The following is a 144,179-nucleotide window of genomic DNA, read 5'->3' as shown; positions in this document are numbered from 1 at the left end:
AAAGATAATATATTTACAGGTCCACATGTAATTAGAAAGCGCTCTAGTCTTCTAAGCAATCAGAGATAGATACCACATCACAAATGAACGATTCTTCGTAGGGCGCCTCCCAAGTGAAGCACTTAGCTCTGTGTCCCACACGGGTAGATGCTCAGCACACATTTGTTAGTGGTGGAAGAATGACCTACTCTGCCTTCATTGCTTCCACAGGATTTTGCTTGAATCTCTCTTAAATGCTTGTTCCATTCTGCATGGTAATACAATGAGTTGTCTTCACGTGTCTAGTAGAGTGTAAGACTGGGGAACAAGGACTGTGCAGAACTGCTCCTTTACAGCACCTTGCTGCAAAACGGACTATCGAGAAAGTCCTCCTCCTTTACTAAATTAGAAGCAAGTGCTGCTGCGGCCCTAATCCTGCAGCTGGATGCCGTGGGAGAACCATGCTCCGCACCAATGACTGCATCCCTCCAGGGGACCATTGCTCTGTGCCTGGGAACACTTGCCATATGGGTCTGAGGTCTCAGAAGAGGACTAGAGCTTGGGAATGCTGTTGACCAAACTCCACTCACGGGAAGACAAGGGGAAAAGTGGGTGAGCATAGCTGCCATCGTTACCACTGGGTATCTTTCACCAGATCAGGAATGGCCATTGTTTTATTTGAGAAGTTTCAGGGGTTTGCTTTATTATGAGGAGACTGTGAAGTGTGGCGACAGCATGCCACAGTATTAGAAACCAAAAGACTCTTTTAGTCCCAGCTGTGCCATTAAGTGACCTTGAAAAAGTCACTTCCCCTTCCCGGGCCTTGGTTTGTGCCTCTCTAAAATGAGGAGACTGAGCTAAATCAGAGGCTTCCAGTTTGACCCGGATCCTCAGTCCTCATTGTGTATCAGTGACACACAGGATACAATGTGCATCGTTGGAGTCCCTCAGGTTGAACTGGTGGGGCCCAAATCCTCCCCCTCTTAGGCTACCTCCTCACTCCCAAAACAATGGGGGCTTCAAGAAAGGGACTTTGTGTCCCCAGAACCACAGCCTTCCCTGCACATTGGGGCCCGTCGATGGTAAACCCCTTGCCTGAATAGCTGCACATAATTTGTAAAGTACTTTCAGACCTTCCCTTTCATGTCATCTAGCACCCAGTCATTTTAAATGAGAGATCAAAAGTGACAAGCAGTTATACTTCCAGCTTTTACTGCCACGAGTGTGGACAATCCAGAAGACTCCACAGCCAAATGCTCTGATAGAGCAGGAGGATGAGTTGTAGAATCCTCAAGCCAGCTTATCTGCTCTTGTTTGTAGGGATGCAAGAAGAAATGCTGTTTTTTGACGTTACCATGCAAATTAGATCAGAGATCAATATGCCGAGATATAGTAGCGGTAGCTGATATGCACAGTCTAGAAAAAGTTAACTCTAGGAGACCACATTTTTCATATTTGAAGATAATTTCCTTTTATCATATAATACATGCTCATGATAAAAAGAGCCAAGATTTAAATGACCAAAAAAATTACTAATAATTGCCCCAAATGGAGATAATTACTATTCACATGTGAGTCCGTATCTCCCTGTCTTCTTGCGAAGTAGAAACGCTTTAACAAAAACCGGATTATGGTAGGCGCACACTTCTTAATCTGCTTTTTTCATCCAACAAGGTATGATCATCACTCCAGGTCAAGGAGTACATTTCAACAATACCGTTTTTTAGTAGGAACATGGTTTTTTATCATATGGATAACCATTATGTATTCAAATCATCACCTATTATTGGAAATATCAGGTTTTTTTCCAATCACAAAGTAAGTGCTTCTGGCTAAATCTTCGCGTTACTTAAGGAACTGCTAGATCAAAGGTCTGTACATTTCTTTTTTTTTTTTTAATTTTTTGATGTTTATCTATTTTTGAGAGAAAAAGAGAGAGAGTGCGAGCGGGAGAGGTGCAGAGAGAAGGAGGGGAAGACACAGAATCCGAAGCAGGCTGCGGGCTCCGAGCTGGGGGGCTTGACTCACAAACTGCACATTCCTTTACAACTTTTGATACATGGAGCTCAAAATGTACCAAATTCATCCTCTCCATCTGTGATACATCAAAATGACTGGCCAAGAGATGCCCAGATTAAACATTATTTCTGGGTGTGTTTGTGAGGGTGTTTCCAGATGAGATAATCATGGGAATCAGTGACTCAGTAAAGTAGCTGGTGCTCCCTAAAGCGGGTGGACACCATCCAATCCACGAAGGGCCTAAACAGAACAAAAGGTAGAGGAAGGAGAAGTTTGTCCCTTTTTTTCCCTGTCTCATTGCTTGAGTTGGGCATTACGTCTTCTCCCATACCTGATGAGATTTACTCCATCAGCTCCCCTGCTGTGTATTTAGTTTGTGAAAGTGCATTTCCTTCCACCCCCTTAAAAACAAAGTAATATCACTCTCTGTATTTTTTAAACTCAGTTTTAATGTCATGGGAACGAAAATTGCTTCCACTTTGTAGCCTTCCAAACTCCACAATGGGGCTACTTAGTCCTCATGTCTTTTCCCCAGGTTCTACCTTCCTGTCCTCGTCTGAAGCAACTTTAAGGAGCCCTGGGTCAGTGGCTCAACAATTTGGCATCAAATCAGGCTGTTCTGTTGATCTTACTTTGCTTCCTGCCGCTCTCTGTGACTGAACCACGAGTCTAACCTTTCATGTTACACCCAAGGTCCACCCATGTCTCCTCTAGCTTATTCCCTGGTGAGAAATCTTCTGTTTTCACGCCTGTGGGGGTTGGATAGTGGTCCCCCAAAAGGTATGTCCACACTGAACCTGTGAACATGACTTTTATTTGAGAAAAGGGTCTCTGCAAGGTAATTAAGGATTCTGGCCTGAGATGGTCCTGGATTGCAGAGGAGGGACCCAAGTCCCATAACAAGTGTCCTTAGGAGAGAAGGGGAGAAGGCAGAAAAGAAAAACACGCAGAGCAGAAGGCCATGTGTGGTCAGAGGCAGACGATGGAGTTGCCAGTAGCTAGAAGAGGAAAGGAAGGATTCATTTAAGGAAAAATATTCTGTTGTTTTACAACACCAGATCTTTGGTAATTTGGTATAACAGCCATAAGAAACTATACAGGACCCTACTCTAAGGAGCCCTGTTCTGAGCCTTCTCTCAGTCACTGAGAAACACTCTTTGCAGGCAAGTGTCACGGAAGCTGGTGGCCTGTCTATTTAGATCCCATCCCATTCATCAGACAAACATTTACTGAGCACCTACAACATAGCAGGTCTTCTTCTAGGTGCTGCATGACGGCAAAAGTAGAGACATAGTCCTTACCTCTGAGGGACAAACGTTAAGTGAATACCTACCCTGCTATCCACAGGCTGTTGTGGGTGCAGACATTGCAGCTATTTCACAAAGTGCCTCATGGACCATGTTGAAAGCTCGGGCTTTACGCAGCAGATGGCAGTCCTCTTAGAGATTTTTATGTAACTGTTACCCACACCCCACACCCCGGGCTCCTCGGATACTGGACTTCCTTGACATCTATTCTAGGGCCAGTCTAACATCTGCCTGCAGCCTTCTGTGGCTCTCCCTCATTCTCCATCAGCTTGCCCTGGCTCTCCTTATGGCCCACACTTAAGTTTCATCCATTGTCCATTCTCCAGCTGTCCATGGTCATGGTCACTGGCCCAGAGTAAACAGCTAGTCTTAGCCCTGGACCTCGTCTGATCTCTCAGTTGGGCCCAGGTGTGCTCCATTAATTAATTTGTTCATTCATTCAAGAATTACCTACTCAGCATTTACTATTCGCCAGTCCCTGGTTGTACAAAAATGAATAAAATACAGTCTTTGTCCTTAAGATGCTTACCATCTGTATTAGTCTGGTTGGGCTGCCATAACAAAACACCACAGACTGGTGGCTTCAACAACAGAAATTTATTTTCTCACAGTCCAGGAGGCTAAAAATCCAAGACTAAGGTGCCGGCATGATTGATGTCTGGCGAGGCTTCTCAGTTTACAGATGGCCACCACCTCGCCGTATCCTCACATGGCCTTTCCTCAGTGTGTGCATGCTCCTGGTGTCTCTTCCTCTTATAAGCACACAAGTCCTATTGGTTTAGGGTCCCTTATGACCTCATTTTACTTTAATTACCTCTTAAAGGCCCTCTTTCCAAATACAGTCACACTGGGTATTAGAACTTCAACATGAATTTTGAAGAGGACACAATTCTGTCCATACCACCATCTGTGTGGAAAAGTCATGTATGTACAGGCAGTTGCCATAAGGTATCGTGTATTTCTGGGCTGGAGCTTCTGATCTGTCCAGGAGCACCTTAAAAGAAGAGAGGAAGTTATTCAGGTGGAGGAACAAAGCAGGGAAATCCAGGCAGAGGGACACAGTCTATACTAAACAAAAACATAAAACAGTTACAGTCTGTCAGGTGGATGGCTGAGATCATGGAGATGAGGCTTGGAAGGCACCATCACAACATGCTGTCACCCACCTCCCTCTTCTCCCCTCTGCCACAGTCTTACTTTCCATGTGCCATTGTACCTTCCCTCCTCACTCCACTCAGATTATCACTGCCTTAGGTCTCAGTCCTGGAAACATTTAAAATGGCAGCCTATCCGCTTCTATAAAACAGCTCGTAGTGTACAAAACACCTTCACCACATCATTTGACCCGTAGAAACTGCCCAGTGGAGAGAAACAAATATTATTATATTCATATATATAATGAAAGCAAGATTCAAATAATTGTAGTAGTAATAATAATAATAATAATAATAATAATAGTAACTGTCTTGCCCAAGGTCAGAGTGCTATCTATGTTGGAGTTAGTTTAGGGCTAGAGCCCATGCTGGTCTAGTTTCACTCTTCTACACCACCTGCATTTTTCTCTGCTGTGTGCCTCGTGTGTCATATTTCTCCGGTAATGCATTTACATTTTGACAGAGCTTTCTGGAAATAATGTGTTAACCAGGAGAAAAAAAAATTCAGAGTGGGAATGTTGGGCCTGGCAAGACATTTTTGGCTAGGCAGTCCTGTCAAAGCCCATTGAATCACACATCTGCCTCTCAAAGGGCCAGCCCAGAGCAAAGCCCATGGGTATATTTTGCCGAAAGGAGCAAATTAAAGCACTTCCAAGTCAGGAAATGCCAAGCTAGGCTTTTCTGTGGTGTTAACTTACTGGCTCAAAGACGACCAAATAGTAATTTACCTACAGCCTAGCCTGTTACCCAGAATGCTTCACTGGATCTTGGTCAATGTTGCCAAGGCAACAACAACTCTTACCACTTTGGTAATTTTTAGTTTCAATCACAAACTTCATATTGACTTGGCTGAAGGTCTGATGCAGCAAAACCGTAACTCACTGGAATGCATGAGGAATAAATTCTCTTAGTTTCCAACAAATCTGACACTTTAATCCTTAAAAAATTCTGTCCACTTTGGATGGAAATTTCTCTAGAATTCTTTTCTTGTATCTACATCTTCCCTCACATAATCAATGAAGCCTAATTTAGTTGAAGCATTTCTGGATGATTCAGGTGCTAGAGTGGACTTTCCAAAACACAAATCCAACTGCAAGATAGAAACCTAAACTCTTCTAGTTTGGGAAACTGCCTGCAGTCTTCACCCTAATCTACCTCTCCGATCGCATATTCTCTTTCTCTCCACATGCCCTATACTCCAGGAACATGGCCATCATCACTTTTGGGACGTTCCTGGAACACACCATTTTCTTTCTTATCACTGAGTATTTATACACAGGGAGGCCCTTGGAAGTCCTCCATTCTCTTCTTTCTTTAGAATATTTTTGCTCTACTTTAACTATGGAGGTAGTGTACATCTCCTACACAAAGCCTACTGAAAGTCTTTCACAACCTTCTCTTCACACAATCCCGGAGTACTTGGCGCCTAACCCTTTATTGCCAGTACTTATGTATCTGACTTTCTCGTGCCATCTTTGCCCTCTATGTCTACTTAGCACAGCCTTGACCTGACATAGGTGCTAAATACATAGTTCTCATTACTACCAAATAAACAAGTACTAAACTCTTCTTCATAAACACTACTCGGTGTTTACTATGTGCCAGAAACCGTAATAGGAACTTTCCATGTATTTCTCACTTAGTTCTCATAAGAACTCAGTAAGTCCAGAGCCTGAAATCAAACCAGTTCTCCCATCTCCAAAATCCAGGCTTTTCTTCTATGTAATGTTGTACAGCACAAGCTGGACAAGTCCACGTACTATGCTAAAAGCTGAGTGGTTGTTAATAAATTGGAGAGTGATTTGTAGCCTGGATTCTGTGCTACACTTGGATAGCAAAGGGACTGGGTGGGTTGAAGGAGAGCAGGACCAAGGGTTTGTGTAGATTAGGAGGCTCTGAACAGGAATCAGAGGTCAGAAAGACAACACGCAGGGTAAAAGAAGGGCGCAATAGCTGGAAAAGGCAAATAAGTCTTAAAATCTAGAATCTAGAGTAGGAGCCACATATTCAGTTGTTCATAGGGCCAGAGAATTAAAGCAATCCAGACAGCTTCCACTAAGCAATCTTCTCTTTTTCACTTCTACTGCGTCTCATGGTCCTCTGGGTCTAATGTCCGTTTGACTACTTCTGATATGTGTAAGAAGTATTTTACATTCACCTCCCCTACAGGAAAATAGTGTATGCATGATGGAAAAAAGTAGTTCGTACTGAACCTCCACATGAAGACTATCAGAGGGCAGGACCAGTAGAGGCATTGACACGCTGAATTCCAGAAGGGAGGTGGAGCCCAGTATTTCTAGATAATATACTTTTTAAAGGAATCTGGAAAGTTGTATCGATAAGTAAATCATCTGATTTTTAAAGTGAGAAGATTATACAAAAATGCTAACAGGATTATGAGGGCTCCAGCTAAATCTTGAATTTTACTGGACTTAACCATCATCTAGAAATCTTGTTAAAACAGGTTCTAGGGGCCCACTCAAGAGTTTCCAGTCTGTAGGTCTCTGTGGAATCTGAAAATGTGTATTTCTTACAATATCCTAAGTGAATTAATCCTGGTGGGGACCATGCATGGAATACCACCTGCTGGACACCAGAAGTACCAGTTCCAGCATTCAGGCAGCCTGTTTGGCACCTCGGATCTAGAAATTTAGAGGAAAGAACTGGAAACAGGAGACATCAGAACAAACTCTGATCCTGAAACTGAGACTGTCATCCCATAAGCCCTTAAGTGCTTCTCTTGGAAAATGTGCTACAAAATAAGGCAAGGGTTAGCTATCAGAGGTCCAGATAAGTTCTTATACCCTGGCCTGAGACTAGGAAAAATTCATGAAGCCAAAAGATGGCCATAGAATTTGTTGGAAATCGCAGAGTTACAAACATAATTAGGAAATGAGACAGAAGAGGAGAAATCTAAGGGCCTGACATAAATTGGCTTAGAGAAGTCAAGTTCAAGCGGTAACTCACTAACAAGTCTTCAAGCACAAGATGGGAGTTTGGGAGAAGATGCTGAACAGCTGTTCTCTGTTTTCCATGGAGGCTTGGCTAATATAACCTGAGCTTCCTGAAGAGCGGGAGGGGTTGAAGTAGAAAAAGAATTCCCGTACCCAGCAGCTGTACAGGACAGGCAGTGATTGTCATTGAGCCCTGCTAGATTCTTACCGTTTGGATCTTTAAAATCAGATAAATGATAGACTCTTAGCATATTGAGAGACCCATCCCCTGCCAGTGTTTCTCAAAGTACAGGACTCCAGCCCGCTGCTGGAAGAGAAGATGTTTTGGTGCCACATAGAGTTATGTGACTTTGGATCGCAAAGGGGTAAAGGTACTCCCTTTTCGATTCTCTTTCATCACTTGGTCATGTCAAGGAGAAAGTCTCCCTGAGGTGCTGTCTTTCTCAACTGTCTAACCCTTGCCAATCTCCCTTTTGAACTGAAGAGAGAAGGCTTCAGCGGCAGAGCATTAAGCAGGCAACAGAGTGTACAAGGATTGATTGTCAATGTTTTGTTTCTTGGTATTCATTTTTTTGGTTTCCTGTATGGTGAGTGATGCTGGTTTTCCATTTTAAGGCCATGATAGAAAGTTCCCTTTTAAATAAACAAATTTAGGAAGGCAAAGTCCGCTGAATTATAGAGAAATATCAGGCAAACGATACTGATGAATGATCGCCATAGCTCAAAATTGCACAGATGGTACATGGAAAAATGATGTTTTGGAAACACTGATCAAGCCTAAGTGGCTCCTTTATGAATGAGAAAAGTGAAGCTCTGAAAATTAAAGGTCATTCTCGGTTTCATGCAGAATTTACAGATGCGAATTTACAGGGACTGGAGACAGGCTCACTTAGGATCAAGGTGTGGGGGACTAGAGATTCCATGGTGTGCATCTGAAGCATCTCTGTCTAGCACAGTGACTGGTGCACCCAGCTTGAAATGAGTCAGTTTCATACCAGCACTGTGGCCATCCCTCTGTGTTAATTGGCAAGTGAGACCTTCTCAGTACATCATCTATAACATGAGCAGCTAATTCAGGATATTACTTGAGTGCAAAAGGAAGTACTACACAGGAACATATCTCATTAAACTCTACAAGGTCTCAAAACGTATGGCACAGAACGTAGAAACCCATAAAATACTGTTATTTTTCATGCTCCCCTAATATTAATATTTTGGTGGCTGAAACCAATGAATTTTTCTCATTGGATTTATCCTATTTTGAATAAAAAAGAAGTAACTAAACATAGTTTGCAAATATTTTATTTTTTTCCTGAATTGACCCTCATGCATACAGTATCATTCAGCAGTGATCTAAATGACACAATATTTCTACGGAGCTCTGGGTTTATCTCCTTCAAATATATCAAGGCTTTACTTCATTAAATAGGCAAAAATGTCTCATAATTAGTACACTCAAATATCAGCTTCAGTGAAGATGGCCTTTGCTTATGTTGTTTGGAGGCAAATAGGTGTTCCTAAGGATTTATGAGCAGATTACACTCTTTAGAAGATGCACAATCTCCTTGAAATTGGGTTCAAACCATTTTATGGGTTATTAATCCATCTTTCAGATACGGTAAAGGATAAACTTCAGCTAGGCCTTATCCAAGTAATCACAGATTCCTAATGAATATGGCCAAATTAACAAGTTTTTGCTATAAATATATGCAGTGAGATTTGGTCAATGTAAATGCGGTATGTTTAAAAATAGAGATTATTAACAAACCCCCAAGTTCAATCCAATAAAGAACCAGAGGGAAAAAAATGCATTTGCAATCAGCCTGCCAGAGATACTACAGAAATGAATGATTTCTAACCTCTGGTAACTCAAACCTGTAACATCCGTTGTAGTGCACAAATAGATCATTCAGAAAGGTAAAGGTTACTTCCAAAAATAATAGTTGTATAAAGGTGCTCCATTCCCGGGTAAATTAAAGACGCAGGCTTATTCCTACTTTCCACACTGAACAGAACACTGGAGGAACCTATTAATAGCATCGTTAGTTTCAAGGAGGCGGCTTACATGGAATTTGGATCTTAATGTACAGAAATAGATACTCATCTACTCTCCCAGCAATGCAACAACCTTAATGGAATAATCTTTTCAAAATGAAAGCTCTGCCCTAATGAAAGTCCTCTTTTTCACTAAAATAAAAAAATGGAGCAACAAAGGCAAGACTCCATTTACATGAATGATGTCACAGCTTCACCAGAAATGTATATTTAAGCCTGGGGACTATTTGTTGGAAATTTTAATGTTAAACTACCTACAGAATGTATTTAGCTGTAGATAGTACAAACCAATAGACATTAAAAAAATTCCTTCTGAAAATGGAACTTATAAGTATTTATTTTAAAGGATCAACAGGGTAAGTTTTCTGTTGCCTAAGCAAGTTTAATACCACCCTGTAAAATAACTGAAGTTAAAGATAATTGGTACATTTAAACCTGTAATATATGAGGACTGTTGACTGCGTTTTAGAATAGCAGATTTTATTTTCATTTCCCAGGAATCTATTTTATAACAGACTAAGCTGCCCTTGGAAACAAGGGGTGTGTGTGTGTGTGTGTGTGTGTGTATGTGTGTGTGTGTGATGAGGGCACAGATCTCATCTGGTATCTGAAGGGCATCTTAAGAAAGAGTGATGGGATTTGTTCCTTGTAGAACAAAATTACAGTGTGAATCCTGCCTCCTGGAATTCTGTAATCTGCAGACTTGCAACTAATTTTGGTGACCCCTGGCCCAAGAAAGGGACAGGGATTGAGTTTTGATGCTTCCAAAGATGGAAATTGACCACTCCTCTCTGCACCCATGCACCTTTGCAATGAGACTTTGCAGATTTTTCCACCAAAAGGAGGGGTCTGTTTCTTCAGTCTCTGAATCTGGGCTGACCTCAGGACTTGCTTTCACCAACAGAATGTCTCCCAGTGGTGTCATGCCAATTCCAAACCTACACCTCAAGAGCCCTTGCACACTTCCCCTCTTGCTCCTAGAACCCTGTCACTATGACATGAACAAGTTCAAACAGCTTTCTGGGCTACCGGGAACACAGACAAGCTATTCCAACAGAGGCCATCCTAGACCAGACAAACCCCATCAGTCTTCCAGCTGACCACGGAGGCATGAGTAGGCAGCCACCTATTCAGCGGAACCACCCTGCTCATTGATTTAGGAGCAATAACTAATGGTTGTTGTTTGAAGCCAGTAAGATTTGGGGTGTTTGTTTATGTAGCAAAATCTGTTACTCCCACGATGAATTCTAAGCTATAAAGAGTATTGCCGTTTGAGTTTCACATCAGGCAGATGGATAGATTTGGGGCATAAAACTTCCAAAAAGACACGTATTTGTCTGAAAGGATAAAGTGTAGCCCTGAGTAGGTAGGGATGCTTTCCTTCAAAGACCACTCGGCTTATGTGTGGTAGCTGGGCCAGTGAGATAGATCAGCAGCCTACGTGAAAGAGACTTTGCTCCAGTTGTGGTCTAGCAGTGTTGCTAGGATGGTGACGGCCCTGGACTTATTGCACAGTAGTGGGTGATAACTGCAGGGAAGAGGTATGGACAGCAGGCTCTTCTTGCTTCGGGGTCAAAGCAGAATGGACAACCTCTATAGGCTGTCCCAGTCTCCCAATGTTCTCCCAACCCCCCAAGGGAGCTCACCAGCCTTCTTGTCAACCAGACAGATGGGATTAAAGTAATTTGGATTAATAAGAATGTTTCCACTCTGTGAACTGTAGAGTAGTTCTTAACCTGCTACATCAGAATAAAAGATCTTTCTACATCGCATTTAATACTCTTGATCTTGAAACTACTTTGAGTGGCATTGTTACTCTGCCTCTCTTTTGTTAGCATTGGCCTGATATAAATTTGTTACCTTCGTTTTAAGAAGCATGTAAGGTGATGTATATTTAAAAACACATGATAACCAGGCACGGAGGCCAGATTTCCTTCATCTAGGGTGGGGCCTGAATGTCAGCACCAAATGTACGATGCAGCTTTAATGTACATCCAGGGTTGAGTAGTGCTGGGCAAGAGCTCTCCTGTTTCCTACCCACTGGGCAGAATATTTAGCATAGATTTATGCCTCCTCTGCACCACCATTTCCCCCAGGTTTTGTTGAAAACACCTGGAATTATATTTCTTTCAGATTTTTTTTTTTACATTATGCTTCTTATGTTCTGGGAATCTTTTCCACTTAATTTCAGCCTCATTAATAACAATTATTTAGGCATAATTATGAGCTCAGCTGGTTCCTTTGCTCATCAGTGGGTCTTATATTCATCCTCCTTTCTATGGAGTTTACACGCCAATCAAGATGATTTCAGCCACAAGGAGCAGACCCCCCCCCCCGCCCCCCGCCACACACACACACAAGCAGTTGTTTGCAGAGTGGGGGCATTTTGTATCTCACAACCAGGAGCCTGGACATAGCCAGGGTGGGAGCCTGGACATAGCCAGGGTGGGCTAATTTGGCAGCTCTCCCATGTCATCAAGGTGCCAGATGTCCCCCATCTTTCTGCTCTGCTAGTCTCAGCACACTAATGAGGCCTTTTAGGGTTTTCAAGTGGCAATAGCATTTTCCAGTGTCACTTGTAGATAAACAGCATCTAGGACACAAAAGATGTCTTCTCCAATAGGGCTCAAGGAAAACTTTTTCCAGAAGCACACCAGCACGAGTCCCCTCTCCCATTACGGGCAAGGAGCATGAGACCACGATGATTGGCTTAGGCCAACCACAATTCATCCCTTGTGGCTGATGAGGGGCCAGCCTCCTCTGTGTGTGCCTGTCTGGGACTTACAAAAAGTCTGGGTTCTTTTTAGCAAGAAAGAAGGGGAGAATGACTGTTAATGTGTCTGCTATAATACATTCCAATTTTTTGCATTTGTTGTGTTGTATTTCCTCAAAAAAAAAGATGCAGAGATGGTGAACTTACTAGGATTTTTTTTTTTATTTTAGAAAATATCTTAATCCTTTGGGTGCCTGGATGGCTCAGTCAGTTAGGTGTCCAACTTAGGCTCGGGTCATGATCTCGTGGTTCATGACTTAAAGCCCCTTGTCAGGCACTGTGCTAACAGCTTGGCCTGGAGACTGATTCAAATTCAGTCTCCTTCTCTCTCTGGCCCTCCCCCGCTCATGCTCTGTCTCTGTTTCTCTCTTAAAATATAAACATTAAAAAAGTGTTTTTTTAAAAGAAAATATTTTAATCCTCAAAATTGAATGATGCTTTGGATAGGTAGGTCAGTCTTGGCTATCAATACTTTCACGTGGTATATGTTTCATCAGTGATCCAATTTTGAGCCAGCATCTTTAAAATGAGAGGTCTACATGAAAACAAATACATATGGAATAGAAACATCATATGCAATATAAAAGATACATGACAAAATGGAGAAGCAAGTTGCAAATATCAGACATAAGAGAGCTTTTAAAAACACGGGAGGGTGGGGGGAATAACAGTTCATATCGGGGTATCTCAAACCCATTCCCTCTCATAGCAACCAAGGATGCCTGAAGAAATAGCTCACTCCTGGTCTGAAACAGAAACAGAAAGGACAAGCCCAAAACATTTTGTCAAATGAGAAAGCAAAGGGGAAATTAAAGACTATTAGGATCATATTGAAAGGAACTGAAGAGGCTCCTACTGGCCAAGGATGGAATAATTTGAACAAGAATGCACTGTATTGTAACATATTGATATATTAGAATCTGTCAGTTCACAATGATGCTTAAAAACAAAATAAAAATAAACAAGCAAAAACATTTTGGTTGATCATCATTGGAAGTAGCTAGAGCACAGACCATTTACTCTAAAAATTAGTAATTAAAAAAGAAAAAAAGCATTCATTTTGTCTTTTTGGTACTCAGGCTAACCCAAAGGTTGATGAGGGAAAGCTTGTATTAGAAATATTTCAGCTTGTAGATGAGGAAAGAATGACTGAGTTGGAGGATCACCGTTTTACAAGAGGCGATAACGGACCTGACGTTGACCATCAATGGTTGCCTCACATCACAAAATGAGAACCAGACGTTAGTGCCTCCTGATAGAATGGTCCGTGAAGTATTCTTGCCAAAAACTTATACTTGAATTTAATCAACCTTCTAAAATTAGTCAAACTACCAATACAGGAAACACAGGGAACAAAGGAACAAGGTAAATGGTACCATGGGACAATAATCAGCAAAATACAGGTAGTGGGAAGCTCCATGAGACAGACAATGCAGTTTCTTCTACAAATAGATGGCAGTGAATGAAAGAAGAGAAAGAAAGAAGTGGTAGATTAAGACTTCAGAAACACTGAGCAAATTGCAGAATACAGACCTTATTTGATTCTTATTCAAACAAATAAACTACAAAATACATTATGAGACAATCAGGGAAATTTGAACATTGATTGGATATTTAATGGTATTAAGGAATTGTTGATTTTTAAAGTTAAGGGTGTTTCTTTTAAAGTGAATCTTTATATTTCCAAGATATATGATGAAACATTTATAGCTGAAATGATACCATGCCTGAGATTTGTTTCAAAATAAGTTGGTGAGAAGAAAGTCAGCAGGAGCTAGATGGAATAAGGTTGGCAGTAGTTGTTTAAACTGGGTGATGATGGGTGTTTGATGGGCAGTAACACTCTTCCACCAATGTTATACACACGCTTGAAATTCCCCACAAGAAGGTTTTTGTGTGTTTTCTAAATTTATTTTTATTTAATTATATTTTAATAACAAGTCTAACTCCAGTTGGATTCCAGTTTCTTGGCAAGCAACCATGATGGTTAGTTTTACGTGTCAACTTACTATGCCCAGATATTTGGTCAAACACTATTCTGGATGTTTCTGTGAGGCTGGTTTTTTTGGATGAGACTAACATTTAGTATCAGACTTTTAGTAAAGCAAATCACCCTGCCTTACATGATGGGCTTTATCCAACCCGTTGAAGTCCTGAGTAGAATAAAGACTGACCTCCTGCAAACAAGGAGGAATTCCTTTTTTTAATTCTTATTTATTTTTTTATTCAAATATAATTAATATACAGTGTTATATTGGTTTCAAGGATACATTATAATGATTTAACAATTCTATACATTACCACAGAAATGTACTCTTGATCTCCTTCACCTATTTTCCCCTCCCCCCGACCCACCTCTCCTCTGACGATCACCAGTTTGTTCTCTATATTTAGTCTGTTTTTTTGTTGTCTCTTTTGTCTTTGTTCATTTGTTTCAACCAAGTAGTGGTTCTGTCAGCGGACTGCTTCTCTGGGTATCCAACCTGCCCACCTACCTTGCAGATTTTGGACCTGCCAATCCTTAAAATCAACCAACCAACTGACTGACAACCAACCGACCAACCAACCAACCAGCCAACCAACCAACAAATAAACAAAGAAACAAACACATCCTGTTAGTTCTATCTCTCTGGAAAACCCTGATTAATACAGCAAACTTTTTTTTTCTTTCAAGAAGGTCATAACCCTTTTTCCTCCTGTTTGGTACTCCAAAATTTCACCATGTCTATGACAAATGACTTTCTCAGAGGAAGTTCTTTCTGTCACAAATAATTGTCTATCTCTGGCCCAGGGAAACTGTTTGGTGAGTGCCTTGGTCTTCTTCCCTATTCTTTCCTGTTGAATCACTCTTGGCTGGTCGGCTCCACTCCCTCTGTTTCCTAACTTCAATCTTAAAATTTTTATACCACTGTCCTTTTCCATTCATTCTGGAAGAATCCCTTCACTCAGTCTTTCATGATCTTCAGCCATATACGTGATTATTTTATTATTAGGTGTGTCTATGGAGTCTTTTATTTCAGCAATCCTATTTTGAAATTCTAAAAAACGACTTCAAATTCAGTCTTCTGCCACTTATAGCCTCTGTGACCTAGGGCAAGTTATTTAGCCTCTCTGTGCCTTCGTTTCCTTTTCGATAAAATACACCTCTTAATAGTACCTAGCCCACCGGATTTTTAGAGAATTAAATAAGGTCAGGCATAAAAAAGGCAGTACATGGAAAAGGCTTAAAATGAAATGCTCAATAGTAATTAGCTTCCAGAGAGTCTTCTTTTTATTTTTTCATCTGTGAAGTGCTCTCAACCCTCTTTGAAAATAGTGATTAGAATTTTCAAAATTTTATATGCCTTTTCTCCATTAACTCTATTTCCTTGGAATTTTCCCTCTATTTTTTCAGATTGGTTTGCTATTTTATTTGTGCATTTTTTCAAATATTTGGTGACTCTTGACTTCCTGTTTATGCTACGAAAGAGGATACATAATGATTAATATTAGTACTGAGCACAGCAACATTATAACTTTCATGGGCCACTTCCTCTGTAAAAAAATATTTTAAATTATAGTTTATTTCTTCATTGCTCTAAAATAAACATAATCCAGGATGGATTATACTCATTTTTATAAATTCTGGTCTTAAAAAATAATTAGAACATTTTCTTGGGCTCCTAACAACGTCATGGGCCCAGGCACACGCCTATTGCACCTAATGGAGAAATTGGTCCTGGTAGGAGGGGAGGTTGTTCTCAGCACAACTGACAGTGGAGTGTAATTGCAAGCGTTCACGTGAAAGAGGCTGAGGCCTCATTCTGCAGGACATGAAGAGTGTGTGTGCCTTTGGGGTGTGGGGGCCCTGCCACTGGCAGCCGGCGGACTTCATATGGGGTATGATCCTGCACTTCTCTCCATCTCTAAGGCACAAGTTAAGGAAACCCAGGCAAATCAACCATTGTATGAGGAATGGTTCTCATAGATTTATGCTGAGGGCAAATTCTAAAGCTAACCACTCTGAAAGGACTGGACAGGCTCAGCTATGGGGCAGCATTTTAATTAGTAACCCTGCCAGTTCTCTCAAGACCTCTTCTCACTTCCAGCCATTGGCAGATGTTGTGGTTTTTCCAGGGTTCTTTTAGGGAACTTTACTCTTTCAGAGGTCTTCTTTTTATAACCTGCATTGTGTCATCCATTGCCCCTTAACTGCTTCATCATAGATTTGGTCCTTTTTCTGTATATCTCCCAGAAATTTCTGTGTTGCTGGTCTGCTGAAGTCATTGCTCCTGGCTTTCCAGTACTCTTAAAATTCACCCTATTTTTACATTTCTTCTGTTATTTCAGTAAGACTAGGATAGATGGAGAAAAGTTACCAATTGGGCTTAGTAATCATTTTAAGCTGATGTGTAAAATATTAAATGTATGTTTGCTTTAGATAATATTTTAAGTATGAAGAAAGAAACATGATAGTAACTTATAGAGCCCCTGGGTGTCCCCAAGTCTTCTGGCTTACTGAGCCCATCTCCTACAAAGATGTATGATTTTATTATTAAAAATCTAAATGGGAGGTTCCTTTCAGCTCTTTGCATTGTCAACTTAGGTTTCCTACCCCTTCAGAATTTTCTAACATCTTACTGATGTTCATTTCTCTCTACCCTATGATTCCCATTGACTGCTATATAGCTTTATAGTAATTCTTAAAATCAAGTAGTGTGATTCCCACAACATTGTTTTTTTTTCTTTTCAAAGTTGTTTTGACTATCATAAGTCATTTGCTTTTTCATAGAAAGTTTTCATATAAATTTTAAAACCAGTTTGTGTGCGTGTGTGTGTGTGTGTGTGGATATATATATATGTATATATGTGTGTATATGTATATATGTGTATATATATTGAATATTTTGCTTGGATTTTGATTGGGATTGCATTCATTTTATAGATCACTTTGGGAAGAACTGATATCTTTGTTGAGTCTTCCAGTTCAGGAACATGATATATCCATTTATTTACATAGTTTTTTTTCTTTCATTAGTGTTTTGTAGTTTTTAGCATACAGATTGCGTACATGTTTTGTTAAGTGTATTACTAAGTATTTCATTTTTTATTGTCTTTGCAATTGTCTTTTGGTTTCCATAGGTTTATTGTTAGTGTATGGATGTGAAACTGGTTTCTTTTGTGTTGAGCTTGTATCTTGCAACTTTGCTGAACTCATTTATGAGTCCAAAGAGTGTTTTTGTTTATGCCTTAGGATTTTCAACATAGGCAATCATGTCATCTACAAATAAGAATAGTCTCACCTCTTCCTTCCTAGTTTGCATGGTTTTTATGTCTTTTTCTTGCCTTATTGCACTGGATACAATTTTCAATCTGATGTTGAACACAAGTGGTTAGTGCCTATTCCTCAATTTAGCAAGAAGCATTCAGTGTTTCACCACTAATAATGTTACCAGTAGGTTTTCTGTAGTTGGTCATTATCAGGAAGTTATTATTATTGAGGAAGTTCTGTCTTTATTGAGAGATTTTGTCCTGAATGAATTCTAAATTTTGTCAAATGATTTTTCTGTATCAATTGATGTTAAATTGTGTTTTTCCTCCTATAGAGGGTTAATATGATGCACTACTGCATTAGTCAGGGGTTTTCAGAGAAATAGAACCAAAAATAATAAATAAATATATTTATTATAAGTAACTGGCTCATGTGATTAGAGAAGCTGGCAAGTCCATCATTTGAAAGCCAATGCCCCAGTTTGAGTCTGAAGGCTGGCAGGCTGCTGAAAAACTAGGAAAAGCTGAAGTTCCAGATCAAAGACTATGAGGCAGAAGAATTCTCTCATCCAGGAAAGGGTTAACTGTTTGTTTTTTTCAGGTCTTCAAGTTATTGGATGAGGCCCACTTACATAATGGATGGTAATCTCCTTCCTTATTCTAATGATTCAAATGTTAATCTTATCCAAAACACCTTCACGGAAATACTTAGAATAATGTTTAGCCAAATGTCTGGGCACACTGTGGCCCAGTTAAATTGACACATGAAATTAATCATCACAACTACAATGATTGACTTCAAATATTGAAACAGCTTTACATTCTCAGGATATACTCTATTTGGTCATGGATTCCATTGTCTAATATTTTTGCTGAAGGTTTTTGCTGAAGGTCTTAGTCTGTAGTTTTCTTTTCTTGTACTGTATTTGTCTGGTTTTAATATTAGGGTAATGGCAGCCTTGTAAAACAAGTTGGAAATTATTCCCTCATCTTTTGTTTTCTGGAAGAGATTATGTAAAATTGGTGTTATTTGTTCTGTAAATGTTTGGTAGAATTGGCCAGTAAAACGATCCACGCCTGGATATTTCATTTCAGAAGATGTTTAACTATGAATTCAATTTCTGTAATAGTTACAAGGCTATTCAGATTAGTTGTTTCAATTAGGATGAATTTCAGTAGTCTGTGGTTTTCAAAGAATTGATCCATCTTATTTAAATTATCAAATGTATATGTATAGAGTTGTTTGTGGTTTTAATGTCTACAGAGTCTGTAATGATATCCTATCTTTCATTTTTAATATTGGTAATTTGGGTCTCTCTTCCCCCTCCTCCTCTTTTTTTCTGTCAAACTTGCTAGAGATATCTCAACTTTACTGATGGTTTTAAAGAGTCATTTCTGGCATAATCAATTTTCTCTACGATTTTTACTCCCTTTTTTTTGTCTTCATCTTTTGGATTTCACTGATTTCTGCTCTTATCCTTATAATTTCCTTCCTTCTGCTCTGTTTGTATTAATTCTGCTCCTCTTTTTTCTAGTTTCTTAAGGTGGAAACTTATATCATTAACTTAGATTAAAAACTTAAGACTTTTTAACAAAAGTATTGAATGCTATAAATTTCCCTCTCAGCACTGCTTGTCTGACTCCCAGAAATTTTGATATGTTGTGTTTTCATTTTCATTTAGTTCAATATATTTTATAATTTTCTTAAAAACTTCCTCTTTGGCCCATGGTGTTTGGAGTTTTTCCCATTACCTTTGGGTTATTCATTTCTATTTTAATTACGTCAAAGTCCAAGAATGTACTATATATGATTTAAATTCTTTTACCTCTTATGATCTATCTTGAGGAATATTCCATGTGAAATTGGAAAGAAGGGTGTGTGCTGCTGTTGTTCAGTGAAGTGTTTCATAAACATCCATTAGATCTAATTGGTTGCTAATAGTGTTTAGTCCTTTATACTTGAAAGTTTTTCTCTCTACTTACTTTATCAGGCACAGACAAAGGGGTTTTTAAGTCTATAATTATAATTATAGAAGTATCTATATCCCCTTTCAGTTCTGATGGTTGTTGCTTTGCAATATTGTAAAGCTCTATTCTTTAGTCACACATATTTAGAATTTGTATATCTTCTTGGAAACTGACACTTTTATCAATATATAGTCCTTTTTCATCCCTAAGCAATTTTCTTTGCTCTGAAGTCTACTTTGTCTGATATCAATACAGCCTCTCTAGTTTTCTTTTGATTAGTGTTTTCCATGGTATATATATTTCCATCGTTATACTCTTTAGCAAGCCTATATAAGTATGTTAAAAGAGTTTCTTATAGACCTCATACAGTTAAATATTGCTTTTGAATCCATTCTGACAATCTCTGCCTTTTAGTTGGTGTGTTTAGACCATTTACAATTGTAATAAGTATTTATATGTTTGGATTTAATATGTCCATTTTAGTATTTGTTTTCTGTTTCTTTCCTCAATTTTTCTTTTTCTCTATTTCCCAGTTCCTACCTTCTTTTAGATTATATAAGCATTTTTAGTACTCTATTTTAATTTCTCTAATGTGTTTTCATATACCTCTTTGTATATTTTTAATGGTTTCTCTAAGGATTACAATATCCATACTTAACTTTGAACACTTCACTTAAAATCAATATTTTATCATTTCATGTGGAATGTAGAAACTTCATTACTCTATAAATGCCTTCACCCTCTCCTTTTTATAATGCTGTTGACTTATTTCTACATGTCCTTTCATTGAATATCCCATCAGACAGTTATAATTTTTACTTTAACCAACAAACATTTCAAATAACCCAACAGGAGAAGGATAGTCTATTATATTTACCCAGATAATTCCCATTTCTGTTGTACCTCCTTTATTCTTGAAGTTCCAAATTTCCTTCTGCTATCATTTATCTTTCTGTCTATAGAAATCCCTTTAGCAATTCTTTTAGAGCAGGTCCACTGGGAATGACTTCTCTCAGATATCCTTTATCCAAGCATGTCTTTATTTCATTTTAATCACTGAAGGATGTTTTCACTGAATATAGAATTTCTTTTTTTTTTCTTCAGCAGTTTAAAAGTGTTGTGTCACTTCCTTCTCAACTTTATGGTTTTCAGTGAGAAAACCATAAAGTTTTGAATCATTGGTCCCTTCTAAGTAATGTATCAATTTTCTCCAACTGCTCTCAAATTTTTTTCTGTTTTTAGTTTTCATCAATTTTATTATAATGTATCTGGGCATCAATTTCTTTGGGTTTATACTGTTCAGGATTCACTATACTTTGCTTCTCTTGTCAACTCTGCCACATTTTCAGTCACATTTCTTCAAGTATTTTATGAGCACTGCACTTTCTCTTCTTGAACTCTTAGAAACACAAATGTTAGACTTCTTGGTATAGTCTGCCTATACTGTTCATATTGGATGTTTTCTATTGAGCTATCTTCAAGTTCATTGACTTTCTCTTCTGTCATATTCTGCTATGAATCCATCCAGTTAATTTTTTTTGTACCTCCCCATTCTAAATTTTCATTTGTTCTTCTTTTTACCTTATACTTTGCCAAGACTGCTATTTTATTCATTTTAGTGGTGTCACATTCATTCTTGAAACATTTTTACAATAACTGTGTTAAAATGCTATTAGATACTTCCAACATCTGTATCACCACAATGTATGGATCTTTTTATTGTTCTTTCCTATGAAAATTAGGATTATGATTTTTTTTTTTTTTTTGTATCCTGAGGAATTTCAGGTTGGGTAGATATCCAGGAGTGGAATACAAATTAAAAACACAATTTGAAAACAAACCTTTTTCTTTAAAAATTATAGGAGAAATGTTCTTAAAAACTAATAAACAAAGGGAAAAGAAATCACCTATCACCTAACTAATTAGAGGTGATGATTTTCGTCTGTTTATATATAACCTCTGTCTCTCTCAGAATGCTTCTGAAGTTTAATTTTCATGTAATTTGATTTTCTAAGGTCAAATTTACTCTTTACTTCCTCAAATACAGATTTTAATTCTCTGATTGCAATAATCACTTCCTTTTAATCATCCTTTTCCTCACCCAGATCCCTCCTCGCTTTATTTTGTTGCCTTTACATCTTATCCTTTTGACTTTTGAATTTATACTGTCACATTATTTCTTATTCAATTAGCTTTCATGTATTAGTTTTTCTTCTCCCATAGAGGCCATGTTCTTCTGACATTATTGAGGTTACAAAAAAAAATTCGTAAAATGTTCTTTTGGATCCAGTGTAAGTCGTTTTCCAATAACCGTATTTCCTCTGAGTTTTGAGTGCTATTTAGTTTACAATAAATTTTCACAGGACCTGTGTTGTTTCCACTTTCCACTTTTCCCCCCCTTATAATGGATTTTCTGGAATTGGTGCTTTTGGATTTCCTGATGGAGCACAGTTAATATTATATAGCTTCTGAGCTATTCCCAGCATCTATTAGACCTTCATAAACGTAGATATATACATTAATTATTAGACTTGGGGGGGGTGAGTGTTATACCAGTTAGAGTGTTTTGGTTGCAAGGAATACAAAATCTAATTTAAATTAATTTAAACAATAATTGGAAATTTCAAAGATGAGCAGGTTTCAGATGTAGTAAGATCACAGCTCTAGACTCATTTTCTGCCTTTCTCTCCACACTTCCCACTTCTCTGTATCGACTTTATCTTCAGCTGGATTTTGTTTGCGGCTTTGAAAGTTCTATACACTTCACTATACTGAAAAGCTCTGAGAGGTTTTCTTCCCTCAAAATTATAAAACTAAGGTCCCAGACTGCACTTATTTTGGATCAACTTCAGTTACATACTCATGCCCCAGGCTGCTAGGGACTATCATAAGAATCTCCCAGATTTCCTCTTTCACATTGTGTTAAGTGGGTTCTGCATCCCACCAAATCTACATACATAATGAGAAATATCCCTTAAGAGGAAGAAGGGATGGATACTGAATATCACCTCTCTTCCCTCCCACAATGCTCACTTCAAGGAAGTTATCCACACCTGAACCTCTGGTACTCTGAGCCAATGAAATACAAGTTCTTCCAGCCTCTGCTCCCAAACTCAGCACCTTATTTGGGGAAACTAATCTCTAAGAATGCAATAGTGGATTTAAATTCATCAGGCAGGCAGAGATTATGTCTCTAATTGTTTTCCTTAATAATCCATGATTATGTCTCTAATTGTTTTCCTTAATCCAACTCAATAAATCTTATTGCTAAGGAAAAATTCACCCCAGATTCTAACAGTACAATATCTGTTAGGGTCCATTTCAATATTGTTCTGAAGTTATCCGAAGATGAACTAAGTACTAGCCACTTAAACAATAGATGTTTAAATTTCACAAAATATTCTTTTATATGCAGGTATTTTATTTACCTGTGTAGTTAATTATTCCATAAGTAACTTGAGAAACACAGTCAATAAAACAATTTTAAAATTTAAAACATGAATGTGAATCGGTTGCTGGATAGATATATGTATGGGTTAAAAAACAAATCAAGACTATGTAATACAAACCAAAAAGAATGACAAGATCAGTTACTCTTGCTGCTGTTTTTGGTAATTTAATTGCCTCTAATTTAGCCTCAAATTTTGCTCTGAGCTTCCCAACAGCCAAAGGAAAAATGGTAACATAGTCAGTTACATTATTCTCTAATATCAAAATATACCAGTCCTTTAAAAGAATTAAATCTCTTCATGGTACTAAATGTTAAATGAGTATATAGGGAGTTCTGAGCACTGTGGTAAAATGTCTTCCTTGTCAACATTTTATAGGGAATAGAACTGTAAGATCCTTGTAACTGTTTTGAATAGTTCATACACATTGAAATAATTGAAAAACTATAATTAAAAGGAATTTGATGGAGATTCTGTGAGGTGCCAAATAAGATAGTATGTGATCAGTCTTAGGATTTAATTTGATCCTAAGACAAAGTTTTAAGTGTCTTGATAAATGCTTAGACTGTAAATCCTTCAAATAATCTGTTTATTTCTTCACTCGGGCTTTTGATAGTGTTTCATAGTCTTTCATTCAATTCTTCCAACAACCTGAGATAATGTTCTAATTCCCACAAATTACATTTGAAGAAGTGGAAGCTCAGAGGAGTGAAATGTTTTGCTGAAGGTCAGCCAGTAAATGACTTGGAAGGAACTCAAACACAGGTGTTCTGATTCCAGATTAACAAAATGCATTTGTTAAGTATCTATTGGGTGCTAGGCAGTGCTCTTGGGCCTGAGGATAGTTGAATAAAATGTAATCCCTGTTCTCAAAAAGTGTGTTGTGTTAAGTGGGTGATAACAGATAACACGTAATTTTCTCTAACTTAGCCATCACTCTTTGCTTTCATTATACTGGTGCAATACAGTAGGTGTGGAGGAGATAGTTTGGGAATATAAGACTGTTGGATAAGACTAAATATTTCTGATGTCTCTTCCAGATCGTGTTCTATATTATATGACATGATTTTAAATAAAGATGCTACAAGTGTTGACAGAAACACAGACAAAAAGGACTGGAGAAATAATCACTTCATAGAGCTGCTGTGCCTCTTTTGGAAAAACCAGAAGGAAGAGGGAAAGGTATTCCATTTATTCCCAGGATTACAATAACTATTCTTGGCCATACTGTGAAACAGGATTTGGTGACAAAATGTCATCCTGATGAAGAAAGATTTCAAAAGCAGGTGAGAATATCGTGGCCCAAATATTTTCAATCCATACTGGCGCTGGTGATAATTTTATGTAAAATGACGAAGTCATGACTGCTCCACCCTAGAAATGGTTCAGTGGAAAACAGATGACTGCGAGGAAGTCCAGGATGTTTGATCTATGATCAGTCACTTTCACTCATGGTTTGTAAATAACAAAACCATTTTTCAAATCAAACTTCACATGAAACTCAATATAGGTATTACCTTGAAGATACTTCAGGTTTGGTTCCAGACCACCACAATAAAGCAAGCCAAATGAATTTTTTGTTTTCCCAGTGCATATAAAATTTGTGTTTTATACTACACAGTAGTCTGTTAAGTGTGCAACAGCATTGTGTCTAAAAAAACCAATGTGCATTCCTTAAATTAATAATACTTTTTTGCTGGGGCACCTGGGTGGCTTGGTCAGTTGAGTGACCCACTCTTGATTTTGGCTCAGGTCATGATCTCACGGTTGTGGGATCAAGCCTCGCATGGGGCTCTGTGCTGTCAGGGCAGAGTCTGCTTGGGATTCTCCCTCTCCCTCTCTCTCTCTGCCTACTCACACGTGCCTCTCTCTCTCTCTCAAAATAAATACACTTTAAAAAAATGAAAAATAAAAACACGTTATTACTAAAAGATGCTAGACATCATTTAAGCTTTCAGTGACTCAGAATCTTTTTGCTGCAGGAGGGTCTTGCCTGGATGTGGATGGCTACTGACTGATCAGGATGGTGGCTGCTGACGGTTGGGGGCAGCTGTGTCTATTCTTAAAATAGACAACAGTGAAGGTTGCCACACCAATGGACTCTTCATTTCATGAACAATTTCTCTGTAGCATGGGATGCTGTCTGATAGAATTTTACCCACAGTAGAACTTCTTTCAAAATCGGAGTCAATTCTTCGAAACCCTTCTGTTGCTTTATCAACTAAGTTGATGTGATCATCTACATTCTTTGGTGTCATTTCATTGATCTTCACAGCATCTTCGCCAGGAATATATTCCATATCAAGAGACCACCTCCTTTGTTCAACCATAAGAAGCAACTCCTCATCCGTTAAAACTTTATCATGAGATTGCAGCCATTCAAATATAATAATAATGGAAGACTTTGAAATATGCAAGAATTACCAAAATATGACACAAAGACATGATGGGAGCAAATGATTTTGGAATAAATGGTGTCAGTAGACTTGTTTGATGCAGGGTTGCCATACAACTTTAATTTGCAAAAATGCAGTATCTGCAAAGCACAATAAAGCAAAGCGCCATGACATGAGGCATGCTGGTATATAAAATAGATCAAAGTAGAACAACTTTAGTTGACTAAATCCAGGGTGGGGGACAGGAGGCCCATGCACATTGTGTCCCCAGGACCTCTTTACTGACTATGCCTTCAGGTGATTGATCACTGAAGTGAGAGACTAAGAGAAAAATTACCAGGTGTACTCACAACTGCAAAGAAAAGACCCCCCCCCCCCCGCCATTCCTGAAACCAGCCAGGGCGTGCCCGGTTGTAGTCTGACCTAAAGGCGGGAACCAATCAAGTTCTGCTGAGTGGTTGGAAATAAAGGCGGGAACCAAACAAGTTCTGCTGAGCGTTCAAATTTAAATGTCAACCAATAACAGCTCTGTAACCTCAAAAAAAATCCCTGACTTGTTTGTGCCTGTCTATAAAAGAAGCTGTAAGATCCTTGCTCCGGGCCTCTTAGCGTCACCGGCAACGAGTGCGCGGAGGACCGGGTTCGAACCTGCAATAAACGACCCTTGCCGCTCTGGACTCTGGTGGTTTGTTTTTGGGGGGTCTCTCGAATTGGGGCATATCAGAAGCACGATTTGAAAACTGGTCCTGTCAATTCAAAGGGCCACTGCTCCTAGGAGTCTACAAAATAAGAAATACTGGTTGTTTCATCTCGGATGGCTACTGAAGAGCATGCCATTAGTAGCCTTTAGGGAAGTACGAATAATTTACATTTTTGGTTCTTTTCTAGTTGGTCACCCCGGTGGTTCAAGTGCAGACAAAGCAGACAAACTCTGAGAGCTGGGATTAAAAAGAAAATAAAAAACAGCTCACAGTAATGACCCCTCCCAAGAAAAGACCCAGCAATCTTCCAGCTACAGTAGCAGTAATCCCAAACCCACTACAGCATCTAATTGAAATATTGATTCTTCAGTTAGGTCTCTAACTTAAAATTCCAGAGCAGAGAGCTCCCCACCACACAGACACCCCCTTTGCAGAATCACATCACAGAACACACAGTGTTTCCTTAACATTAAGCTTCCCTGGGCTTTCATTTCAATTAGTCATAAAAAAAGATCAAGAAGGAAAGTATTGTCGGAAAGATTCCAGTCAGTGTTTTATTGCCTGAAACAATTCTCAGGATTAACCATTTCATACCAGAAAGGGAATTCTGCAGAAAGAGAAATGCTTTTTCCTTACAGAGAGGAAGCTGTGGGTAAAACAAAGAATACAAAATCTACTTTCTTCTAAGTGTCTTTTTCAACATGTTTTCATTAAACAATCTCATTTACGGCATTAAAATTTTCCTGAACAAACACCAATATATGCCAAAAAATTATCACAAATCCAACTTTTGCTCTCCTTCTATTTCCATGTAGGTTCCAAGAACAACAAAATCCCTTGACATTATTATCTCCTCCGAATACTAATTATGTCACTACCACTGCATGTCTGCTAATCTTCCAGAAATAATGTGAGAATTACCGGGACGCAATAGGAACAGAATGGAATTAGAAACATATTTTGTGGATTTGTCAAAACTACCAGCTTTCTAAGAGTGGTAAAATGCACATCCAAAAAAAATTCTTTCATAAGGACAAATTCCCACAATGAAGATAAATGATGAGTCTTAATACTACGCTTTGAGCATAGACAACTAGCTAGAGCAAGGCCAGTATTCGGCGGGTTCTTTTATTCTTACAGGAAATTTAGTTCACGGCACCCAGGATTTTCATCTCAGAGCACAGCTCTGACTCTAGATGAGACCTGTTTTTAATCATGCTTAATGGGCCTGGTTCCCAAGAGAATAACAATGAAGGTGAAAACCTCTTGAGCAGGGAGGAGAATACACTTGCTCTGGGGACCAGGACCTAATCCTTCCCTGTGAAGGAAGGAAACAATGTCTTCCTCCCCTTCAGTCGCAAACATTTCTTGAATGTATGAATGACAGTATCATCATGCTCTGCTCATCCTGGGCTGAAAACAAAAGAATCATAAGCTGTTGTGCCTGAAGATACCTTTGCCGTTATCTCCTTCAGCTCCATTTTGCAGATGTAGAAACTGATGCCTAAAAAACTGATGGGTTTCCTGAAGGTACATACTTGGTCACATAAGGCATAGGCATCTGTATTTATTTCCCCAATCTCTGATCAAGGCTCTCTCCTCTACTTCAGACGACAAAGTCCTACATCATTCTCAAAATCAAGTCTTAGGGATGTCTCAGGGCATCTCCTTCCCTGACTCTGAGCCACTGCAGGGTCCAGACACATATCACCTCTTTCTGGACACCAGCTGCAGGATCTGCTGGTCTCGGGGATTCCAGTGTGGTCACTTGGATGTTTCCACACTCCTCTCCGATTTTTCAGCCCTGCTCAAAGGCTTTCTTCTCTATCCCATCACTGGCACCCACCTGACCTCTTTGCTGTACCACTAACAGTCAGGCATGCACATATGTGCACACACCTCATGCTGGTTCACTCAGCAGGACTTTAGTTTTGCGGTCTGCCTCGGCTGGATTCTTCTTCCCATCCATCTGGCTGGTTCCATTCTATGCCATTGTTACCTCCCATGACTACTCCCCTTCCTTCCACACCCCACACCCAGTCTTGGGTTAGGATCCTCTAATCTCAGATCTCATGTTTCCACATATCTGTTATCTCTGCACTAAACTCGGGCACATTACCTAAAACCCTTGCATGGGTTTCCCAGATTCCGCTGGACCTGGTTTCTCCCAGTCATTGAACCAATGGACATGCAGGTATCATGTGAAAACTATATTAACTTATAAATATTGACACAGACAAGTGACAGGTAGTTAGGGATATTTAGACAACATTTGTACATTTCTAGGCACCAATTACTCTATCTCTTTTTTAACTTAGTGGATTATTTTGAATACAGTGCACCTGTGATCTTTCTGATCCTCTCACAGCAGAACAGGAACTCTTGACATAATTTTGCTTCTACCTTTGAAAACCTCATGTTAGTTATGGACAACTGTGTGTTTTCTTTAAGGAGTTCGGTCACTGGACTCACAAAATGTTGTATCTGAGAAGAATAAGGTTCTTAATTGTGTTTGCAATGAAATATATGAATAAATAGATGGAACACATTAATACCGTATTAATAGCTACGAGCGTCTTCTAGAATGGTGTGTCCTATGCCAAGTGCAGCTGGTTGTATTATAAGTATCTTTTTATATGTCTGTTTCCCACACTTCATTCCAGGCTAATTGTCTGATTCAGATTGTGTGGCCAGAGCCAGCATAGTATCTGGCACAGTATAAAAACTCAATACTTTTGGAATGAAACATTTATGTAGTCCTAAGCTCTCTGTGAAACCTTGGCTAAGTGGATATTTCCCTGTGAACTACTTTTCCTATATCCCTTACCAAAAAGTCAGTCTACACTTAAATTCAAGACACAATATATTGCCAAAAAAGTTTGTCTCCTATAATTCCCTTCATTGCCTACATCGGCCCTCTAATACCAAGCAGAATAACCCTGGTCTCTCTTCCAGATATTTGAAGACTGCGATTATTTCTCTGGCAAATCTTCATGTCTTTGGGCTAATACTTCCCTGTTCTTCAATCATTTTCAGACATTCATTAGGGCTTAACTCTTATAAGCACACTCTACAGGTGCTCAATCTCCCACTTAAACTGTGCCCCCCAAGGAATGCACACAGCATTGCCTGGAATGTCTGCCCAGACCACAGTTCAGGGAGGTTGTCATCTCCTTTGATTTTGATGCCATACCTCTGCTAATGAGGCCAAAGTGTATCAGCTTTTTCAGTAGCTACTCAACTGACATCCCCATACCCACTCTTTCCCAATTTCCTATCTGAAGAAGAGTCATTCCTCACATTTCACATTATTAAAATCAATTCCTCCCCCTTGGACTTTTAACCCTATCTCATTCTGCCTTTCCAAGGATTTTATACCATCACCTACAACCTTGCTTACTTTCTATGCAACTTCTTCCTGCCTAAAGTCCCTTCCCAGTAGCTTTAAACATGCTCAGTCTCTTATCACTCTCTCTCTCTCTCTCTCTCTCTCTCCCTCTCTCTCTCTTTCCAGTATCATGTTCTACCCTCATCATTTCTCCCAAATTCTCTTACCAAGATCACAAATGACTTTCATTTTACTAAATCCAAAGGACAAAAGTAGCCTTCCATTTTGACTTCTTTGCTTCATTTGACTGTTGACTCCTTAACAACTCATTCTTAAAACTCTTGCCATATCCTCCATGATGTTTGTCTTTCTGGTTTTCCTTACATTTCCCTTTGTGGACTCCTGTTCCTCAGATATACCTTCAAATGTCTGGGTCCCCTACGTCTTACCTTCAGACTCTTTTCTTTCACCTCTCAGTAGATAATGGCATTACCTTCCATTATTTCAACCACCATCTAAAATCTAATGTCTCCCAAATTCCATCTCCATTCCAGATCTTTCTCCTAAGCTACAGTCTTATGAAAAAAAAAAAAAAAAAAGAGGATACCCTCTACTCATCATTTGCACAGGGGCATTTCTGAAGTCCCTCCAACTCGACAACAGCAAATTCAACTCAACTGTCTCTACTACTCTCTCCTCCTCTTGTTCTTCTTTGTTCCATAAAAGCCAGGATAGACCACCCAGTGTTCTCCAAGAGGCCTACAGATGAGATGAGGTGTAGACAAATATAACTTGCTGAACAGGGCTAAGTCAGATACAATGAGACCATTGTTTCATTTTTGCTCCATCATTGAAATCAACCACTCCTGCTTACGCCTCCTTTCTTTGCCCTTCCTCAGAGCACATTTCAAGCACCGTGACCATTTTTTGCACCTTTTTCAAATACAAAAGCAATCACACTGAGCTCTCTGTAACTCACTTTCAAGTTCAGTGTTTTTTAAGTCACAACTTCAATTTCTCACCCAATGTAAATCTTCTTTCCCCCACCCCCACCTCTTCTTCCTAACCAGCTTAAGGTCAGGCCTGCCCCATGAACCAGGGACCTATGCCAAGGTTGGGAGACAATATGGTCTTCTCACTCTCTCTACTTGACCCTCACTCTGTGGCTTCTGTGTTTCACTCCCTTCATCTGAGAGAAGTGCCCTTAACCCAGAATGTGTATGGACCATTAACAAAGCTCACTGGGCCTCATTTTCCTCACAAAAAGTGAGACTATTGCAGTAAGTGACCTCCATATCTACTACTGCAAGATCTCAGATTTCCTTTCTCTGAGGCAAGCACCAATTCGTTTGTCCACAGGGCCGTGATAATTTTTGAATTCCTAAATGTCTTGTCTATCTACAAGCTCATAAAAGAACTATGGATCCCTTAGTAATGTTTTCAAGTGAGACCAAAACACGATGAGGCACAGCCCTACCCCTGGATCTCCAAACGGTACCATCAGCAAACTGTCTTGTTCACATTCTTACACCATTGCTGAGACCAGGACAGCACCTTCAGTCCACGTCACAAGCAGACCACATATATTTCTCTTAAATCATGGTCATACTTCAGGAAAGTAGGTTTGCAGCTTTACAGTGTCCTCAACAGTCATTGTTTCAGTTACCCCTGAAATGGTGACCCATGGTCTCATCGAATCATTTCTTTTTTCTTTTCAAATTTCTTGACTGTCATGTAATAGTTTGGCTGTTTTGAAATAATCCGTTAGTCTTATAATATATTTATACTGCGGGATTTCAAATATGAGAGTGATGTCGTTGATCAAGCTTTTGTCGGCAGTGGTACAGTTTCAAATAAGATGCGTGATAACTAAGTGTTTTGTCTAATACCTTAAATCTCAATCTCCTGTGCAAAAACATATTTCATTCAAAGTGACAGCAACCACAAATTACAAATTTGTGTGTGAGAAAGACTTATTTTAAAGTAATTTTAATGGAAATAATGCATGTACACAATTTAAAAGGACAAATAGCGGTCGCCTACTCCATTCCTCTCTAGAAAATCAAGACTCCCGGTGGCAACATTTTTCAAGTCTTTTAGCTATTTCTTCTGGCATATGATTCAATATTTCTAAATAACATCCTTATAGCACTCATTCTCAGTTCAACTTCAGACGTTATCTTTTGATTTCTGAGTTGGGATATAGGTTTGGATACCATGACAGAAACTAAAATGGCAGTGCCTTAAAATTAGAAGCTTATTTTCCTCTTATAAATAAGCATCAAGTTAGAAAGACCTTTATTCACCTGATCCAAGATGGCTTGTCACCATGACCACATTTCATCCAATGGAATCATGGAGAAGGGAGTGGGAAGAACAAGATACTTTCCTTTTACGGGCACAACCTAGAAAATGTACATATTAAACACCCCAAATTTGTTCCACAAATGTGTTTAACAAATTTAGCTTATTTTAAATGTTTTCTCTTGTTATTGCAACTAAACAGATTTTTTAAAATACAGTTACATAATAAATGCAAAATCATAACAGTGGTTCCCTCTGAGGAGGGAATGAAGGGGGATGAAATAGAGGAGAAGCTGAAACTGAGTTATGGTTAATGTTTAAGCCAAACATTTGGTGATGGGGTTGTAGTCTCCATTATATTATTCTGCTTTATAGTTTGCATATATTATTTTATATGTATCAAATATTTAAAATAGATTACAAGAAGACAAAGCGAGAGAGATATAAAATACTAGAAAATAATAACAAGTAAGGTTGGAAGTAGGTTACCTGAATTAAGGTATTTCTAGGATCCTTATAATGTACAGAGCAAGTTTGATTACTATGAGACTTTAAGCTAGATAAGCATGTTAAAATAGCGTGGGTAACAATTAAGAATAAATGAAACAACAGAAAGACATTCAAACCAGAAGTCAGGAAAGAAAAATAAAACATAAAAATAGTAGAACTGATAAAAAATACCAAGTAAGATGTAGAAATTAAGCCAAATAATCAGCAAGCACAACGAATATAAGTGACTATACTCACTCATTAAAATATAAAGACCATTAGGGGGCACTGTTTGACTCGGTTGAGCGGCCAACTCTTGATTTTAGCTCAGGTCATGATCCCAAAGTCATGGGATCAATCCCCTCATCAGGTTCTACACTGAGTGTGGAGCCTGCTTAAGATTTTGCCTCCCTCTGCTCCCTCCCCTGCTCATACTCTCTCTCTCTCTCTCAAAAATAAAAGTAAGTAAAACAAACCTTTAAAAAAAAAAAGATAAAGACCATTAGGTAAGAATAAAAACAAAACAAAACAAAAAAACAAAACAAAACAAAAAAAAACCCAGCTGAATGCTGTGTATGAGCACATCTTAAATAGAAGAACACAGGTTCAAAGTAAAAGGGAAAAAAAAAACCACTATACACCCAGAATATATTAAACAACAAAAAAAAATCACTTTCATGACATCAGGGAGAAAATATACTTTAAGGCCAAAAACATTACAGTTAAAGAAAAGCACTACATCACAGCAATGTTTTAGTTTACTTCAAAAATTTAACTATAAACTACTATGACCTAATAGTATGGCCTCAAAATATACCAAAAAAAAAAAAAAAAAAAAGCACCCAATCCATGATAAAGATCAAAGCTACGTCCCATCTCACCTTCAGAAACCTGTTCTGTCAATATTAGACCTATTGCCTGAGCTCCAGCTCCGCCCACCCCCGCAGCTGGATTCCAGCTGGATTGGCCAATGGGAACGCACTTCTCTCTTGCTTTACCAAACGTCGTTTCCGTGGCAACAGCAGCATCTGCACTCCGGTCCAGATCCCACCTGCTTATCCTGCCCAACGTTCCAGTCATCTAGCCTCCCTTTATTGCTGCTATTCCCCGTGTCTAAATTTCCTCGTTTCCTCTTCTGCTTTTTGGCTCTTCCGCCACAAGGGTAACCAAGTACATGCCTACAGTTTATCTTGTTGCAAATACTCAGAATGGTTCCTGTTTTCATGGTTAGCCTCGTCATTAGTATTCTATTGTTTCCATAGCAAATCGCCACAAATTAAGGGGCTTAAAACCACACGGATTTATTATCTCATGGTCGTATGGGTCAGGAACCCAGTGGGCTTGGTTGGTGCCTCTGCTCTGAGTTTCATAAGGGCTGAAATCCAGGTGTCAGTAGGGCCGCTTCCTTTCTCGTTTTTTCCAGCTTCATGGAGATATAATTGACATATAACACTGTGTAAGTTTAAGGTGCGCAATGTGATGATCTGATACACGTATATACTGTGAAAATGATTACCACAAAAAGGTTAGTTAACACATCCATCACTTCACATAATTACAACTTTCCTGTAGTGAGAAATATATGGTTTACTCTCCTAGCAACTTTCAAGTATACAGTACGGTGGTGTTAATTATAGTCATCACGATGTATATTAGATCCCCAAAACTTATTCATCTTATAACTAGACGTTTTTGGCCTTTGACCAACATCTTCCCGTTTCCCCTACCCCCCCAGTCCATCAACATCTTCCCATTTCCCCTACCCCCCAGTCCATGGCAAACCACCACTCTATTTGCTGTTTATATGGATTTAGCTTCTTTTTTTTTTTAAGGTTCTACATGTAAGTGCGATCGTGGAGTCATTGTCTTTTCCTTTCTGACTTACATCACTTAGCACAATGCCACCAAGATCCACACATGTGCAATATTCCATTGTGTGTGTGTGTGTGTGTGTGTGTGTGTGTGTGTGTGTGTATGTTCACATGTTGATGGATACTTAGGTTGTTTCCATGTACTAACTATTGTGAATAATGCTGAAATAAGCATTGGAGTACAGATATCTCTTTGAGATAGTGATTTCATTTCTTTTGAATATATACCCAGGGGTGGGATTGCTGGATCATACAGTAGCTCTATTTTTAATTTCTTGAGAAATCTCCATACTGTTTTCCACAGTGGCTATAACAATGTACATTCCCACCAAGAACACACAAGGATTCCCTTTGTTCCATATCTTCACCAGCACTTATTATATCTTGTCTTTTTTATAATGCTTATTCTAACAGGTGTGAGGAGATATTTTTCATTTGCATTCCTTAACGATTAGTGATGTTGAGCACCTTTCCATGTACCTGTTACTCATTTGTAGTTCTTCTTTGCAAAAATGTCTATTTAGATCCTCTGTCCATAAATTGGATTGTTTGTTTTACGTCAGATTATTTTGTTTTTGCCATTGAATTGGCTCTAGCTTGGATTTCCAGTCTTCTGTTGAACAAGAATGGTGAGAGTGATCACCCCTGTCTTATTCCTGATTCTAAAGGAAAAGCTTCCAGTTTTCTACCATTGGGAGTGATGTTAGCTGTGGGTTGTTCATAGGCTTTATTATGTTGAGGTATGTTACTTTATACCCAATTTATTGAATTATCATAAAGTGGTGTTTAATTTTGTCAAATGCTTTGTCTGCATTTATTGAAAGGATCTTACAATTTTTACCCTTCATCCTATTAATGTGCATATCACGTCTAATGATTTGCATATGTCGGACCATCCCTGCATATGATACAAGGGATAAATCCCACTGTTGTGGTGTATGGTCCTTTTAATGCGTTATTGAATTCAGTTTTCTGGTATCGTGCTGAGAATTTTGGCCTCTGTATTCATCAGGAACATTGGCCTGTAGTTTCCTTTTCTTATCGTGTCCTTATCTGACTTCATATTAGGGTGAACTGGCCTTGTAAAATGAATTTGGAAGTGTTTCTTCAATTTTTTGGAAGAGTTTAAGAAGTGTTGGCATTAATTCTTCTTTAAATGGTTGGTGGAATTCACCCATGAAACCATCTGGTCCTGGGCTTTTCTTTGTTGGAAGGGTTTTGATTACTGCTTTCATCTCATCTGGCAGAATGGATGGCCATGTCTCTTGCCAGGTCCCCTGAGTGGACCGGACCTGTCCCTGACTGTGGCAAAAAGGGCTAGAGTCAAGTTTAGGGTCTTTTCAGGGCCTTCAGGACTAGTGCTAGTCCTGCTCATATCCTGCAGCTCTAAGGGGATTGGAGTCAAGTAGAAGGCCTCTTCAGCATCTCTGGGGGTGCAGATAGGAGTGTCACCTGCAGGATCTCTGTGCCAGCAGGACTATTCATGAACTGTGACTGGGATGGGTGGGAGTTCAGTTATAGGACCCTTTCAGAATCCATATCCTGACCAAGTTTAGCAAGCATACCTTCAGGGATTCCCAGACTGTGACCAAGAGGGGCTACAACTGGTTTATGGGTCACTTGAGAGTCCACAGCTGAGACTGAGGTCTATATGCCTATCACCCAATGCGTGGCATGACTTTTCCCTTGACAAATGGTGCTGATGACAGAACCAAAGCCAAATAGGGCTGTAGCTGTGTCCTCAGGGGTATGAAGCTATTTCTGGATCTGCAGCCCAGACCATAATCAGTGAGTTAGCCACCTGGGTGCAGGCCTGCCTTCCCAAAGTGGCTCTTCTCGGTCTTGGACTGCACCAGAGTTTCACCATCTCTTACCTGAATCCCAAACCTCCCACAAAGGCACTTTTGTCCATAGGTGGTGTCGCGACCGGCGCAACAAACACCGAGGTCAGGGTCCTGAGGGTAGGGGAATGCAAAATGTTCTCCGTCGCCAGGGGCCAACGGAATGGTAAAAAAAACAATCTTTTAAGTCCAAAACTAGTAATTGATATTGTAAAGGAATGGCTGATGGGGAAGGGAGGCCAGGTTGCAAAGCCCCCATGGGCTTCATGACAGCATTAATTGCTCTCAAATTTTGCAGCAACCTCCCGGATCAAGGACCTTTTTAATACAGGTCCAAGTAGACCACCAGGTCCCTGGAACCGTAGCTCCATGAATCTTCATTTGATTCTTAAGTTCCTGACCAACTCACTGCCAATCCTTTAAATCAACTGTACCCCCATCTGGAAACCATGGGCAATAATCATGCACTATGTCAAAAAATTCCCTAAGGGCTGACTGAGAAACCTTAATTCCCTTCTCCTTCATAAGAGCCTGCAAAGCAGTTACAAAATATCCCTGTTCCATAGACTGTTTCTGTCCCATAGTTTTACTCCCATCGTCTGTGCTGCTGGCACAGTTCCCCTACCTGAATTAGACGCCGCGTAGTCCGCTTTCACTTTCCTCCTTGTTGTCTCAGGTCCCTGTTCGGGTGCCACTTGTCGCGACCAGCGCGACAAACACCGAGGTCAGGGTCCTGAGGGTAGGGAAATGCAAGAAAAAAAGAGAGAAGAGAAAGTTTGGGAACAGGAGGGTCCCCTGGGCTGATGGCCCAAGTGATGGCTTTATTGTTGCTGTACACAATCTTTTATAATACAAGACTCTTATGGATCAGGTCATTCTAAGAATAAACAGGTTTCACATGATCACTGCCAGCCAAAACATTTAGTTCTGTATACCTTGTGAACCTTGTGAACGGGTCACAAGACCTTGTTGATAGATTGCTAGCAAAACACAGTTCCCATGTTTGTGTCTATCTGACTCGGGGTAGAAAAAGGGAGGTAGCATTACTGCCAACACCTGCAGACCACAGGCTTCAGTAATTAACTTTCTCAGCCTTGACAAGGCTTTCGTATGCCCTTGAAAGTGGGGGAATGGGAGGGGGAACCACCGGGTTGGCTTGAGTCAACAGGGAACGTTGCTCGACCCAGTCTCAGCCTGGTGCTGGGGCCCCGCCTCCCACATGAATGGGAGGGGGAACCACCGGGTTGGCTTGAGTCAACGGGGAACATTGCTTGACCCAGTCTCAGCCTGGCACCGGGGCCGGCCCCCCACAGGTGGAGGCCAAATTGCTCTTGTTAAGGGTAAGATAGCTGTGAGGGATGTCCCATTTGGTCATCTTGCTGACCTGTATTCCCTTCTGGAGGCCAAGGGAGAATCTGTATCTTAGGATATTCAGTTATTGGCAGAATTTAGTTCTGTGCAGTTGTAGACCTGAGCTTTCCATTTCCCTGCTGGCTACCTTCCAGGAGCTGCTCACAACTTCTAGAGACTGCCTGTATACCTTGGCCCATGGCCCCTTCTTCCATCTTGAAAGCCAGCAACAGTGGGTGTGGTCCTCATCAAGGTGTATCCTTTCTATCTCTTCTGCCTCCTTATCTTTTACAAATTCTAACTAACTGTTTCATTTTATTCCTCTGACTATAAAGACCCATGGGACTATATCTGGGCCACTTGAATAATCCAGAACAATCTTTCAATTTTAGGATCAGCTGATTAGCAACTTTAACTCCAACTACAAAGTTCGTTTTGCAATGTGCCATAACATATTTGTAGGCCAATTACCAGGGAATAAAGATCATGGTCCCACCTAGTTAAGACCAGCTTGACTCCTAAGGAGTGATTCCTGACAAGACCTGGTGTAAAGGGAATATTACTCTGAAAGAGTGGGCTCAGACCTTGCACTCTTCCCCCAGCACTCTGAAAGCCCCAAGGTGGTGGTTCAAGGCCCTCCCAAAAATTCAGCACAGAAGTTAAGCTGACTGGTTAGGACTTCATGCCTCTTTCTTTTTCTCCCCTGCATTTTGCAAGTAGGAAGTAAAGGCTCAGAGAAACCAAGTCATTGCTCAAAGTCACAAACTCAGTTCATGACAGTGCAATAGAAATACCTGATATTCATTCATTTATCCGTTCAATAACACTTGCTAAACCCTACCAGCTAACTGGACCAGGGAAACAAACATGAAATAAACCTTGCCAATCCACCTATCAGAGATTTTTGTTTGTTTTCCTAAGATACAAATGCAGTTAACATGTTTGCATACTTGATGCTAGTTCAGTAAAGTTTCCCACACATTTTTACATAAAAGTTTGATTTTCTCTAAGAACATCTGCTTCAGCTCAAAGGCAGCTGTCAGGGTGATAGGACCTGATTCAAATCCAAGCTGTGTGTCCTTAGGGAATTCACTTAGTGATAGTATTTACCTGAAAGGGCTGTTGTGAGCAGGGTTGAGTGGTATCTGCACGTCACTGGGAACTAGCATATAGCAGGTGCTCAGTAAGTGATAGCCGTGATCGTTGTCATTACCCAACCTCCCTGAGCCTCAGTTTTATTTTTTATTAAGTGGGCACAATAATAAGCATATCATGGGGTGATTACATGAGGAAGTATCAATAACACATGTGGCACACAGTTTGTACAGACACACCTCCCCTTCCTCCCTCCTTAACAACCTCACTAAACTGATTCTTTTTGTGGCTTACACCTTCAATAAAACACTTCAGGAAAGGTCTGTGATAGAGAGGCAATGCAGCAGGGGTCAGGATTTCAGGGTTCTTTAGAGGATCTGAAACTACCCTCCTGTGTGACTTTAGGCAAGGGGTTTGGCTTTTATGATCTTCAGTTTCCTCATCCATGAAGAACAGAATGCTCTAGAAAATAGTCTTCACCCCCTACTTTGGTTTTAAATTAACCAGAGAGTTACGCCAGTCTCTAGGAATGGAATCTTCCAAAATGCACAAGGCTTGCAAATCCCTTCATCATGCAGTTTTAGGGGGTCAGTCTCCCTGCTCATTTCATTTTCCTTTTGCTGATGTGGCTGGTCTCCCCAGGGAGATCTTGGATGGACCAAAGGATGACACAGGAAACTGGAAGCCAGGTGAGACCCAGAGAGAAACCCAAATAAACAAGAGGGCCCCAGACCTGAGACAGATAGGTGGCTTCCAGAGCAGCAGCCCCAGAGGAAGAAACAAACTCAGGCTGTCAGAGGAAGCGTTGTAAAGAGAAAACCGTGACGGAGCAGGTAGTAGGAGGTGGCTCTTATTAACATTCTCCACTGTCCGGTGATGCAGCATCCATCCCTGGAGCGTGGTGCCCCCACGTTAGGACCTGGCAGGCCTCCATGCTGAAGGAGGCCATGGAGCTACCTGCCCTACCTTGGGAAGAGGCCAAGAACAGCACAAGGGGATCTGGAAAGAAAATATACCAACCTGACCCAGAACCAAGCACAGAGTCAGGCGAGGCCAAGGTAGGAGCAGTAAATTATGTGTTAGTGAGAAGCCAGCACCCCCAAAGCAGAACTGTCTCTTACCCACCTCAGAAAGAGTTCTTTGGGGTTTGCTAGAAACAGAGACTCTTTTAAGCTGTCTCAAAAAATAAACACTTATTGTCAGGACGCACAGTCAACAAAAGAGACTGGACCACAAAAGAAGCCAGTTTGTTGTCTTCAATTCAAGGCATCACCAATGCTGGGATTTTTCCGTTTGTTCTCTCCTTCTATTTATGTCTTCTTGTTCTCTGACAAACTGGCTTGCTTTCTGTATTTTCTGAGTGACATTCCAAAAGGAGAAAATCTGGCTATTCTAGCTGATTACCATTGCCCTTACTTTTCAGGCCAATCTTCATTATGGCTCAGTGGCCAGCCTACGAATTGGCTGCCTTCAAGTCAAATATTTACTACCAATCTAGTAAGTAGCAACTCTTTATTTAGGGAACTATGTCAGAGTGACCTGTTGTGGGTGGGACTGATAGCCTTCGAAGGTAGTGGTGAACGGCAGATGTCATGTTGAACATGTCTAGTGAACATCCATGTAAAAAACAGTAATTAAGAGACTATAACGGGCTGGTACCTACTAAGCTCTGGACCCCAGGAAGTTCCCATTTCTGCCCCTCAGGGTCCAATCAGTGGCAGCATCTACAAGGACAGAGACCCCACCTAATGTATCACAGGGACCTGATATCTTGGCCTTATGCGTGACAGGAAGGGAACCAAGGGAGGAAGTAAATAGAAGGACCTAGACAGACAGAGGGTTCCTAGAAAATGCAGTTCCATAAATTGTTCTGGATGTATTTTTGCCTGGGTTCTGGGTCGTCCCCGATGGAGTCACTAGTATCACAACCTGTGCACCCAAATGCATTCCTTCCTGTCCTTTCTGTTCCAGCTAATGATTCCCAAAATAATGCTCATACCTATAGATTCATTAGTTGGGAATCAGACAGACCTGGGATCTATCTCTGGCTCAGCTGTGTGTCCTTGAGCAAGTCACTTAGCCTCTCTAAGCCTCAGTGTCCTCATCTATAAAATTACACTAAGAAAACCTACTGTATGCATGGACCACTATGTTCGGGATCATTCTTTCCATTGCTATTGGCATGTGACTGAACGGTGTTGGACTCTTGAAAGCAATTGTCATTCCTTCTGTGACAGGAAATGGATGGAGGCTTGGAAAGAAAGAAGGAAGGACTTCAAGGCATTGCTTCCAAGGCAGAAGTGTGAAGGTAGAAGGGGAATAGTGTCAGGGCCCCTGAGGTCACGGGCTCCAGAACCAGTGTCTTACACAGCCATCCTGGGGATGGGCTGATGTCAGATTGGAGACAATCGAGAGTTATAATGTCAGAGTCCAGGCCAGTGCTGACTCAGAGAATCCTTGGCTGATGCAACTCTGAGGTGGCTGAAAGGTCCTTTCCCACTCACTGCTGGAGCATCTTGTCCACATTCTGTTACACTGCTGGGAACTCGGGAGCCCAGAGACAGCATTTTGGGGAGAGATTCCCCTTTCCTCCTGGAGATGCCCTATCACCGGATGAAATGGCCTGATGCCCAGAACGGCACAGGGGATTCAGGAAGAAAAGTATGACCCCTAGAGGGCACATAACTGGGCATAGTCTTCTGTTTTCAAGATCAAGGCTACATGACAGCTACAAAAGCAATGAGAAGAGAAAACAGGGGCTGAGGATGGGTTTATGAGATTGCCAAGTTTCCCCTTCAAGAACCATTTTGGGGCAGGATGGGATCTTTTGAACTATGTAAACCCTAAAATTCTTGGATAATTCAGGATAGTAAAGGAGGGGGTATTGGCTGTTCTATTAATCTGGATATGTGGGTGCTGTAGAGAGCTTTAATCTTAAAAACCAAAGTGATAGAAGCCTTATGCCAGCTCCCGCACCCCGTAGGGGAAAGACATTGTATTATTGTTCTGAGGAAGCTACAAGGACATAGGCCTGGAAGAAATGATACTATGGGCTTTGTACACAGCTCCCAGGGATTGAAAGTCCACTCAGGGACTTTCACTGTATCAGGCCCACTGAGGCCTTCATTTGGGGCGGGGTTTTGATACCCTTGTGTGGACTAACCCAGATGTCTTTGTACTGTCAAAGAATCTAGACACTGCGTGGAGCCATGCGGTCTCTAGCTCCATGGCTGCCTGTTGGAGCTTGAAGTTCACATGCAGCTTTGCCAATAACAGAATACAACAGAGCATGCTCAGAGCAGTGGGGCTGAGTGGGCTGTGAAGGAAAGATGGTCTCCATTCAATCTGGAAGCTGATAAGGTTCTCCCACCTGTGCTAATCTTACCTTGGCACCTACTGCACCACTTGATGTATATCTGAAGGTTCATCTTCCTCAAATCCTTTGCTCAAATGTAAAATATGTGTGACAATATTCATCTGCAAGAAGGAAAATCATAAAGAAGTTAAAGCTCAGATTCTGCTCTACACACAGCTGTGCTATTAATTTTGGCATTTCGGCTTTATTCATGAACCACTTGACACCCCACACAGCAGGATGTTTAGGGTGACTATAATGAAATTCATACAAAGGAAACAATTTAACTATCTGTCTAATTCATATAGATTAATTTAGTTCAAGTATAATTTAGGGCTTTTTTGAATTTGCATTACCAAGTTATCATTTTCTTGGTAAAATAAATTTTCCTTCTCCCTCTTCTCTAACTGTACACAGAAATAGACAAGAGATGGTCATCTGGAACTTCCATTGCCATCCATGGAAAATTCTAGAAGCTATTATTTAATCAACTAGTTCCATGTGAGTGGCTTATTGAATAAAGGAGGAATTGCTTTGGGGGGAGATATTTTGGAATGTGAAGAGCTTAAATCTGAATGGGAAGCATGAGTGAGGAAAAACATGACCCTAGCATGTTGAGCATATTGGTGTTAGACTGAGGTCAGCATGTCATTTGTGACTCTACTGAACAAAGGATATGAGCAAAAAAGAACTGGCTTTCATTTTATCTATTATGTGCCAGCTATTGCACATATTTTAAATACATTACTTTTTTGAGGTTATGTTTCAAGCTAATATGTATATTGCCTCACTTATCTTATTAAGCATAATAATAGTATTGGCATCATAGAATCGTAAGGTAATGTATGTGGCCAACCTTTGGTCAGATTCATCTTTGGTCTAATAGACTGTGGATCAGAATGGGTATAGATGGTGGAGACGTATTGCTAGAGACACCTCTGTGTGCACAGGGAGTGAAGAGAGGGCATTTCTAGAGGAAAGAGAATATGGTGAACTCTACAAAGACTCCAAAAAGTGCCTTCTAGAGTAAATCTGTACATGGCTCTCTAGTCCTTAGTTTCCTCCTCTGTAAAATTGGGGTAATAGTAGGACCTTCTTCTTAGGATCGCCGTGAGGATGAAGTGAGAAATATAAAATATTTTAGATAATGATTATGCATAATCAGCTCTTTCCTGGCACATGTCGACCAGCTCACTCTTTTTTTCAGTGAAGGTTCTGAGACACCACTTCTTTTAAAAAGCTCTCTAGGGGCGCCTGGGTGGCTCAGTTGGTTAAGCGTCTGACTTCGGCTCAGGTCGTGATCTTGCGGTCCGTGAGTTCGAGCCCCGCATCGGGCTCTGTGCTGACAGCTCAGAGACTGGAGCCTGTTTCAGATTCTGTGTCTCCCTCTCTCTGACCCTCCCCCGTTCATGCTCTGTCTCTCTCTGTCTCAAAAATAAATAAACGTTAAAAAAAAAAAATTAAAAAAAAAAAAGCTCTCTATAACTCCCAAACTCTAGATTAGTTTCCTCAATAGGTGTTCCCATTTGAATCTTGTCCTTACCCAACAGGGTGCTTATCACACTCTAATATAATTATATATTATATTATATTATATTATATTATATTATATTATATTATATATAATTATATAATTATATATATATATAATATAATTATAGTTGTTGCAATATCTATATTGCAATTATCTGCCCCCAGAGTGAGTATCTGAGCACCTTAAGGTCAAGGAATAAGTTGTACACACTATTTTATCCCCAGAGCCCAGAACAGTACTTAGTTGACACTATGAACTTAACATTCCTTTAATAAATAAAGTTGAACCCTTAGCATTATTATGTCATCAACTTGCTATCATTATTTTATAGATGAGGAAACTGAGTCCAGAAAAATATTAAGTAACTTACTCTGGTTTACCCCTTGAATAAATGAGAGGGAGCGGGATTTGCATCCAAGACTCTTGAGTCCAAAGACCACGCTTTCCCACTAGGTATGAGGCCTCATTAGGCCAAGATCTGTTGAGAATTTCTTTCTATGTGCTGGGTGTATCACTATATAGTTCCATTTCATCTGGTTTAGACTTTGGAACAATCTTTTGATGCAAGTGTATACGTTTACCACGTGAAGAAACTGTGGCTTACATGCCCAAGGTCATGTGGCAGCACTAAGATCCAGTCTTCCACATCCAGAGAAACCATCTGTGATCTTAAGTCAGGCATCCAGCGAGCCCCAACAGCCACACCAGCAAACCCCAACAGTCAGATCCAACATGAAAGATCACAAGACCTAAATGGATCAAACTTCTCCCCCTGAAACATTCTGACAGGCTTTGCTGATTTCTGGATTTTGCCTTCCTGTCCTGTCTCCCAGCAGCAGCACCATGCTGCTCCAGTGGGTTATTTATAGACCACCTGAAATATACTTCAGAATAGCTCATATGTATCCGTTGCAAAGTATTGTGGGAGTAATTCCTTTTTCAATGCCCAGGGAAAATTGAGGGGGTAAAAGAGAATAAAATAGTTGGGGAGGTGGGGGGAAAGAAGTATCCTGCTTAGGGTGTTTGAAATCTGTTTATAGATTGGCATTTTTCTCTTTCCTCTTTTTAACATCTCCATCAAGTCGCTGAATGTTTATTAAAACGCTTGGCAAAAGGGAATATCTTATTTAAATAATGCTCTTTAGGTAATATGCTGTTTTGTAAGCATCACACAAGCTTTCTTCCTACTGTCTTCTTCGCATGGTTAAAGGAAAGGAATCATAGTTTGAAAAATAATGAAGAACTAGGTTGCATTTCCTCGGCGGTCAGTTCCTATTATGCCAGCCGTCTTCTCTTCGGCTGGTAAAATACAATTGGAAGTTGTAAAATAATTAACCCAAAACAACAATAACCATACTATTGTCTATCAAAAACATCTTTGGTTAAGAATGAAATAGTGACTCTAGCTCTTAAATACTGATCCAGTATAAAAGGCTAACCTAGAATCTAAATCATCATTTCTTCGGCATCTTGTCAAGCATTGTAAAGAATAATATAAAAAAGAAACCACCAAATTCTGCCTTCAAATTGTCCCTCAAAAAGAAAAGACAGCCAAGATACACACCAAACTCTTAGAATGCCATAGCCCACCAACAGCAGGGCAGGGGAAAGGATTCCAAAGGAGGGTCCAGGAGACCTGGTGTTTTGGTCAGTTCAGGCTGCTACGATAAATACTGCAGACCACAGGACTTAAACAACAGACATGGATTTATACCAGTTCTAGAAGCTGGAAGTCCGAGATCAGTGTGCCAACATGGGCAGGTTCTGGTAACAACTCTTCCTGGTTTGCAAATGGTCATCTTCCTCACAAGGCATAGAGAGTAACCATGTCTCTTCTGACTTTTTTAAGGGCACTAATCTCTTTCATGAGGGCTCCACCTGCATGACCTAATTAGTTCCCAAAGGCCCTGCTTCCAAATAATGTCACACTGGGGACTAGGCTTCAATGTGCGGATTGTGGAGGAACACAAGAATTAAATCCATAGCAGCTGGGTTCTAGAACCATCTTGGATGCCAACTTGCTCTTTCACACCCCTCTCTGGGCCATCATTTCCTCACCTGCGGACGACCTCTTCTTTCTCTTAGAGAAAACTAAAGCTCTGAATGCCACAGGCAGATGGCCGGCAGTATGAACAAGAAGTGTGGACACTGAGGAAGAAAGGCAGGGGCTTCTCAATGCACACAGGGGAAGTCTCTGGGGCAAATGGGACTTAAGATGAATGGAAACTCACTCCCCTGGGAAGGAGGACCAGTGTGCCTACAAAGAGAGCAAGGTACAGATCAGGAAGGAGAGCTCCAGATGGTGATAAAAAGAGTAAAAACTGTCAAAAGGAGGTTGAAAGACAGCAATAGGGTCAGGAGGAGGGTTCAGGGAAAATCAAAGAAACTTTTGGCTCCTTCCCCTAATTCACCCTCTACAAAGGTGGCACAAAATTTTTCTACCACCCAATAAGATGGTATCACTTCCTTGAACAGAATCTCTCAATGACTACCTATTGCCTTCACTATTAAAACAAAATGAAACAAAAAAACTGACTACCCTTCTTACACACAATTTCTTACCCTTGATTTCAAAATTCAATCATCTCTAAAACCCAGTTTCCTCCTATATATTTGGCAGCACAAGTTGATCTAAACTAACATAAGGCTCTTTATGTTTTCTTTCTTGGGTGTGACTATTGTCAGCAAAGCCTGTCCAGAGTGATGGCAAGAAAGGAGGGTTATAGTACAATGCATAGAAGGATCTAGAGCTTTGATTCTAAGAAAGAAAAAATGATATAACTGCATTAGAACTGGTATTCACAAAAAAAAAAAAAAAAAAAAAAAAAAAGCTGGTTGAGGGTTCCATGGCATCACAGAGCTGAAGTTGATTAGACTATGACTTCCTTTAGAGTAAAAGCAATATATGATGATGTTCTATAAAATGTAGGGGCACCTGGGTGGCTCAGTCAGTTAAGTGCCTGACTTCGGCTCAGGTCATGATCTTGCAGTTCATGGGTTTGAGCCCCACATGGGGCTCTGTGCTGACAGCTCAGAGCCTGGAGCCTGCTTTGGATTCTGTGTCTCCCTCTGTCTCTGCCCTTCCCCCACTCATGCTCGCTCCCACTCTCTCTCTTTCTCTCTCTCTCTCTCTCTCAAAAAATAAATAAACATTAAAAAAAATTGAAAGTAGGAAAAAAATTGAAAAACAGACATTTTTTAAACCACTCTGAAGTCTCATCACGTAAAGTCCGCCCACCAATTATTTGCAATATAAATTTTTATTTTAAGGGATTTTTTTTAAAGCTGGATGTTATCTGTTAACTTTCTCTTAATCAATGAATGAAAGTGATTATTTTACTACACCTTATCAACATTAGGGACCATTATTTTGTTTTAAACACCAGCTGTTTGGATGGGGAATTTTTGAAAGGGGAAAATAAGCCCTCACTATTGTTTTCATTTGCATTTATTTGGTTACTCAGGGAAGTTTTAAAAAAAAAATGTGTGCCGTCATTTACCAACATACTTGATATTTGTGTTTTGCCTATTTATATCCTTTCTCTGTGTATTTCCTGGGGTCCTGGCATTTGTGTTATTGAATTTATATGAGTTTTACATTTATTACAAGAAGTTACCCTTTGTCAAACTTCCTACAGCATCATCTCTAGTTTTGTTGATTGCTTTTTAATCTTGGTGATTTTTTTTTTGATGTATAGAAGTTTTAAATTTTTATGTAGTCACATCTATCAATCACATCCTTAGTGATTTATTCCATCAATTCTAAGCTTAGAAAACTCTCCCCCTTAGGAGGCTTGATAAATATTCACATCTATTTTCTTCCAGATTTTCTAACAGTTAAGGTTTTTAAATATTTAACTCTTTAATCCATCTGGAATTTATTCTGATGTTCCTAGTGAGGTAAGAAATGTTCAAAATTCTTCTAAAAAATAAAACACTTAACGCCTCACATGTTTAGCTGATATTAGCATAAACCTTGAAGGCCAAGTGGTACCAGCTTCAAAGGCGGCAAATTTCTTAATAGAGTTTAGGATTTCCCCCCTTAATAGCACAGCGTACAAAATACACACACTTGCCAGTCATTGCTCTAAGTGAGTTTATCAGCAAGCTGCACACCCAGCATATGGTCTCTTTTTCATTATTAAGAAAAGTAAGTAATAAATAGGAACTGGGGCTCCCACCAATCATTAGCAAATCCTCCAAAGAAAATTAAGCACATATTGGAATCTTGTCCCCAGTGGACTCCTGCAATCTCTCTGACTGAATCATTTCACCAAAGAAAACTTTTCCCTCCTTCCAATCTCGTTAAAAGTATGCGGTGACTCATTCCAAAGAGCACATGCAGAAGAAACCAGAATACACGCGTTTGATTTCTCTCCACGCTGGGGAAACATTCCTGCCTCTCCCTGCCTTCCAGCCCAAAGGCAGCCACGTCTGGAGCTGCACTGAAAAAGATTTGTGGCTTATTGTCCTGATGGACGCCAGAGTAATGGAATCGCTCCGTACTTTGTCCTGGAAAGGCAGGCCAACAAGGCATTGTGCTATTGACGGCTCGCATTATAATGGAGAAATATTAGGGGGATATTTCAATAGTCACCCAGAGGAGAGGCAGTGGCTATAAGCATGCCACAGACTGCTTCCAAGGAGAGTAAAAGGGACATAAAAAAAGGCGCGGGGGGGGGGGGGGGGGGCGGGGCAGGGAAGGGGTGGAAATGTTCAGGGAGGGGGGAAAAAAAAGTCCGCTCAGAGAATACATGTGAATGCAAAGCCTGTTTGCTAGCCTGGCTCTCTAGAGAGGGCAGTAAGGATCCCTGGTATGTGAACTCCACAATTACAGCGTTATTAATTTATGCAGCTCTGCAGACCACACGTGGGACTTCATGGTAATTAAGTTACAGATAAAGTCAGGTTAGTTTCCCTCTGAAGATAAACAGTTACGTTCTGTTTTTACACACGCACAAGGAAAAATTGGCAGATTTTTAGCCAAAGAAGAGTATCTGGTAAACATATATTTCATGCAGAACCTGTCAGTAACATAATATCTTTAAAAAAAAAAAAAAAAGACCACCTAGCACCTAGAAATAGATTTAACAGAGCAGTAGAATGATGGAGACTTAGCCAGTAAACCACTCCATGAGAGGAGTGAGTAGGGAGGTTGGAGGCAAGAGGCTTGATGAGTCCCTCCTATGTGGCCCACATTAGCAATGTGCAAACGTTCAAGTAGACACTGGAGACAAGGATAAAACCCGTTAGCATGGTCACCTGGAATGATCAGAAACGGATTGAACCAAAACACAACCCTTAAAAAGTGGCATACACTGAATCTAGCAATTTTACTCCTAAGGATTCATTCTAGGTGAATAACCACTGTGATGGCTACATTTGGGGGTGTCAACCTGCCTGAACCACAGAGTGCCCAGATATTAGCTGAAACTTTATTTTGGAGTGTGTCTGTGAGGGTGCTTCTGGATGAGATTAACTTCTGAATTCTTAGACTAAGTAGGGTAGGTTGTTCCCCCCAGTTGGGTGAGCCTTATTCAATCAGTTGAAGACCTGAACAGAATAAAAGGCTGAATAAGAAAGAATTCATTCTTTGGGCGGCTCAGTCGGTTAAACGTCCAACTCTTGATTTCAGCTCAGGTCATGATCTCATGGTTCGGGGGTTTGAGCCCCACATCGGGCTCTCCACTCACAACACAGGGCCTGCTTCAGATCCTCTGTCTCCCTCTCTCTGTCCCTCCCCCACTCGTGCTAGGTCTCTCTCTCTCTCTCTCTCTCTCTCTCAAATAAACGTTAAAAATTTAAAAAAAAAAAAAAGAATTCTTTCTCTCTGTCTGTCTGACTCTGAGCTGGAACATCAGTCTCCACCTGCCTTCAGACTCAGACTCTAGAACACCTTTGGCTGTCCTGGTTCTCAGGCCTTTGGATCCAGACTGGAACTGTATCAGTCTCCTAGTCCTCAGTTTACTACCTGCAGATCTTGGACTTCCCAGCCCCCATAACCACATGAGAGAATTGCTTACAATAAATATATGTGTATTTCCTGTTGGTTCTGTTTCTCTAGAGAACAAGACTAATAAAATTGTGGATGTGTGCAGAGATTTCCCTATATAGATGTTCATCACAGTATTGTTTATTAATTTTTTTAATGTTTATTTATTTATTTTCAAGTGTGAGAGAGGGACAGAGCATCAGTGGGGGAGGGACAAAGAGATAGGGAGACACAGAATCCGAAGCAGGCTCCAGGCTCTGAGCTGTTAGCACAGAGCCTGGTGAGGGGCTCAAACCCACGAGCCATGAGATCATGACCTGAGCTGAAGTCGGACACTTAACCAACTGAACCACCCAGGCACCCCCACACTATTGTTTACAATAGCAAACATTTGCAAGCAACCCACCTTTTTACCTGATGTTTTACTGTGAACAAATCTCCATCCTATTGATATATCTCTGGACCCTTATCTTGAAGGACTAGAGTCTTCCATTGATGAATGCACCATAATTAGTTTAATCAATATACACAGGATTTAAAAATTATGTTACATAAGCTCTGTATTATGTTCACTAAAATGAAAAGAGCAAACTAAACAGACACCATAAATACTGTCTGTTTTACTTTTATTTTCTGCTTACTGAATCTCTCAGGAGTACCCTCTCCAGCAGTTCCAACAAAACGCATAGCTTTATTTGTTTTATTACCAATAAAATGCCTCCTCACAAGGCATTTTTATTGTATCTAGACTGTCATTTAAATGACCTATTTTTATGCCAGATTCTCTAATTGTGTCCCTGAGTAACCCACCTACCAGATGTATGTGCAAGGTACATTTCTCAAGGTTGTAAAAATATATATAGGGAAGTAAAGTCATGTAGACTATCTTGGTAAACCTTAAGAAAATGTTAAGACACTGTGTCAGTTAGTTACCTACTGCCACATAACAAATTATCCTAAAATTTAGTGGCTTAATGCAACAAACATTTATTACCGCATAATTTCTGCGGGTCAGGAATCAGCCTTGGCTCAGCAATTTCCTCTGGCTCGGATCTCTTACGAGGCTGTAGTCAAGGTGTGGGCCAGGTTTGAAGTCATCTCAAAACTCAACTGAGAGGCCAATCCGTCTTTGTTTTTTTTTTTATTTACACCCAAATTAGTTAGTGTATAGTACAGCAATGATTTCAGGAGTAGATTCCTTAATGCCTTTTACCATTTAGCCCATCCACCCTCCCACACCCCCTCCAGGAACCCTCTGTTTGTTCTCCATATTTAAGGGTCTGTTACGTTTTGTCCCCCTCCCTGTTTTTATATTATTTTTGCTTCCCTTCCCTTATGTTCATCTGTTTTGTCTCTTAAAGTCCTCATATGAGTGAAGTCATATGATATTTTTCTTTCTCTGACTGACTAATTTCGCTTAGCTTAATACCCTCCAGTTCCATCCACATAGTTGCAAATGGCAAGATTTCATTCTTTTTGATTACCGAGTAATACTCCATTGTGTATATATATACCACATCTTCTTTATCCATTCATCCATCGATGGACATCTGGGCTCTTTCCATACTTTGGCTATAAACATTGGGTGAAGAAATGGGCAAAAGACATGAATAGACACTTCTCCAATGAAAACATCCAGATGGCCAACTGACACATGAAAAAAATGCTCAACATCACTCATCATCAGGGAAATACAAATCAAAACCACAATGAGATACCACCTTACACCTGTCAGAATGGTTAACATTAACAACTCAGGCAACAACAGATGTTGGCGAGGATGTGGAGAAAGAGGATCTCTTTTGCATTGTTGGTGGGAATGCAAGCTGGTGCAGCCACTCTGGAAAACAGTATGGAGGTTCCTCAAAAAACTAAAAATCGAACTACCCTACAACCCAGCAATTGCACTACTAGGCATTTATCCAAGGGATACAAGTGTGCTGTTTTGAAGGGACATATGCACCCTGATCTGTTTTTAAGCTCATTCAGGTAGTTGACAAGAGTTGGTTTCTCATTAGTTGTTGCACTGGGACCTCCCTTAGTCCTTGTTTGACTTCTAGAGTGCAGCTCATGGCCAGGCAGCTGATTTTACCAGAGTGAGGAAGTGGGTGTAAGAGGGAGTACACATAAGACAGAAGCCACAGTTCTTTATAGGTAGAGTTGCCATATTTAGCAAATAAAAATACATGACACCCAAAGCAGTGCTAAGAGGGAAATTTATAGCTGTATATGTGTGCATTAAAATAGAGGAATGATCTCAGAACTAGGAAAAGAAGAACTAAACCCAAAACTAGCAGAAGGAAGAAAATAATAAGGGTTAGAGCAGAAATCAGTGGAATAAAAGAATAGAAAAACAAAGGGAAAAGACAACAGAATGAATAGTGGATTCTTCAAAATGATTGACAAAATTACAAAACTTTAGCTAGTTTAAGAAAAATAGAAGACTCAAATCAGAAATGAAGGACAGGACCTTTCAACCAATTTTATAGAAATAAAAAATTATCAGAGAATACCATGAACAATTGTATACCAACAGTTTTGATAACCTAGATGAAATGGACAATGTCCTAGAAACACACAACCTACCAGACTAAATCATGAAGAAATAGAAAATCTGAACAGACTTATAATGAGTAAGGAAATTGAACTAGTAACCAAATACCTTCCAACAAAGAAAAGCTCAGGACCAGGGCTTCACTGATGAATTCTAGCCAAACATCTAAAGAAAAATTAACACCAATCTTCTTCAAACTCTCCCAAAAAATTAAAGAGGAAGGAATGCTTCCAAACTCTCTTATAAGGCCAGCATTACCCTGTACCAGAGCCAAAGATACTCCCAGAAAGAAAAAAAAACTATAAACCAATATCCCTGATGAATATTAATGCAAAATTCCTCAACAAAATACTAACAAATAGAAGTTAACAGACATTTAAAAGACTATAGACCATAACCAAATGGGATTTATTCCTGGAATGCAAGAATGGTTCAATGTATGAAAACCAATAAATGTAATACACCACATTAACAGAAAAGGGGGGAGGAAAAAGCATTTGACAAAATTCAACACCTTTTCATGATAAAAAAGAAAAAAAACACTCAGTAAACTAGGCACAGAAAGAAACTACTTCAAAATTATAAAAAGCCATGTATGAAAACCCATAGCTAACATCACAGTCGTAAAATCTTTTCCTCCAAGATCAGGAATAAGATACAGAAGAATATTTTGTCCCTGCTATTCAACATACTACGGGAAGTCTCAGCCAGCACCGTTAAGCAAAAAAAAGGAATAAAAGATATGCAAACTGGAAAGGAAGAAGTAAAATAGCCTCTGTTTTCAAATGACATGATCTTATAATTAGAAAACCCCAAAGGTTCCACAAAAAAATTGCTGGATGCAAAGTAACCATACAAAAATCAGTTATGTTTCTATCTACTAACAATGGATAATCTGGAAAGGAAATTGAGAAAACAATTCCATTTACAATAGCATCAAAAAGAATAAAATTCCTAGGAATAAAATTAACCAAGAGATCTTCCAGTTAAAATTAAATTTCAGATAAATACAGAATAGTTTTTAGTTTAAGTGTGTCCCAAATATTGCATGGGGCATACTGACACTAAAAAATTATTCCATGTTTATTTGAAATTCAGATTTCTTCTCTAAGAGGCAAAATTGTTTAAAACCCCATGTTCATGTATAATTAAGAACTAATTATTAGTAACTATGAGTTATTTAAGGATTACAAAAACTTGTTTTTTATAAACCAGAAATGGCAACATTTTTGTACCGAAAACTTGAATTTATTACTCTCTCATGCCATCTGGGTACAAAACTTATAAGTTCTTTCAGAGAAAGAAAGTTCTCTGAAAGAACTTATGTAAATAATTGAAATTCCTGTAATTTGAAAGGACCAACTGTTTTCATCCGTGGCGTATCAGCATTGTCTTAAATTGGTTATGGCTTTCAGTTTCTACTATCTCTGACAGTTAAAATGATAAATTACTGTAAGTTTAGGAATTCTAATAGACTTTGTTAAGGACTCTGGTAAACCTCAGATTGTGTAGCGACATACATATCTTAAATATATTCTAGAACAGATAGGGCTGGGAGAATTAAATGAAGGTGATCAAAAGACACAAACTTCCAGTTACAAGGTAAGTAAGTACTGGAAATGTAATGTCCAGCATGACGACTATAGTTAACCCTGCCGTATGGCATATTTCGTGAAGGTTGCTAACAGAGGAAATCCTAGAAGCTCTCATCACAAGACAAAAAAAACAATGTTTTCCTTTTTTTTTTTTTTTTTGTCCTTACTCCCAAGTCTATGATGCTAAAGACCCAGCTGGTCCTCACCATACACTGTATGTCCTTGTATTCATGAGAACAAATGCTAAAGCCAATACCTCTGTAATCCAACACTCACCCTTCTCTCTGTATTTATTCCTAGAGTGTAATCTCTGTTGTCATAGATTTATTTTTTAACTAAAAAGTAGGATTAAGGGCCCCTGGGTGGCTCAGTCAGTTGAGCGTCCAACTTTGGCTCAGGTCATGATCTCATGGTTTGTGGGTTCGAGCCCCACTTTGGGCTCTGAGCTGACAGCTCTGAGCCCGGAGCTGCTTTGAATTCTCTGCGTCTCCCTCTCTCTGCCCCTCCCCTGCTCACACTCTGTCTCTCTCTCTCTCAAAAATAAATAAATAAATAAATAAATACACATTAAAATAAATATATAAATAAATAACATTAAAAGATAAAAAATAAAGTAAGATTAAATAGGGTAGGAGGGTTTCTTAGCCTCCCTAATAAGAATGACACATAAGAACCGTACATTTAGTGGCCTTAGTGCCCTTGTGTATCTTCGAATCATTTTGCCATTCCATAAGCAGGAATGTGGTAAATATTTGTTATGTGTTGGTATTATGCTAATGGCTAAGAAAGAGGCCCAGAAATGTGACCTTCAACTGGTGGGACCGTACATCTGCAGTTCTGGGGACAGTCTATACTGATTATCCCAGTGTGGTTGTTTACAGCACTGTGCATTCCATTATCTCAAAAGATTTCTGGCTTGGATGATAACTTATATGGTCACCTCACCTGTAGTAGAACTTTAAGAAACTTTCAAACTCACTGGTAAGAATAGAAATATAAACTTGTAAAACAAATCCATTAATCCCTTTCTGTCTACAGTAGGCAGCTTCTAGAATGACTCCCAATGATCCCTGTCTCTTGGTACTCAGGTGGTTGGTCATTTCCTCCCTTAGAGTGTAGCTGGACCTAGTTCCTTTCTTCTAAAAAATTGAATTTAGCAAAAGTTATAAAAATTGAATAAAATATGTTTTTTTGGGATCAGTTTGCAGCTAATTAGGCGAATCATTCCAACTCACCATAGAGACATCAATGCAAACAATATACTCATGAATATAAACAATTTCCAAGCTTATCTGGGAGCATGTTAAACATGCAGTTTACGACATCAGCAAAATTGCATTAAATTTCTATTGCTGCTATAACAGATTACCACACTCTTAGTGGCTTGAAAGAACACAAATTTATTACCTAATATTTCTGGAGATCAGAAGTCTGGCATAGTTCGGCTATAGACTTGGCTACAATGATGATAACCACTACGTAGTAGCACTACATTTTCATTCTCAAGATTCTAAGGGATAATCCATTCCATGCTTTCCAGCTTCTAAAGGCCACCTGCATTCCTTGGCTCCTGGTCCCTTCCTGAAACTTCAAAGCCAGCAATGGCTCAGTGACTACTTCCCACAATGCATCACTCTGACCTCCTCTTCTGTCTCCCTCTTCCACTTTTAAGGATCTGATTATGTTGGATCCACCCCAATAACCCAGGACAATCTCCCTGGCTGAAGATCAGTTGATTTGTAAATTTAATTCCATCCAATACCTTAAATTCCCCTTTGTTTTGTAACCTAACATGCCTACAGGTTCTATAACCTTGTAACCTAACATATATATAGGTTCTATAACTTGAACATTTGGGAGGGGGCATTATTCTGCCTACCACAACTGTGTTTTCCAAAGTGCATTTTGGGGAACATCAGTTCAGTGAGACGGTACATGAGGAAAGGGTTCATGAGGAAATATGTTTATGAAACGCTATAAACCATAGCTCAGTCTAGAAACATCACAAGGAAGTTTTACAATGAATAAAGCTGGCCAACTAACTGGAATATACAGCCCATTTTTTTCCTCAAAGTCACTGATAACATCCAAATGTTCCACAGAACGTTATGTCCGTGAACTGATACGGGACTTCTGAATTCTGGCTTCTGCTTGCCTCTAGCTCACTGTGCGATCCTGATCCAGTCCCACGGCTCCCTCTGCTAAATGAGGGGAGGGCATGGCTCAGATGTTATCTGCTCCACTATTCTGTTTCCTAAAATGACCAAAAGGTTTCCTTCCAAACCCAAGACTCTATGAACCCCTCCAGCAAATATTCATTGAACATTATGCTGCAGGTAGGAACTGAGTTCATTTCTGGGGGCAAAATAATAGAAAAATGAGGCCCTCTCCCCAAGGAAATAACTCTTTTTTTTAATGTTTCTTTATTTTTTAGAAGGAGAGAGAGACAGAGTGCAAGTGAGGGAGGGGCAGGGAGAGGGAGACACAGAATCTGAAACAAGGCTCCAGGCTCTGAGCTGTCAGCACAGAGTCTGACATGGGGCTTGAACCCACGAACCACGAGATCGTGATCTGAGCCTGAGTCGGACTCCTAACCAACTGAGCCACCCAGATGTCCCTCAAGGAAATAGCTCTTTAGTGAGAGACACAGTCATAAAAACAAAAATCCATGCAGCTCTTCTTTGATTTATGATGGGGTTATATTCTGATAAACCTACTGTAAGTTGAAAATATCCTAAGTCGACAATGCGTTTACTACATCTAACCTACTGAACATCATAGCTTAGCCTAGCCTACCTCAAACATGCTCAGAGCACTTACATTAGCCCATAGTTAGGCAAAATCATCTAACACAAAGCCTATTTGATAACACCGTCTTGAACAGTTCATATAATTTATTGAATACTGTATGAAAGTGAAAAACAGAATGGTTGCGTGGGCACAGAATGGTTGTCAGTGTAGGATCCAGCTGATCCTCGTGATCGTGTGGCTGCCTCTGCCCAGCATCACAAGAGAGCATGCACTGCATGTCACTAGCCCAGGAAAAGATCAAATTCAAAATATGAAGTATGGTTTCCACTGGGCATAGCTTTCACACCATGATAAAGTCAAAAAATTATAAGTCAAGGGGCACCTGGGTGGCTCAGTCATCTGAGCGTCTGACTTTGGCTCAGGTCCTGATCTCTCAGTTCATGAGTTCAAGCCCCACGTGGGGCTTGCTGCTGACAGCCTGTCAGCGCAGAGCCCACTTTGGATCCTCTGTCCCCCTCTGTCTGCCCCTCCCCTGCTTGCACCTGTCTGAAAACAAAAAAATATTTTTAAAAATTACAAGTCGAACCATGGTAAGTTGGGGTGCATCTGTAACATGCCTGACAGATGCCCCAACAGAAGTAAATACAGAGTGCAGAAGCATCATGGAAAATGGGTGGTAAAGTCCACTGGAGATGGTGGGAGGTGATGGAATCTGCCTCTAAAGGACAGCAGGGGATGGGAAGAAGGCATGAGAGATTCTAAATAAGAGAGAACTTACTAAAATTCTGAAACTATATTTGTAATGTGCTTTCAGGAGATTCAGTTGGATCATTCAAGCCAAATGACTGGACTCGGATCCATAAGAAATGATCCTTTTCCATAATTAATATTACTGGCCAGTTTCTGCCTGACCATATCACAGAGGGCACTACTTCCTGACATCATCAAGGCCCTTTGGGAAACATATGTAGAAGGAATCGCCCTGTTCCGGGAACAGCCTAGCCTTTCTTTGGCACTAAGGAAATAACAGATGTGATTTATTCAGGCTAAAAAATTTGCTCTAAATTATAGACCTTCCTTTGCATGTCTTAAGGGCTTTTTCATGTTTATTTTCAACAAGGGTGTATTATGTTTTCTCTGAGCCTTTTTGTCAATAGCGTGACAAAGAGAGCATGAGTGTTTCTAAATTACCTTTGCCTCTTGCATGACTAGAAGAAAAAGTTATGCAGGTTGGATATCTGTGCATTAACAAGAATACGGGAATACATTTATCGCTTTAATTTGGATCTATCCTTTTTTTTTTCTTTTTTTACCAGTTCCATTTACAGTTGTGGGATTTTAATGGAAGGCCACCCATGTTTGGTTGTTATTGCCATTGTTTCTAAGAACAGTGGAAAGGAATCAAAAGGGCAAGGAGAAAATGTGTTCTTGTATAGAAAACTCAGCAAAATAAATAAACCAATGAACATAACAATGACAATACTTACCCAGAAGTTAGACCTCAAAAGAAGACCTTATGTATCTCCATGGAGATGGGGATAAAAATAAAACATGAGGGAGCTAACAGTTCTGAAACTGCTGCTTTGTGCCAAGTATTGTGTTACACACTTTCTTTATTTCAGCCCGAAGGCAATTCTTTGCAGTAGGGCTAACTCCTCTAAATCTAGCCCTAGCAAGATTATCACACAAGTCTGTAAATGCAGTAGGTTCAAACCAACATTAACACTTGAAATATAAATCTTGCAGGCTCCCTGCATCCTTTCTACAGGATCTCTAAGATGCAGGAGTGCTTCACCTGACTCACAGCCGCCCTTCTCAAGCTCTGGACACTTACTCCATGAGGCCTGTTGCCCATGAAAACCCTTGAAGTTGGGAACTCACCTCAGTTCCCGTCTACTGGCTCTCTCCACAAGAAAACTGGTAATCCTAACAAGCATCTCACCCTATGAGGCTCCCAAAGTCATCAGACCTTAAATTGCAAAAAAGAAAAAAAGAAAAGAAAAGAAAAGAAAAGAAAAGAAGAAAAGAAAAGAAAGGAAAGGAAAGGAAAGGGAAAGGAAAGGAAAGGAAAGGAAAAGAAAGAAAAGAAAAGAAAAGGACTTGTTTTCTGTTGTCCTCATTATATTGTGAGCATGCTGAGCTCCATGCAGAGTGTGGGTAAGGACCACGGAGGTCCACCCCCTGTGTGTCTCACTTTGACTCCTGGGCACCAAAATTAACCTTCAGAGCCACAGTGCAAGCATCCCCTTCAATTTGTGACCACTGCCACCTTGAGATTAGACACAGCCTTGAGGCTAAGCTTAAAGACTCATCTGACCCAGACTCCTTATAAACCTCACTTTCCCTTCTCCATACTCAAGCATCTGTAAAACCCTCTGCTCTCATTTCCCTTGGGCCAAAATGCCTCATGCCAAGTGATTCCTAGCATGACAGGCCCATGATTTCATCAGATACACAAAGACATCTCTGAGTTCCAACTTTCGCTCACATGGGGCTCCAGCTACAGACAAATGAAGCAACTCACCTTTTAAAGGCTAATAAATTGACCCAGCTGGTAAAGGTTGGAAATTGGAACCTCAGGTCTGCCTAACTTCAAGCCACACCATCTCAGAGAATGCACTGAACAGTTTATGCGGCACCCCTTCAAAGATTCTTTGGTTGTATCAAAGTTCTATTTTCCTTCTGACCTTCAGAGTATATCTCAGAGTTCAATCTAGGCTCTCCATTCAAGATTTGGAGGTCTGAAGCCCAGATAATTCAGGAATACATGTTATCACTGATTTCTTGCTTGCACATCATCAATCAAGTGGAGGCATCCACTGAATTGATGTCCTACATATGCACCACTTTACAGAAGTTTTTGTCTTTCCCACTGGTTGTTTCATGGAAGCTCCGAAAGGTTGGAATTCATATCATCATGGGCCACAGACTCAAGCCCTGGTTGCCTATAAATTTTCACATCTTTTGGAGCTTTGGGGCAGAGTGAGGCAAGATGCCTATAACTCACAAGGAAAAGACAAGAAGACAGCCCCCAGCTAACATCAAAGATGGCAGAGATAAGCTGATTTAGTCTGTGTCTCCTAAGAATATGGCTAACACATCTGCATGTGGTATGTCAGAAGTTAACAGTTCAACTTGAAGAAGAAAGTTGTTCTGGGGAAGACAATTTTTTACAATTCTATGTGAGCTTCGTTGACAATGTATACTTTCAAAATATTCTGCAGACACTGCATTGCCTGTTTCCTAGTGTTTCTTTGGTTTTCAAGAGAAAAAGGAAATTCTTCCAATTATATGAGCCAGGCTTGCCTTTGTTTCCTTGGAAGCCAAGCTTATTGAGACAGGGATCCTGAATCCAGCAATCCTGAGAAACATTCTTCTCAAATCCAAATTAAGGCCAATTAAGTTAAAACCCGGCTTAAGACTTAATGCAAGAAGCCAAGGAGCCCAGCCTTGGGGTTCTAGACCATGCTTTTGTCAAGATGAGTTTCCAGAAAACACTTCTGCGTGGAAGAATGTCAGCTAATAAATCAAAAGGAAATACAGAATTGGATAATCACCATTGGTCAGCTGATAAGGGCAAGGATTATCAATGATGCTAAGACGTGTAGCCGAAAGATTGATGGGGAACTAGATATTGACCTAATGGCAAAGTATCACTCACAGGCTACAAGCTGGTGACAAAGGGAATGTAACTTTCCAGAGGTGGGGCCAAGCTACCACTGCCTCACTTGTCTCCTGAAGTGATTAAATATGCAGGACACAGCATCGCCCATGACATGTTCTCGACAAAATGTTGATCTTGGATCCACTCAGTGTTTAGTTCTAATTTTCAGCTTAGGCAGGACTTAGAGCAGAACAAGAAAGCTAACACCATGAGGAAGCAATCAGACAATTCAGAAAGAGAAACTTTCAACCGGACAATGAGCCCCAGTTTCCTGAAACTCCTCCACAAGTCAATGTCCTGGGGAAAAAAAAATAGAGGGAGACTATAGGAGATTAAAAACGATTTAAGAAACACAAGAAACAATGTAATGTAGGGGCATTGATGGGATCCTCCTTGAAACAAACCAGCTGTAATATCTGGGGGCAATTAGAGAAATCTGAGAGTGAACTGGCTATTTGATGATCTGAAGAAATTATTATTAATTATATTAGGTGTGAAAATTCTGTGACTATTATGTAGAAAAATGACCTTTGCTTTTTAGAGATGTATGCTGAAGTTATTTGTGGTTGAAATGATACTGTGTCTGTAATTTCCTTTAGACTTCAGCACAACCCACCAATGTGGTGGGTATATGTGGAAAATGTAAACAGTTGTTAAATCCACATAATGGGTAAATGAGGGTTCATTAAACTTCTTCCTCTCTACTGCTTCACACTTTCATAAATATTTTTTTTAAGTAAGCTCTATGCCCAAAGTGAGGCTTGAACTCAGGACCCTGAGATCAGGAATTGCATGCTCTACAGACTGAGCCAGCCTATTTTTAGAAATAGGAGCACTCCGCAGGGCTTTGGGCTCTGGAGGAGAGGCACTCGAGTTTCAGCAAGATTCTGCCTGCGGTTGCTTTGAAAGTTCAACGGACACATATTAGAAGGTGGAGGAGGGACCATAAAGTATCTTCCAAACTGAGAAGTCACTTTGAGACCTGAAAACGAAGCAGGCAACTCCATTCCATTTACAGAGTTTTACTTAAGATAACTTACTGGGGCACCTGGTGGCTCAGTCGGTTGAGTGTCCGACTTCGGCTCAGGTCACGATCTCAAGGTTAGTGAATTTGAGCCCCGCATCCAGCTTGCTGCTGTCGGCACAGAGCCCACTTCAGATCTTCCGTCCCTCTCTCTCTACTCTCTTCCTCCCCCACTTGCACCCCACTTACACCCTTTCTCTTAAAAATAAATAAAACATTCAAAAAGTTTTTCAAGTTAACTTACGGACCGAGGGGGTGGGGCAGGTGACAATCCAGCTATTCTCCACAAAGTCAGGAACTTAGTCCACAGATTTTGTAGAACAAGGGCAGGTGCAGAAGTCACTGTAGTGAGGTCAAAGAGTTCACTATTTAACAGACCTCATGGTGCCATCCGTGTGCCAGAGCGGGGGAGGGGCAGAAACTATGTCATCTCTACTAGGTATCTGAATAACTGTAGGAAAGATGAGAACAAGCCTCCCTGCATTCCGGTCAAGGCACACATTTACCTCCAAGGGGTCTGGAACGTGTAGCCCCAAGGGAGGTCACTGCTCTGGCACGAACAAGATGGAAGGCCAAAGATGGAGTCAGTGTTGCCAACACTCCTACATCAGGGAATCCTGGAATCTCGCTGCCCTGAGGGCCTCCCACACCAAGCAAGCATTTTACAGAGCAGAAATGGAACTCCAGACAGACAAAGTGACTTTCCCAAATCACGTGGGCAATCTTCCCGCTGCCTCCTCCACCCCATTTCCGCTCTACCCAGCACAGTCCTGCAGCCTCTGAGGTTTGGGCCAAAGTGAGGAGTGGGGCTGGGCCTGTACAAGTGCTGCCCTCAGCCTCACCCGGACCCACGGCTCAAAGCAGGGCTGGCGTGCGAGCACTTGCTAAGATAGCGGGGGACGGCGGAAGGGTAACACAGCGTGTGAGAGCGGGCACCGAATGAGGAAGAGAAATGCTGAAATGCAGCTCCCCTTCTAGGACACTCACTTCACCTCCCCTTCACCAGTTTCTCCGTCTGTGAAATGGAACAACGATCCAAAGCGGGGACCTGGGAAAAGAATCTGCCGGTCACAGAGGATGGCACATAGTAAATGTCAAATAAATGCTATTTCTGTCTCCTTGCTTTTCCCTTAACCAAATGACGAGGATCGAGGCGTATAATGAAAAAAAGATGCAGGGTGTAGTGCTGCGTATCTTATTTAGCCGGGGACCATGTTGGAATTTCGGCTGTCCTGCTGTGGAAATTTTCTCACATTTTCTTTGCCTAGAGAAACATTTGGATATCAAAATATGGACCTCATATTAGCTCCGGAAACCAAAAAAAAAAAAAAAAAAAGGGGGGGGGGAAGGTCTTCATTCTGTGGCTGCAATAAAGGTTTCCTTCTCTAGCGATAATCAACTCTGCATAATTAAAATCGCTCAGACTGCTGAACTAATTTTCAGACGGAGGTTTCTTCCTGTAGCAACACTTACAAGCAAAGTTTCTACTGTGAATGAATTTAATTGTGAGTCTAATTACAATTTTAATGAATGTCTCCAGCCCTGCATGTAAACTTGCTCTCCAAGGCTTTGCTATCTGTTAGGGTATTTTAAGGTCTTTTCATTTTTAATATAAAGGAATGTGTTGGCAAAACGAACGTGTAGTAAAGAAATATTCTTTCTGGTTTAGTTTGGTTTTGTTTTGATGATCAAGTGAGAAAATGTAGAATGTCTGCTATTTTAAAGAGCCTTTTCAGTTTGGGTATTTCATCTTTAGTTTCTGTGTTAAGTGTTCTCTTTTCTTAAGGATGGAGAGAGCACCTTGCAACACTTATGCTCCGTTTGCAATTTGGCATGTATTATCTCGTTTCATGAATGTCCAGAAAATTAGAGTTCCAGTTTACCTTGGAGCTTCATCTATTCTGGAAATTCAAGGACATTTTATAAAGAAGCAGGAGAGAGGGAATGTAAAAAAAAAAAAAAAAAAATTCCTTCCTTCAAAATATATTGAAAAAGATATAGAACAGCCAAACCAAGTCACTTTAGTAATCAAAGATACCTTTCTTTTTTTTGTTGTTTATTTATTTTTGAGAGAGAGAGAGTGAGAGACAGAGTGTGAGTGGGGAGAGGCAGAGAGAGAGAGGGAGACCCAGAATCCTAAGCAGGCTCCAGGCGCTGAGCTGTCAGCACCGAGCCCAATTCAGGGCTCGAACCCATGAACGGTGAGATCATGACCTGAGCCAAAGCCGGACACTTAAGCGACTGAGACACTCAGGGGCCCCTCAAAGATACTTCCAAAAAAAAAGAGAGAGAATAAACCAACAAAATGCCACTTGATTAAAGCCAACATTTTTTAGAATAGGGAAAAATGAACACCACCCAATATCCAACAACAGACCTCAGTGAAATAAAGTGTCATGTGTTTGAGGACAACTTAGGAACATGATATTTTTCTCTCTTTTAACTTTTATTTGTATTACGCAAATAATCTAGATTCATTTAAGGCAAATCATCAACTCTAGGTAACTAAAAAGATTCTTTTTAAATGTCACCTGTGATATAACAACCTAATATTAAGTATTTTTATGTGTGTATATACCATAACTATCCATACATACACATAATACACACATTTATGCATGCATGTGTATGTACATCTATACTACACAAAAACCATTTCATATTGCATTTACTGCTCTGTAACCTGCTTTTATCATTTAAGAACATACTGTAAACAACTTTCCATGTCAGTAATTATGCAACACCACAACAGACCGCAAGAGCACAGCCCGAAGCCCATGTGAAGCCCTCTAGGCCACCAGCTTGCATTCCTGGTTCTCACCTTTCTCCTGGCCAGATGGTTTGGAGCTTACTCTTCACTCTTGTTGCCGCCCCCCCACCTCCACCTAGAAGCCTCTTTCCCTGCCCTTTTGTCTTTACCCCTTTGGCTGCTAGAATGCCCCTCCTTTGTGTTGTCATAGAACTGGGGACTTACATCTGGCAGAATCTTGTCTGATCAGCTCAGGACTTAAATTCATGGGACAACTAGCTACTGATTCTAGGAGTTTCCACGAGCAGCTCTGTTCTTATCACTGTGGAAACCAAGTAAAGGTGACACCCCCAGGAATAAACCCAAATCACTTTGTAACCCCACTGCAGCTGGAAACCCACAGAAAGAGCACTATAATTTGCAATACTGGCCCCCAGCCTCTAACACCACCAGGAACTCCGCCCCTGTGGCCCCTGTGGTCCCTGGATCCTGGATACATCTGTGCCATCCTCACAGCACGGATTCTTTGGGACCCCACATTTTGGGGTACACTGGCTTCTAATTGACAGGCCGTCTGCAGATAGATTTTATGAATTTTTTTTGAAGTTTATTTATCTATTTTGAGAGACAGAGCAAGCAGGGGAGGGACAGAGAAAGAGGGAGAGGGAGAACCACAAGCAGGCTCTGCACCGATGTGGGGCTTGAACTCACGAACCATGAAATCATGACCTGAGCCAAAACCAAGAGTCAGAAACTTAACTGACAGAGCCATCCAGGCACCCCTGCAGAGAGATTTTTGCTAACGTGAATGCACCAAAGCTATAAGGGAGTCTGGGGAAGAGACTTCTGGTTTCTACCTTAGGAGGAATAAACTCTACAGAGTGGAATCTTCCAAATAGATGAAGGGTGTTCAAAGGCTCTATATATACAAAAAGAGTCACTAATGTCTACCACTGCAGAAAAATTCCTAAACATCTCATCCTCCAGAAAAGGCTGCGTTGTGCATTTTCAAGACAAATGTTAATTCTAAGTTACAAGTGAAGATAGGTGGACCCCAAATGGTTTGGGTCCTTAAGATCTGGGGGAGTCTTTATTCTGGAAAACCACGGCTTTTAACTTTAAGCTCTAACCACCTCTCTTGTGGACTTGAGGTGCACCCAAATCCTCCCCACTTGCCTCTGTGTTTAACCTGATTGTGTGCTGTTGAGGGAAACAGTCTTTCCTAAATGCTCCTACTCCTTCCTCCTTGTGTTTATCTTGACCCTGACTTTCCCTCACCACTCCCTAAATGGCCATATGCAAGGGATCATTCTAGAACATGAGTGAAGAGAGCAGGCCACCCTAAACAATGGAGAGGACATGGGAAATTCCTTCCTAGAAACATTCCTTCCAGGCCCCTAAAAACACACAAGAATGGAAAAGGAGCTGGGGACTCAAACCCAGGTCTAGCTGGGTTCATGCTGCAGTGTGACGGGGTGAAAACACCAGAACAGAAATGAACACAGACAATGGCAAAAACACTTTCATAAAAGAACTTCCGTTTTATTAAATCACTTTGCTGCTCTCCTAAAACCATATAAATTCTAGGAGGGAGCCAGCAAGTTGTTTCTGGATGAGATTTTGATTCTTTTAAGGGTGAAAGTGAGCATAATAAAAACAGAGAAAAGAATAAATTAAGCTTTCCAAATCTAGGAAGGCCTGGGAAAGCAAACAAAGCAGCAAAAATGCAGGATGATTTGACCCCAGCCAACAATGTAGAAAATTTAGATGGGATTAAAAAATATATATCAAGATAAAAAGTAGCAAACATCACTAACGTCACAAATTTCCAAGCAACCGAAATCCGAAATAATAATAATAATAAAAAAAGTCAGCAACTGTTGTATATGTGGACAATAAGAGAAGCCCAGCTGTGGGCTTTATTTCCGCTATGGCTAAAAGGAGTAAGGGGCTTCATGGAGAAACTGAACAGAGACCAATCAAGAGGTCCAGATGGCATAAATCCTTAGGTCTTAAAAACAAAAAATTAGATAATAAACTTACTGAATCATTGTCATTCTCTTTGTAGGTCAAATAGCAGTACAGTCCCTAAATGCCTTTTATTCAGAGGGGTTTTGTTTTGTCTTTCTTTTCCAGTCTTTTAATATAGGTTGAGGGAAATTTTTCCCGAATGAGACACAGTACGTGCCAATCACCAGCGTCCCAACCGAGATCCAAATCCAGAAAAATTATACAACTTAACATGCCGTCAGGGTAAAGCTTCAAAAAGTGATAATGAGATTTCTCCAAGTTGGACCAGTTTCCAGGTTCTCAGGGAAGGCTGCTTTTTCCATGCGGCGCATCGTTGGCTCGCACACGGGACTATACACAGGACAACATTGGTTGGAAGGAACCAGCCTTGGTGTCAGGGGATCTGTGGTCAGTCCTCTCTCCCCATCCACGAGCTGGGTGACCTTGGGTGAGTAAATTAACCTCTCTGACTCTTGTCATCCTGAACTATGAAACCCGGAAAATCAGGCCTATTGTGTCACTCATGTGGAATTTAAAAGTTATAAAATGCCATGAAAACATAAGCTAATGTTATCATTTTTGACTGTTACTATTCTGAGAAAAATCCTGAGATTCTGGGAGCAATGAGAATGATGTTTAGCCCATGCCAGGCACTCTAAAACTTATGCTGGAAAAAATGTTTTGAAATTATAAAAGATAATACTGATTACATTTATGGTAAATTTAAGACATCATAGTGGGGAAAACTATCATTGATTGAGTATCTACTGTGTACCTGACCCTATGCTTAGAGCTTTACATACATACATTACCTGGGCTTTAATCCAATGAAGTTGAATGATATCCCAGCCCCATCCTTCCAAAAGGAGAACTCGGGCTCAGAGAGACTGTGTTGCGTGTCCAAGGTCTCATCAGTGGGTGGTTTGGGGAGGTAGGGTCCCACCAGGAGGTCTGAATCCAGAATCTGCCCATTTCAGTGACATCAGGCCCTAGCATGAAAGGCAGAAAGATCAACAAGGCCAATGGAAAACCTTGTATTGATCACATCAATGGAAAGTCAATTAAAATGGAGAATCATCAAAATGATACATGTAAACTGTACATATTTTTACTTTCATTTAATATACATAATATTCATTCATTTAATAAAATCAATGTTTGAAAGTTGATTAGAAAAAGAAACACAGGTTTTGGAGCATATTTTGGAAGCATGTACATTTTTTGTATGTCATAACATAGTTGACTAGCAATTCAATATAACAAACTCCTCCCAGGGCCGCTTTGGCTTCTGAATGATGAGATTTGGCCTCTAGATTTGATATCACACGTCCTTTTCCCTGTATTCTTCGTTTTTTGACTTGTCTGTTTCTGTCATAGCCTGAAGGACTTCTTCCCTGATGCTGTATATACTGCAATAAATAGGAATCATTAGTTCATTGTTATATATCATCTGTCTGTAAATCATTGGAACCGCCAATTTGTCTGGGATAGGTTACTAAACCATGTTCTTAATTATTGTCTTGTAGTTCAGAGTTTTTCCAATACTGTCAACCTCAGGCAACATTTTTCCCTTCTCTGAGATTTAGTAAATGTCGAACTGGGAGTTTCACTCCCCACTAACTGCTACTTTGGGGGGAAAAAAGAAAAAAATCTCCTTTAACGTTAACAATTTTTAATGATTGTATGTAACCTCTATTCTTGTCTTTTGTTTCTCCTAAAATGAAACTCCAATATTATTTTTAAAAACATTTCATAGCCCCTTGATCCCTACCTTGGAACAAAGAAATGCATTCTGTTATAAAAACCTGGTGCTTATTTAAATCACTTTCTTTATTCATAACCAAAACATTCTATAACACAGGCTTTCAAAGTTTTTGCCAGTAATACGAGGCAAAAGAAATTTTACAACAGTTAGAAATTTCCTATCACGTATAACATACATGCCACACTCACACATACATACATAGAAGAACAATTCTCATGAAATGCCTTCACAGCACACAATGCACACTGATATTTTCCATTCTGCTTTATTCTATTTCATTTTTTAAAATCTTTCTCCCAGTAAATTTTATGATCCTCCCCCACTAGAATCAAGACCACAATTTGAAAAACATTGATAAAGAATTAGGTTTCCAAATGTCTATTGTCTCTTTTTTTTTTAACTCTTTTTAATGTTTATTTATTTTTGAAAGAGAGAGAGAGAGAGAGCACAAGCAGGGGAGGGGCATAGAGAGAGGGAGACACAGAATCCGAAGTGGGCCTTATACTGACAGCCTGGTACAGGGCTCGAACTCACAAACCGTGAGATTATGATCTGAGCTGACGTCGGACGCCACCCAGGCACCCCCAGATGTCTATTTTCTTCAAGTGTTTCCTCACAGAATGAATAAATCCATGGGGCAAAAAAATATCAATTTATAGAATAATTCAGGCTCTGTCAACACTGATTTTTGTGAAGAGTTCCTATCTCGAAAAAAACAATTTATATCTCTTAAATCTTGGAGACTTTTACTTTTGCCACTAATAAAAAGTCAGAATTTGGAATTCCAGAAGCATTGCCATGGGCAGCTGCTGAGAATCTTTGCTGGGACTTCATACATACTGGCACTCGCTTCACCTTTTCTACCATGGTTTCTGGAAAACACCTTATAATTTAAAACTGTTTCAACTCTATTGGAGAGTTTTTCCCTAAGAAAATTTTCCCTATTGATAAGTGACTTTAACTCCTCTGTAAATTTTCAAGCAGCAGATTGATCCACAGGTAATTTGTGCACTCCAGGGCCCAATGCCTGGGTAGCACGGCTTTTTCCTACGTAAAAGTCATCCATCAACTGCTGTAAAGCTTTCAGAGAGGCCAATCTTTTGGTGCAGGGCCAAGGCCTTTTCTGTAACTATTGGTCCACAAATCGGCATTCTGTGTATTTTTTCTTGCATGAGAAACACCAATAATCTATCAGCTCTGATAATTAGTTTTAGGATTTGTTTTTAAAGTAGAATTAGAATTTAAACATACTTGGAAAGCCATATAGATTCCTTCTAGATGCTACAGAGTTCCCCTAAACTTTTACAATTATCTTACCACATGTCATTTGATTCTAGTTCCTTCTTAAGCAGCATTCCCTAAAATCTAAATTATTCAACTGGATTTTCATAGAAACAACCCTTTTTATTATTTTCACACCCATAATGTATTGGCTTATGTAACATTTAATTACATCATACGATGATAATAATAAGTGGACATCGTGTACACAAAATTAGAGAAAGTATAACTGACTCCTTTTTTCAATGTTTACTTATTTATTTTTGAGACAGAGGGTGTGAGGTGGGGGAGGGGTAGAAGGAGAGGGTGACAGAGAATCCCAAGCAGGCTCCCCGCTGTCAGCACAGAGCTCAATGCAGGGTTCAAACTCAGGAGTCATGAGATCATGACCTGAGCCAAAACTAAGAGTTGGACACGTAACCAACTGAGCCACCCAAGTGCTCCCAACTGACTCTTGATAAGCATACAACTCAGGTGGGAGAATTAGTGCATCTAGACTCCAGCAAGAGGTCTACTGGCAATGAGCATTCAGAATGTGGTTTGCAGAAGAAATGGAAAGCATTGGGCAATCCAAGAGTAGGTTAAGAAGATATGGGTTAAGAGAGCTTCTCTGTCCCACAGTAAAGGAACAAAGCCATGTGGGAAGAGGTCAAGAAGATCCTAAGACAAGGGGCACCTGTGTGGTTCAGTCGGTTGAGCAACCAACTTCGGCTCAGGTCCTGATCTCACAACTCGTGAGTTCAAGCCCTGTAATGAGCTCACTGCTGTCAGCACGGAACCTGCTTTGGATCCTCATCGTCCTCTCTCTGCCCCTTCCCTTCTCTCTCTCTCTCTTTCTCTCTCTCTCAAATAAATAAACATGAAAAAAAAATCCTTAAGATTCTTTCGAAGAAGAAGAAGAAGAAAAAGAAAAGAAGAAGAAGGATGTCCCAAAAGAATTAAAGTCTTGCCACTTAGGAGGTGCAAGCCCAGGGTATTAAGGGTTAGGGGAGAAAGGGGGTGTGAAATAAAGAAAGATACTGAACATCACAGTACAGTGCAGCACATAGCTGGCAACTCAAGAGGCAGGTTTACTCACCTTGCAAGATTTCTCTGGAAAGTTCGTGAAGACAAACTACATCTCTGGGCAACCCAAAAAAGGGCAAAAAGAGTTGAAATTTATTGACCCTGCTCCTCTCTCTAATCTGCTGGCTTCCACTAGTGCAGGGTCACCCCACATTGAGTTGATTCCTCTATACCTCAAGTGCATCTTCTAGCCCCTCAGCATCCAATCAAGAAACCAGATCCCATATCCAAACAATAGGACTTTTCAGCCTCAGCCTCAGAAGTTTGAAAGGGGAGGGGCTTAGCATGTGATGCATAAAGGTAATGCAAGTCCGGGGCTTCAGTTCAGACTCCAACCAGCTCAGGGATCTCATAAGGATGCCAGCGAAGGAGGGGATGACATTATCCAGAAAGTGTGCAACCACATGGGAAAGAAGGGGGTGCTCAAGAGAATCTGAGAAGGCACAGAAGGTTTATGCCCAACACAGGAAGCTTGACAGAGAAAGCTTTGCATTTTAAAGGACAGAGAATCGGAGTAAGGATGTTCCAGGTAGAAGGAATGGTGCATTTTAAAAGACCCAATGGGAGGAGGAGGGAGCTAAACATGATAAACTGGGTGGCTCAGTCAGTTAAGCAGCCGACTTTGGCTCAGGTCATGCTCTCACAGTTCCTGAGTTGGAGCTCCACATGGGGCTCTCTGCTGTCAGCGTGGAGCCTGCTTGGAATTCTCTGTCCCCCTCTCTCTCTGATTCTCTCTCTCTCTTTTTCTCTTCTCTCTCTCTCTCTCAAAAATAAATAATTAAAAAAAAATTTAAGACCCAATGGGAAGAAATAGTATGACTTTTTAAATGGAGTGCAAACAGTAACATGCGGCTGGCATATGGGGAAGTATCAGAGAATGAGAGCAGAGGAAAAACTCAGCAGGTCAGATGATGGCAGCCCCATCACACTACTGATTTCCAGAGAGCACACTGTCAGCTGAAACCCCTGTATCGTTATCTTTTCCCCACATCCAGACCCAACTAGCACCCAGCCATCCTGACTCCTAGTTCTCATCCACTACTCTACGTGCCCACTAGTGAATACCCTCCCCAAGACAGGGGCGCTTGGGGAAAAGATGGAATACAGATAAGGCTTAGAGAAAATAAAAACTGTTCATTTCTCCCAAATAGTGCAGCCTACATATTTCACAGAATTAATGTTGACAGAATCCACAGAGTTTAGGGAAAAGCAACAGCCAGAGCTCATATGATTTCTTCCAGCCATTTCAGAGCTCGCAATTTCTCTGCCATTGGTAACCTACCGTGGAGAATTCATTTCATGCCTGTCTACTCTGGTAAAACCTTGGAATGAATTGAATTGTTACAAAAAGGTGAAAATTAGGAATGCCAAGAGTCATTTGATGCAGCTAATTAGCAGTCATCATATCTGCAGTTTTGCACGTGCTCCTGACTTTCTTTACCTGTAAACTTAGTTTCTGAAGTTGTGTCTGATCAAAGAATTGTGAGAAACCCCTTTGCCTGTTGTCAAGGAAAAGGTCTTATCTCTTTACACTGGAGCATTAGAGAAAAATATTCACTTTCAAGTGATCTTTCTGTTATTGGAATTATTTTGATCAAACTAAAAACCTGTAAGCTAGAATTTAGTTCAACTACGTGCTGGGTGCAGAGGATAGAGAAATGAAAGAAATGGAACTGCCCTTCCAGTGGCTTCCACTGCATGTAGATTAATGCTCCTCTATTTTACTACAATAAGAAAAGTTTGGGGGGAGAGGGGGAAGACCAAGCTCCTTGTGTGGGTGGGTGATGTCCTACCTCTCTGACTTTATTTCCATGTATGTTCCCATCACTCAACATACCGCCTTAGTGGTCAGCTCTCATTGTTTCGAACCCATCATGCCTGCTTCCAACTCTAGGACTCTGCATTTGCTGTTCCCACTGCCTAGAAAGCTCTCTTCCCCCCTCCCCTACCCCAAGGTCTTCACAAAGCTTCATTCCTTCATGAACTCATATATCAGATTGAAATTCACCTTCTCAACAAGTCCTTCCTTGACCCACATGTATCATTTAAGATATTTTCAGCAACAAGTAACAAAGAAGACCCAGCCAGAAATAGTGAAAACAAAGCTTCACACAACATATAGCACAAGGGAAGGATAGTTCTGTGGTTGGATAAGTCATTGGCATTGGGACTTCATCAAAGACCTAGGTCCTTTCCAACTTTCCACTCTGAGACTTCAAGATGCCAAAAACGCTCCCTTTGGGGTCACAAGTTCTATACATCATGAGGACACAATTGTGTTCACTGAAGAAGATAGACATTTTTCTCTATGCAGTTCTGATGAGCAAGAAAAATCTATATTGGAGGCCTCCCAGCTGCCAACTCTCTGACCACACTGGCCAGGACTTAGTTTTACTCAAACTAATCACTGGCAAGAAGGAAAAGACAACCATGACGGACATTGGGAGGGCTCTGGGGCAAGGTCATATTCTTATGATGATCAGAGGGTAAGCACCCAGAGAAAATCAAAGTTGTGCCAGCAAGAACAAGGAGGAAGGCTGGGGTTGAAGCAGGAATGGCAATTAAAAGACAATCAGAGGGGATGAATCACTGGAATCTACTCCTGAAATCATTGTTGCACTATATACTAACTTGGATGTAGATTTAAAAATTAATTAATTAATTAATTAATTTAAAAAGGTAAATAAATAAATAAATAAATAAGTAAAGGACATTCAGTAGTGACTACAACATCCAATGTTACATAGCCCCAGGCACTCACTCTTTAGCACAAGGAAGCTTTTCATTTCTATATGGAACTGAGTTCAATCTCATATTTCTCTTGTCCACTTATTCATTTATTATCTGATACACCCATGCAAATGTAAGCTGCAGGAGGACAAAGGTGTTGACCATTGCCTCACAAGGCTATTCCTGGCACCAGAAAAATGCCTGACACATAGTGGCACACAAAGAATATTATTGAATGAGCGCATGCATGAATGTACCCATGTACGTACCTGTTCTGCCTTTGTACCCTTTGTGGTAGTTTGGTATTCAACTTGACAATCAGAAAAACCCACCAAAACTAAAGCACTTTGATAACCATGACCTTGGGAGACGGTCACTGAGCTCATAGAACCCGTCTTTCCTGATTTCAACAAACCTTCACAGGAACTCAAAACAGAGTGCAACATATTTCTCCTACATTTTTCACTTTCTCCAGGATTTTCTGATTCCATGATGATACCATTCCTCATCCAGAAGCCCAAGGAAGAATCTGTGATATCTTCCCCATTTCTCCTTCTCCCTTATCCACCCCCACATCCAACAATCAAGCCCTGAAGAACTTGAAAATCCATCCCTCCTCTCAATTCTCACTGTCACTCGCTCAGTTAGGTCATGTGAAATAAACTCTAATATCCTTGCCAACTCAACTTTATATGATGCTTTGACTCCTATTTCCTTATTTTCCAGGACTCAGCATTAAAACACAGCTATCAGAAAGGGATTGAGTTCATTATCATTTTGAATTACCATAATATCAAGAACATACTTCATTTCTGCTTTTTCTATCCTCACTAAGGTTACATTTGAGAGGACAAGGAGGAAGAGAAGACAGTTTAAGCTGTTACTTTAATTGGCCATTTCTTAGCAGTGGAAGAAAAGGTAGAACATAGCTCAGGGTTTTTTAGCTTGATACTCAGCCAATTGTGCAGAGTCCAATCCTGTAAAAAATCCATCAATATATAAAATAAATGAAACAAAGAGAGTCCAACATCTTTTATGATTTGGGGATGTTAGCCATGGAGAACTTTTTGCTTTCAAACATATATCATAATTATTGAGATGATGTTAAAAGAAAATTTATGGACAACATGTGATACCTCCTTTGGTCTCCCAATCAGAAAATTCCATCTATCCTCTGAATTCCCAGAACACTTGATATGGTACATTCATTCTCATCCTCTCTAGTACGTGTTAAATTATTTCTAACTTTATTAAATCTCCCCTGCTCACCTGTGAGCTCACTGAAGGCAAAGCCTAAGTGTATTAGGGAGTCTTAACTCATTGGGGTCACATACATGAAATGATCATTCTCTTTTCCAATCACTGCTTTCAGCCATACTCTGTTGAAGCCCTGTCTTCCATCCCTTGATGATGATTGGGTAGAATACATCACTTCGTGGTTACTTTCAGTAATTAAAAGTCCTTTCTATTTTAAAATTTCAATTTCATCTCGGATACAAAACTACCCTCCTCCGTCCTATGGGATGGACACACGGTTTGAAAGAAATTGAGGGAGAGGGTGTTTGATCTAATTTTTCACTTCCTCCCTCTTCTCCCTCAAGACAGACCCTTAGCTCTTCAATAGTTGGGACTAGAGAAGAGATGGGGGGAACAGGAAAGGGGTAAAGGTTTCCTTACTCAACTAACATGGTTGAATCCTCTCATTTGATTTGCTGCTTTTAACCAAAAAACCACCCTTTATGTGGTGGGTGTTTATGTGCTGACTCTCCTAAGTGGCTCCCTCCAGGGCCCTGTGAAGTCTCCCCTTCTGTGAAGCACAGATCTCTTCCATGGGAAACATGGATTGCCTCTCTGGCCCCCCACTCAGCTCCCACTGGTGTTGCAGTCTCCCTATCAGTAAACAGCCTGAGTTGATCCATCCCAGCTTGCTGTGCAGCATCTTCTCAATCTCCAGGAAAACTACAACATGGGGCATGCCAATGATGAGAGTGCTGATTGCCCGGTTGTCAGCCTTTCCTAAGCCTTGCCAACTCATTCCCATTCCTTTTTCTTCTACTCAAGAGGCAGACCCACTACCAAAGAACAGATCTAACTAAGGACCAAGATGACCATTACCACTTCTTATGGCTAGCCCCAATCCTACAAGGGACTCTGGTGATTCCTATCATTTGACTTTGAGGGGGAAGGTGGGGATAGTCACTTCTCACCTGAACACTCTCCATCAGCACAACCCATAGGCTCTCTCCCTTCTACCTCCCCATCCTCTCCTTTATAGTCTGGGTGAGGAACCAGGGAGGGGTTTTGGTGAGGTCTGTCTTGTCCCCTGTGAGGAGTGCTAGCAGCTCTTTTTAGGTTGATGGAACTGCTGCCTCTTTGCCTTCCACTCTGGACTTGAGGTAGTTCTTCTACAGCCACAGGATGAAGTCCTGCTCAATATCCTCTCCCACAGTATAAATCTTCTACTACTGCATAACAGATTGTTACAAATCCTAGGCTTGAAATAACATACATCCACCATCTCACAGTTTCCATGGGTCAGGAGTCCGGACACAGTTTATCTTGGACCTCCACTCAGGCTTTCAGAAGGCTACAATAAAGCCATCAGCTCAGCTCTATTTGTATCTGGAGGCTTGACTGGGGAAGAATCTCCTTGCAAACCTACTCAAGTTTTCACAAAAATTCATTTCCTTGAAGGTGTATGATTCAGGTCCGTGTTTTCTTGCTTTCTGTCATCCAGGAGCCGGGAATGGTCCTCAGCCACCCTCAGTTCCTTGCCACATGGGTCCTCTATAGGCCCTCCTACAAACTGCAGATCGCTTCTTCAAAACCAGCAGAAGTATCTCTCACTCCAATCTGCTCAGAGTTTTATATAATTTAACACAATGGTGGAAATGATTACCATATTCTGCATATACCAGCTTTACCATATTCTGTTGTCTGAAGAAGTCACAGGTGCCACCTACACTCCAGGGGAGGGGATATACAAAGGTGTATTCATTGGGGGCCCCCTTTGGGCATGTCCACTGTACGTAGGCTTCCCTCCTTCCTTCAATATGTAGATGGCCTGATATGTATAAATCACACCATGATGAGTGAAACAAAAATGATTAAGGCAAGCCCCTATCCTCAAGAAGGTCATATACAAGTGGAAAACACAGTCCTGTGAATGGCTAAATTGTAGCTTGTAATAAATGCCTGCATGTAGTTATATACAAAGCACCATCCAGAGCCAGGAACACTAATTTTACAGACTGAAGATGGGAAAAGTTCACAGAGGAGGTGCTGTCTGCATAGGCTTTTGAAAGAGGAAGGGAACCCACAACGTTTAGCACAGTGCTTTACCTATATCGGGCACTAGCAAATGTGTCTTGAATAAAAAGCTAACACACGTGAACAAAGAACTAGTTTTCCAAATGAGCAGAGTGAAGACTTAGGGAAACACCTGACATCACAGCAATTCCAACACAAAAAATTCTGTAGGGTTGGTGTCGAAGGTCAAACTGGCCACATACTGCACAGGCCTTAAGAACTTCAAAGCCTTGAAAAGTCAGCCTCCTCATTCTATACCTGTGAAGCAGCATGGGTGCCCAGAGAGTACAGAGCAGAGGGACATGGTCTTGGGTTGAAGGACAGGTGAGTACAAGGATAGAGCTCAGGGCAAGGGCTCACCCATCAGAGGAGAGAAGAGGGCAGAGCTGTCCAGGACTACAGCTAGACAGGTGGTTCTAGACCAGTGAAATGCAGACAGTCGTCCACTTCTAAAAGTTGTATTTTCAGACAACCTTCCTGTTCATACAGCACACACCAACACCATAACTGCCTTTGATCTACCCAGGAAAGACTTTCCTCCATGAGCTGACAAATGAACACTTTGAACTATTTAATACTAGCACTTGCCAAGGTCCATTCTAACAATGTCACCACCTTGGGCTGTACAGTAGTGTTTAATGCATAAATATGAGTGCAATATTGCAAAGATCTTCAAACGGGTTCTGGAGAGCCCCCAGGGGGGCCTCTGAGACCCTGTGTTCCTCTCCCCTTTCCAATCGAGATCACTCCATTTCTGTATGTTTTGCAGACTGGGATCCTGGGAAGACTTTATTTGAAGAAAATTCCATTGTTTGTTTGCTTGTGTTTTTCCACCAAACCACTGTGTTATTACATTTTGTCCTTTTCTTAATAAAAATGGGAAATTGGAAAACGGTCTTGACACAAGTGAGAGAAAACATAAGCCTCATAAACATATTACAATCAAAATTAAGATGGAAATCTTTAAGATCACCCAGAGCAGCCGAGCTTCATTTCAATTCAATGTTTAATGAACGCATCATGGGCCAACCAGACATGTGATTAATTGTGAAGGGAAAGAAGTGAAAGATTAACGTACAAAATATCAATAATGTATTGTTGAAGATTATGACTAAAACTAAAGATGTAATTAGGGATTTTATGATATTTCAAGCTCTCTGGAATGGGGCTCTCACCACGACACGAATGTCTGTATCTTTCACACATTTAAGGTTAACACATACATGTTTTTTAGCAATGCGTATGTGTGTACAAACCAGAAGACTATTTGCAAAACCAAAAATGTTTTCATTAAACTCATGAGTTAATGTCTGCCTCCAGCAATGCATCTTGAATATTCTCATCATCTACAACATACAACATATCTTTTCTTTTGGTTGTAGTTTTACTTTCAATATCCATCTCATAAGGTTGGTTTCGATCCAAATCTGCTTTCTTTAATTCTTAATTCTGGCCTTTGTTTTAGCTAAGAATTTTAATCACTCTAACAAATCAAGAAAAAAAGCTTCAGAAATTCATGGCAAATATCTCTAACACTGGTCCTATTCTCCTTTCCTTCTTGTTTCATTTCAAATTATTCAAGTATAGAGAATTTCTGATCACCACAATAAGAAGCCAATAACAGTGTAGGAGCTTGTTATGAGGAAATACATCTAATGGAGATCTACTATGCCTTGGCAGTGAGAAAAACAAATATTAAGACAAATAGAATCATTGTGCAGAAGCATGATCTCCCCTTCAAACATTACGAGAATGAGAAATCTAAGAAGCCTTAATGGGCAAATATTTGGATGGGAAGCATCATAAAACCTACTTTTCCAGAATTCCACTGCCTTCCTATGTCTTGCATTTCTTTGCTTCCTGAGTCCTTTCAACAAATAGCCTGTCTCTCTGGAAATATTCAGCAATACAACAAACAAGCATAAAACACCTATCATGGACATTACACTGTCCTAGGTGCTATGTAAGATCCAGAGCTGAGCTTATCTGAGAGTTTATAGTGTATCAGGGGAGCTAATTCATGTAATCTAACAAAATGTAAAAATATACAAGTACTTAAAGAGAGAAAAAGATAAGTTTTTTTTTTTTTGAGAAGGTAGCATTTGAGCTGGTTTTGAAATATTGGTAAGATTTAGACTTGCAAAGATGAAGGCATCCCTAGAAAGGGAACTCATGAATAAACATGCCAAAATGATAAAGCACAAAATAGTTCAGAAAATGAAACCCAGAACTTGGGCTTTGCAAACTGACTCAGTTTCAAACCCTAGCTGATTAAGCCAATTCAAACATCTTCTTAGAAGGCACAAAGGACTCTTTCCTCTGGGATGTTGAAACATGACGTTGGGATGCAGACATGACTTCTGCATGTTGAGGCAGCATGTTTTATCCCACACTGCCTCATTCTTTCCCTCCCACCCTGTGCTATGTTTATGCTTAGTTACTGACACATACAAAGCCACCTGCCCAAGGGCATCCATGTTTCAGAGCCCGGATTCAAACTGAAATCTCTATCATTTCAAAGCCTCTGCTCAGCCAAGATCAAGCTGCCCACATCCCCTTGCCTCCCCCACTAGAATCTGTCTTCTTGACTTTTAACTATCCTGGGAGCCCAGCATCCACGCATCCCACCCACACCTTGCTAGGCAACCAGCAGCTCTGGGAAAAAAGAAGAAGCTCAAGCTTCATTCTGCCAATTGGCCTTTGTTCTTTCTACTTCTTGGTGCAATTTTAAGTCACAAACAAATAAGTAGCCACCCCATGCATTGCCTCCACCTAAACTTCTCATCTGTGTCAATTTATAATAACATATGGAAAATGCCAACTGAACCGAACATTCAACATCTTGAACCCAGTAAAACAAGAAAAAAAAATTTAATATCACAATGACCTACGTTACTATGATACATCAAGATATATTCAACCACCATTTGGGAAATATTTCCTCCCATGGCAGGGAAGAGAAAGTGAACACCCCCCTTGCCAATGAGTGATGGGCTACTGCATAGTGAGAGAAGTCACCTTCTGTGACTATGTGTGAAGCCATGAAGTCAGCCCTTTCCAGGTTTCATTAACATGGTATCTTAGCTCAGGCTGCTGTAACAAATTACCACAGAGTGGCTGGCTTAAACAACAACCTTTATTTCTCACAGTTGTGGAGATTGGTAAGTCCAAGATCAGGGTGCTGGCAGGTCCCGTGTCTGATGACAGCCCTCTCCCTGGTTTGCAGATAGTCATATTCTGGGGTAGCCTCACAGAGCAGAGAGCAGAGAGAAAGAGACCAAATTCTCATCCATGAGGACACCACTCACAGATCTAGCACCTCCCAAAGACCCCGCTTCTTAATACTATCCCATCCAGTTAGGATTTTAACATGTGAATTTGGAGCAGACACATATACTCAGTCCATAACATGTGGTCTTTGCAATCACTCTATAAGGAAGGTTGTTTTCATCTTGTTTACATGTGAGGACTCTTCAGCTCAAAGCAGTTAAGTGATATGCCTAGAGTCATATCACAAATTAGTTACCAAGCAAGAAGCAGAAATTCAAACTTGGCTTTGTTAAAGCCTAACTCCTAACCTCTTGTTCCTGTATAGAGATATGTCCCAGTGCGGGTCCTTCAGAATCCACTCCACAGTGTCTCCCTGTCTGACCTCTCCTTTCCAAACTCTGCTCTTTCTACCCTAAGCTCTCTAACTTGCCAAGATTTGAGTGCTCACAATGTGCTAAGTACTGTTCCCAATGATTTAAAATCACTTAATTTTCACAACAGCCTGATGAAGTGGGCGGAGCTGGTGCTCATATATGAATTGTATCCATCCTGATGGGCCAGTGCCATTCATGCCAACCAGTTCCTATATACTTTTAGTATCACTCCTGGAATGCACACTATAATTATGCCTGCCTACGAGATGGGAAAGGTGAGGCTGAGAGAGGTAAGGTGACACAGCCAAGGCCACATGGTTGGGAAGTGGCATCAGCAAGATTGAAACCCAGGTCACTTTGGTGGCAAAGCCCATCCCCACACCTCACTCCACATATCTCTGAGGCCTCTGCCTATTCCAACGGGGCCTGCATTCAAATAGCTCATCTGTTTGTCATTTACCAACCCCATGAACTCAGAGGAACAGGGAGCTTCTGTGAGCTTATATTTCCTCATCTGTACAATGGGGCTACAACATACAACGCAAGTATTTGCCATGAGGTATACATCTAAATACAGTCACGAGCATGGCTGCCTTTGGCAGTCACTGAATTATTATTGGTGGTGGTGGTGGTGTTACTTGTTATTGTCATTTCAAAAAAAAACTTCAAAAGGCGTTTCAGATTCCTTATGACCTATTTACCTCATTGTTCCTCAAACTTAATGTCTTCCTGGGCCCCTATCAACAGTCACATAAATAGGAAATGTGTTTCCATTTTCATGCTCCTGATCACATTGTTCTCAGTCTGCCTTTCCCATCTCTCTACCTATGGAAAAAGTTCCTAATAAATGTCCAACTCAGTGTCAATGCCACCTTTCAAAAGAAGCTTTCTCCAATCCCACCACCAGAATTAATCATCTTAAATTACCAGTGCACATCACTTTTATCTCCAGTGAACAATTTTTTCATTTACTTTTCATTCATTCATCTCCCAAAAGGCTACAACCTCATTCTTTCACGTCTGCATCTCCCACAATATCTAACTGAATACCTAGAAGAGAGAAAAGGAAGAGAGGGAGTGAGCAGAGAAGAAATGGTCCAGAGATGAGCCCAATGGGGGATAAGATAGGACAGATGCTGGGCAGAGCCCAGAGAAGATGTCTGGCTGGCCAGAGCTGTTGTGTCACCAATATCCTGGGTGTCATGCATTAAAATAAACCTTGTGGGCTCTAGTCAGCCATGTGGATACTAATTAGCTGGGTGATTTTAATCAAGTCAGTTTACCTCTCTGGGCCTTGGTATCTTTAATTGTAAAATGAAAGAAATGCACTAAGTCTCAAGGGACTCTTCCAAGACTGAATTCCATGCATCCATGCCCCACCTCCAGACACACTGCCATCACACATAAGCTTGCAATGATCATAGTGTGGTGTCACTGCCTGGCTCCTCCATGAAACTCTGAGCTCCTGCAAGAGATGTATCGTGCAGTGGATCTTGTTGGCTACTGCCTCCTTTTCACTCAGCATTATTTTGCTGAATGTATGAATGAATGATCTGAAGGAATGAAGAGTTCCAGCAACCCCAGAGCAGAAATCTGGACCCAGGAAGAATTGGTATAGCAGTGATTTTATGGCTCCTGGTGACAGAGTTGGATGTGAACAAGCTGCCCATATTTCCCAGTTTGCTGGGACAGTTCCGTTTTTGTCTATTGTCCTAGTGAAATTATTATAGCATCCCCTTTTTTCCTCACAAGGGTCCCCATTGGATGATAAGTTAAACGGTCACCCAGGAATGAGGGAACTTAGTGTTTTCAGTACTAACCATGCACCAGATGCCTGAATCAGCCATTCTCCATGCATGTTCTTTTTCAATCTACCTCAGAACCCTTAATATGAATGTTATTATCCCCATTGTCCAGATAAAGAAATTGAAGCTCTGTAAGTTGATACAAATGGCTGAAAACCTCAGAGCCACTAATAAGTAAAACAGACTCATATCCCAGACTGCCTGAATCCAAAGCCCTGCACTCTCTATGCTGCCATGTGGTTGGATCATGGGGAAGATGAGGAAATGAGAAAGATCATGGTTCTCTAGACTCAGGGTGAGATTTCTCCCACTCTTAGCTCTTTTGTTACATTCCCTCTATTTCTAATTTCTTTCTCCACTCCCAAACCCCAGGATGGCCGCAGTTTCAATTTTGGTGAAGTGGTCACATCTCTCCTCTTTCCATCACTCTTTTTCTGCTACCTTAGGAGACTAAAGCTGTAAGAGAGTACTGTGCTCTATAACTCAGAAGGAGCCACAATGTTGTTGAGTATAACACATGGCAGGAGTTAATATTCATGGTGCAAGACAGGATGTGTGCAGAGAAAGCAGACTCAGAGGCAGAGCAGCACTGGGGTTTCTCCCCAGACGCAGCTACAATGGAGAAGGACGTGGGCTTTGTGAGTCCACCTGTGTGGGTTTGAGTCCCGATCAACCACTTCTGCCTATTTGATGTTAGGCTAATTAGGTAGCCGTTCACAGCCTCAGTTTCCTCATCAATAACCACCCATTGCCACTTGGTCAGAAGACTTGTTCTCACCAGCCACTGGTTGACAGGGACAGTGCAGTTAAAGCTTAGGGTCTTAGGGCTCCCCTGCCCATGAACGAGATTCCCCGGGGCAAATCCTCTGTCCTCTCCCTGGTTTCCAATGCATCCTCTGGCTAGAACCCAAAGACTCTTGAACCTCCCTCCCTCCAATCTCTCCACCATCTTTCCTGGTCACCCTCTCATTCTGATTCGTGGCAATGGCCTTCTGCTTTGCCCTTCTCCCTTCCCTCCACCAATTTATTCTCCACTCGGATTCCAGATGGATTTCTTTTAAAGTGCAAATCTATTCATATCACTTGCCTACTTAAAATTCTCCAGTCGTTTCCTCTTGCCCTCAGAATCAGTTCAAACTCCTTGGAGAGAATTACACAGCCAGGGTGCCCTCACCCCATCATTTCCTGCTCTCCAGCCAGAGTGAATGTCTCTTGGTTCCATTAAGGGGCCACACTCACCCTTGCCTCAGGGTTCTCATGATATTTTTCTCTGTTCCTGGAATGTTCTTCTCTCCTGCCCATCCTCCACCCCACTCACTCACTCACTCATTCCTCATCTGGTTAACTCTTTCAGGCCATTTAAATCTTAGCCTGAATCTCGCCTTGAGGATGAGTCTGTCCTTACCTTATATGCCAACCAAGGTCACCCAATTATGGGTGTCAAATCCCCTTGTAAAATTCAGGACACTCTGAATGACTCATTCAGGGCTCTCTTCACCTCCAGACTGAACCCCCATGGGAGAGGGGACCACCTCTCACTTGCATCCTGCTATATCCCTACACAATGAGGAATCAGAGGCAAGGCAGGAATCCCATTTGTTCATCCACTCACTCAGTCATTCACTCATCAGTTCTTTCCATTGTGGTAGAGTGGGCATTTCTCTCCTCTTTCCATCACCTGCTCTCTGCTACTGCCTACAAGAAAGGACTGTGCCTTGAACTCAGAGAGGAGAAAGACTCACAGACTCTTTGAGAGTATCACCTACCAGAAGTCGACCCTTAAAGTGTAAGAGGTTAAATGTCTTTAAGGTCTTGAAGCCAGACCTTGGTGAGGACTTCTCTACCTTTTCCCTTCCTTTTAATGGCAACATGTGAAATCCTCAGTCTGCCCCATGCCCCTTCCCAGCAGTGGGACCATGTGGAGCAGGGAATGACACAAGTTTAAGGTAAAACACTGGAAGCAGGCAGATTTAAGAAAAGAGTAATGGATGAAAACGGGCAAAGGCTCGTGTGGGAAGAGAGGGAAAGGAAGAAGTTCTGGGTGTGTCCTGAGAGACTCCAACTAAATCCCCCATCTAGAATTGGACTAGAGAAGCCATCAGAACATCTACCCCCCTGTGGATTCTGGATGGTTTAGAATATTTGTATTGCTTAGGCCTGATCTAAATGTTTGCCCAAATTCCCTGTATATGCTCATAAAGGGCTGATCATTTTGTTTGTAGTTCTCCTTTGGCAAACACTAGTGGCTATCCACCAGAATCCATGTATTCCTTCTTCCATAGGAATAAAATTTAAGCATGGGCATTTCTAGGTTATGCCCACATTTCCCAGACCTCCTTACAGCTAGCTATGCATGCTAAGTGCACGACTAAGTTTAGACCAATGGGATGTGAATGGCAGTGACATGTGGACCTTCTGCACCATCGCCAAGTCACTGGTCCTAGAGAGTTTCTAATTCCTTTACCATGAACAGCATCACAGGGGGACCATGCAAATGAGGACAAAGCCTTAAGGAATGCACACCAATAACATGAAAGAAAGGAAACTGGGTCCATGAATGGCCACATGAAGTAGAGCAGCACATCAACCCTTACTATTCACCTCAGGGATGTTTCATGAGAGTACAATAAACTCCTCTTCCTTAAGTCATGGTATTGAGGGTATCTTTGTTACAGCAGGTTAGCCATTATCCCAATTAACAGATTTCGGGCTTGTTTCTTTGTTTTCCACATCAAATGTGTAGAGCTGGGTTTTCAAATCATTGGATGTGTAAAGCAACAAGGAACTTCCAGAATGTGTGTTTTCTCTTAATACCATATAGTAATCCTAACAGTGCTCCCTTGGGACTCACTTAACCAGGCAAAGGCACACATGTTGAATTTCATGCACATTGAATTTAGATGCATTTTGAGGCTCTTATGAAAATATATACAAATTATATCTATATATCTATCTGTTATAGCACAGTTGATATGCAAATGACATTCATGTTTTAGCCCAAAACCTGCCTTCCCCAAGAAGTCTTCTCTGAACTCTTCCTACAACACTAACCAGTCTCTCTTTGTGCAGCCCTGTTATGCAATCGGTCTCCCTAAGTATCCTCCACTTTCCTGGATAGGCATCTGTGTACAACTTCTCTCTTCTGCCAGTTTATACACTGATGTCTCTTCACTCATTGGCTTATTTTTTTAGAGAGAGAGAGAGAGAGAGAGGGTGAGAGCAGGGGAGAGGAGCAGAAGGAGAGAGAGAGAGAGAGAGAGAGAGAGAGAGAATCTTAAGCAGATTCCACACTCAGTGTGGGGTCCGATGTGGGGCTCAAACCCATGACTCTGGGATCACGACCTGAACTGAAATCAAGAGTCAGATGCTCAACTGACTGAGCCACCAGGTGCCCATACTCATGGACTTATTGAGGACCTTTATGTGCCAGGTACTGTGCTAGGTGCTAAGGTCAGAATAATAAATGACACAGATGTCTATCCTCAGAGTCTGGTGGAGGGAGAGAAAGACACGGATCAGATATGACAATACAGGGGCAAGTACTACTACAGTGACATGAACAAAGTAGTTTGAGGACAAAGACAAGGAACAACTAACCACTGGGGGGATTTGAAAGTCTTCATGGAAAGGGGAGTTATTTGAATAGTCTGTAATATCTCATCCAAATACCATCACATTTTTTTGGTATATCAACCAGGAATAGTCATAAAATAACACCAACACATTACTAGTATGTATACTATTCCATTTGATCCACACAACCAGCTCTGAAATATGGGTGTTAACATTGCTCTATTTTTACAGATGGAAAAACTGAGCTCCATAATCTTTGGCTCTCTCAGGGTCACTATGTGAGTGAATGGATTTAAGCAAAAGTCTTTGGGTTCAAAAGTATGTGAGTTTTCCACCCTTACCCCCTCTTGGCCTAGCTTCTTGGGGACTGGCCTTTCATGCCAGCAGTTTATCTGGTTTTGATTTGCCATCTCCCTCAAATGCTGTCTTTCACCTCTATCCCTAAGCTCTGTATAGTGCAGCTTCAGGAGGGAGATGCCTCATATCCCCCCAATGGCTGATATAAATTCCCACAATATCAGAACCCTGGAGCCTGGTTATCTGAGAGAAGGCATCAGATGGCATATTTTAAAAACTATTGACTCCACCAATTAAACTGTTAGGGATTTAAATTTCCCATTATAATTCTCCCAAAGTCTATCCTATTAGAATGATGAAGACATTACTAAAAGTGGTGTTAAATATGCAAGATCCAAAAACACATATAAACCAAGAATAGATTGATCCAAAGGAGGCCAAATACATTCCGAGGACAGCATACCTACCTACTTTCAAAAAGCAAAGAAGAGTCATCTATAACTCAGAAAAAATAAGCAACAATATAATCCTTAACCTTGTTAACAGGGCGGGGGTGTAGGGGGCAAGCACAAACTAAAATGACACAGGGTATTTCACTAGTTTTTTTTTTTAAATAGATGACGCATATTGCAAAATTGGGATTAACCATTTAATTACAAATACGTTAAAAAAATAAATATTTCTCAGAATTTACCAAGATGTTGACAGTGAATATAATTAGGTAATGGTCATTTTTCTCTATTCCCTGAAACTTTAAAGTGCATGTATTATTTCCACCAAGAAAGAGAAGGTGGGGGTAATCAGGAAAAAGAAGGAGGTATTTAAGTATCCTAAGCAACATTAAAGAGGAAGGGATGGAACAAGAAACATATAAGCCATATAAAGACCAAGAGAATATCGTAAGGAAACAAGTCCTTGATCTTTGTGCCAAGATTAAGGCCATCTGGTGAGTCCTATGGAGCCCTTCTCAGAATAAAGTTCTGAGTATACAAAATAAATGCATATGCTTACAAAAGAAACAAATTATATTGAAATAAAGCTAACAAAATGTTAAAGCACACAAATTCGAGACTAAGTGATATGTGTGCTTCCTTATTGATGCCTGAAATAGCAAGTGGTGGGCCTAATAATAAATAAGTCATAATAAATAGTATAATAATAATAAATAAGCACAAATGATATTTCAGCATATCTTCCACAACTGTAGTAGAATATGAAAGCTGATACTACTATGGTTTGTTATTCACATTCATCACCAAAAGACATCCCGAATTTCAGTTAGCAATAAGTGAAAATAATAGTGCTGTTCTTTTTCATCCACACTCATGAACAAAGGTTGGAACCTCGGTTTCAGAAACTCTATAGAAAGACCGTATTTCAGGATAATGCCATTTTGGCTAGACAAGAGAACTAACATTTGTTAAGTGCCTACTATGTACCATGAACTGTAATATAAAACATCATGTTCATTATAAGCCCACTTTTCCGTTTACCCTCCCTAGAGGACATTGAGAGTGATAATAAGATAAGGTTGGGAAAAGAGGCTCCTCTGTTGAATTGGGGCCATATTAATAACATTAAATAACAGCCCAAACAGCTATCCTCTGTCAAGGTTAAATACTACTAAACAATTCACTCCTAAATTCCTATGGTTGACTACCATCAGAATCCAAAAGTCGCAATCAAGAATTCCAAGTTTATGATCTTTCTTCAAGCCCTAATTGTCTATGTTTTAAAAGCTAGAGACATTGAACAGGTGCTTGGCACACAAAACAGAGGGCCGATAACAAGGGCAGTTGCCCCACCAAACCCACAGTGGGAAGGACAGCAAGTCTGCTGTATAGGATGGGGAGGGAGAGAGGGAGGAACCTGGTGCTCTGAGAAGTGAGGTGGGGGAACACCTCACCCCTCAGTGTTATATTCTCCAAGAGATGCTCTGGGTGGGAAAGAAAGACCCTAAATTCAACAGACTTTACAGAGCATTGACCTTCTGCCCAGCAATGATTCATCAAAGACTACAGGATCTCCTTTCTTCCCCAGGGAGCCCTACTGTGCTGCAGAAAGTCCTGCATACAACTGGCTTTACAATGGACTTGAGCTGAGGCTCTGCGGGTAGAGTCTGGATTTTCTGTTATTTGGGCCTCTTCCCTAGGTCATATCAAGATACTTAAATAAGAGACCATCTTGTGAAATGTCTTCAATCTAAAAGCAAATGTTTAAATTGCGAGATCAGAGGAAACCAAAGGCTCAAGAAACTAAATCAAACATGCAAATTCAATTTAAATACAGCAAAGAAAGCAACTGGTTACAGATGGTCACGTGGACAAATGGAGTCTAGTTGTCTATCTGGTCGCTTTACTTATTTACTTATTTACAGGGCCATCTTGATGCACGACAGGCCTTCCTGAAGACTCTGTGTATCTGCAGGTAAATCTAGCACAGGAAATGGCATAAGAGTAGGAAGCTCAACAAATATTTGCTGAATCCAAATTGATTTTCCTAAGAGCTGACTCCTCTCCCTCTTACCCAGCAGTAATGTATCCTGAGGTTTTTTCAGCTCTCTTGCAGGCAGGCTTAGCCTGAGGCTACAGACAGAACAAGGTCAAGGTTAATTAGGAACAGCCAAAATTCCCATAATGACAGGATTCAGGACTTCTAAGGACAAATCCTCAGAGTTCATGTACTCTAAAGTTCTTATTCCATGGAAGAGGGAGCAGGAGCCTCAGGGGACACCCAAGGACTTGTCCACTGGCTTACAGTGGGGGTGGGGGATTTAATCAGTGACCACATGCAGGCTTCTTAGGAAATTTGAATTCCATTCAAAAGTGTGGAATATTTACCTGAATATTCAGATAAGAGCAAGTCAGGAAACAATTCTGCAACTGCAGTTTCTTTGAATGCACCGTGAGTTCTTTCTCACAGTTCTGCACTCCCTTCTCCTACTGGTTTGGCAGGAAAAAAAGCACACAGACAGTGACAGTAATAATTATTTGGGCAACTAGCAGGAAGTGTCCCCCTAGAAGGCACCGGGACACAAGCTGCAGGGACGAGAGACACAGATCCTGTCTAGCCAAGATTACTGTTGGATCAACAGCATTGTTAGTGGGAGTCCATGAAAGAAGCTGCCCAGTATGACACTGGTGTTTCATGTCTCAGATGGCCCCATGCACTTCTAAAGAAGCTAGATCCAGAGGGAAAGAGAGAGGCTGGCCCAGCCTGGCAAGAGGGAGGGTGAGACCAAGGAGCAAGCTCTGTTTGTGGGAGGGACTCGCAGCAGCCAGGCCCTGCACAGGCTCTCGAGGCTGTAACCTAAAGAAAAGTCAGACCTTGCCCCCAAGAGGACCCCTGCAGACATCAGTGCTGACCCTACAATAACAATGCTACCACATACAGCTGTCCCCCACTAGTCTGAAGGGGACACGTTCCAGGATCCCCAGGGATGCTTGAAATCGCGAATAGTACCAAATTCTATGCATACTATGTTTTTTCCTATGCATACACACCTATGGTAATGCTTAATTTATAATAAGGAACAGTAAGAGATGAATAACAATAACCAATAATAAATAGAACAATTATAACAATATACTGTAACATAACTTAGATGAATGAGGTCTCTGTCTCCCTCAAAATACCACATTGTACCTTACTCACCACTCCGATGATGCTGATGCTGATGATTTGAGATAACAAATGCCCATGTGATGAGATGAAGTGAGGTAAGTGACGTAGGCACTGTGACGTGGCATCAGGCACGTTCCCAGTCCCTGCTCCAGGCCCAGTGAGTCAGAATCTGGGCAGGGGCCCAGCAGTCTGTGTTTTATCCAGCGTGGGTTAGATACTGCTCTAGTTGATGGAGACACCCAAAGGACACTGCCTCAGTGGGCCCAGAAAGTGAGGAAGGGACCAGAAATTTGGGCAGTGGTCGTCCCTGCTGGAGGAGGACATGAACAGCATTAAGAAGCCAGAGGAGCAGGGTACCTGGGTGGCTCAGTCAGTTGAGCATCCGACTCTTGATTTCGGCTGAGGTCATGATCTCAGGGTGGTGAGTTCAAGCCCCGCGTTGGGCTCCATGCTGAGTGTGGAGCCTAATTGAGATTGAGGAACAAGTCATGGTAACAGAGGAAGTGAGAGCACAGGAGACAGAAGCACAAGGAAATTCATAGGGTCTTTGGGTCCCAGGTTGTTTGGAATGAAGTGCTGTTGGGGGAGGTGGGAAGGAGAAGAAATAGGCTCATGTGTGGGGCCTCCCCATTCCTTCTTTCCCTCCTGCGGGCTCACCAGACCCTTCTTCAATTTCCTCCCTGGGCAGTTCTAGATGACCATAGGGAGCACAGAGATAGGACCAAGTGTCCAGGTCTACAGTCATCCCAGGAAGGCTGCAGTCAGTGGACCCTCAGGAGACAAGCCGGTTCTGGAGATGAACACTTGGGAATCACTAGAGGTTTGATGGTTACCAAGACTGAGCTCTGGAGCACCTGCCTGGACTCATGATTTCCATCCTACATGCGCCAACCATGTGACCGCGGGCAAACTTCTCAGTCTCTGTTGCCTCGTGTACAGTGGAGATGGCAAGAACAGAACATACATTTTAGGATTGTGATGAGGACAAAAAGAAGTAAATGTAAAGCCTTTAGAACAGGCCCTGCATGGTGGTATTAGCATCAATTATGAGCGACTATTAATAGTATTATTTCCTTTTCATTATCCCTGAATGTGGTGAGATTTGAAGGATTGGATCAGGTCCTCTGAGATGAGAGGACCAATGGGCTCTTTTACTCTTTCTGCTTCAGCAGCGTTAACTCAGGCCCTGACCTCTGGAGCCCTGCATTGCTCTCCTCCTTCTAGCCTGCACCTCTTCTTCCCTCCCTGCCCCCCCATCATTGTCTTCTCAGCTGGACTCAGTTGCAACCACCCAGGATATCAGGACATATTCAATGGGTGGCTGGGCTTGAAGACAAATCTCTAGGAGGAGAAAAATGTCTTTAATCCATATTGGGGCTGATCACCTACTGGGCATAAAAGCCTGGGAGACAGAGTCCCTGGCCTCCAGGACCCCCCTGGCTGGAGGTAGAAGGTGGTGTATACATGCACCATATGAGTACTAAGTGAAAAAAGCCAGGAACGGGATTCAGAGCACAGGAAGAGGCCCAAAGGAGAAAACTTTATCTCTGACTAGAACCCTCCCCCCACAGCCCACTTACCAATTTGTGTTCTCACTCTGGAATTATCAAAGCATAAGAAATCTGCTATTGAAAAAGAAAATGCCAAGATCGGGCAGAATCCTTTTTTTTTTTTTTTAATGTCCCATCTTTTCTAATCTGGGTTTCAGAGGCAGGGCCCACTGGCAGGAGGAGAAAAAAGCACAACCCCGCGCTGACAGGCAGTTCTCCTAGAGCATGATGGGAAACAGAAAATAGCCCACAAACAAGGCAACATGGGGCAGAACCGCAGCCGGTGCCTCCAGCGGCTTGGACTGATTGCACTTCTGGTTTCAACCCTGATCAGTTGGATGGATGGATGGACTAAAATAGAATCCCAGAATGGGTTCTGAGAACTAAATAGAAAGAGAAAGGCCCAGAGGCACAGACAGGACTCCCCCCCCAGAGATACAGAGGTTGTGGGGAGAGGAGGAGAAACAGTGAGAAGAAGAGAAAAAAGACCCCAAATGGGAAAACAGCCAAGGAGGAAGGGCCTGGGAGAGTGGCAAATGATGGAGAGAGCTCATAACTTCCTTCTCAGCCTGTCTGAAGGAGCAGAGAAATTGGATCACGAAAACTGGTGCAAGAAGCTAGAAGACGGGCCGGGAGAAGACAGTGTGTCTGATGACCCAGCCTTAGGCTTGGAATTAGATGATGATTCTCCCCAACACAGCACCGAGGTGAGTGCCCCTCTGATTAGGAAAGAGTGTGTTCTAACATCCCCGCAGGGCAAAGGCTGTACTTTTTTGTTCTCTTTCCAACCCTGAGAAAGGATCCTGTCTCCCCAGAGGTCGCATTCACTGAGACGCGTCTGGGCAAACCAGAGGCTTCAACAGCATGTCCTAACAGCACCGGCTTTTGGGTAGGAGGAATAATGAAACACCTTATTGGCAAAACAAATATCAAAGTGCAAAAGGACTGCTCAGGCAGAAAATGGAGGGAAATCTCTTCCTTCTGTACCCAACCCACACGCAAAGTCTTTTCCAAATTGGGTGCTCTTTTGGTGTTGAACTTTTTGGGTGTTTTGTTTTGTTTCGTTTTTGTCTTTTTGTTTCTGTTTAGAGTTTAATATAAGTTGGTTGTTGCATTTTATGTGAGACGTATGGTCCTATTATGAATATAGAGTAGCTAGTGATTGTGTCCTCAGACCATCAAAAGGGACTCCCCTTCTTCATTCCATTTATCTCAAAAAATGAAGTTTCTTTTTTATTTAAAAAGTAATAAGGGGTGCCTGGGTGGCTCAGTCAGTTAAGCGACTGACTTTTGATTTCGGCTCAGGTCATGATTTCAGTTTGTGAGTTTAAGCCCCACGTCAGGCTCCACACTATGACAGTGTGGAGTCTGCCTGGGATTTTCCCTCTCTTTCCCTCTCCCTCTCTCTCTGCCCCTCCCGTGTGCTTTCCTCTCTCAAAATAAATAAATAAACTTTAAAAAAATTAAGTAATAAATACACACTGTACTGGAACAAAAAACAAAAGAGGAACTAACCCTAGTCCCACAACTCACAGAAAATTATTTATATCTTTTTATAATTCTTCCCAGTCCTTTTGTCCCTACATACGTACTCTTCCATTTTTAAATTTCTTTCCTGAAAAACTATCAGAGTACAGCTACTTGCAATTCTTTTTAAAAGGATGTAGTAGATGGATTCTATTTTTGGCTGCCGAACATCTGTTTTGCCTTCCTTTGATAACTGTGCCCATATCTTTTGGGTATTACTTTTCCACTGACTATACCTGGTGGGAATGTCACTTGGAATGTCCTGTGTGCCCCTAACCATGAGGAGGGAATCTGACCCAAGTTAGGCCAATCAGATGCTGCCTTGCTGAAATTTGAACCTTGACTAAAGTGGGGGGGGGGGGGGGGAAATGAAAAAGGTTGAAACTCACGCATCACAGTGCAATTTCCAAATAAGACTTTTTCTGTTGTTCTTGCCACTTCTATACCTCAACCCCCTTCTCCAAACTTCTAGTCAATGCTAGGACTAGAAGGGCATGACCCCGTGCCCTTTCAGCAAATTTACTTTTTGCTTCAAGCAAGAAGAATCCATTTCTGCTGTTTGCAACCAAAGAACCCCCTGTGAAAATGTGGCTAAAAAGAGCATAGGAACCAGGATACAAGGAAAAATCTGCCAACTGCCCTGCTATCACTTAGCGAGCATTGCTATCCTCCCAGGATACCACATCCTTGTTCACCAAGTTCCTTTAATTTAGTCACAGAACCAGTCTCTTATGCCAGGACGCTGATACAGTAAATTGGTTGTCCTAAAGGCCTTGATTTTTCACACCTCCATGTAAGCATGCCACTGGCAATGTGACATTTTAGCACCTCCTCTAAGGAGAGAGAGTCTATTTCCCCATGCTTGAATTAGGCTGGCCTTGAGATAAGGCCAATAAATGCAGAAATGAAGATGGGGACATCTGGGTGGCTCAGTCAGTTAAGTGTCCAACTCCTGATTTGGGCTCAGGTCATGACCTCATGTTGGTGAGTCTGAACCCTGTGTCAGGCTCTGTGCTGACAATGTGGAGCCTGCTTGGGTTTCTCTCTCTCCCTCTCTCTCTCTCTTTGTCCCTCCACCCACTCATGCTCTATCTGTCTCTCAAAATAAATAAATACACATTTAAAAAAACAAATTAATATGTGCCCATTCTGAGCCTGGGCCCCAAGGCCTTGGGTGCTTCTACTCAACTCTCTTGAATCCCAGTCTGCTCTACAAGAACACATCTAGGGTTGTCTGTTCGATTGGAGAACTACATGAATCAGACAAGACATATCCTGACGCCATGCTAGACCAAACAACCCCTGGCTAAACTTCCTGTGACTGCAGATCCAAGGAGTGAGTCCAGCCAAGATCAACTAGGTCCCTCCCATAGCAGCAGGACAACCCAGGTGGCCTGTAGACTTCTGAGAAAAATACATGCAATATTACTGTGTTTAAAAAAAAATAGAGATGGTGAGAGGTGTCATATTATCTGAACAAAATAATAAGGTAATATGTTATGAAAAATACCATTTAATTACTTATGGGACAAAATACCATCAGTTGAAACTCTCCCAGAAATGCCATAAAATACAGGATAGTCCTAACTAACATCTCAATTGATTTAGCAGCGTTGATAAGAACATGAGTCCAGAGAGCCTGATTTAAATCCTCATTCTGCCACATACTGGCCATGTGACACTGAGCAAATGTGCCACGGTTTCCTCTACTATAAAAAGATGAAAATAATAGAACCAACCCCAAGGGTTAGATGACATGTAAAGCATTTAAACAGAAATTACTCCGTATGATGTTAGCCATTATAAATATTATTCTTCCATGACAATTTGCTGTTCAGAGTCAGGAAGCTTGAAAAACATCACAGTCTTTTATTTCCTTTACTCCTTTTGATTATCTTTACATTCTACTGGGAATAGTAGATATTACTTAATATACTACTGATACAGTTGGGCTTGATCCTACCTATTGTTACTTTTTTTCTATTTCTTTTGAATTCCTGCCTCTTTTTTGGATATTGTAAGTACTCAATTTCCTTCTTTATTAAATGTATTTTTACATACATGATTTATAATATATCTTTTAAATATATCTAATTTGTATACATAATTTATAATCTATATCATATGCATAAAATTTCCAGCATACATAGCACCATTCTTTCAGGGGTTACTCTAAAGACTACTGCACACATCCTTAACTTGTTGAAGCCTAACTAAATGAACATGTCACCAGTGGACAATACCAGGAACGTAAACCCCTTTTACCTTGGCTCCTGTCCCCCCCACCCCCACACACACACCTTATGTTCAGTTATTGGTGTGTATTTGAAGCTCTGGGTAGCGTTGTCCTCCTCCAGGGAGGATTCATGTTGGCTTCCATCAGGAACCTAGGCTGAAAATCCAACGAGAGATTCTCAGAGGTCCAGCTGTGCTCAGTCTTCAGTCTTTATGAGGACTGGTTTGTTTCTAGTTCTTCTTTACTTCTAGCAAGGGCTTCTTCCTGGGGCTTCCCCACCTCAGCACTATTTTAGACCAGGTCTTTCTTTGTTGTGGGATTCTACCCACTAGAAGCAAGTAGCATTCTTTCAGTCGTGACAACCAAAAACGTCTCCAAACATAGTCTAATGCCCCCTGAAGGAGCAAAAGTGCCCCCATTGAGAGCCATTGTCCTAGGATGTAACCCTACAGGATCCCCACCAAAAGTCCCAGCCCCTGAGACTTTCAAAGTCCACGCACTTCTCTGCCCGTTTGTTGCCTCTCTGGGATGAGGAAGAAAGCTGCTCTCAACAGGTCTCTTACCTCTCCTGGCCCTCCTCTCACAAACCCTGGACCCACACTTTCTCCCTCCCTGAGAGTTCCTCCAGGACCTTTTTACAGGTATTTGTTTGCTTTTCTAGTTCTCAGCCCAAACAGCGTGTCTAAAATGACTTATTTCATCACTGTAGATCTGAAGAATTATAATCAGTTGGAAGCAAAATCTTAAATAATTTCAGTTGAATATAGATACATAGAACTGAATGTTCTCTTCAAAGTTCTCTAGTACAGGCTCACAAAGAAGGAACATGATACAAATGATAAGAGACCTGTTCTTCGAGGAGTTTGGGGCTGGATAACTCTTTGCTTTGGGGCTCAGCCCTGTGCATTATGGGATGGTCAGCAGCACCCCCAGCCTCTAGTATGAACAGTAGAAGTACCTGTCCTTAGACAAATTTACTCTCCAATTGGTTTAACAGCACATGCACATTTCAAAAGCTAAAATAAAAAGATTTCAGTTGAGCTGCAAAGTACATGCGTATCTTCTCCCTCAAAAAAGCAGGTAGTAGAAAACTGGGGAAGAACATGTTTATTACAAACTCAGTTCAATCCCCTACTTTTTACCAGCTGTGTGACCTTAGCCAAGTCAAAGTTCAGGGCATTCTACAAAATGAGGCTGTGGGATTAGACAATCCATCATCGCACTCACTTCCAGCCCTGACAGATGAGAAGTCTATTAGATATCAGGTTTGTGATCATTTAGAACACCAAATACAGCCAAAGGGACGTAACATGTTGACGAGAAATCGGTCATATCTGATTGATCTATTTCATTTCAAATGAGGTTCCTAATTAAGAAAGTAGAGGAAACTCATCAGACCTGGACTTTCTGGCTTCCAGATACAACTGAAAAAAGACATCAAAATGTCCCTCTGGGGAAACTGGACAAGTGTGGCCTGGTGAAGGCACAGCTCAGGCAGTTTGTAGCTAGGTGATTGCCAAGACCCTAAGAGTTCTGATTGGCATATGGCTGGAGGTCTCCCAAGGCTGCCTTTGATGTCGTAACCCCAGGCAACACCAGCCTCTTCAGGCCTGTTGCTGCTCTGTATCAATGATTTGGATGACAATCAAGAAAGCATCTCATCAAGTGTATGGGTGTTTTGAAGATGGACTTCACAGGTAAGGTGAACTCAAAATCAGGTTCGTCTTACTCCTTTGAATGCCACCTTCCTCCTAAAGATGAAGCATCACCGTGGTTTTCTTCTCCATTCGCATCTGCCTCTGAGTCTCTTCACCCTAAAGCCTGAATCGTCGCCTGCACCCCCTGGACCCTCTGGCTCACAGAACTCTGCTCTGCATTTTATAGAGCAGAAAATAACTTCAAATTATAAATCAGGCACTAAACCCTAGAAATAAATTTTCCTTTCCCTGCCACAGAGAATGCCTCCTGACTTTGGGGCTCCTCCCTGTGGTTCGGCAGTCTACAGAGTCACTCAGGCTTCTCCCTGCCCCTGCACGAGTTTCTTGGGTTCCTGACAACTTCTTGTCTTGTCTGCAATTGGATAATCAAAATGCTGTCTTATTTTACTATACAAGTATGTTCCCGTGTCTACTGACCTCATCCTTAGCCATCCAGTGCCTGCTTAGGGTGGGGGTGGGGTGGGGTGGGGGGAGCTGTAGGAGGGGGCTTGCCTTCTTCAACTGAAAGGCCCACAAAGGCATCATCCTTTCTACCCAAGAGATAAATTTTGCCTTTAACATGTGGTAGACTTTAAAGGTTCTTTGCAGCCAGGATTCTATAATTCTGTGGCTTTACTTGATTTCTTTTCAAATGGCTAAATGCTTAAGAAACAAGGAGCACTAACCACCCCCACAGTCAAGGACAGGAGGGCTAGAGTTCATAGGTTGTGTGGATCAAAGTTTCCTAGAACACAATGATGACTGTCACGCATTTGCAAATCTCCTTTCTTTGTGCATTTGTACAAACCCAAATATATGCTCATCCCCATTCAATAAACACAAGCTTAAAATCCAGTAGAAGCATGAAGCAGTGACAGAGGATGAAAGAGAGTAAAAATGATTTAAAGGGGGAAAAAAATATACAAGCACTGATCTACAGCCCAAGGAAATGAAATGTCCACGCCAGAAAAAGGAGTGGACTAAATGAGATTCAGGATTTGGGTCCCGAAATACCACCCTCCCGCTTCCCTCCCTGTTTGGTGCTGGTGGGGAGCAGTGTGCTGCCAGCAGATATTTGCATGCTCTAAGTGTTCCGCTGGGGAAGTGGGAGATATCGAGACAGATGGCTCTAGTAAGTGTGGGCGAGTCTGACGTCAAGTTTATGAGCCAAATGGCGTTTTCCGAGTTCCCCCTCTCCAAATCCCATCCATAACAGACCCAGTAACTCAAGCCATGTCCCACCTTTGAAGCCCCCCCCCCCCCCCCGCCGACCCCCATCACTGCCATCTTCCTTTCCTCTAATAATAATCAATGACTCTTGGAGGTTAAGAATGGGCTGCCCGGTGAGGCAATGTGACTTTGACAGGTGTCACTCCCAGAAGGCCACCAGGGGTCTTCTCTCTGTAGGCCACAGACCCTTCATTCCTCCACTCACTCATCCGGCACTTATCAATACCTACCGTGTGCCAGGCACTGTGTTTTGCACTAGGGAAACCAGCATCGTTCTAGAGAAAAAAGATAATAACTATATAAATAAAATTGAGGAGTCTGGCTCCTGGCTAAAAAAGTGTCTGTAGTTTTTCAGAACCAACCACAGGCAATTACAACAGCCCTACCTGGCAGGCCTCATGGAGGAAAGCTGTCCTCCCCACACCTGCCTGGGTACAGCCAACACCACCGGGCAGCCTCTGAAAGGAGACATAGTCAAGGACTCTGGCTGCTCTGGCCATACTCTGTATATTTGCTTTCCTAGCTATGCATCTTCATTCCTAGGTCTCTTTATCCAAGGTCTTCAGGTACTTCTGCCACGCCTTCCTCATGGGGGGGAGAAAAGGGAAAAGCCTGAAAACAAGTTTTTCTACTCTGACGGAGTACCCAGGAGTTTTCTACTCCTCCCCCTCCCCCTCAGCATCCCTCTTCTTCCACCAGCATTCATAAAATTGCAAGAACCTGTTGTTAAGGGCTCCCTCCAGGACCAGACCACCTCCCCATCAGTGCCGATTCAGCCGACCCTCCACCAGGACGCCATTCCATGGGGGGAGTGGATTAAGGGTGGCAGCACCTGCTCTGGCTTAGCCTCTTGCAGATGTCATCTCTAAGGCTTCACTGTTGCTTTCATTTTGGTTCTTTGATGCTTTAATCAGCTGCTCCTATATGTGGCAGTTTAGCACTCCCTCCTTAGGCTGAGCTCCTGACAAAAATAAATAAATAAAATAATTACATAGAATATAATAAAATATCAGATAGAATTTTTAGTGTTTTCTCAGGATTTCGGCCAAAGTGCCAAACTGTGAACAATGGATGATAAAGAAAACCCACTCCACTCCCCCAGCAAATTCCAATGAATGGTATAAAGGTATAGACCAGCCATTCAGGATTTTCTAAGAGGAAGCTAAAACCAGTCTTTGGTCCTGTGACCCACAGTCCACTTGTTTTCCCCAAACTGGGTGTAGGAGGGAAACCTAGAGATTAAGGAATAGAGCTGCAGGTAGGTAGTGAGGGAGCTCTCTGGTCCCCAGAGCTGCCGTGGCACCAGAACAGAGCATGATAACAGAGTGTGGGGGGAGCTCTCAAGTATCCCAGTGCCCAAAGACCAGAGAAAAAGTGCAAAAGGAGAGGCTTGCTGCCTTGGGGGTGGCCTGGACTTCTGGAGTGCCACAGGGCAAGGTGCTTAATGCTTCTGGTGGGCAGAGTGGACACCATGGAAAGCCTCCTGGTCCAAGTTGTCTCGAGAGGATGGCCCAGAGGAGTGCCCACCCCAGCAGACAGAGGTGGTGTGAGGTAAATCGCTGAGAAGGGACTGAAGGGATGGGAATTCCTGAAAGGGGAACGGGAGAACATCCTCTGGGGTAAGAATGGCAGGAGGGAGGCCACCAGTGGAGTCTTGTCCCAAGAAAGAAACAACAGCTGCTTATCCACCTTGACATCAGACCCTTGACCATCAAGGAAGAACTACAAATGGTACCAGCTACCTAAAAAGATCTTCTTGTGCCTGTCATTCCTCTCTCGGTCTGACTCTGAAAATGGTAGTGGGAGTCCAGTGTGGAGTAGAAGAAGGTGAAAAATGGAAGATTAAGACCCTGACCACTTTTTCTTCTGGCCTCTGTACACTGGGACACTGGTCAACAGGGCCTTAAGTCAAACTTCAGCCTCAAAGAACGGAAGACACCTTAAACTGGACAAGGAACTGAAGTTTTGACATTAAATTGGACTGGACTATTTCATATCTAAAAACAAGATGATCTTAATACTCAAAATTCACCATAAAAGCCATGGGATTTGCTTGTAATATCATCCTTGGCAAATCCTTCCCAAGCAGGTTTGAAACTGTGGTAGGTGAAAAATAAAGTTATTTCCTCATCTTATCTTACCAAATATAGCTTGTTCCAATGCCAGTTAGAGAAGCAAAAAAAGAAACTGAGAGAGAGACAAACAGGGATGAAATCTGCTTTAGAAATTGCCACCTGGGAAGGCTGAGGAAGCAACGGGTAGTGAGAGAAGGAGCCATCTCTGGAAAGAGGGGGAGAGATCAACCCAGGCCAAGGGAAGGTCATGTGCAAAAGGCAGAAAAGAGGAAGCAGCTGAACTAAGACAGCAGAAGCAGGGCGGAGCCTGGAGTTGATGTTGGAATCAGACTGTTCGAGGTAGTCCACCATAGAGTTTGGTTCAACTCCCAAAGCGTTCCAATGTACATGTTAAGATCACTTTTGCTGCTGTTTGGAGAAAGAATGAGAGCAGAAGTCAAAGTCCAGTCCTGTTAGAAGGGCATGATGCACTTCTTAGAAAAGGCACAATACATTCCCAGTGGTTGATTTTCTCAAGTTTACAGACTTTGGAAAATCAGAAAGACTGACGGCCATGGGTACTTCATGTGGCAATCTATTGGAATTTAGCAACAAAAACAGCAACAACAGCAGAACAGAGAGGACAGCATTCTCATAAGGAGCTGCCATGTGCGGTGAGGGCTATGTAACACGTTCCATCCATATATGTCCACATATTTCCTTCTTACCCACTGGGAAGCATGTGTTCCAGGAACAATAATTCTCTCACCTCTTCTGCCTCTCTATACATAGAGCTCCCGATCTCTTCTTTGACAGGATTCCAATGTGAGAATGCACTCTTGGGTTCTTTGTGAGCCAAAATTCAATGTAAGGATTTTTTGCACAACCTGCCACAAAGAGAAGAATGAGATTTTTCTTTCAACGGTTTAGAAAACAGGCACAAAAAAATAAATTAATTAAAACACACACACCACCACCACCACCACCACCACCACCAATTATCAAAGAGGCTTTTGGGGAGTGTGGATGGCTCAGTCAGACTTTGGCTCCAACTCCATCCAACTTCAGCTCAGGTCATGATCTCACAGTTTGTGAGCTCAGTCTCTGCATTGGGCTTTGTGCTGACAGCTCAGAGCCTCGAGCTTTCTTCAAATTCTGTGTCTCCCTTTCTCTCTGCCCTTCCCCCACTTGTGTTCTGTCTCTCTCGCTCTCAAAAATAAACAGTAAAAAAAAAAATTTTAAGAGGGTTTTGATTCTTTGTCTCACCAACAGTTAGGCTGAGCAACCCACCTCCGGCCTGACCCTATAGGACAGCTAACCCACGCAGACCTACCGCCAGCCCATGAAGATAAGCAGCAAACACCTCCTCGCGTTTAAGGTTCCTTAAAGGTTCCTCCTCGTGTTCCATTTCTCTGGAAGTCCCACCTGCTCACATGCATGCCCGCCTACCTGTAGTAGCAACTATGCATTGAGCCCTTGTTCTGCACCAGGCACCATGCTAAGCACTTTACATCTATTATAATAATCTGTCATCCAGCAAAAACTCTTTACGATGAGAACTATTATTATATATCCCTATTTTATAGCTAAAGAAACTGAAGCGTGGAGACTTTCAGCAACATAATCAAGGTCAACCAGATGTCACTGATGTCATCAATGTTTCCACTCTAAATCTATCAGCCTCTGGTGCTAAACTTTTGGGTTTGATACCCTCACCTTGACTCTCTCTACACCCTCACCCCTGCCCACCAGATGGGATGTTTGCCTGTGTCCTCTCTAGCTCATGGGCCTTGTCTGTCAGCTTCAAGCACCAGCTTGGCCTTTTGCTCACCACCCATCATTGTCTCCCATGGTGGGCTCAGGCCCTAAACCACCATTCTGTTTCCAAGTAGGAGCTAATGGGATTAAGACAGACAGGGGTGTGCTAGATCTACTTAGAGCACTATATGCGAACAGGTCATGTACAGTACCTCTCTATTATACATTTAATGACATCATGTTACTAGTTTGAAATAGCCACAAAGGGACTATTTACACTATAGAAATTGGCAAACACCACACGTCAGGGCTTTGCTGAAGGGAAAGCCACGTTTACCAGTACACCACTTAGGACACACAATAGGGATAATAACAAAACCATCTTTCAGACAGTCATTTCTTCATAACCCTTGATGAACAAATCATTCGTGATTCCCAGGACCCCATCAAAAGAAGTTCAGCTGAAATTTACATGTTGGAGCCAGTTCTCCTTGTCCAGAATGCAAATATCCTTCCTCAACCTGTGCTGCTTTCCTTGCTACATTAAGAGAAACAGGCTAGGAAACTTTTTCATGCTTTCCTACATTCTGTTGAGCTTGCAGTCTTGCTTAAAAGAGGGAGCCAATCTCAGGTGCTGAACCTCAAATTGCTTATTGGAACAGCTGCTGCTTTCAGCTGAGCAAGCAAGACATTCAAGGGTGGCGCTTTCTGGCTCTGATGCTTCAGCCAGTTAAAAATTAGTGTTAGGGATAGCAAATAAGAAACAAAAGAAGAATCGGCTGGTGGTTTGATAGGACACACAGCCAGAAGCCTCCTTTCCACTTTTAAATGTGGTATAAGGTGAAGGAAATAAGAAAGACCCACATCTGGGCCTTGGCTGCTCCACTTGGTACATATTCTGATGAGACAAAAAGGTAAAAGAGAAGGAAAAGGTGTAACGAATATAAGGGAGCAATCTCAGGTCCGAAGGAGAAAAGACTCCGCTGTGATGATTTTAGTACAACACTCACTCACTTGTATTTTCAATATTCTCTGGGCACCCATCATGTGCCATGAGATATGCTAGATATAGTTGTGACCAACAGAGACTCGGTTCCTGCCCTCATGGAGCTTACAATCTAGTGGCGAATAGAAACATTAAATGTGTAGCAGAAAAAGGTGTGCTGTTTCTTTGTTATGATAAAGAAAATAAATGGGCCATGGGAACATAACAGGGAAGAACCATGGCTGACCTAGTCCGGGGACCAGAAAATAAAGTTCTGCTCACAGAGCAAAAAGGCAAACTAGCAGGAACCCAGAACAGATAGGTTGAGAGCATGACCGGAACTCATCATTCCTGCAAGCATCTCATAAGTGCACTAGAGAGGGCCAGCCAGACACTATGAGTTTGGAAGTCAGATTCCTGGGTTCAAATCTGGTTCTATTAACTGACAAGCTGAGCAAGGTACTTAACCTTGGGGAGCTCAGCGCCTTAGACGTGTATAGGGACAGTAATGCTTACCTTCCAGGCCTACTATTTGAATTAAATTAGTGTGGGGAATAGGACTCAGCATGGTACATGGCCTATGGCAGGTGCTCAAGAAATGATAGCTATATAAAGATTAATCAATGAGAATTGTATTTAAAAAAATAAGGATCTCTTAAACTGCACACATACAGGCCACTTGGTGAGTAAGTGCCAAAATATCTATCAGCAAAAAGATTTAATGAGGCTTAGCAGTCCTGTCCTGTGCAGTAACTTGAGAGTTTGCACAGCAAGAGCCTTCAAAAGTGCTTGCATTAAACACACCCAGAGTAGTCAGCATCTGTTTGCACCAGCAGCGGGAAGAGGAACTATGCTTTCCAACCTACCTTGTCTTGTTTTACCCAAAATGTAGTTTCCACCTGCAGTGACTCTATTCCCAGATTTTCCCAGATGAGTTTCCATTTCATTCTTTTCAATAAATAGCATTCGGATAAATGGGATTGCATGCATTTACCTTTGCAAACCTTCCTTTTAAACAAATTCATGAATCAGAAAAATAAAATCCATTGTCTAATGATATGTTGCCAACTTGATATTAGCGAAAATATGGTCATTACAGAGACTTCTACAAACCTGAAAGTCTGGGTTGCAACAGATCAATTTGATCACTACCAGTAGCTTCCTTGATATATGCTGTCTTGTTTTTCATTTCTCTGGTGATGTATGTACATTTTTAAAGTCTGCAATACTTTTATTTGCTGTATATGTGATGGGGATGATAGGCTGCAATGTGTTGTCTCCTTTGAACCTTCACTTACCTTTAACATAAATTATCAAAGAAAGCAACAAAATGCAAGTTGATTGGTCTCCCCACTTTAATTTAGTAAGACAGGTCATAATGGCTTTGTTCCTTGGCCAGACATGCCAGGGAGCTGTTTTCACATATTAATGTGACATGACTTGGAAGATCATAATTATGACAAGATAAAGGAAATTAGTTAAAACTTAATTAAAACCACATGGATAACAAAAAGAGCACTGTATGTTTAGTAATGTGAATTCTTTGTTGCTGGATTGGCAAAAAAAGGAAGACAATGCTTTGCAGTGGACACAAGGGCTCCGAGTCAATAAAGAGCGTTTCACTCTGGTCTGAAATGATCAGATCAAAATCAGAATCAAAAGGAAATGAGATGGGTGATTCTGCTACCTGTCATCACCCTTCAAGCCACCAGGATGGAGTAAGAGGAAAAGAGTGGAATTTCCATCAACGCAGAGATTGGAAGTCCTTAGTCAGTGGTGACAACATTTAAATGGGCTTATTAAAAAGCTGGTTCTCTAGGGTGCCTAGGTGGCTCAGTTAGTTACGTGTCCAACTCTTGATCTCAGCGCAGGTCCTGATCTCAGGGTCCTGAGTTCAGGCCCCAGGCTGGGCTCTGTGCTGTGTGTGAAGCCCACTTAAAAAAAAAAAAAAAGCTGATTCTCAGGATCTAATCCCAGCAGACATTCTGATTTGATGAGTCTGAGTCTGGCATGGCAGTCTTGAAATATTCATTTTTAGCTAGCACATTTTAGTCTTAAAGTCATTTCTAATAAAAAACATATTTGGTTACAATAAACAATGTGGGGAGATACTTTGAGATTATGTAAATACCTGTTCCTCATTAAACTTTTTATCATCCATGTGGATGATTTCGCATCCATGTGGATGAGCCTTGTCTGAAACAGTGATCATACTCATGGTTGCAAAATGGTGGTTTTCTAACTTCTACATTTTTATTAGTTGGCATTTATTTCCTTCTTCTATATCTATAAGTTGGGATATGTAATTTCTTCCTTGTTCCTTTCTCTATATATTTATGGGGATTTTACTGTAAGCATTCTCCCATTGATAATTGATATTGATGTCATTCAACAGGTGACCAGTTATTCACTATCCTTGACTTTTAATGATCACCTTGTCCCATGTTTGACCAGAGGTAGCTTTCAGAGCTGGATCCTGAAACCTTGTAAGCATTTCCTTGTTTTCTGGGCAACAACATGCCCCAGGATCATCTGAATCTTCCTTAGAATCAAACTTTCTCTAAGGAGGCCTCACTCCTCTTCATGAGGGTCGGTATTTGAAAAGAAACTGCTGCATTGAGAAGGACCCAGAATCACTGCTATGGCGTTCCTGCCAAAAATGCATATCCTAAATCAAACCGTGAGGTAACATCAGACAAACCAAAATTGATGTGTGTTCCACCAAATAAGGAACCTGTGCTCTTCAAACATATCAATGCCAGAGAAGCAGAAAAAGGCTGAGGGAATGTTGCATGTGAATGCAGATAAAAGAGACACAGAAACCTAATGTAATGCATGCATTGTATAGATCTTGATTGGAATCTTTAAAAATTCCACATGAATAATTTGGGGGACAATAGGTGAAATTAGAATTAAGACTGTAGATTAATAATAAATAATATTGTCATAATACTAAATTTTCCCTTCTCTCCATCATAATTCTCTCCAGGGCACTCACCAGCTGGCCAGCCAGCATGGGAATGTCTCTCTTCCTGGCCTCCTCCCCCTTCCCATTCAGTCCTTTCCATCCTCTTTATCACCTCCTACAATTGGAAGGGCAGAACATGAAGTTCAAAGCTCTAAACAGAGCTGTTTTGACAATCACGGTCATAATTAGGTCTTGTCCACCTAACTGACATGCTTCATCCCAGTCCAGTTTCTGGAATAATCCTGAGCCCTCTGGACCTTTGAGCACATGAGATATGGTGCTTTAAGGCAATCATCAGGATATAAATGCTTATCTTTACTATTTGAGTTTAATAAGCTCTTTGTTATGTCTGGGGGTGTACAAAACTTATAAAAAGGTAAAGATAATAATATATCATTTGCTGTTCATCGACACTAGGGGACACAGAAGAATCAGTGTAGAAAGACATAATGTGGGTCCGAAAAAACTAGAATATGAATCCTGCCTCATCTACTTTTCAACCTTGTATGTTAAACAAGTCACTTAACCTTTCCAAGCATCTGTTTCCTCAGCCCAAAACTGGAATAGCAAAATCTCCATCATCAGGTAGCTGTTCAAATTAAACATAATAATGATGTAGGGTTGTGATTTTCAAACTTAAATGTGTATGTGAATTTCCTTGGGATTCTTGTTCCAATGCAGCTTCTGACTCGGTAAGTCCAGGGCAGGGCCTGAGATGCAGCATTTCGACAAAGCTCCCAGGCAACGCTGAAGCTGCTGGTCCCTGGACCACACTTGAGAGTAGCAAGAATTTAGGACACTGAGGAGAATGGCTAATGCAAAGCACATTCCGTGCAGGTTTGTTTTTCTCTTTCTCCTCTACCCTACCACTTATGCATTTTTGAAAGAAGTTGCTAAGAAAAACCAATCAAAAGAGGACCAAAAAATAGTCTAAGAAATTCACAGCTCTCCACTAGAGGTTGATTAGGGTCAAAAGAAGATATATTTAAACCTAATTAAGATAAAGGATTCCTCGTTAGGCTGAGAGGAACTCTAAGAGTAAAAGCTCTGAGGACACATTGACTTCTGTCAGATTCCTGTCAGAAAAATGTTCCTTCAAGGAAGCGCACTGACAGCCTTCAAGAGTGATAGTCCTGACTGTAAAATTCTGAAGACATTTTTAATATTATAAAACTCAGGAAATCATAATAATACCTTATACCAATCAATTGTTTTAGACTTCACAAGCCCTTTTGGTTATATGAATGCATCCCAGCCCTCACTTCTTAAACTTTCATCAAATTGGAGTTTATGCTCTCCTTCGGCATAGGAGCTATGCCTTCTTCATGTATGTATCCCCAACATTTCGCAAAAGCCTGGCATCTAGCAGGTATTTGACAAATACTTATTAGAAAAGAGATTTTTCCCCTGGTCTCCTAATACATAATATTGCATTTCATTGAATCTAAGTGTCCATCAATTATACAGTACTAGTTTATGTATCTCTAAGGGGCAAAATGCTACCATTTAAACCTTGTGTGCCATTGATTGGAAGATACCACTCAATTTCAGAGATCTTAAAATGGGGGGGACGTGCACTTCAGAATCGAGAAATTGTAGTAGCTTTGCTCTCCTATGGAGTCACCCACACAGTGCAGACAGAAAATGGTTAATAGCAAAACTTTAGGGTTGCTGAAGATAACTTGAGGGAGGAAAAGAAACAAATAAGGACAGGGAGATGTTTCTTTATAACAGAGAATATCATAGATTCAGCAACTTGGGGGCAGGTGGCAATCTTTCTCAGATTGTAATCAAGTTGGCAGCCATCTTCCCTCAGGAAAAGCATTGGTGGACTCCTGGCTTCACAGCAAAAAGCATGGACCAAGGGCAAAATCCGTAAGACACTGCTCAGAGGCTGCGACATTGTGATTTAAAAGAAAAATATACATGTGGTCATTCAGATGACCAAAACACATTTGTCATATATATTTAGTCTTTGTCTACAGTTTCACAGACTCACAGTTCCAAAACCCTTGGAATTTCCTTGGTGTGGACAGTGATAAAGGTGTCTCTTGTTGTGTTAATAAGATGACTTTTGGACCCCACCCTGGTTGCCAAGGGAGCCAACCATGTGACTAGAGGGTTAACTTTCAGTCCCACCTCCCCATCGCTCACACCTCACCTCTGTTGGAGAAGACCCAGACTTTGAATCAATCGCCAATGGCCATTGATTTAATCACCAATGAGTATGTAGTAGAGCCTCCATAAAAACCCAAGAGGACAGATTCAGAGAACTTCCAGGTTGGTGAACACATGGAGATGTGGAAAGAGTGGCATACTCAGAGAGGTCATGGGAACTCCTTGCCCCGTACCCTGCCTTACGCATCCTTTCCATCTAGCTATTCCTGCATTACATCCTTCTATAATAAACCAGTGATTTAGTAAGTAAAATGTTTCTTTGAGTTCTGCGAGCCACTCTGGCAAATTAACTGAACCTGAGGAGTGGGTCAGAGGGACCTCTGATTTCTAGCCAGTCGGCAGAAGTACAGGTAACAACTTGGGCTTGCAACTAGTGTCGGAAGTCCAAAAAAGGAGGTCATGGGAAACTCCAAATTGTAGCGGTCGGTCAGAAGCACAGGTAAGAACCTGGGCTTGCAATTGGCATCTGAAGTTGGCAGGGGGCTGGGGGCAGTCTTGTAGGACTGAACCCTTAACCTGTGGAATCTGATGCTGTCTCTGGGTAGATAATTGAGTTGCATTGTAGGACACCAGCTGGCATCCAAGAAGTGCTTGGTGTTGTATGGAAATGCCCCCTACACACGTACACATGTGGAAATTCGGTCCAAGAACCTAATTCAGAAGTGACTTGTCCTTTAACAGAAAGCATCCTGAAGGAGAAGAAAGGGGAGGAGGAGAAGGGCAGGAGGGGAAGGAGCAGGGAAGGGATCTCATTGCTGTCTCACCACACGGACCTACGTAATAGCTATCAGAGGAACCCAGAGCCATAGAATTCAGCAAGTAAGGATGTTTGGAGCCATTGCAGAGAAAGAGATGAAGAACTCAACCACTGGTATGAAAACCTCAATTCAGAGCACACTCCTTTCTGCTCTGGGTCGGGGAACTATTTCTTGTACAGTCAAATGAGGCTCTCTCAACAGGTGATCATGTTGAATGCCAGACTCGAGGGCCCAGTAAGACAAACAAAGGAATCCAAGTGATCCCTGAATGAGGTTATCCCTACCTGGGTGAGCGCCACATCACCACAACTCAAAGTGACGCCAACACCCCATGCCGCTCTGCAGCTGCCTTTATTTGAGTTGAAAGGACACCTGTTGAGGTTCTGTCTCTAGTAATGACCTTGGGCAAGTGACTCTGGGCTTCCATTTCTTCCTCTATAAAATGGCAAGAGTACCAGTCCTCTCCTCACCCTGAGGTGAGGATGATATAAGTTAATTCATGAGAAGCTTTGGAACAGTGCCTGGCATAAGACAATCACTCAACGAATGGCAGTTATTCTTACTATTATTGTCTGACATACAATTGCTCATTAACTGACACAATGACATGACTTAATGCTGGGTTAGTGAACACGCAACAGGTAGCACAGGCCACCAGTGCTCCCAAATTCCTAGCAGAGAAAAAAAAAAAAAAGTTGAACTTGCATAAACAACAGAGAAATGGGAAAAAATCACAACAGTTAGAAAGAATCAACTGCAGGAAACCGGGAGCCTGGCCTTCCAAGAACCATGACCAGGCCACTTCTCACGAAGGAACCTTGCAGCTACAACAGCTCAGGGACCAAAGGGATGGTGGCCCAACCCATGGGCTGCAGCTCTGTATCTCTCTTTGGGATGCAGATCGTGCACTGTGTAATCTGTCTTGTGCACAAAAACATTAACCTCTGGAATCAAATGTGTCTGTTAATAAACCAACATGCCGCTCACACTCGTCAGCCCCCCGCCCAGCGCCCCCACCCCCAACCCCCAGAGCCGCACTGCAGGCACATCTCATTTGTCAGCTGGTTCAACTGCTTAGGCACGACATGATTTGGAAATGTGAAAGATCCCAAATTATCTTATCCTGAGGTGACAAATCAAGTACAGTGCCCACAAGCCCAGACAGTTTACATGCCAAGTAAACAAAACGCCACCGAAGTGAGAGTATCAATCTCCTAACAGTTTAGGAAAAACAAGTTTATTTCTTATCTGAAAGATTAATGAACCAGGTTGGAACCTCACCTCTAATTGTGGCTGAACAGAAATTAGGTGCTGTTTTTAATCTATTCTGCAGTAACATAATAATGTCATGTCACAAAAGTTCATAAAGAAGGGTCTACACTTATCTTTGGAATTATTTAAAGTACCCAGAGACTAGCCATTAATGTAAAAATTTTACATTTTCCTCAGCTATACTGCTGGTTGTTTTTTTTTAAATTAGGTCTAGAGAAACTGATAAAATATCTTCTTACTAAATAAGACTTTGTTTTCCTACTATAGACATAACTATAAAGAATATATATTTATATAGCATATTACTGGTATATTTTTAACAGCTATTGATACTGTATTTCTTGCTGACACTTTGCTGAGCGTGTTTGTCCCTAGGTTTATATCCTCCACTCGATCCACCTTGCTTCTGGAGCTGAGCTGAGACACAGACCCTGGAAAATCTGGACAAGCGAGGAGGAAATGGAAGAAGGGGAAGAAGGACAGAGGACTCGGCTGCCTTTAGGAGAGATAACCACCAGAGCCGACTGAATGCTTTTGGAGGCTCAATCGCAAAGGACAACACCTTTTCTATCTTAAAATTCTATCAAAAACAGTTGTATATTTTTTAATGAAACTTCACCTGGTTAGAGCTTTTTTCCACATGAAATGCATAATGTATTTTTCCTCCATGTTCCATCAACAAGATCCTGAGTAAGTACCAGGGAAAGATTCATCCTGAGGAAAAATCAATTTGATTAGAGAAGCAACAGACAGTAATGTATACAGAAGAGGCAACACCAACATTTCCTAGTAAATCCCCAACTGGGGAGGTAGGCTGGAGTCTTGGGCCATGACTACACTTCTGATTTGAGCAATGGAATTTGGATACAAGATCAAATTGGATTGTCTGTGTTATATTCATGTGTAAACTGATTTGAAAGGAAAATCATCATGAACCAACACAGAAGTTCAGCCATTAGTCTAGGTGATGAACTGTTCTCACTTAATAGCCCAAGAAATTCTAAACTAGGCTCATCTAAGTGAAATAATCTTCTAGCCTGTGTGCCTGTGTGTGTGTGTGTGTGTGTGTGTGTGTGTTTATTTTTCAATTGAGATATCATTCCATGTCTGAATTATCCAAGCCATGCATAGTCAACACTTGGCAAAATTTGAGATATATTAATATGTAAAATAGACTTTTTTACTAAGGGGTGGGTGATCAAACCCTAATTTTAGAAGGAATTAAAAAACTATGGAGGAAGGAAGAAGCCCAGAATATATAATTTCCTTTGTGACCACCTTACTTCTTGTACCAAAGAAAGTTACAACAGGTGCATGGAAACTGCACATCAAAGATTTCTGACTGCCGCCTGAAGCTTCTGTCATTCTGGGGGTGTAGCTATCTGGAACACTCTAGTCAAGCCTTTCTCAGTCTTGTGCTTGTTGGTAGGGGACACAAGTCTGATTCTGCTTCTGAGAGCAGAGGAAAGCATTGAAGAACTGAACTGTCTTTGTCCATGGCTCTGAAATATGCCCAGCAACTAGAAAGCCTTAAGAGAAATCCACAGAGTGAGCATCTTTCTTTCTTCTCACCAATAATATCAAACCAAAAGAATGTATTCATCCCTCACCAATAAGGACAATAAAGAATTGTATGTAAGATCTATATAAAGGCACTAGAATAAGTGCCTCCCTAAAAGAATAAGAAGACAGCACACAGCTTAATGGGGAAGGAAGATCTGGAAGCAAGTAATGAGGTATACTGAGTGTTCCTCTCAGATAAATGGAAAGTGCTATGTGACATGAAAAAGGGATCCAAACCTCTATACAGAAGTCATGGAAGTCTTCATGAAAAGGTGTCATTCAACTTGGGTTGTAAATGACAAGCAGGAACTGGTCATTTGGAGAAGCAAGGAAAGAGCATTCTAGCATAACGAAACAGCATCACAAAGGCACTGAGACATTCAAGTGCAGAATGTGCACTCCATATCTCTGAACAGCAAGCAGTATGGGAGCACAAATAGAAGATGAAACCAGAAAAGTAGAAGACAGGTTCCCAAAATCTTATTTACCATGGTAAAGAGTATGGAGCTATCCTAGGGATGAAGTGGAAAGCCAATGGAAATTTTAAATAAGGGGAGTAATAAAATGAGATTGCATTGCTGGGGGCTATGTAAAGGATGCAAGAAAGGGGAAAACACTTATTGAAGCTTTTGTAATTTTCTAAGTAGGAGATGATGCTGGCCTGATTTGAAGTATTAACAGCAGGAAGAAACAGAAGCAAATCAGAAAGACATTTCTGATTTAGAATTGTAGGACACATTGTCCAATTAAATAGGAGAAATAAAGAAGGAGAGGAGAAATGGATGATGTCAAGATTTTAATCTTGAATGGTTGGATGGAAATTGACATCATTAATCAAGAGGAATCAGGTTTGCACAGACTGAGTTTGAGATGCCAAAGGTAAGTCAAACACCTATGCCCAACAGAGAGTGGGAAATATCAGTCTGGTTAGTAAATATTGTCAGTAGTGGGTCCTTACGACTTACTTAATTCCTGAAATGTTTAGGAAGTTTGACAAGTCTGCAGAGAGAGTGAAAAACATAAACTATGTGCTCTTGGAACTTCTATTTCTAGAACAAGTGTAACAAAGAAAAACCAGTGTCAAACATGGTAGGTATCAACCCATCTATATCAATATTCACTTTAAATATGAATGGTCTAAATACACCGATTGAACAGCAGAGATTACAAGAGTGGATTTAAAAACCCAACTACATGTTGTTTATAAGAAATCCACTTTAAGTATAAAGACATAGGTTAAAAGCAAAGGGGTACAGAAAGATATACCATGCTAACATTAATCGAAAGAAAACTACCATAGTTAATTTCAGACGAAAATGTCCCCATTCATTGCCAAAAGTATCCTAAGAGGGAAAATCCCCTTTGGCTTAAACCACCATCATCTCTTAGCAGAACACCTTCAATAACTCCTTAATGGGTCCCTTTATATTTACTCCCGGCCTCTAACAATCCATTCTACACTGCAGTCAGTATCTTTAAAAACCCAAATCTCATGTCATCCTGCTGCTTAACATGTTCAATGGCTTCCCCTTATTTTTAAGGCAAAATTCCAAATTTGTTAACACAGCCCCTAAGGTTCTACATGTTCTGACCCCAGCATTCATTCCAGGTGCATTTCACATCATCCTGGCTTTGTTCTCTATACTTCAGCCTCATTAACCCTTCCTGTTCTTCAAACTCAGCCTGTTTCCTTCCACTCCAGGACCTTTACACATGTTGTTCCCTCTGCTTGGAACTCTCCCACCATCACTCCCTCTCCACCTGCCTAGTTAACAGGTCTTCACATATGACCTCCAAAATTTACCTCTTCCAAATCAGTTCTGGTTCCCCTTTTGCAATTTCCCAGGACCCAGTGCCGCTGTTGTATAGCACTTGCCACAAGTGTACTTCATTAGTGAATGTGAAAATATTTGTTTCATATCTGTCCCTCCTGTTAGATTGTAACAGAGATTTTGTGTCCTCTGTTTACCTCACTATATCCCCAATGCCTGGCACAGCTCCCAAGTCATAACAGGCCCTCAGTAAATACTTAGTGAATGAATGAATGAATAAATGAATGAATGAACAATACCTTTGTAAACATAATTTTAAGACAGTATAAAAGTCAGTATAGGTCATGATTATAATTCATCCAGCCATTCTCTTATTTTTTTCATTTAGATTGTTTTCAAATGTTTACTATTACAGTAAAGATAGAGAGGAAGGTGTAAAAATGAAATAAAATATTATTCAAACATCTGAAATTTCTCTTAGGGGGAAGCTTTCTTCGGAGAAAATCCTTGATTAAGAGTTTGGGGGTCTGTAACTGTGTATGGTGATGGATGTTAACTAGACTTACTATGGTGATCATTTCACAAAATATTGAATCATTATGTTGTATGCCTAAAAGTAACACAATATTGGGTGTCAATTATATCCCAAAAAAATAAATAATTTTTTTAAAGTTTGGGGTAGATTGATATTTTAGGAAGTATATGGCAACTGGTCCCCAAAACTTCAAAGAAGGGGAATTAACTGCTCGTCTAAAACGGGGAGATGAATTTTCTTGTTGTTCTAGAGGGAAAAAGTAAAAGTGAGAAAAGAGGAGAGCCATGATTTAATGGTGGGTACTGACTGGGGACAGGCCATGAGAGGGTCCCTGATCATAAGGTGGCCAAACAAACCCTAGAGAACAGAACATAGTTTGCAGTCTACCTGTCCCCATGAATCTTAACTTTTAAACAATGTTTTTGTTGAGGATTTTTCCCCAGAACTAACAAAGGGCTTGGATTTCATGTCTGGATTGACATGTAATAAAAGAAGCTGTGTGAAAGAAGCAGGAAGCAGGAGGCAGACAGTCAGAACATCTCCCAATTTCACCCTGCTTTCCAAAGGGCAAGGTCAAGAAGGCTGCTCACATCTGGGTTGAAAAAAAAAAAAAACCTCTGAAAACAAACCTTTGGCATTCTCTCGATAGATAGATAGATAGATGACAGATAGTTGATAGATAGATAGAGATAGAGATGATTGTCTCTTTTAGAATACATTTCCAAAACCGGAATGACTGGATAAAAGGTTAAACACACATTTAAGGTGAAATTATTTCTAGCAATTTATGTTCCCACTTTTTTTCAGTAGAAAATTCTAAAGAATAAAGCAGCAGCATTCTTAGAAATGGTTGTCTTGGATTACAAATTCCAGTTCCTTCTGGGTAAAAGTCATCTCCCTTCTATTCTTTGAAACTACACACACCATAAGTCCTTAATAAATGACTGTGGAATTAAATTCCTAGCACTTCTGGTGCTTAAAACTAGCTATTTTTATATGGACTTTTTCCCCCTATATTTCTAAGAAGACTGCAATATGTCTTGATTTTTTAGATCATAAGTCCCCCCATTCCCTGACTTATAAATATCTCAAGTCTTCAAAATCATGTTGTGTATTTTACAAGAATCTTGGTTGTGTGAAATTTCCAATTCTGTTAAAAACTTGTTTTTTAAAGGATCTTAACATACCTACTCGTAACTAGCATAATAAATTCACAATGATTACCTAAATCTTTCTGACATTCAAGTAAGATTTTGTTTGTGTTTAGTTTTTTTAAATGTACAATTATTTTTAGCCTGTACTCCTTTTTTCAACCTACTTTGATTTTCCTTTTTACTATATGTTATTAAAAATATAGCCTATATGGTAATTAGCCATATGGCTGACAACACAAAAAAAAAATTAGAACAATAATTTCAGAATTGTTCAAGGAGTCATTTTTTTTTGGACTCTGTTGACCTAAATTAGAAAAAGAAAATGCATCTTTAAGAAAAAAAAATTAACCTGGAATAACCTTCTCAATAGCCATTTCATCTTCTATCTATATCTTATCAAAACTTTAAAGGGTTTTTTAAATCAAAATTATTCTCTTTCTCCAATTGATCCCTTGGCCTAATGTATTTGTGGTTGGCTTAGGGCACAACAATGCCACCTTTAGAAATATATCCTACCGTTATAACCTCACCAAGATTTGTGTACAAGAAGGTTTACTGTATAATCTGTAATATCAAAAATCAGGAAACCATGTAAATTTTCAACATTAGGAGGACAGTTAAATAAATTGCAACCAATAAAAAAAAGAATGAGATATAACTATATGTGCCAATACAAAATTCATTGTAAGACATATTTTAAGTGAATAAACAGCAAAACATTGTGCATATTGTGTGTTTTGTATGTTTGGATTATTTCTACTGGATTATTCATAATAATAAGAAACTCATAATAATTGCTGTTTCTAGGGAAAGCAGGTAGGATGTGGTTTTGAGATGGAAGAAAAGCTTATGTTTCATTGAAATGTTTTCATTTTTTACCATGAACATATATTAGTTTTTAGTTAAAAGTAGACAATCAGATGGAGGGGAGGAGGAACTTTGGGCCTATATTTCATGAAAACAATCAAAATCCTATAAATTTGGACCAATGGTAATCAATTCAAATTGTAGATTAGCTGCTAATTTATCTCTGATCAGCAGCATTTCTACCTCTCACCAGATCTTACTAAGATTTTAACCGCATGCCAAACAATCATGTACTCAGTCATTCATTCACTGAATCATTCCATCTGTGCTGATTGGGCCTGTGCTCTCCCAGGCCCCATCCCAGGATGCAGAAACCCAGAGGTGAGCAAGAACAGAGACAGGTCCTGACCTCACTGAGCTTATGGTCTGCCATCAAAATAACTGGAGAAATGAGGATGAGTGCTGGAGGAGCACTTGAAAGGGCTTCCACCATTCTAGGCATCTGGGAAGACCCCTAAGGAAGGATGTTTAAGGCGATACTTTTAAGATATGTGGGAGTTAACTAGGTGACCGGGGAGAGAAAGGCTGTTCTAAGAAGAGATGGGCGGATGGTCTCTAGGAGGACATGGCTCTGGGGTACAGGAGAGCGCTGCATTGAGAGACTGAAAGACATCTAGAGCAGATGAGACATCAGAAGAAAGGACAGGAGCAGTAAGGCTGCAGAGACCATCAGGGAGCAGGTTGTGGGACCTCGGACCTCACTCAGATGATGAGAACCACCGCAAGGTTTGAAGCGGGTGTGTTAGTTTCCCAGGGCTGCTGTAACCAATTACCACAAGTCAAGCGGCTCAAGAAAACAATTCTCTCATAGTTCTGGAAATGTACTCTCTCATAGTACTGGAGGCCAAAAGTCTGAACCCCGGGTGTCCACAGGGCCATGCTCCCCCTGCATGCTCCAAAGAAGGACCCTTCCAGACCTCTTCCTAATGTCAGGTGGTTGCCAGCAGCCTTTGGTGTTTCTCAGCTTATAGACGCATCACTCCAATCTCTGCTTCTGTCGTCCCATGGCATTCTCCTCTTTGTGTCTCTGTGTGTCTGTATCCCTGTGTCCCTGTGTCCCAATGTCACTCTTCTGATAAGGACACTGTTCATATTAAATTTAGGGTCCACCTCGATCCAGATTGACTTTATCTTAACTTGATCACAACTGCCAAGACTATTTCCAAATAAGGCCACGTTCACAGACTCCACGTGGACATGAATTTGGGGAGGACACTATCCAACCCAGTGCAGCAAGGAAATGATATAATCTGATTTGAATTTTAGGAAAACTATCCTGAAGGTATTAGGGGACAGGGAGGGGGCAAGACTGGGAAGACAGATTAATTTCATATGCATCTTTATTATTTTGGAAATGTGAGGTTTATTTTGAATGTCAGACATTGAGCTAAGTGCTGTTTCCATGATATCTCATTCAGTCCTCATAGAGCCATGTGAAGAAATTCAGAGTGGCGACTTTACCTGTCCACGATCACGCAGCAGATCTTCAAACCCATATCCTGCAGACTCTGGAATCCAGAAGCTTTCCATCACCCCAGGCTCAAAACTGAAAACAAAATGATGAGAATGAGAATCCTTTGACATGGGTTTCCAGGAGGAAGAAACTATTGCCCACTAACAAGGTTCTGTTTGCAAGCACACTTCATATTCCTTATGCAAAGCCAGGGCAAAAGGTGAACAGCCAACATGTCCTGAAGAGCAGTCATGTTGTAACGTGAAGGAATCTGATGGTTCCAATCACACGGCACGATGTCCAGTGATTCACGCTGGGTCAGAAATGTTCTTTTAAGAAAAGACCTAAGTAAAATCCGTGCTTCACAAACACGAACCCATATTAAAATAAGCCTGCTTTTTATAAGATGAAGAAACTTGAAGCCATTATCTGAAAACTCAGAGGACAGAAATGAATTTGGAGGAAAAAGAGGTTAATTGGTGGGAATTGTTCGGACTGATAGCTGATATTGATCAGAAGCACTGACTGCTGGATCTTCTCCCTCTTAGTTGCTTTACCTCCATAGTCCACAATTTTAAAGGTGGATTGAAATTTTAGGAGACAATGAAGACCAAGGTTTTCTCACTTGAGCTCAGCATTTTTCTGAAGAAGGGAGGCATGAATATTCTGGCTGTAGGTTACAGTTTTCAGCACCTATTACAATTTTGTAATCTCAAAATCTGACCAGAACACCTAACTTTCAATTTTTTCATTTTGTTCCATGTCTTTTCCCTGCAATATTAAAAGAGAAAGGGAAAGGGGGGGGGGGCAGGGGTCATGCAGAGAAAGGAAAAAAACTGAAAGAAGAAAGTAAATACGAGTTCCCAAAGGGAGGGGAAAACAATGGTCCAATCGACTATTGTGAGATTCATTATCAGTTAAATAAAAACAAAAAATACAAACTTTTAAATCAAGCTTATTTTTTTTTAAAAACTGATTCCTAAAAATAAAGAATAAATGTGTTTAAAAGCAATTAATAAGGAATTTTTATCTAGGAAGTGAGCGATTTTTGTGCAGAGGGGGTAAAAAGGCTCCAGGCTTTGCCTCATCTCCTAGAAGCATCCCATATTCTTAGATGTGACGTTGCCTTGGTAACCACAACTTGGTGACCTCGTTATTTCAACCTAATCCTGCTTTGAAATTATAGTCGCTCCACCCTTTTGCCTGGCTAGCCTGATAACATAATCATTGTAAATGAGGATGGGAAAAAACAGCAGGATACAGTCCCTCCGGTGACACAGGACCAGTCTCACCTTATCATGGAAATAGACGAACAATTAAACGGCATGAATCTAAAACCCTAAAAGTGGATTTTCTTATTTTTATATGGCTTGTTATGCTTATTTTCAAAACCTACTGGTTGATTCAATAGAGCAGGGTATCTTGATGCTACTATATGAAAATGGAAATTTCCTATTGGTGTTAAAAGAAAAAATTAAGGAGAGCTAAACAGTCAAAGGTGAAGTTCTTAATTATGCATTTGTTTTGCCCAACAGCCAAATAGAAACAGGAATCAGAATATAATTTTTTAACAAATAGTGCAGCAGCACCCAGGTTTGCTTGCCCAGCCTAACTTCCTCTGGCTAAAGCCCCACAAATCAGCTGTCCTCTTGAATTCAGATTCCTTCCAGAACAAAGGAGTCTTAGGAGACTGCAATGCCCAAATTTGGAAGGCAGCAAGTGTAAATAAACATAGTTTAAAGGACATGTAATTAACTCATTTGTTTCAATTTGGGTGCTTTGAGATGTCTGTCCTGCTGGGAAACGGAGGCAAATTCCATCCTTTTTCTCGCTCATTTCCTTCTTTTTATTTGTTTCCCCTTTGAGTTCCAAAATGGTTAGGCACAAAAGCACTGGGTTCAGATCCCAATAAAATGTTTACGCTGCGCCCCAGTTCATATGTTGAGGAGTCTAGGGAGCTGTGGGACCCTGTGTCTTAGGCTCCAGGGTGCCCCTAGGCTTCCCCTCCAGGAGAACCTCCCTATTTCTGAGTGCCCCAGCCCAGCTTGACCACTGTCTTTCCAAGGGATCCCAATGATGGTACTTGGGGGAGGGGAAGAGTTGTGTGACTTGGGTATTACAACCCCCCTAAATTCTCTTGGTGGCAAAGATCCCACTTCCTCTGCCTCTCCACTTTGTTCTTCCCAAAGAATAACACTTTGATACGGGTGGATGTGCCATTGGTCTCACAGTTGGGTGTCAGTGATGGCTCACAGGTGAGGGGCCAGTTCCCAGTCAGGGCCAGTATCCAGATGGAAGCCTGGACTATATCTGGATATGCCCAGGGCATAATGCTCCAGGCTGGTATCCCTTCCTCTCTGCAAAAAATACAACTATTACCACTTATTTCTTAGAACTTTCAACAGTGTGAGGAAAGTTGTAACTTCTTAAAGGAACTATGCCACATAAATTAAAGTTTTACTGTCAGAATGACACTATCAAATCTCTTTAGAGAAATAAGTTGGAGGAGTGTGCATTTGACTTAAAAGCGTATCTTTCCTTTTTCTGAGAGATGAGTCAAAAGTGGCATTTTATAAAGTGTGAGTTCAAATTACACTTCATGGGGCCACTGGAAGCCCACTCTTCTCTTGCTCACTCTAACCACAAAGAGTAAAAATATAATAACAGCTAACATTTAGGAAGTTCTCACACTATCATTAGCCCCATTTTGCAGAGGAGAAACACAGGCACAGACAGCGAGGTAACCTGCACAGGGTCCCGAAGCCAGCAATGTGCGCAGCACAGCCAAGGTTCAGACGCCCTCAGCGACTCTGCTATTCGGCCCCCATGGAACCTAACTGTAGAGCCAGAACCAATGGATGGACTCCGTGCGTAGGCACATCAAAACTCCCTGAGAAGAAATTTCCAAATAATTCAAGCTGTCCAAAGACAGAATAGATGGTCCCAACAACAAAGGAAACACAAAGTATAAAATCTAAGACCAAATACCCTTGGCCTCTCAGTACAGATCTGAGTATAAATATTACATCCTACTGCCCTTTAAGTATTCATCAGATGGGATACTTTTGGCCTGGGGGGGGGGGGGTGGGGGGGGTTCTTAAATGAATGACATAGAGAGAGAGATAGAAATTAATTGGCAGATCAAGCACCTGTGTAGGGATGAGCAAAGAAGAGGAAATACACGTGGTAAGATGAAGGTAAGGGACTGATAATTGATAGGTTTTGGTCTAGACTGAGAACCGAGAGAACTCAGACAGTTACCATGAGGGTCCAAGATGACGACTCCTCCAGAAATAGATACAAAGGCACAGATCATGAGATAAACATAAAGAGCTATGATCGCATAATTCGCTGGGAGTGTGGCAGTCTCCCAACCAAGGGACAAAATGCTGGTAGATGAAAGGACTTTACGTACTATTTGAGCCAGAAAGAAACAAGGATGAAAAGGAGGACAAGAGTAGCTGGAGGGCGGAGACGGGAATTTGAGAAGAGAAAGTACAGCAACGGCAGAGCTCAGACATCAAGTGTCCTGGCACATTTCTCAGAGATCTTCCTTCCACTCTGCACCCAGTGGGCTCACAAATCACCAGATCACCTTACCTGTTCCACACCTCCTTCCCTCTGCCTAGAGTCACCTTCATCTCCCCCATCACTCCTCTCTTGACTCTCCTTCAGCTTTGTGCTTTGAGTTTCTTCCTGCAAAAACCCCTTCTGGACTCCTCCCCATCCCACACACTGAGTCTCTTTCCTTTTCTTCTCCAAACATCCCATCCTTTCCCTACCTCTGTATTGCCATTGTCCTTGCCCTGTGTTCCCTGTCACCATAAACTTAGAAACCCTGTGAAGGTAAGAACCATGACATACATACAGTGCCTGGAACACTTAGTAGGCACTCAATACATTCATTCATTCACTCAACAAATATTTAGTGAATATACATTCAATGGCAGGCAGTGGAGTAGAACAGAGAATAAGACACAAAAGCTCCTCACCTTCATTCTTGGGAAGAGGAAAGGGTTTTTTTAATCAGGTAAAGAAAAGCCAACAAGACGGTTATAGATTGTTATAAATGGTATGATGTAATTAACAGGATGATGGCATAGAAAAGGAAAATCTTCTTTTAGTCCCACCTCTTTGGATCGTTGGAGAAATCTGTCACCTGCAACCTGAAGCCCCATTCATTCTTCCTTGGGACACTCATGGAGGGCTTGCTAGGCATCAGACACCAAGACCCTCAGGGAGATTTCAGGCCAGTGAGGAGAACCAACAAGTAAGCCAGGGATTCCAATCATGGTTACAAGGGCAATGACAAAGATATTTACCTAGGGCCATTGTATAATGGAGGAGGTAAAGGGATAATACATAGAAGACTGCAGAAAAGGGCTTTGGAAGGGCTTCTGATGAAGGTGACATTGACCCTGATGATTCAGAGCATCAAGATTTCTGGGACCAAACTGCCTGGGTTTGAATCCCACCCCCACCACTTATTAACTGTGTGACTTGGATGAGTTACTTAATCTCTCTGTGCCCTCAGTTTCCTCATCTGTAAAATGAGAGTAATGACAATACCTTACAAGATAGTTGTGAGAGTTAAATCAGTTAGTATATGTCAACTATTTAGAACAGGATGAGTACATGTGTTGACCATTATTATCACTTTTCAGGATGTAAGTTAGCTCAATGAAGGGGCACCTCATTGGGTAGCTCAGTCAGTTAAGTGTCCAAGTTCAGTTCAGGTCATGATCTCCTTGTTCATGTGTTCAAGCCTGGCATCAGGCTCCCTGCTGTCAATGCAGAGCCCACTTCAGATCCTCTGTCTCCCTCTCTTTGCCCCTCCCCTGCTCTCTCGCTCTCACTCAAAAACAAATAAACATTAAATTAAAAAAAAAAAAAGAGCTCATTGAAGGAGAGGTAGAGAAGACATTCCAGAAAGAATAAAAGAAAGAAGATGCCAGGTCAGTCGGTCAGCAGGCTCTGCCTCTGTCCCTGAATGGTCATGAGGAAGACATTGTGCCCAGCACTGTCCTATAGGTTACGGACAGACCCAAGAGAAATAGAAGATGTGGTCTCTATCCTCTAAGACACTATATCTTAGAGGATATAAACACACAAGACTAAACACATAAGAAAATAATTAAGAAGCGTCCAAGATAACATATAACCAGTGCTGAACTAGGGAGCCAGACACCAGTGATACTAACAAGAAAAATATCAATCATAGTATCCACCTGTTTACAATGTGCCAGGCACTGGGCTAAACACTTCACATGCTTTTCCTGCTCAAGTCAGCCTAGAAACCTAGGTTACATGACTTTCTCCAATGATAAAACCTCCAGGAGATTTCAGAGAAGGAAGAGACGAACCAAAAAGCCTCATGAGAACAATAAAGCTTGAGCAAGGCCTTGAACAAAGGAAAGAATATGAACAGAGAGATGGGGGGATTAGGAACGAGGTCAGGGCAGTCTGATGGAAATATAATATGAGCCACGAATACAAGCCACATGTGTAACTTTTAATTTTCTAACAGCCACATCTTTTAAAAATAAAAAGAAGCAGGTGAAATTAACTTTACAGAGTATTTAGTTAGCATTTATTTAATGTATTATTTCAACATGTAATCAGTATAAGAAATTATTAACAAGATATTTTTAATTATTTTTTCTTAGAAAAAGTCTTGGAAATCTGATGTGTATTTTACATTTACAGCACTTTGCAAGTAACCATATTTCAAACACTCGAGAGCCACACGCAGCTGATGGCTACCATCTTGGACGGCAGAGTCAAGAGGGAAGAAAGAACCGGCATGGACTGGGTCTTACCAGGTTGCAGTCACTTTTCACACATTATCTAACTTTCCTCACCACCCTCTTGGGAAATACAAATGGAGACACTGAGACTCTAAGAGATTAAGTCAACAGCTCAGTAGGATTTAAACCCAAACCCCACCAATTCTGAGCTGGGGCACTTACGCTGGAACTGACTGCAGCAAATGCCCCCAGGGGCTGTGCACTATGAAGCAAAATGATGCCTGAGCAAGGAGAAACTACCAGATCCCGGGGTCTTCTTCTGAGCGACTTCCTCCCCAACCCCCAAAGCCCACACAGGGCTTACACATCCCTCCTGGATTTGGAAGAGGAGAGGAAAGCAAGCAAGCAAACCTTACCCTTCCCTGTGAGGTAGCACCGAAAGCCCCCGCCCTGCTCCTGAACAGCTAAGCCACTAGAGGGTATGCAGGAGGCAAGGAAGGGCACCTGTGGTCCATAAATATTTAACTTTTGTTGCAGCAAAGTGCAGGATGAGGAAATACTTGGCTGCTTCTCAGCCAGGGGAGCAAGGCTCCCTTAAACCCTTTGCGGGCTCCACTTTGTCGTCAATTACTTTTCTAAAACTATTAAGAGAAGAGAGGGGGAGAGTATAAACAGAATTAACAGTAATTTATGATCTGAAAAAAGACAGCAGGAGTTCGAAATCTGTCTCCATTAGGATACTTTCCCGGCGTTCCGCTGGACCCCCAAGCCACAGGATCCTGTAGGAAAAGGATGTTTATACAGCATTCCTGGCAGGAGAGACGCTTTTCCTTGCTCCCAGAGGGCAAGGTTCAGCCAACTTTCCACAGAGGGGTCTGGCCTGTGCTGAGCCTGCTGCCAGGACCCTGTTCCGGGTGTGGGCAAACACTGAGCTGTTTAGATTCTTGTTTTATTTCATTTCTTGCTCAGTGGTCCCGCCCCGATTTCTACAGGGACCTCCAAGCCTGCTCTTCCCCCACCTCGACCATCAGCAAAGCCCACCAAGAGAACTGCCAACAGAGACACTCATAAGCTCTTCAGTGAGAATATTTCTGTGCCCCAGAATTTTTGAGCCAAAGGTTTATTCCATCACCTAAGGCATGTTTTATGCCATGCAGTTTCACTTTGTGGAACTAACTTTTCAAGTCTGGGAATTGCAAAGCCACGATATGTAGCAGCTTGAATTAGAGTCCAAACGGAGAGGCAGCAGAGCTTCAGAATCACTGTTTCTTCTTTTTCTTTGTCTTTTCCTTTGGGGCGGGATGCTGTGGCCCAGCTGGGAACACTGTCTCTGGCACGCGCTTGCAGTCCACTCAATATTAATGATGCAGTAAAGTCTTCAGGTGAATTTTGGAGCTAAAGGGAGAGACAAAAAGAAAATTTTGTAAACCACCCCCAGAATCCGTTAGCTGAAGCGCCACACGGTTTGGGCCTTCCTTCCCTAGCCAGTCTTTTGGATCGCTGGCGACCCCAAGTGGCCAATTTAAAATGACAGTTTTGGGGGGTTTTGTTGGATCCTTTTCCCTACAGAAAAGAAACATACTTCAAGGTTTTTTTATTCCCAAATCTTTGTAGCGTTTAAAAACTGCAGAGCTGGATTGAAAAAAAAATTTGTTTAAATGGGGCGCCTGGGTGGTTCAGTCGGTTAAGTGTCTGACTTTAGCTCAGATCACGATCTCACAGTTCATGGGTTCGAGCCTTGGACTCTGTGCTGACAGCTCGGAGCCTGGAGCCTGCTTCGGATTCTGCGTCTCCCTCTCTCTCTTTCTGCCCTCCCCCCCACCCTGTTCATGCTCTGTCTGTCTCTCTCTCAAAAATAAATAAACATTTAAAAAATTGTTTAAACTGCAGAGCTGGAAGGACCATTAATGTCACCTCTCCTGACCATCTCATTTTACAGAAATCCCAGATCCAGAGAGGTGAAGACGGAACCCCAAAATCACACAGCATGTTAGGGTCAAGCAAAGCAGCAGTACAAGCAATGGCTCCAAGAGATTCTACGCAGCCAGATTTTAGTTCCATGATGGAAGAAGAAAATCTTTCCCCAAACCATAAAAGAAACATTGTTCTTACAGAAGAATCACTATAATCAGGCTGCATGTTCTAACAGATCCGAAGTTTCCCTTAAGGTACACACTTCTTCTTTCCTCTTCTATGCCTCCACCGAAGAGGATGCGTTAAAGTGAATCGTGGTGGGGCCAGCATGGGAGAGAAGGATGTCAGCATTTGGCAAATGCAGGTTAGATGCTTATTGCCAAAGGCTGGGACTTGAGTTTGGCTCTCACTTGCATAAACACTGTCGAGTGGGCATTATCATTCCCATTTTAGAAACGAGAAAACCAAAGCTCAGGGAGACTAACTAACTGACTTGCCCAAGATCAGTTAGCCACCACATCGCAAAAGCAACTCCCTGCATCACTTTATACATGTTTCAATTCAACTGTCCATCAAATGGGGTAATAATGTCTGCCTGTAGAATCAGAAAATGTTGATATTGGAAAGAGCCCTTAGAAGAGCCCACTTTCAAACAAAATGAACCCCCGATACATAAAACAGACAAAAATGTCTATGAGAAAGTAAACCAAAGAGAACATGGGTACTGTTGTAACGAACACCAGGAAATCCCATTCTCCTTAAAACAAAAACTAGAATTTCTAAGGGTTCGCTCCAGGGCAAGTTTCTACTCTTCCACCATATGACACCTTTCCCTTGAGGTGTCTCACTTGGCCTCCTCCTGCCATCAGGAAGCTGTACCCCCCAGAAGGACACTGCCCACCTCTTGGCGTCTCTGTCCCATATGTGGACAGAATCCCCTTTTCTATCTGCTCTGAGCACCATGGAGACGGTCTGGAATCTCCCCCAGTGTTGCTCCTAAAATTACTGCAGAAGAATAGAGGTGAAGTCACAGAGTGTGGGAGAAGCCTAAAATCAGTCTGATTTACAGAACATGAAAGTCTGATCCAAATCTTATCAGAAGTGATTCTCTCTAGAGCTGGTAAATCCTGCTCTGCTCCAGGAAGGGTCTCGGCTTTAAAACGCTCTATGTATGCTGTTCCAGCTCTTCACGGAAGCCATGTGGCCACATGCTTCAAGGTCTGGGAAAGATTTCTACTCTTGGGTCCAGGAATTCTCCTTCTAGCAGTCCACCTGAAGGAAATCATGAAATAGTTCAGGCAGCAATGTGTATGTAAAGATAATTGTCACTAGCTTATGTTCAACTACAAAAAACAAAAAACAAAACAAAACAGAAGCAAATTATGCAACAGTAGGGTTTATGATGTAACCAGAAGATTGGATGACTATGTAACCATAGAAAACTGATGTTTTCAAAGCATTTTTAATGACACCAAATTTAAAAAAAAAAAGCATTTTAAATGGCATTAAGTGAAAAAAAAAAAGCAGAGTGCAAAACAGGTGCACATTATGTGACCAAATATTTAAAATCAAAATAAGAGAAGTGTGAGTATATGAAGAAAAAAGATAGAAAGAAATGTTCACCCACCAGAATGTTCACAGTGGTTATGACCATGACTAAGTGGTAAGATTAATGTTGATTTCTTTTCTACTTACATTTTGTTTTAGTTTTACAGTGATGCTGCATTAATGTTTAATCTGAAAATAAAATATATTTTTTCAAGATATTGAGCCTGTAGCCTAAAACGCTGCTGCATTTTCTGAGCCTCACCCTCCTCACTTCCGCTCTGTCCCCACCTTGCTCCTCTATTTTGGTGTCTTCCTCTCCACCCGCCTCACCTCTGCCCTGTCTTCTGCTTGTCCATCTGGGATCCACATGCATGACCCAGCCAACGGTTAACGCTTCAAGGGGCCCCTCAGAGTCACATTTGTCAACATGCTAGTGCATGTTCTCAATTCCTTATCATTAACTAGAGCAACCCAGTGAAACCCACACTCCCTGTTCCTCTTGGAATGCTTTATTCCTTCCTCCTGGTTGAAAGGCAGGATCCATGTAAATTTGGAATTGATTCCACTGGTATTTATTGAGTGTCCGCTCTGTGCCAGGCCCTATTAGAGCAGAATACAAGAAACAAGGTCCCTGCTCTCCAGGAGATGGACAGATAATAAATAAGCATATGAACAAGAAGACTATCAGGTCTGATAAAGCCATGCTAGGAGTGTGTGGGCAGCTACCTGAGAGGGTTATTCTTCAGAACTATGATGGCAATGGCAAAGGCCTGGGGCAATATCAAGGATGCACGTTAATGTCAAGACATCTGGAAAAGCCCAGCATCTCCAGGGCTCGTGTATTACCAGTGAATGTTAGCATTGGCCAAGAACTCCCAGAAAGAGAGCTAGCTGCAGGATACTTCAAAAGGCAGACGCGTGCACACTAGGCAATGCCAGCTGCCTCCCACTTCCCAGTAATATTCCCTCCCTCCCCTGGCAAGCAGTGTGGGTTAGAGGAGAGAGACCAGAAGAGGGATGTGAAGGGACTTTTTCTATTTCAATGTCCTTGCCAAAAAGGAGACTCCTACTGATAGGCTGTAGGTAGCGTGCTGCTAACTTCTCATGTGTGTCGTTGTTGTTTTACCAAAAGAATAACAAAAGCTTTATGGGGCACCTGGGTGGCTCAGTCAGTTAAGCATCTGACTTTGGATCAGGTCATGATCTCATGGTTTGTGGGTTCGAGTGCTGCATTGGGCTCTGTGCTGACAGCCCAGAGCTTGGAGCCTGCTAGGGATTCTGTGTCTCCCTCTCTCTGTCCCTCCCCCGTTCTCTCTCTCTCTCTCTCTCTCAAAAATAAATAAACATTTTAAAAAATGTTTAAAAAAGAATAGCAAAAGCTTTAAAATCACTAGTGGCCATGATGGTTTATCTTTATTGAGTTTCATCAGTAAATACCTCAGAGTCTGAGGTCCTGGGAGCACATCATATATGTACACCAGATTTAAGAAAGCTGAGACAGGATACAATGAGAACCCAAAGAGTACACAGAACTTCACACTCACTTCTGCTTTCCCAACACCACATTGTAACACACACTCACACATACACACACACACACACACACACACACTCATATTCACACCCATCCCCCTTCCCAGATCATCCATGATGCCCTGTGAACATCCATTCAGAACATTTTCCAACCTTTCTGCAAGTCACAAAGCACTTTTTTCTGGACATAAATAGGGATTTCAACAGGATTTCAACAAAAGCTGTCACTCCATCTCCACAAAACTCATCAAGCACCAAACAAGAGAGGAAAATGGTTTGAAGCTGATTGTAACAGATTAAGGCAGGACGTTCAGTTCTAAGGAATCGCTGTTTGAGCAGAGTGTCAGATGAGCCGAGGGGCTTGCTGGAGGAAGCAAGAGAGCAGACATAAATCAAGGACACAACACCGCCCCCCCCAATGGCTCTCAGGCCCATGGAAAAGTTTCAGAGAAAATCCAAGAAAATGAAAATGGAACTAGCCCCAAATATATCCCAGATGTCCACTTCCAACTCCCAAGGAACAGGAAGGCAAAATAGAATAGAGCATCTTCCAGCTTTCCTAAAAATATTTAAAATGAAAATGAACCCCTTGCAATATGTCGCCCACTAGTCTGGCCTCCAGAATTTACTTTCTCTCCTTTCTTAAACCAAGTAGCAAATTGACACCTAAGCATATGCTGCCTTGTTCTCTAAATGTGTCAGCACGTGCCTTGTTCCCAATCATATGAATGGTTTGGAGGGCAAAAGGGCAAAAGCCATAGCTGGTGCTTGTACTGAGTCCACAGCTGCTAACGGGTGTTCAATACTTATTGATTAAGTGATTGCTTGATTGACTGATTGAAACACATTTATTTATTGATTGACTGAAACACAAACCTTAAATATATGATCTACAGATACATATCACCTGTTAATAAAATGCTCATCAGACGCCAGATTGTATAGAGAAAGGGTTTGTGAAGTTATTGCCATCATAATAATGGTAAATAAATACCCCTTTAGAGTTTACAAAGCACTCTCATAACATTATCTCTTACCTCCTGTAACAGCCGTGTGAAGTAAGTATTGAGGTTAATTCTCCAGTCCCAGCACCTTTCTGAGGATATAACCAGATGGGCTAATTACTCAGTTCATAAAAGAATATGCCCACTCTAACCCCGGGAATCCTGGATCGAGCTGTGTTAGCAGAAACACACAGCAGTGAGCTCTCCTTGTGTGTCTTCAAAAAGACACACAGAGTCTGAACAATGGCAGCTATAAACAGCAAAGTGAATTCATCTGGAAAGAGAACCTACAGGCTTTATTTTTCATATTCCTACCACTATTAATTCATCTTTTCTTTGTGGTATGTTTCTGTTGTGTTTTGTGCTTTTAGTGTAATTTTTTGAGTAACTTAGCCCCCCTCCCCACGGGCACACACACACACAAATATCTGACACTTAAAACAAAACAAAACTAAAACTAAAATGAGCTAGGGAAAGAAATACTAGAAAAAATAGTTCATACATCAACCTATTCCAGCTCAACTTATTTTATTTTGACAACAAATCCAGTTTGGAATCAAGAAACTCGTTAATAAACCTGTCCTTATGATGTTTCTAGACCAATTTTTCAATTTTAAAGGCTTTAAAAAGTGTGTTCAGGATTGTACAATCCTCCAAAATTTTCAGACTTTTCATGTTATAATGTCTATAATTTACTTTAAAGTGCAACAGTATAGGAAGTGTAATGGGGGCATGTGAGTGTGTGTGTGTGTCTAAATTAGTTTCAATCTACCCCACAGGGTAGGTTAGTTAACATCTGAAGAACCCTTATCAGAAATACGCACCCCAGGAGTGTTAATTAACATTTGAAAGATCTTAATTAGAAGTCCCAACTCCAGAAACTCCATGACAATCACTTCAAATACCAAATTCTTCATCTAAAATACAGAGGTCATCCATTTAACATAAGGAATATTTCAGAAATAATTTCTCGCTGTTGAAATAAACAGTGTTCAAACATGCAGATTGGCTAAAATACCACATAGGTGTGTCTCTACTAGAGCATTAATGGAGAATAAAACTGTGAGGAGCCCAACAGTCTACTTCAGCGGGATATTGTGGCTTGGTCTCTTGGCAATACTATTTTGCATGACTTGACAGAGAGTTCTGTTCCCTGAACCAATTGGAAAGCTGGCTAATTCTACCTTTAGTTAGAATCCTGCTCCACCTGCCTGCAGTAAACCCAATACTGCCTGCAGTAAACCCTTCTTGCAAGGTGCTTTTAAGAGTATCAAAGAGTAGAGAGCCAGAGCCTCACCAAGAGTACAAGATCAGACCTCTGACTGCTTCTGATAAATGTTTGCACAGGCAGAATTCATAGAAACTTCATGGTAACCTATCCCCTGGTAGGTAGCAAGGTCATGGGGGAGGGGACCATGACCCTTACTTACCTATGATCCTTAGAGGCAACCAATATCCACCAAAACAACATAACTCTGATCAGCCAAACCGACTTTGGACATGGGGCACCTGGGTGGCTCAGTTGGTTAAGCGTCTGACTTAGGCTCAGGTCATGATCTCCTGGCTCATGAGTTCAAGTCTCATGTCAGGCTCTGTGCTGACAGCTCAGAGCCTGGAACCTGCTTCACATTCTGTGTCTCCCTCTCTCTCTGTCCCTCCCCTGATCGCACTCTGTCACCCTCTCTATCTCTCTCTCAAATATAACAAACATCAAAAAAATTTCAAATTGACTTCAGACAATTTGCACAGTTCAGCTTGAACTAATATTATCTGGGATTGTTGGGAGTAGAATATTATGCTTCTCTACTGCATTGTAGACCACAGGGAAAGGTACTTCATCCTCTCGTATGTGGAAGTTTGGGGAAGGTCATTTGGCTTTCTCTCTCTCTCTCTCTCTCTCTCTCTCTCTCACACACACACACACACACACACACACACACACACACCATACAGGTCTCAAGATTCACACTCATATGGGTGCTTGGGAGCTTCCATGGGCATCCTTTAATAAAACAGTTCTTCATTCATTATTGGTATTGATCCCTATGTGTCTATTTCACCAGTCAGAAACTCAGAGAAGAGGGGAGATGTGTGGCATCCTGAACCCATACCAGAATACTCTGCGCCCATCAAAATCATTTTTTTCTAACAATATTTAACAACATGGTAAAATACACATAATTATAAGTGAACAAAGCTTGGTGCTCAAGAAGGTATGTAGTAGGGTTTCAGTTTTATTTTATATACAGAAGGAAAACAGAAGAAAACACCCCCCAAATGTGTTATCTACTTATCACAGAGATGACACCACTAAAGGTTTCTCTTTTTTTTTTTATTTTATTTTCGAGAGAGAGAGAGAGACAGAGAGCACAAGCAGGGGGAAAGGACAGAGGGAGAGAGAGAGAGAGAGAGAGAGAGAGAGAGAGAGAGAATCCCAAACAGGCTCCATCCCTGCTTGATCTCACAACCCTGGGATTATGACCTGAGCTAAAATCAAGAGTCAGACATTCAATCAACTGAGCCACCCAGGCACCTCTGAAGATTCCTATTTTCAATCGTTATACTTTCAAACTGCTTTATAATATACAAAAACATTTATATCAAGTTAAAAAAAATGTTACTGTAACAATTTAAATCTTTGCTCTTACCAGAGCAGGCTGAATACCGGTGATGTTCAACAGAATAGAAACCAAGATACATATATAATTTTAAATTTTCTTGGGACCCCTGGGTGGCTCAGTCCATTGAGCGTCTGACTTCGGCTCAGATCATGATCTCAAAGTTCACAAGTTTGAGCCCTCCATTGGGCTCTGTGCTGACAGCTCAGAGCCTGGAGCCTGCTTCAGATTCTGTCTCTCTCTCTGCCCTCCCCCACTCACACTGTCTCTCTCTATCAAAAATAAATAAAAACATTAAAAAATAATAAATTTTCTAGCAGCCATATTTTAAAAATGCAAAAATACCAGATGAAATTAATTTTAATAATACATTTTATTTAACCCAATGTACCAAAATATTATCATTTGAATGTGAACCCAATATAAACAGTATTTGTAAGATATTATATATTCTCTCTGTAGTACTAGTCTTCAAACAAAATGTAGGGTGTATTTTACACTGAGAGCACTAGCTTTATTTCAGACCACATTTCAAGGACTCAATAGCCGCACATGACTCATGGCTCCTGAAAGGGACAACAGAGCTCTAGATGCTAGCTACAGAAAAATTAACATCAAAAACACAATGCCAGGAGAGTAGAGGTCTCTCCCAGAGTGCTTTAGACTGGGACATTCTCATGTAGTATATTGTAAAGTTGGGATTGTAAAGGCCGCTGTTTAGACAGTGAGTATTCACTCTTTATTCATTTATTGCTCACTGAGCCATCAACCTCAGTCAGGCGTTTGGCCCGGGATGATGAGGTGAGGGAAAGGGAGTCAGGCCCTCTGGCGGCCCACAGTCCAGTGGGTGAGATGGACCATTAATAGACCGTTGCAATAGCACGCTGTAGATGTGATGATGACACATCCTATGGGGTGACTAGCACACAGATGATGACAATGGCATCAACAGAGCACAGCTTCCTGCAGGAGGGGACAGTTGAACTGGTCCTAGAGATGAATGGAGAGCCTTGGCAGCAGCAGTGGAATGGGCAACAGGCATATATATGCAAAGGGACAGGCCTCTCTCCCAGGACGGGGTGAGGTCAGGGGTGTCTGGATCACAAGCTGTATCAGAAGAAACGTTGGGAAGTGGGAGTAGAGAGAGGGCAGAGGCCATGGGGTGGAGCACAAACACAAGAGATAGGATTAGATTCATGTTCTAGAAAGGCCACTTATTCTTACTCTTCGCACCTTAGCGGGTTAAATAGGGGACCCAAAAAGATATGTCCAAGTGCTCACCCTTATCTCCATGAATGTGACTTTATTTGGAAACGGGATCTTTGCAGATGTCATGAAAGGATCTCTGGATGAGATCATCCTGGATTTGGGTAAAAATCCTAAATCCAGTGGTGTCTTTATAAGAAGATACGGAGATAGGCAGGCAGGAGAGGCCATATGATGCCAGAGCAGAGATTAAAGCGATGTGTCTAAAAGCCAAGGAATACCAAAGATGGCTGGGAACTCCCAAAAGGTAGGAAGAGACAAGGAGGGATTCTCCCTCAGACCCTTCAGAGGGAGCAGAGCCAATGCATTGATTTTGGACTTAACAGCTTCCAGAATTGGGAGAGAATTAACTTCTGTTGTGTTAAGCCACCGCATTTGTGGTAATTAGTTACAGCAGTTCTAGGAAACTAATACAAGGGATTACTGTGAAATAGAATATGAACAAATGTATGATGCCGACATGCTTGAGCAAAAAAAAAAAAAAAGTGCCTGCTTTGATTTTGGAAATTTCCATAAATGTCTAATCTGCTTTAATTTCTCGGCACCCCCTTCCCCAGCTGGGTCTACCATCCATGATGGTAGAAATAAGCACATTTGTTTTCTTGACTGCCCTGTTTCTCCCACTTCCCTTCTACTGTGTTACATCCCACTCCCCGCCGTGGAGTGCAGTGGACTCTGTGACCTCGGGAATCCCTGCACCGGTGACAGCTCTTACCCCAGTCTTCCATTCCAGCTTTCTTCTCTCAACTACACGCCTCTCCCAAGTGTCAAGGTCACCCCGTCAGGACCCTGACTTTGCCACTGTCTAAAGTATGGGCCCCACACAGTACAGACTCCAGAACACAGAATCTGTGCACGTGTGATGAGCAAACACATTTCCCACATTTTCTATGCACAATCAATACAATAATAATGGAGGTAATTGCTAATTTACAGCGGCATTAATTAAAGAAGGAGGGTCTTTTCCTGTCTACCTATAACACATTTTCAGGGTCAAAATCATACATGTTATCTTTAAGGATGCCGTTGGTCTTTGAAGCATTTTCATATTTGCTAATTCAATCAAAACTCAAGAGTTATTGGAACAAATCTGAAGGTGTGCTGACCTCCACAAAGGTACCTTTTGTCATATGTGGTTTGCAAAAGTCAGTATCTAATCTCACCATAATTTATTTGCTAATTGTACATAGGTAATATTCCTACTTCTGAACTCAGCCAGTCCCCAGACCCCCTTCCCCCTAAAAATTAGATTTAAATAATACAGTGAAGTCAAACCAAATGAAGAATTCCACATTCCTGGATCACTGCAGGAGCTTTTTATCATTAGGAATGTGTCTATGTGAAAATAAAGTACACTCCAAGAAGCAACATTTACAGTTCTTCCCATGATGCAGGAAAGGCACTGTTAAGAACTCCAGGGTTTATTTTTGCAATTTTGACACAATTCAGTAATTTTCCAGAAGGTCAGAGGGCATGAAGCAGATGGTTGGTTTCCTCTGATTCACAACAGTAACGTCCTTCCTAGCCAGTCCCGCGCCTGGTCCAGGGCCCTGTTCTCTTCCCTGCTGCTATTTCTGAAACCTCTTGCCTGCCCATCCCTCCTGCCCCTTCCCACAGCCTGTCAATCCGTCCGTCCGAGATAGGAAACCGTCTTCCCAAAGTTTGTATCTAAACATGTCATGACCTGTTTAAAACGTTCCTTTCACCATCGCCTTGGGGATAAAATCTGAACTGCCTGGCAGGACATCCAAGGGTCCCCTTGACCCCCCCCACCCCCACCCCACCCACAGCCCCCTGGGCTCACCCTTCCTCTGACAACAAATGCACCTGAGTTCTAACCACACCAAAGCCATCTGAATTTCCAGATCATCTCTCTCAGTGCCAAGTCACAGCATTTCATAAATGAAGGGATTGTTTTGTTGTTTATTAGGCATGTTGTGCTCTCTTTTGTTTACTTTGGAACACTTCAGATTTGGTTATAATTTAAACTATTTAGTTACCTTCATTTGTTTTATTTTTACTGATTTTTAAATCCTGAAAGGACCAAAAAATAATAAGTTCTCAAAAGGAGGCAAAAATGTTATTAATAACTACAACAACAAAACCCGGTATGCTGACAATATTTTGTTTGAGTCGTTGGATGTCCCTGTTCTCAGGACACCCCTGCCCAAATATTAATCTAAGCTGTCACAGTATCTGCAACTTTTCCTCAAATGACACAGCGAAGGACAAAAATGCGAATGGAAGGGGATGACATTTTTTTAAATAAAAGTTGGAGAGGGCCGCTTGGGTGACTCAGTCACGTAAGACTCAGGTCACGATCTCGAAGTTTGTGAGTTCGAGCCCCACATCAGGCTCTGTGCTGACAGCTTAGAGCCTGCAGCTTGCTTTGGATTCTGTCTCCCTCTCTCTCTGTTCATGCTCTCTCTCTCTCTCTCTCTCTCTCTCTCTCAAAAGTTAATAAACATTTAACAAATTTTGTTTTTAATTTGGAGAGAGTGGGCAAGAGGGTTGAAGGACACTGGTCACTGGACAAATGGACCCTGCAGAAGCTGGCTTTGGCAGATGCCAGACTAGGTGGAACCTAGTCTGTTCTTCTCTGTGGATCCAGCACTTTCTCAGGACACTGCTCAGAGCTGCTTCCGCAAACCAAGTTCACATGCACGTGTTACTGCAGACCCACAACAAAGAACAGGGCACTCACAGCCAAGAATGATGGCAGCCCTGAAATGAGAGAAGGTGTGGAAATGAAAATCTAGAGTGAAGTCCCATTGAGGGGATTTTATAGCCACCTCCCCTCAGACCATCCGCTCTCCTGCTTTGTTTCACACCATCTTTACCTCCGTCACACCACACCCCCAAATAACAGCTTTTCTCAGTTGTCAAACCTCAACACGTCATAATTCAAAACACTTTCCATCTGAAATGGGCCTTTAAAAAGCATTTCCAAATCCCACAATGTCTTTCTTATTGCATAGCCTATCAATGTGTATACTGCCTTCCATGCCTTCAGAATTAATATCTGCCTTCAAACTCTTGAACTAGTTTTTTTAAGTTATGTCTTGGAAAACTGGATCATAATCTGGATACCTACTAAAACCCTTCTCGTTCCCACCTTCCAACTTTGTATGTCTAGGGAAGGCAGGGAGCAGTGGAAATCACAACCCTAGCAGGCAAGGCACACTGTGTCGGTGGGGAAAATAATTTCCCTTCTACCCTTCTAGGTTCTTGGCTGAGACCCCTCTGTAATTAAAAGCCAGATTAACAGGAGAAATACAAACAGAAATATAATAACATATATACCTCCTGTCTGCATGAGAGAGACACAGGAAAACTGAGTAACTGAAATGGCCCAAGCCACCACCTTAAATACCATTTGTAGCTAAACACAAACTGGGAAGACACTTACGAGAAGTTACCAAGAAAAACACAGCAAACAAGGGTAAGGTTGTTGTTGGGCAGATTTAAATCCTTACCTTCTGGGCGCCTGGGTAACTCATTTGGTTAAGTGTCTGACTTCGGCTCACATCATGATCTCACAGTTTGTGGGTCTGAGCCCCACATCAGGCTCTGTGCTGACAGCTCAGAGCCTGGAGCCTGCTTCTCAGATTCTAGGTTTCCCTCTCTCTATCTCTCTCTGCCCCTCCCCTACTCATGCTCTGTCTCTTTCTCTCTCTCAGAAATAAATAAACTCCAAAAAAAATTTATTTTTTTATTATTATTATTTTAATATATGAAATTTATTGTCAAACTGGTTTCCATACAACACCCAGCGCTCATCCCAAAAGATGCCCTCTTCAATGCCCATCACCTACCCTTCCCTCCCCCCCACCACCCCCATCAACTCTCAGTTTGTTCTCAGTTTTTAAAAGTCTCTTATGCTTTGGCTCTCTCCCACTCTAACCTCATTTTCAAAAAAATTTTTAATTAAAAAAATAAAAATAAAAATAAATCCTTGCCTTCTCCATTGATAAAAGTTTTTACAGGTTTAGTCATCCTTCTCTTCCTGGTACAAAAACAAAGACGCCTTTAAAGATGGAGATTTTTTCTTAAAAATGTAGATGTCTCTTACAAAAGGATAACTTCTACTTGGCTTTCAGAGCTTCTCTTGTGTCTTCTGTTTCTCAAAAATAATCATCCTAAAATAATCCTTATGCCAAAAAGGATATTTTGGGGTAACAAATTTTGATTTCCTTCATGATGTCTGTAAATACCTATCACCTGACAAAGCTTCAGATTCCTCAGTTCCAATTAAAAGACGTCAGTTGTATCAAATTCAAAAGACTATCCTGACTACTCAGTGGTGTAACAAATGCTGATTGCCCCCCAGCCCAGTCCATATCAGCAGATACTCAAAAGATACCCGTTCTCTTCCCCATCCCAACAACAATAAGAGCTCGTATTTACTGAGCATTTACTATGCTTTGTAGGTAATAACTCATTAGTCTTCACAGTAACCTCATGAGATAGGTTTTATTTTACAAGGAAACTTGGTGGGGGGAGGGAGGGAGGAATTATTGAGAGTAGCAAATCCACACACCAAGAAGCTATAGGGTGACAAAACAGCTGAGGTGACTCTATTGCACAGAGGAACTGTCGGCAATTAAACTAAAATTATTCTCAGGGGATGGGGAGATGGACAAAATGAGTGAGGGGGAGTAGGGAGATTATGGAATGAACAAGTCATAGGGATAAAAGGTAAAGCATAGGGAATACAGTCAATGGCACTGTAATAGCATTGTATGGGGACAGAGGGTAGCTACACTTGAGGTGAGCACAGCATCATGTATAGAGTTGTTTGGATCCCTATGTTGTATGCCTGAATCGCCACGTTCTGCACCTGAAACTAATATAACATTGTGTGTCAGCTATGCTTCAATTTCTCTCAAGGTGGTATATATACGATGGAATATTCCTCGGCCATAAAGAAAAATGAAATCTTGCCATTTGCAACCACATGGATGGACCTAGAAGGTATTATGTTAGGTGAAATAGGTCAGGTGGGGAAAGACAAATACCGTATGATTTCACTCTACATATAGTATCTCAAAAACAAAACAAATGAACAAACAAAACAAAACAAATAAATACAAAGAACGATCTGATGCTTGCCAGAGGAAACAGACGTAGGAAGATGGGCGACTTAGGGGAAGGGGATGAAAAGGTATAAACTTCCAGCTATAAAATAAACAAAACACATGGATACAATGTACAGCATGGTTAATTGCATTTAACAACTTTATATGGTGACAGATGATGGCTTGTGTCCTTTTAGAATCTCTAAAAGTAAGAAGGAGAGTTTTATTCAAACCCAAGTTAGGACCACTGCCCCGGGAAACACACTTCACAGGGTAAAATGTGCTCCGGAGAATGAACAGTTTTTACAGGGTTATATACTTTCTTAAACCTTGTAAATGCTCAAAAGATTATAGATTAGCACATAAGCAGGAAGCACAAGTTTTAATGTCAAAGAACGCAGGAAAGTAGGCGCATTGATGGATGTCTTAAGGACAAGATGGTTTTTCTTCAGGCTACTAATTCACAAAGCAAGTGCACAATGTATGCTCGGTGGGCTAGGAATGAGGCTTTTGGTTTGAACAAAGTTAATGTATAGTCACGCTGACTTAGAAAGAAATCTAAAATGCCTTCCCCTGTATCTCAGGCTTTGAGAGAGTTTTCTCTCTCATCATTAGATTTATTGTGGTGATCACTTTGCAATGTATATAGAATGTTGTATCACTATGTTGTGCACCTGAAACTAATATAATATTGTACTGCACGTCAGTTTAAAAAATGTCATTCCACTTAAACAAAGAAACAAAAAAAAAGTAAGGGGCACCTGGCTGGCTCAGACAGTTGAGCAGCCAGCTTCACTCAGGTCATGATCTCATGGCTTATGAGTTCAAGCCCCGCATCAGGTTTGCGGCTGTCAGTGCAGATCCTGGAGCCTGCTTAGGATTTTCTATCCCCCTCTCTCTCTGCCCTTTCCCCACTTGCGCTCTCTCTCTCAAAAATAAATAAATCTTAAAAAAAAAAAAAAAAAAAGTCCAGGCACCTGTGTGGCTCAGTCAGTTAAGCGTCTGACTTCGGCTCAGGTCATGATCTCATGGTTTGTGAGTTGGAGCCCCGCGTCGGGCTCTGTGCTGACAGCTGAGAGCCTGGAGCCTGCTTTGGATTCTGTGTCTCCCTCTCTCTCTGCCCCTCCCCTGCTCATGCTCTGTCTTTCTCTCTCTCTCAAAAATAAATAAATATTTAAAAAAAAATTTTTTAAAGTCAATGTGAAAGGTGAAACAGTAAAGTTTTTAAATAAATAAATTTCAAAAGGTTTAATAGAGGTGCTATGGGGTCCTGGAAGCAACAACAGATGAGAGGTCCAAAGCCCTGGGCACCAGTTCTGACTCCATTAATTACTAGTCTTGTGACTGTTATGGAAAATCCTTCAAAGACCCACAATGGGGTATAAGACCACTGTGATTTCTCTTCTCCTAGGCACAAAAGGACTTGCTAGAAAGTTGTCATTGACCTTGACATCAGGGAATGCTAAGGGCCCCATGTCCCCTCCTAAAAGATAGACTTCACATCTGCAGTGAGAGAGGAAAGCAAATGACATCTGCAAATTTCCTAGCTAAAAAGCCTCTTTGTTTAGAAATCTGGCTTGCATGCATATATTCTCAGAAAGACAAAATGTAGGTTCCAGTCAGACACCAACATGGGCTCACAATTTATGATCCCAAGAAAAAACTTTATTTTTATTTTTTTTATTTTAGAGAGAGAGTGTGTGTGAAAGCAGGGGAGAGGGCACAGAGAGAGAGAGAGAGAGAGAGAGAGAGAGAGAGAGAGAGAATCTCGATCAGGATCCGTGCTGTCAATGCAGACAGAGCCTGATGCAGGGCTCAGTCCCACAACCCTGGATCATGAAGTGGGCTGAAATCAAGAGGCAGACACTCAACCAACTGAGCCACACAGGTGCCCCTAGAGAAAACCTTTAAAAGCAGCTATATATTCCCTACTCTTGTAGGGCCAGTCTCTCTAAGGCCTTAGCTATAGGCTTCAGCAAGATCCCACTGATGTTCCTCTCCCCAGTCACCAGCCCCCCACCCTTGCACTGAGCAGCACTGGGACTCAGAAACGTTTGACACAGGAAGATTACAACAAGAGGTAATAACTGAATAGTATAGCCTAGAATTGTGTGCATAAAGCTCTTTGACTTGCTTCTGTCTCCCGGCAACCAAAAGAATTAATCAGGGTCCAGTGCAGACCCTGGAATACTGATTTTAGGTTTGGCAGGCCCTGGAATACTGATTTTAATTGAGTTGTGTCCCTTACAATCACCAAAACTTGAGTTTCTTACCCCAAAACATGACGATAATAAAATCTGTCTTGACTATTTCAAGGGCCAATTGTGAAGATGAAACTTAAGAGACAACTCAGCATCATGATTAAAAGTCCAGGCTCAAGAGCCAAACTGACTGGGTTCAAGCCCCATCTCTGTCCCCTATTTGGTATGTGACATTATTTGAAACAGGGCAAAGCAAAGGTCCTAAGTCAGAAGGTTGTTGTAAAGATTAAGTTGGTTAATATACGTGAAGCATTTCAAATGGTGTTTGCCATATAGTTAGTGCTTATGTAAGTGGTAGTTTTATTACATGAAAGCATTGGAAAAGTCAAGGCTGTTATCCAAAGACGCTGGTGCACTGTGGAATGAGCCTCTTCCATAAGCTTTCTCTTAATTTTCTAACAAGAGCCTGGAAATTTGCTTTCAGAGCACTTCAAAATATCCCTTGCCGAAATCACTAAGTCATAACGGCGTTCCCTGCTTTCTGTCACCCCAAAGCATCAGAAAGGGCTACCACTTTACCACTCCTGGGGATGGTGGTGACTGGAACCATGTGTCGTAACGGAATAAACAGCATTTTCCAGGATATGAAGCACCACATGAGCATTACCCCTTCAATGGTCACAACCAATCTACACATCATCATTCACTAACACCCCCTTCTTAAGGGTAAACATAAAAAAAGTCTAGCTCATAAAAAACCACATGCCAGTGATACAAAAAATCCTCACTGTTTCTGAAAAATCACTGTAAAATTCACTCCCGAGCTCTCATTGAATCAGTTCCTGGAACTCAATGTCTAATCGATCTATAAATTGTGACCCGTATCGACAAGTCAATGACTTAAACCTCAAAACACATGAATAGACACAAGCCATATGCATGCAATCTTATTGTATAGTGTGGTAGGGGGAGATACTCGTTAGCAACAGTAATGCCCAGTGGACCACATACAATCACTGCCCCTGGAGGTCACTTGAATTTTACCATGGAGCACTTAATATGTATCAGTGTTCTGTAAACGTTATTAGATTTGGTGTTTCCTAAGCACCTTCACGTACGTGGTGGCTTTTAAACCTCATACTACTTTTCACGATAGACATTTTCACTTGTACTCACTCGTTTCCCTGTAACTGAAACCATAGTTTCTTTTAGTTTCAGGATTTGCCCAATGTTAAAATAAAGCTCATAAGTGACATAAACAGAACCCATTCTCTCGATTCAAGGCTAGTGTTTGCAATGCTGTTGCAGTCAATACAAAAAATTCAGAGGTAACACAAGACTGGGATTTGTTTAGGTTGGAATGTCACTGCCACTCCTACCTGATAGACCTTCCCATGATATATGCAGTTATAGAAAAAATACGGATTGACACTTTGACCAAAATTTGGCCGTCTCCCAGAAAGTGCAAAATCTGTGGCAGACCACCTGAGGAGTGCTGTCTCGATAAGGAGATTTGTCAAGAAAGGGAAACGGCGATGGGGCACCTGGGTGGCTCAGTCGGTTGGGCATCCGACTTGATTTCAGCTCATGTCATGATCTCGCGGTTTGTGGGTTCAAGCCCCATGTGGGGCTCCATGCTGACAGCTCAGAGACTGCTTGGGATTCTCTCCCTCTCTCCCTCTTTCTCTACCCCTCCCCTGCTCGTGTTCTCATTCTCTCTCTCAACATAAATAAACAAGAAAGAAAGAAAGAAAGAAAGAAAGAAAGAAAGAAAGAAAGAAAGAAAGAAAGAAAGAAAGAAAGAGGAAGGAAGGAAGGAAGGAAGGAAGGAAGGAAGGAAGGAAGGAAGGGAAGCGAGTGGGTTCTGGGAATAATAAATAAATGTACGAGAGAAGCGAGTGGGTTCTGGGAATAAATAAATGTACGAGAGAAGCAAGTGGGTTCTGGGAATAAATGTACGCAGGTCAGGGCTCTGACTCACCTTCTCAAAATCCTCCCTTAACCACGACTTCCTCTAGATGCTATGGAGTTTCCTTTCATTTCTTCAGTTCCAAGCAGTTATGCTGACTCTGCATTTCCTCGCCTCCCACTCCCTGCAATCTGCTTTCTCCAGCACCACTTATGAAATTGTTCTCTCTTGCACAAAAGAGTTCTGCCCTTAATTTATGAACAACATTAGTATGACACAATATAACCACTTTCCTTCCCTTTTGCTATTTCAATCAAGTCATTAATTCGTATTCATTATAAAATGACTGGGAAAAATAGATAAGAAAAATTAAAATCATGAAACCTCTAAATCACCCAGAATTCCACAGCGTAGCGATAACTACTGTTAACATTCCCAAGTATATCCTTCCAGATTCTTCCCAGCATACCAACACTTCTATAAGTGTGTATTTTTATAAAACAATACCATAGCTATTTTAAAGCCTGTTTGGTTTTTTTACTCGACAGGATATGCACAACTTGCCAGGCTAACAGATAAAAGCACATAAACATCATTGTGACGTTGGCACAGCTTTTTTTTAAGTTTATTTATTTATTTGAGAGAGACAGAGACAGCACGAGTAGGGGAGGGGCAGAGGGAGAGAGAGAAGGAGAGAGAGAATCCCAAGCAAACTCCATTCTGCCAGCCCAGAGCCAATGCGAGGCTGTAACTCACAAACCTGTGAGATCATGACCTGAGCAGAAACCAAGAGTCAGAGGCTTAACCAACTGAGCCACCCAGGTGCCCCTGGCACAAACTATTTAATAAATATTCTCCATTGCTGAATGTTTAGGTGGTTTCTAAATTTTTGATATATCGGTAGCACTTTATTTAATCATTCTTGAAAGCATATCTTTGGGCACCTGCTTTATTACTTCTTCTGGATAACTGCTAATGAATACCTGATTATCTCATTTATTGCTAATGGCTTGGTTTTCGGGATAAATTTTTATTTTTAGAATAAGTTTCAAATGCGTTAGCTGAGCCCATTCTTGGTCTTACCTGCCTCTGCTCTTTCCATTTTCCAATTCCCCACATATACCACTGGAACTTGCTGCTGGTTTTTGCCCTTCTGTGCCTTTTTTCTTCTTCATTTACCCCTTTTCTCTTCTTTCTCTGGCTTCAAAATTTAGCTTCCAGGGTGTCTGGATGGCTCAGTTGTTTAAGAGTTTGACTCTTGATTTCAGCTCAGGTCATGATCTCACGATTCCTGAGTTCAAGCCCCACATCAGGCTCTGAGCTGGCAGTGGGGAGCCTGCTTGTGATTCTCTCCCTCTCTCTCTGGCCCTCCCCAACTCACTCTTATTCTCTCTCTAAAACAAATAAACTTTAAAAAAAAAATTCAACTTCCATACCAGCTTCTTCTAAAAGTCTTCTGTTGCCCTGATCTTTCAACCAGTACAACTAAAATTATACTGCTACTACTACTAATTACTATTATTATTATCACATTCATGAAGCACTTATTTTTTGCCAGGCAATATTCTAAGCATATTACATAGATATGTCATCTCATCCTTTCAACTAATCTTTGAGGCAGCTAGCAACATCCCAATTTTCCAGATAAATGGGGACTTAGACCCAGGTTTGTTATAATTTCTGAATCTGTGAAGACTTACACAAAATGTTAAATGAAATAAATATATGTGTATGTGTGAAGTCTAACTACAGGTATAACTTTAGCTATCTGTTTCGATGAATAAAATTATTTTTCAAAAAACACTTATAACTGATGCTGTTACCCAGAGGTAAGAACTATAGATGCAATTAAAGAGAACTCTACAATTTCAGGTGTAGCTATTTGGATAAAAAACTTAGAAACAATGGCGAATTATGAGTATTCTAGATTAAAACTCAAGCCCCAGAATCTGGTAAACACTTCAACTGCCTTTCCATGTCAATAAGAATTGAGAAAAATCCAACCTATGTGCGCCATTTTAGTTGAAGTATCATGCCATTTTCAGCTGGTATTTAACATCCTATAATAAAAATCAATGTTATTACTTTATTTTATCCAATTAGTCAAAAGGATAATTGGAATCCCTACCCATAAGACAACAAACTCCAAAATAACACCACACTATAGTTGTTAAGCATTTATATAAGCACATTACATTTCTAAAGCATTCGACAAGTAATTAGTTGAACCTAGAATTAGATTTGGTTTTATCGTCAGAACATGGGTGTAAACCTACTACTGCATAAGCTATTCAACTATTAAACCTTGACCAAAAAAAAAAATTATTGTTATTTGGTTCAACTGCAATAAAATTAAAACTTTTTTTTCTTTCCACTCAGCTCACAAGGCCTACATGACTGTCACTACTTCACTTAGTCCCCTGCAAAGGTAAAATAATAAACATTCAGAGAAGAGGTCAGACCATGCTCAGCAGATGAAGGAGGGACAGAGCCTCTGATCTGTGGGGCTCTGGGCCAGGAAGGGTGAGAATACAAGATGGGCACAGTGGCACTCCCCAGAGAAGCTACTTTTCTAGCCACATGAGGAGATGAACATTATGGTTATTCTAAAACAAGCACAGTCACACTAGGAATCAAACAAAATTGCATGATTTTTTTTTTAATAAAAAAACTGTTATATACTGAAATGCCTTCCTTTTCACTTTATAACTTGTGTGCTTTTTGAATTTTGCGCCATTTTGATGTGTTACTTCTTAGAAAAATGAACATGGAAAAATGATTTAGAAAAACCAACATAACTGTTTGGGGCACACCTGAATTCGTGGAGAATTCCAACCGGCTACACACATGCACAACAGCAGAGATTATCTTTGTCCAGATATGTGGATTAATCTCTCTCTTATTTTTTTCCTCTCTTTCTTTCAACACTTGTAATACCTCCAAAAAGTTTCCACAAAAGAAACCTTAACAGCCAATGTAAGTAAAGACTTATCCACTCTCCCTCCACTCCAAACTCATGACCCAGAGGGGCCACTGGAGACACTAAACTTTTTTTAGGTCTTGGTAAGGTTTTTTATTAATTTAATTTTTAAATTTTCATTTTAATTCAATTTAATTTTAATTATTTAGCTTTTTCTTCATACTTTTTACTCATTTGAATATGTAATAATTCCAAATTCAAAAGGAACAAAAATTCCCCC

At 41.1% G+C, this 144,179-nt stretch overlaps 1 long non-coding RNA gene across 3 annotated transcripts; it reads right to left on the bottom strand.

Moving 5' to 3' along the window:
- Positions 1-37,151: 37,151 nt before the first annotated feature.
- LOC113594514 (uncharacterized) lies at positions 37,152-116,925 on the bottom strand. 3 transcript variants are annotated; one of them, XR_008296405.1, is made up of 10 exons: positions 116,170-116,925; positions 109,437-109,531; positions 99,668-99,785; positions 97,677-97,805; positions 97,231-97,425; positions 97,075-97,119; positions 88,635-89,532; positions 66,324-66,500; positions 41,669-41,760; positions 37,152-41,011 (listed from the first exon to the last, which is right to left on the bottom strand). It is a non-coding gene; the product is annotated as an uncharacterized LOC113594514 (long non-coding RNA). The 3 variants fall into 3 exon arrangements; XR_008296404.1 differs by having other exon boundaries at positions 97,231-97,805; XR_008296406.1 differs by lacking the exons at positions 37,152-41,011; positions 41,669-41,760 and adding an exon at positions 64,538-65,954 and having other exon boundaries at positions 97,231-97,805.
- Between the last annotated feature and the right edge of the window lie 27,254 nt (positions 116,926-144,179).

The sequence above is a fragment of the Acinonyx jubatus genome, chromosome B1 (assembly GCF_027475565.1).
Source record: "Acinonyx jubatus isolate Ajub_Pintada_27869175 chromosome B1, VMU_Ajub_asm_v1.0, whole genome shotgun sequence".
In the NCBI taxonomy this organism is placed as follows: domain Eukaryota; kingdom Metazoa; phylum Chordata; class Mammalia; order Carnivora; family Felidae; genus Acinonyx; species Acinonyx jubatus.
The sequence above is the reverse complement of the archived record's forward strand: the minus strand, read 5'-3'. Positions and strand labels throughout refer to the sequence as shown.